Source organism: Gavia stellata, chromosome 1 (assembly GCF_030936135.1).
Source record: "Gavia stellata isolate bGavSte3 chromosome 1, bGavSte3.hap2, whole genome shotgun sequence".
Lineage (NCBI taxonomy): Eukaryota > Metazoa > Chordata > Aves > Gaviiformes > Gaviidae > Gavia > Gavia stellata.
Window position 1 is genome coordinate 2,685,533 of NC_082594.1, and position 142,438 is coordinate 2,827,970.

At 46.1% G+C, this 142,438-nt stretch overlaps 2 protein-coding genes across 2 annotated transcripts; both read left to right on the forward strand.

Annotated features, from left to right (window-relative positions):
• Positions 1-1,361: 1,361 nt before the first annotated feature.
• Positions 1,362-114,701, forward strand: GDPD5 (glycerophosphodiester phosphodiesterase domain containing 5). The gene is made up of 15 exons (XM_059820922.1): positions 1,362-1,478; positions 63,821-63,924; positions 70,834-70,927; positions 71,594-71,653; positions 74,925-75,023; positions 77,239-77,332; positions 80,972-81,117; positions 91,404-91,486; positions 95,758-95,908; positions 97,220-97,438; positions 99,883-100,040; positions 102,002-102,149; positions 105,607-105,689; positions 112,357-112,469; positions 114,567-114,701. The coding sequence occupies exons 1-15, from the start codon at positions 1,362-1,364 to the stop codon at positions 114,680-114,682; spliced, it is 1,785 nt and encodes a 594-aa protein (XP_059676905.1). The 3' UTR covers positions 114,683-114,701.
• Positions 114,702-124,459: 9,758 nt separating this feature from the next.
• On the forward strand, positions 124,460-130,548 carry KLHL35 (kelch like family member 35). The gene is made up of 6 exons (XM_009819041.1): positions 124,460-125,349; positions 127,169-127,353; positions 127,848-127,966; positions 128,449-128,637; positions 129,338-129,526; positions 130,360-130,548. The coding sequence occupies exons 1-6, from the start codon at positions 124,460-124,462 to the stop codon at positions 130,546-130,548; spliced, it is 1,761 nt and encodes a 586-aa protein (XP_009817343.1).
• Positions 130,549-142,438: the final 11,890 nt, after the last annotated feature.

The following is a 142,438-nucleotide window of genomic DNA, read 5'->3' on the forward strand; positions in this document are numbered from 1 at the left end:
ATGAAAATATGGTCAACCCCATTCTTGGAGGCTTCCTTCCATGGGACATGGCAATGAAAGGTGGCTAGGTTGTCTCCTTAAGCCCTGTCACACTTTGCTGATGCCAGTGAGGATGTTGCTACTCATAGCTCTCACAGCTTTTTGCAAGACCTGAGCACTGGGGCTCCCGCATATAAGGAAATAAAGCATTTCCCCTAGAGAGGGTGCAATTTCCTTACTGCCCACATACTGTGCACGCTCTGGAGGGGTAGCCAAAGCACTTTGTAAGCTCAACCGCTGTTGAGCATCACTCGTAGTGCACCGACTGTCCATGCAACAGCAATGTGTGGGGCTGTGGGTGTAAACTTGTGCACCAGAAACCTGTGGAAAACCCCTGGTGGGAGTTAAATACAACCGAGAGCAGCGTGACGCCACCGGACTGGCAAATATTTGCTTTGAGGTTCCCATCCCTGAATGCTGACTCTATGAATTAGTAAGAGCATACGATTACTTGCTCCGTTCTTGATATGAATCTTGCCAGAGACAGAAGCAAGCATCTAAATATATTTAAAAAAAAAGGCCTGTGACGCATAAAGCACGTAATCAATGGAGCGGAGACCTTTCCCTTGAAACAGTGATGTTCCCATGTATGACAAATAGAGCAGTTGCATCAGAGTCAGTCTGGTCCTTTGGGAGCGAATGCTGTTTGGTGGAGAGGGGATCTTTTTCCCGGGCAAAGGCTGCAACCAGCTCTGCATCCCTGTGCGTGCTTGTTGGAGATGCATGTAAAGGGAGAAGGTAATATCTGCTTCTTCCAGTGTGCACAGAAGTGTTAGCTCCTTGTCTGGGACTGTTTTTCAGGCTCCATAGGATGCTCAAGAGAAACTGATTTAGCTTGGCTGGGTTTCAACTTTGCAGAGGTCTCTGAATCAATTTTAAGGTTGTGCTTGCGGAGGGTATGGTTCTTTACATTTCAATCATTCATAAAAATCTAATCATCTGGGCTCCAAATAATCTGTCTACTGCTCTTGTCTTTGTGTGGCTTTTTGTACTGATAACTCCTATGAATACATTTGCTTTTAGTGGCGAGGGAGAAACTGCACGAGGAAATAAAACTTGCAAACTAATTGAACTTCTCAGTCTTGTTGAGTAACAAGCCAGAGATGTTGGCAGGGCTGGGAATAGATCTGGTTATCATTCCTACTCTCTTAATAGCCGGAGGACATGGTTAATTATTAAATTGCTTGTTAATGTATTGAAATATTGCTTGGCATTTTTAATTTCCTTTTTTTCTCCCCTCTTTTCTTTTCTCCTCTTGCTGAAGGGCACTCCCAGGACCTGATGGATTTCTGATACCTCGCTCCTGAGGGGCTGGAAGGAGCATGGTTAAACACCAACCGCTGCAGTACTACGAGCCGCAGCTATGTTTGTCCTGTCTGACGGGGATCTACGGCTGCCGCTGGAAACGGTACCAGCGGTCACATGATGACACCACCAAGGTGGGTAGTTGACCGTGTCATCTCTTCCTGGTGGCTTTGGATTGTGGATGGGTGTGGGTCTCGGATGAAAGTGCTGGATATTTGATTTGGTTTTTTTGTTGGCTTGGACCATGGAGACCACTGGCCCCACTGCTTGGAGGTCTGCGAGAAGCCCTCACCATGTGGTTGACATAGCAGATGAGCATGGTTAGCTGGTCACGGTGCTCAAAGGGATTGAGTGATATGGGTTTGGCCACATCTGTCCATATTTTCCTTTTGGTACTGGGGGAGACTTCTGTTTTGCTCCTTGCTCTGTCTTATTGGCTGTGCTTGTGTGTATTTGGCTGAATATGGAGGAATTGCATTTCTGGTAGCCTCTATCTTCTGTGCATGTGAAAATAAGTTTATATCTAGGGAAAGGCAGTAGGAGGTGAGACCTAGCTGGGGATAAATGGGGGAGCTGTTAGAGGTGACTTTTTCCTCCCCTGCATAAATGCAGTTTTTAAGAGCTCTGGCAGAGGGAATCCAAGCAGCAGGGCTGGACTTGAGCCATCCCTGTCATTTGGGGCTGTGAGATGGGGTCTCGTGAGACCTGATGTGTTTATGCGAAGAAATGTGGAAAAATCTGCTGTCAGAGCTGCCCTGTTGTGTCTTCTGGGTAATGGTTGTTGTGTATTACTGTTCTTCTGTGCTTTCATATTGTCTGGGGTTTTTTAGTGTGCCTGCTACTTAAAGAAATAAAAAAACACAAAACAAAACTTAAATTTCGTTTCTCCTGGCAATGATCCCAGGAGACTTTTCCGCTGCTTTTTGAGGGCTTAGTTTTTGCTCCGGTGACAGTTAGCTGCTCTGTTTTGTTTTTAAGTCTATAACCAGGGATCTTCCTGGCTGTGGAGTGCTTTTCCTCTGGAAAAGAGGCTGTTAAGGAGAAAACACTTCTAGGCGGCAGATCCTCTGCCAAAAATGCTCCTGGTTCTGAATTGCATCGATTGTTGGTGGTGCAGCTTGGCCGGAGCTCCCATGTGAATTGAAAAGTCACGGCTTGCGTTTGTGCAATGTAAAACAAATTTCCTTTTGCAAAGTAGAAATGTTTGTGCTGTTTTCTCTCCTCTTTCAGTCTGGCCAGCTTAGTCTGAGTGACCGCTTCTGAGCTAGCAGAAGTTTCCTTTGAGCAAATACCCGGGCACATCCGTAGCAGAGGGTGTACTTGGGTTTTCAGGACTTTGTCAGGAAAACAGTGGGACGTAATGTCTTGGCGTGTGTGTGTGTACTAACTGAAATACTCAAAATGCCTTATTCCGTATGCCTTATGAACCAGAATATTATGCTTTTTAGCTAAAAATCCGTAGAAAAATTGCCATTGACTTAATTTTTTCAGTGAAAGCTGGCTCTGCTTGCACTGATTTATTTTACCAAAAAATATCAGTGGCAACCTTCCAATCCTACTTGGAATTTAAATTGTTTTTCTAATGCTAGAAAGGAATTTGTTGTGTTTAAAGTACCTGTGCATGGCTTAACAGAATCACAGAATGGTGGGGGCTGGAAGGGACCTCTGGAGATCATCTGGTCCAACCCCCCACCAGAGCAGGTTCACCCAGAGCAGGTTGCACAGGAATGTGTCCAGGTGAGTTTGGAATATCTCCAGAGAAGGAGACTCCACAATCTCTCTGGGCAGCCTGTTCCAGTGCTCTGCCACCCTCAAAGGAAAGAAGTTCCTCCTCATGTTTAGGTGGAACTTCCTATGACCAAGTTTGTGCCCATTACCTCTCGTCCTGTCACTGGGCACCACTGAAAAAAGACTGGCCCCATCCACCTGGCACCCACCCCTGAAGTATTGATAAGCATTGAGAAGATCCCCCCTCAGTCTTCTCTTCTCCAGACTCAAAAGACCCAAGTCCCTCAGCCTTTCCTCATAAGAAAGATGTTCCCTTAATCATCTTCGTAGCCCTTTGCTGTACCCTCTCCAGCAGCTCCCTGTCCCTCTTGAACCAGTCTCTGAGTTGGTCTTACTAAGTTCTACAAAAGGCCTCAACTTCCACTTTGTTGAATAAAGAAATAGAGATAACTTTGCTCTTGCAGGAGCAAAAGAAGAAAGTCTAAAATTAGGTACAGGCTATACAAAACCAAGGTGTGAAGAATCTGTTCCCATCTTGTGGTCAATTAAGTGCCTTGCAGGTGTTAGTGCTGGAATGAGCGATTGTAGCACTGTATTTGGAGAGGAAAATGCAAATGAAGGCTAATTGTCCTCTGTTGGATGGGTCTATTTGCATGTGCTTGAGTACTGCAGAGAACTGGTGGGAACTCTAGGATATGTGTAAGAGATGAGTGAGAAACCTCTTTAGTTGCAAAATAGTCCTTGGCTGTTTGAGCAAGCAGGTAACTTCTACAGGCTGCAAACCAGTATTGGCATCCCTCCACCTCTCTGGATTGGGTGGGAGAGCATTTCATGGTATCACTCAAATTCAGGACCACCTGTACTGCAAACTCCAATCGCTGCAGTTAAGCGAAGCTCCGAAGCAGGGATGGACTGACCCCAACGTACTGGGTACTCCCAGCGTTGGGTTTAGTGATCTCTGGTCTGCATGAGAGGACTTTCGAGATGTAGATTTAGATTTGAATATTAGGAAGAAATTCTTCACCATGAGTGTGGTGAGACACTGGAACAGGTTGCCCAGAGAAGATGTGGATGCCCCAACCCTGGAAGTGTTCAAGGCCAGGTTGGATGGGGCTTTGAGCAACCTGGTCTAGTGGAAGATGTCCCTGCCCATGGCAGGGGGGTTGGAATTAAATGATCTTTAAGGTCCCTTCTGACCTAAACCATTCTGTGATTCTATGCGTGGGAAAACTTTCCATGATCCCAAGGTATTGGACGGGCATAGGAAGTTTTACATATGCTAACTGTCTCCAGCTGATGTATTCCAGCTGCAATATTTAGGTGTATCTGTAAGGGATTAGCCAGGAAAATACCATACTGTAACTTGGGTGCCTATTTGCTTTACACAAAGTGGCATATTGATGATAATACCTATTGTATTGCCCTGTATCTGACCCTATAGTAATTCAGCCACTGCAAGCCTAGAGTAGAGGCATTTGTAGTATAATACATGTTTTCCTCAGCATGGTTTCTATAAAAAAGGGGTATGGCATATTTGAGAGGTCTTAAGCCTTGCAAAAATCTAGAGCTACTTGGGAAGGAAGGAACGGGGTATGTACATGTTATATTTATACTCTGTAATTATCAGAAAGCAAGGCACGTATTCAAAGAGCAACTGTTCTTATTGTAGGCTACAGCACAGTTATCTGCTTTCTTTTTAAAAGATCAAACTTTCTAGAGTAAAAGGCCTTCACCTAAATTTGGGTTATGACCCACCATTGCATCCTTGAAATCTTCTGCTGATGACTGTGAATGTTTGTTTTCTGAATTGTGCTGTAGTTCAACAGAGTTTTAATGATTCCTCTCTTTTCCCCTCAAATGTATGCAGATCAGGCTTTCTACTACACATTAAAGATCTACATGAAAATGAGAATTTTAATTGTAAGCTTGAGTTCTATGTTTTTTTGGGAGACTGCTTGCTAGAATTGTAATTATCTCTTGCTTTCCTCTCTCCTTTTGAGAGCGGAGGAGGGGGGCTGAAGGCACCGAACCTGCATGCTTGGTCTACTTAAGTTTTGAATAGCTGCAAAATTTCTTTCTGTTGTGTGCCTTCAGCTTTAATGGCAAGATCCCCTGTCACATTTTATAAATTTTTAATGTTTTCTTAATGAAAGACATATAAAAGAGAAGTGGTCTAGCTGAGATTCAGACCGTTACAATCCCTGTAGCTGGTGTGAGGAAGCAATTTCTGATCTAACTACAGCTTGTTCATTGGGTATTCAACCAAGGAATTTCTTATGAAGTCAGTGCACCATCTTAACAGGGCTCTATCGCCCTGAAGACAGAAACTGTGGGTAAATAAGCTTTGGCTTGTAGTTGCTTTTAAAGGTCTGAAGTTCAGATGGTAGCTCCCAGATACCACGATCCTGTTGATGGATTGCCGGCAATTAAAAACGCAGAGAGCGGCACTGCTAACTGCGGTGTATAAACACAGTGCTCTGTGCACAGCTTGTGTGCTTCACCCGAAATGAACTGCTGCTGGGTATTACAACACCAGAATAGCTCTTGCTCCCGGGGTAGAGTCCAGGGCTGGCTGCAGCACCTTTTTAAAATCCATCCAGAGATGTTGCAGGATCAGTATCAATGTGGGAGATGTTTATGGGTTGCAGTGTATAAACGTGAAGTTAAATCTATCAACTGGTTTTGTTCAGGTTTTTTATTGCTTCCAAAACCATGTTGTCTGTACACAGCAAATATCACATCTGAGAACTCATCCTAGGTGGGAGTGGGGAAAGATATATTCTGCAGTAAAAAATTGCAATGGTAATTTTTTTCTCTCTCCAACAAACAGAAGCAGCCCCTTTTAGTGGCTGGCTGGTTTTTTTTGTAGTTACTGTGTCTTGAAAAAATCTTGGGATCTTTATTTTATCTTATTTAGTTCCCTGTCAAATAGGATAAAATACTGTCACCATTTACAAAGGGCTTTGGCTTCTCGGCTTAGCGGCAGGCATGGCTGATACTGTACTTCCCAACCACAAACCCTTTTGAGATACAAGTCAAGGCAACAAAATGTGAGTGGGAACTCTTCTTGTCTCCCCCATTTCTCTTGGAAGATTCCCATGTTAACAAAACTATCTTTTCCTCCAGAAAATTGCCAAGAATAGGCAGGGATAGGTGTCTGGTTTGGTTATATACAGTAGGAAGGGCCGTCATCACCTGGGACTGAACCCAAAATCAGCAGCTTTGGATCCCAGGTGACTGAAATTGCAAGATCCCTATGATCTTCTGCTCTTCAACATCATCTACAACATTTAAATGGAGGTATCTTCATGAGCTTTCTGTGAATGGTGGACTTCAAGGTACTTGTACAATCTCTTTTCTTCCTCTCATTTCTTTTGTAAACACCCCTGAGATGTTGTGAAAGGAGCAGTATTAGTGATGAAATCCTGCGCATACAGAAATCCCACTGCTTTCTGAATTCTCTAATCCCACAGATGTTAACCTGAGCATCTAATAAACCAAACCCTTGTTAAGAACCTGGAAAGATGGTGAAAGTGGAGCTAATGAGACCCACATCCAAGCTCGGGAGGGGATTTCTTTGAAAGCTTTGCGGGTGGTCAGGACCGATGGCTGATGAAACATGGATTTGTGGGGTTGGATTTTGGTTATAATATTAATGGGATTTTTTGTCCTTAAAAACACAGCATGTTCAGAATCCAGCTTAAAATCCCTCTTTCTTTCAGTGTGGCTTTGTAGGGCTGATGCATATACGAACATAACTTGTTTAAAGCCCCTGTGCCTCCCAGAAACCTCATATTTTTAAAGCTTGTTTTTGCGCATCCAAGGCATTGCCCCCCTCCTTTCTGAGACCCCCATTAGTTGCTGATGGGAGCAGCACAGGGACCTGCTCCAAGAGCTGGAAATGCTGATTGCTTGTACCCACTGGCTTCTGGTGTTGGGAGGGATACTCCTGCACCCCTTGCTTCCAGCACTGCTGTTGGGTGGCATTTCCCCACTGCCTTATTTAGACTCCATTTCTATGTGCTGGCAAGTGTCCTTGCCTTTTTTATTGTCCCCTCCCTGAACATGTGTCCTTGCAGGTCGTCTTTTCCCTACCTGGTACGTGGCTCCTCTGGTCCTATTGGTAGCTGCTGCAACCTTTCCCTTTCTGCCTCCATCCTCTTCTGACAGTAATAATCAGTAATTGTAGCAGAGATGCTTCCTCATTGCTATTGCTTTGTAGGCTTGCTGCTCTCATCAGTGAAGAGCTGTCAAACCCGGAGCAATGCCTTGTAATGCGTCAGCTCTTCTGAACCCAGCAGCAGATGCTCCACAGTGCGTGGAGTTCAGGGGCTGCCGTGTTATGTGCTGATGGATTACTGTTTGGGGGTCTTTTGGTACCCGATCAATAAAAGGGCAGCACTAGCTAGATATGAGATGCTCCTTGGAAGCACCTTGGGCTGGGAGTGTTGTTTCGTTCACCATCCCTCTTGACAAACAGGCTTTTATACCTTTGCTGGGGAAAATACTGAGAAGTGTTATGAACGCTGTCCTGGGGCTGCTCTGATTTAGTGCAATAAAAACTTAATAGGGCTTGGCAGAGTGCCTCAACCTTCCTGACCTGAGGCCTCTGCAGCAGATGGGCATGCTGAAGTGGGAGGGAACTGAGAATGTCCCAAAGCAACCAGTTCTTGCTCAACACTCCCCAGTTACCCCCCTGCCCTCCCCAGTATGATGTTCCAGCGTTAATAAATGGAACTGCTAATATTAAGGCAAATTAAAGCCTGTAATCAAGACAGCCTCCCATATTTATCTTTCAGTGTGTGAAGTGGCGTAAGTCCTCTGCCAGCTTGTTTGCATGGGGTGTTTTGCTTGGTTTTTTCCCCCCTGTAACTGGGTAAACTGAGGCACAGAAGTCAAGCTGTTGTGAGATGACTTGGTGGTGGCCACCATTGAGTTTTGAATCCCAGAAATCATCCTAACATGGATACTTCTAAAATCTCCCTGGTACCTGTGAATACACTTAGGGGCTTCCCGATGGCACTGGCTGTTGCCTGTTGGTTTGGAGGTGAGGAGCTAGGGACAGTATCTTGTGTGGCACTGTGGCCGATGCCACCACAATCACAGCTGACTTGGTAGGTCGCAGTTATGTTCTCTGCAGCTTTAACTTGTCTGCCTGCAAATTCAGACTCTGGGTAATATTGTATGTGTCCCCTGGGCAGGGCTGACCTTTTTATAGGTGATTGATTAGCTCGTATAGCAATGGCTTACAGATTTTTCTAATACTGTGTCATTACTACTTTATTCAGAAACTTTGAAGTGATCCATGTGCAAGCTCCCTGTGATAAACGGCCCCCTCGGATACACAAAGGTGCCTTGTGACTTTTCCAATGTTCCAGGCCTCCGGGGTTTCATTTGGATTGTGGCATTTCCTTGTTATAGCTGCCAGATGTGCTCCCTCCAACTGTTTTTTTTATGCATTGTACTAATTATCTGGGTGAAAAAATGACATCGTTGGAGCCCATCACCCCTCCTTCTCCTGTTTGCTCCTGGACCTTTTCAGATATAGCAGATGCTGCTTCTCCTGTTTTCCTTGAAGCCACTGTGTGAGTGGTCTTGCCTTAAAGTGTAATTAGGGAAAGTGTGCTCAGCATTACTGAATGCCAGTAGGTTGTTTTACTAAAGAAACCAACGTAAGATGAAGCAGAAAGTCCTTAATTGGATGGGGAAGCTCCAAAACTGCAGAATAGCAAACCAAAAGGTTGTAGGGATGGACCTTTACCACCCCCAGTTTTCATCCTGGGTTGCAGTGAAAACCAGCCTTGAATTAACAGCTTAAACCAGGGCTGAATAATCAGTGTGTCTGTAGCCTGTGTAGGCAAGTAGATTTGAGGACTGATGGCCAAGTGCTGCCTGTGCAGGAAAAAGAAGCTTTGAGCTGTTGAGGAGGGGATGGGGGGAGAGAGATGGGAACAACACCTTGAAGTTGGGGAAGGATATAGGGATAAAAGGGACCTTTAAGCCCTTTAAAGATCCCTAGACCAGCCTGGACTTGTCCTGTTTCTGATGTTCAAGAAATCTCCATGTTTCTTTTGTCCTTACTCCAGCAACAGCCAGAGGAGACGGCTCTTGTATTTTTTTTCCCCTTTATCTTTGGTTTCCGGACAGAAGTCTAGGCTGCCTGTGCTTCCCAGGAAATCCATTACGTGTTGTCAGGGGGTTTAGCCAAGCCTTTCCTAGAAAGTATTTGGAAAGCCATGACTTCAAACTTGCCGTGCTCAGCCTGGGGAAGAAGAAAGGCTGAAAGCAGATACGGCTGATGCCTTGAAGCTCTTGAAGATAAGCGTTGCTGAAGGAGGAAACTTTAAAGGCTCTGAGGGCACTGATTTTGTGGCCTGCTGCTGGAGTGAGCTTCTTGAGAGAGAGGGACAGGGCCAGAGTTTGAGGGTTTCCAGGGGCGGCTGATGGAGGAGACGAGAGGAAGCTGCAGCCCATCACGTTGTGCTCTGTGCTGCAAAAGCTGATCTGAGACTTGGAAGTTGGGGCTCTTGCCAAAACAGCAACCGAAGATGACCTCAGGTGCTCTGCATTAAGTTGAGAGATGTTCACCCTGATCATTTCCCTGGAGGTTTCTCTCTCTGAATTCCTCCTTGGATGTTTATGACTATGCCAGTGTTTCCATGACAATCATCCATATTTTGGTATTTGGAGAAGAAAAGGCTTGATGGATCTATTGCGTCTTGATGCAGCGTGTCCCATCTGGGATACTGCAGTGCAAGGTTTACTGAACACATGTGTTTGCTTTGTAGCTTTTTTTAAAATCTGGGTAATACAAAGGTGCTCTCTTAGTCCACTGACCAGCTACAGACATGTTTAAGGCAGAAGATACTTTAGCTGATGCATCCCTCTACCCCTTCCTACCACCCAAGTGGTTGCACAGAGTAGTTAAAGCAACGCAGCGAGGAGCACAGCTATTCCCAATTTCTGCTCACAATGCTGCTGCTGTGTTGTAGAGGGTGACAACACCAGGGTAATTGGTACATTATAAATGCCATGTGTTATGGCATGCGTCGGCTGCTGCTTGAGCTATCAAAACATGCTCTTGTATGGGCATGTTGTGGTCCCAGCAAAGAGATGGGGACTGCTGGGGCATGTGTAAGAGCGGTAGAGAAATGCAGAAATGCCTAGAGCCAGATGCATCTCCCTGTCCTTTCTGCAAGCAGCTTTGTTTAAACATCAGCAGTGCTTGCTTAACAGGAAAAATTGGAGAGATGCTGTAATGGAGATGAGAAACCAAATTGCCCCTTATGATTTAAATAAGTGCTTCACGCAGATGCCCTGGTGGGGATGTGATATGAGAGGTGAAGGCAGTGGGTTTGCCATGGCCCGTGGGGCAGCTGAACATGCTCATTAGAAAGCAATAGCATCGGCGGTGGAGCTGTATCACCACTCTTTTGGAGATGTCGTTTTTACATTGCGCGTCTCCTAATCCTCTGTTTAAATAAATGCAAGGTGTCTGAACTGCCTAGATATGGGGGGGAATATCTAATGCTTGTAATGCCTCTCCCTGCCTATAAAGCATCTATTGCTGCTTGTGTAGCTGCAAGCCAGTATAAATGAGATATCAAACTCTTCCTAATGAATTGGGCATTTGCTGTTAAAATTTATTCCCTTAAAGTGAAACGTGAAGGATTCAAAATGGTCCATCTGGTTAAAAACATCACGTGGCCTTGAACTGAGGTTTCTGATGGCTTTTTTTTCTGGGTCGTTTTACGAAAAGATGAATGAGGAGCTGTGATCCATCGACATAATAGATTGCTGTGCTATGTCTGTGATATGTGTATTAATTCACTTTATAGTGAAATACTCTTGTAATTCCTGCTTGGCAAGAGCTGTTAAATGACCTGAACAGATGATCTAAGCCACGTTGGCATGATATATCTGTGTGACTACAGGCTTTGGAGCTGGGACTTTGCTGGGTCTTCAGTGCTAATCCCCAGATGGCCAAAGGTCACTAGTCACAGAAATTGCTTGCCTTGCTGAAAACCACTATTAGAGGACGGGGAAATTTGCCCTTTTCAGTGTGATTTGAATTTGTTAGTGTTCATGACTGTAGGCCTTGAGGACATGGGAGTTTTTGAAAAGAGGCTCTTTCAAGCCCGTTTTGATTTGAGGTTGGGCACTAAGGCATTGGATGCTGCATGTTGGATGTGACCAGTGATTCAGAACTGAATCGCCATGAATGGATGTGTCCGATTATGCTGGAGCGATGGGCTAAATGGAGGTAAATCCAATTGTTGAATTAAATATTGATTATTTTTTTAGAAAAAAATTATTTTCCCCCAATGCTTGGAATTGAAAGCAAAACTCCCTGTTTTCAGGGCTTTACAACTTAAACATCCTTTAAATTCACCTTTGAGCCCTTCATTTTACAGGGAGGCTGTGAGGTGACACAGGGTGGATGATTGTGCAGGGACAGGGGTTTAGGATGCTCATAGCTGCATGGGGACACACCACCCTGCCCAGCTCCGGCTGCGGGTTTTGCTGATGACAAACCCAAGGGAGTTCATTGCCGTTGCGCTGCCTTGCAGGAATTGCGCTGTCTGTGTTTTCAGTCTTGCTCCCTCGCAAAATCTGTGTCTCTTGGCTCTGGGAGATGCTTGGGAGTCAGGGAAAAGTGCAGACCTCTCCTTGTGTCTGAGGTTACAGGTGGTTCTTCCGGGAGCACGGGCGTCATTCAAGTGTTGTCTTGCTCAGTGATGTTTGAATGCTGAAATGTATTCAAAGCTTCAGCAGTGGTGGAAATTTCCTTCCACAGTGGGGAATATGAAAAGGCAGGATTTCTTTTGGCATGTGGCCTTGGGGAAAAATTGGGAGAAGATCTCGTCTGAAGTGTGACTGCAGCCAGCCTTCAAGACTGAACTGAATTTACACAGGGCACCATGCTGTCATATTATAACATGTTTTTTCTCTCCTCTATCTCTTTGTCTCTTCATTGCATATTCCCTAAAGCAGGTCTGTGGTCAGCTGAGCTAGGCAGGAATTGCATTTTCTGTGCATGGTGCCATCAGACCAGACTTGGCAAGGAGCGTTGCTGGGTCTATCTGGGAACGGCATGTTTTGGTCTTCATGAAGGAGCAAGACCTCTCTTAGGCTGAGCAGGTTTCCCATGGTAGACTGGCAAGGAGCAGAGAGGTGTGCTAGCCTGATAAACTCGGCTTAATCTGCCAGGAGCTTGCTTATCGTTGAGACCCACATATTTAGACAGCCCCTAGAAAGGCTAGGATGAGCATGCCACAGGGCAAAGCTGATGCTGAAGCTATTGCCTGCTTAGGCAAGTGAGCCTGCAGAAGACCATTGCTGGTCGCCTCTAGATCCTACCACGGAGGTACAAGCCCAGAAAGCCGGTATATTCCTGACTGTTTGACCAAAAGGCCAGGCTGCCAGGCAGCATTATAAATTATAGTCTATTCAATAAACACAGGTTCAGCCTTAATGGGTTTGGGTTGTGTTTTCCCTTCAAAGCCGTTCTTTAACATAAATAGTCGGCCATTGACTGCAGATACTGTGGCCTCTGTAAATTCCTGCTTGCTCCATGTGAAAGATGTTTCCTACTTCAGTAATGCTTGTTTGAAGGATAGGAAATCGCAAGTCCTTGAAACCCCAGGAAAGCCACAGTGTTTGGTAATTCGCTGCCTGGTGCAGCCTAACACTGTCAGGGTGAGGACGTTTGACTAATGCTAAAGCTCTGGCTTAGTCCTGATGAGGCAAAATGCCTTTGGGAGGGAGTCTGCAAAACCCATTGACTGTTGTGCCTGAGTTAGGATTATGGGCTCAGACTGGGTGATTAACATACCCTATGATTTATAATGCTTCATAGGTGTCAAAGGTTTTTACCGCAGAGCATCTGCAAAATGTGTTTTGGGCTATAAACAGCCAGCACCGAACTGGAGCTGCATCTGGAGAAAGGGGGAAGGGAGGCAGGTGGGAGACATGGAAGAAGAGGGGGGAAAAGTAGGATTTTTGGGCCACGGTCACTTGGAGCCAACCCTCAGCTTTGCTGACAAGAACTGGAAGCTCTGTCAGTTGGGGTTTGCCAGGGTTTTTCCCTGAGCACTTGGGATATGGTGATGTCCTTCCAGTCTAAAGACAGTAGTGTGCAACTACTCTTGTGGTTGAAAGATGCTGGGTGAGAGATGAGACTTCGATGCTCAATCAACTCATGGTTTAACCTATCATCCCCCATGGGAGAGCCTTTCCAGGCTGTCCCTGTGAGTCCCCTGTACTGGTTTTGGCTGGGATATAGTTAATTTTCTGCATAGTAGCTGGTATGGTGCTATGTTTTGGATTTGTGACCAAAAGACTGTTGATAACACAAGGATGTTTTAGCTATTGCTGAAGAGTGCTTAGCATCAAAGCAGAATATCTACTGAATTCCTTCTAAAAGGGGAAAAAAAAGAGGTGGTTTTTCTGCTTGCTTTCCAAAACAAACCTTTTCCCTCTTGGCTGTGTAGTTGCTGTTAGCACTAGAGTTAGACTTTTTAAATTGAATTGGATAACTCCTTTTTCAAAAGAGGCAGTGGGAACCTGTACTCCTGCCAGTACAAACTCCATTGTTGGTAGCTGCACTAACACAAGTTAATTCAATATGTCGCTATTTACTTAGATATTTAGTCCTTTCCCATGTCTAGAGCCACAAGGGTGTGAATTTTGGAGAGCAAATGATAGAAGGGAAATGATATTAACATCATTGACGTTTGACTTGTTGGTCTGTTCTGGTGTCTAAGCCCTCTCTCTGATATCAACAAGGATGGTGAAAAATCAAGGTCCTTTTCCGGAGGAGACTTTATTTTTCTCACCCAGAGGGAAGCGAGCGTGGCCTTGCCGCCCTTCAGTTAGACTTGAGTGATTTACTTCTGGGTTTGAATTTGCCAGTCTCCTGACCCACAGAGTCCTCTTTTCCAGTGCCTTTCCCCAATTCCCAGGTGTCCTGGAAGAGATCCAAGGACAGTTGTGCTGTGACAGAGCATAAAATGTAGGAGAACGAATTTTCAGAATGTCCTTGCTGGGTGGCTGGATGCCCTGGGAGGGTGTATTGACCAATGGAGAAGGCTTTTTTGATTTTCTTTTTTTTTTTCCCCCAAATAGAAGAAATTTCCCTGCCTCTTATAAAAGCAGACTTTGTAGAAGTTGATAGGATGCTTGTGGGTCCAAAATGACCACAAAAATTGGCTAGATGAGAAGGAAACCTGGCACCAGTCGGAGTAAATGAATGAAACGGTGGAAATAAAAAGGAGCAGGATTAGCTTGTGGCAATGGTCCCTTGCTAAATGTGTGCGAAGGGACAGAGCTGATGGGGTAGAGGTGGAAGTCATGCAACCAACAGTTTGAGGGTAGTTGGAGGTCTCCTGCCTTCCCCACCATGTGCCCTGTCACCTGGGGCACAGCCTCCTTCTCCTTGTCACTACTGCTTGACCCCATCCCAGCTCACAGCCAGCTGTTCCCACCAAAACCGGGAATGGCCGAAAATAATCGTGCAAGATGTTGATGGAAATGAAGAGGCTGCATTCTCACGGGGCCCTGCTTGGGGACTGCTGATGAACTGCGCTTTGCAAACAGCCTCCTGCCGGTGTTCTCTCTTTATTTTCAGCAGTGGATTAGATATTTATAAGAACAATTTAAACTTGGCACCACTTTAGCATTAATTTTAAATGGCTGTGAATAGCAGCCTTGGGGGGGCGGGGGAAAAAAGAAACTAGAGACATCTCCGTGCTGAAGAGGTTGAATTTCCTGCAAAGCCACGTGTGGAGCGCAGATGGTCCATGACAGTGGTGTCCTGCAGCTATAGCCCTTCTCAGAGATGTATGTCGGTTCCCAGGGGAGATGTGGGAGTGGGTTTGAGTGCTCCATGAGGGTGCTGGTACTTTGCCAGCAGGAGGAAAGATGTGGTGATGGAAAGCCCAGTTCTTGCCAGATGTGATGGGTGGGGAGATGCTGCTGTGCAGATGGTGGGGCACAAGCTGATATACAGGTTGCTGCCGTGGGGAGACAGAGCAAGCTTAGGATGGGAAGGCTTCAAAATAGTGAAGGGCTGCCAAATGTTGGGGAGGAGACCATGCCTTGGGGCATGGTGAAAAGGGACAATTGGAGGGAGAAGGTGAGGCTTGAGCTGAGAGAGATGCTCCCATGTCCTGCATCATCTGGGAGAAACCTGTCTAGGTGTCTGCTGAGCTAAAGAGCTCTTTGGAAGCTCTGTGCAATGCAGTACAGGGGTGCTTGGGTGAGGGATGCAAATATTTGCTATAGGCTTCAGCCAGGCATAGAGCTGAGCTTGCCCAGTGTTTCTTTATTTCTATTAATTCCTCTGCCCAGAGACACACATTGTCCTTCAACCTCATCACCTTGGTTATTGGATTAATGCAAAATTGAGAATAAAAGACTTGAAGAGTAAATTTTCAGTGAAGTACAGTTAAATAGGCAGTTGCTTTCAACAACTGCTGCCATCCTATGTGTTTATGAAAGGGGAGAAATGTTTATATAATGGGAAACAGAAGGCCCGTACCAATACCCTCTTCTCTCCCATCCCTTTCATAAAAGTCCTGCCTATCTGCTGCTGGTAACTGATTTGGAGGTCAGGAGGAGGGCAAGGTAGGCTGGGGAGTGGGATGCTCTTGCGCACTTTTTTCACTACTGATGTAACTTTCAATGCATATGTATCATCTGCTTTTATTTTCCTTGGGTGACGCATCCTACTGCTTTGAAAGCCACAGAGACACACAGCACTGTGTGAAAGAGCAAGTGTTTGTGTCACGCTGTGGTTGCCCCAGCCCCACTGCACACCACTGTACTGCCACAGCTTTGTGCTGCTTTGCAGAACGCTGTTGCATGTGAGAAGGTCCTTTGGATAAAAACGGTAGGGAAAACCCAAGTCCTTCTGCAGGACTGTAAAGTTTTGATTAACAGAGCCATGCAATAAGCCTTGCTCAGAACGCTTGGCAGAGGCGGTGGGTTTTGGAGCTCCTAAGTTCCTACAGATGCTGAAAATGAACATCTGGGAAGAGGGCAATGTATTGTACCCACATGGGAAAGCCTGCAGCTAAGAGTTCCCTTCTGTCTGGCTTGCCACCTGGCCCATAAGCATAAACCCAACTAGCATGGGGTAGATACACACTCATCCAATCCAAATGTTATACCCAAATAGTCATTGGATTTTCCTCCTCTTGTCCAGCATGAGGACTGGTCTATCTCAGTGGTCTCTGGCTTAGACCAGAAGTTGCATCCTGGATTTAAGAAATTTCCTGATGAAAGATCTTGTGGTTTCCTGGGAAACTTCCATAACTGGCACTTTTTTGGAAGGTTGCACTGAAAAATCCTGATGTGCTGTTTTCTTTTAAGCTGATTTTTATTTTTGTTAAACTGAATTTCTTGGCAGTTGGGTGTGCAGGCTCTCCTCACAAGGTATTTGTGGGACATAGCTCTAAATGAGGCACATCTTGCCATGTCTGAAGATGAGTGGAAACTGCATCATGCTACAGACATGTCGACATATTAAGAATTAACTTGTAGGTTCTGGTGCTATGTTCTGAGTGCTCTTTCATGGTTTTGATGCTATTTTGCAAAACAGCATCATCTTACACTGCGTTTGGCCTGCTGTTTTGGAGAGCGGGTCGCACTATTTTGAATTGTCACAAGTCCTCTGTGGCCTTAGGGAAAACTGTAGGGGTGGTTTAAAGTCTGCAGCAACTGTCTTCATTTGCACTGATGGACATAATTTTGCTTGAACCAGGCTCTAACAATTCTTCTTGAAAGTGGATTACTTGGATCTATTTCTCCCTGTTTTACGCAGGCAAGGTTTAGGATTTTCAGTCTCCAAAAACCATCAGATGCCTTTTCAGAAAGTGTGCCTAGAAGCCATGTTTGGCTGTAGCACAATAGTAAGTGGGTGACGTTCAGCTGCCTTTCTTGTACAGAAGTCAAGCTAGATGATTTAATGGTCCCTTTGGTTTTTAAAATGTATGTGTTTTATTTCATGATGTAAAAAGCTTCTAAACTGAGGGCAGAGGTTAGCTTGCCAAATACATCGCAGCTGTTCATCCTAATTTGGAAGGAGAGGCTGCTAGAAGTCCTGGAACAGAAAGGCTTGGAAGCTGAAATGCTTTTGCATGATAATATCTTTCTGCCTTTTAATACAGATGTTCACATTCATGCCTCCTATTCTGGGACTCTGGCCAAGTTCCTGCATAGAGGAACTGCACATAGTTCCTGGTCCTGTCCTTCACCCCAACATCATCCCAGAACAGGTACAGCCTGAGATTAATTTACTTGCTGGAGTTTCCAATCTGTTTAATAAATCAAACAATGCGCTATTTCAGACACATAGTTGGTTTTTGCAGTAAAAGGGTAGGTAGAGCATATTTCCCTATGGGGCAATTGCTCTTTGTAGTTTGCAAGCTAGTCCCATTAAATTAAAAAAGCCACCACAAACTGAAACTCTGCAGCTTTCTTGCAGTGTGTGGGTTATCGCAGCAATGCTCGTTCAGGGGGTTGAATCTGGCAGTTGTGGCTGTGCCTTCCTCCCTTGTTTACCAGGAAAAGGCTGTAGCAGTTCAGGAGGTTTTATTTTGTATGTATGCTTATTGCAAGCATTCTTGGGGAGCAAATCTCTGCATCAGAAGACTCTCTATTTCCCACTGTTCAAGCAAAGCGCTTTGGCATCTGGAACGAGAGGAGATGGCCTCAAGTTGTGCCAGGGGAGGGTCAGGCTGGATATTAGGAAAAATTTCTTTCCTGAGAGAGTGGTGAAGCACTGGCAGAGGCTGCCCAGGGAGGTGGTGGAGTCACCATCCCTGGAGGTGTTCAAGGAACGTGTGGACGTGGCATTGTGGGACATGGTTTAATGGGCATGGTGGTGTTGGGTTGGTGGTTGGACTTGATCATCTTGCACATCTTTTCCAACCTTAGTGATTCTGTAATCTAGAAACATGTTGCAACTGCACTTTTTTGATCATGGCTATATTGTTTAGGACCAGAGCAGACACCTTCTCCTCTGCCAGGCTGTGTGTTCTGGCCCAGGCTTTCATGAAGCTGCAGTTTGGGTCTGGTGAAACATTGGAGATGACTGCAAAATTTCCTTATTGTGGGAGTTCAGTGATGCTTACAATGGGATTTTTCTAAACCTCCAGGATGCATCATCCGAATTGCATTTGACCCCTCTCCCATCCCGCCGTGCACACAAGGGCAGTGAAGCCATGTCAGAGATGAACACCACTGCAGCAGGAGCTGGATGTCTCCTGTAAAGTCTGGCTCTTCAGCAGCTGAAGCTCAAGAGCATCACCAAAGATTTTGAGACATGTAATAAATAGGAGTTGGCAGCAAAATCTCTCCTATGTTCTTAGCATATGTGAACAAGCAGCTAGGCCAAACAGCGCACGTTTAATTCTCCCTGAACTTTTGCTCGTAATGCCTGCTCTGAATCCTCTTCAGGTCTCAGCAGCGATGTGGTCATAGCCAGCCCCACCAGACTTCTCGCAATGCTTTCCCTTGTGCTGGTTGTGTGGTGGAGCCAAGGAAAATGCTCTCCAGAACGTGCATGCAGGTGGCCAGATTCTGACCTGCAGCGAAGGCCAGACTCCTCCTCTTTGAGCAAAGACTGGTTGAAGCTGGAAAGCTCATAGCAAAGGCTAGGGAGTACACAGATGGGTTATGGTGATGTTTTGGGGGTTGTTCTTTCAAGCTGCTCTTGATGGATGTTGAGCAAACACCCAGAGTGGCTGCCAGACCAGCTCTGTCTCCTGACCCAAAGGCCTGTGCACTTGGGGGTGTGTGCGTGCATGTGTAAAATCTTGATATTAGACGTTACTAACGTCAGAACTTGGCTGTAGTTGCTGCAACCTCATTCCTGCTGGACTCCGCTAGCAAACTGTGCTGCCACAATGCTGTGTGGTGCTGTTGGCTGCCTGTTCCCTGAGGTGCCATCTGCAATTCAATTCTCAGCTCAATAAATGCATTAGTGGGGTGAGGAGGGGAAACATTGCTGTGCAAATGGGACTAAACTGACTAATGAAGCTAAATCCTTGGCCTGTAGGAAGGTCCTCTGTGTAATCCTGCACACAAGATTTGAGCTGGCCACACCGTGGTAGTAGCCTCAGCTTGCTAACGTGGGGGAAAAACCTGAGAGCCCACGGATGTCTGAGTTACACCTTGTTTGGGTGCTTGGGTGTCCTGTGGTGCATGCAGGTTTCCGATGCTTTCAAAAGTGTTGTTGGGGTGTGGGTAAAATGAGGCTGTGCACCGTGACCATGTGCATGGGGGTGGTTTGGTTTCTGGTAGGTGGCTCTACAGCGTTGTGTGGTTAGCGGAGAGGAACTTGAAGATATGTGGAGATGTGGCTTTCCTGGCACCCATCACAAGACATGTCAGTAATCTGCCAGTTTGTTGTTTTAGAGATGAATTGGCTGCTTGTGGGATCTGGGTGGGGATCCAGACTGCCTCAACACTGAGGTGCTCAACTTGGATGCCAGAAATGCTTGTGGGGTTTTTTTGAGTTGGGAACCTCTGCATTAACCTGTTGGCTTATTAACAACATTGATTAGCAAAGCTTAAAAATGTGACTGTTCTTCAGTGTTGGCTGTGAAGTTGTTCTATGATTTTTGACTGTCTTTGCTGTCTTGTGAGTCCCTCTTGAAAAGGGGCCTTGCATTTAGGGGTGTTTGATTGCAGAGTTAACCTTTTCCTCCAGGTTGTTTCCAGGAGAACTACTGCTGAGCTCCAAAGTGTGATTTCAAGGGTATAACTGGCAGCTGGAGACATTCAAAAAGAAGCTGTGCTTGTCTGTGGCTGGAGGTTTTAATAGGTTTTTTGGTGACTAGTGTTTGTAGCTCATCTTAACCTTGAAAATTATTCTTTCCCTTCCTGCCATCTCTACAATGAGCTGTTAAAGGAGAAGAGCTGATGAACTGGTCTGGACTCATCATTTGTCATGTTCTCCTTGACATGTGGTTTTGAGCCTTTATTTGGCAGCACGCTTATTTGTAGATGGTGTCAGCCAGCACTTGAGAATCAATTGACTTCAGTGCAGTCAAAAGAGGCCCTTTTTCAGGGACAATTATGGGGGAAAAAATGAAACAGCTAAGGCTTTGTTTGAAGTCTCCTAAACTTGGAGTATTCAGACTCTTAAAAATGGAGTTAACTTCCTTGTGTGCTTTCCTGAAGCCTCACTGGCCAGTTGCAAAGTTGAAGTTTACTTTTGGGTGACAAAAAGCAGGACCAATTGTCATTGAATAAAGCTTGGATGGTTGTTCAGATCACTTGACATGTGCCAAAAATGGCCCCTGCTCTAAGGAGAGCAGCTCTTACCTCTCTACCCCATCCATTGGGTGTCTGAGGTTGCTGGGCAGGGACCGTGCTGTGATAGACAGCTCTTGACTCAAATGTGACTTGACTAGAAGAAGCCTGGTGCTTTTAACCTGACCTTGTGCAAAAGTCTCTCTTCTGGGATGAGATTCCCAAAGTGATGAAAAACTCCACCACCTCAATGGGTTAAAGTCGGTTGGACACTTAGCAAAGGGAGAGGAGAGGGACCCAGCTTCTCTACTCATCCCTTCCAGGAGAAACCAACACTTGATCGTGATGCTTGGGGTGATGCTTTTCTGGTATTGGTGTTGTGCAAGACTCTGGTGACGTCAGCCCTGTTGCCAGGCTGAGGGCTGCAGGTTAATGTCGGAGGAAGAGCATGTGTTGGCTTTGCCACTCTCCCAGACTGCTGTTTTCACTGCAAGACTGCTCTTTCATTCTTGCTAGCTGCTGTCTCTTCATGTTTTACATTTTTTGATGCAGCTATGCTGGCTTTTCCGGAAAAACAAATGACCTCCTGGTTCCTCTAATTCAGAACACGCTGCTACGCCTTACTTTAGAGTTTGCTTAACGAGCATAGTTTGTAACCACCTAAACCACCACGGATCTCGAGCAAACCACACCACTGTGAGCTGCACCTTATTGTTTTGGTGTTTTCCTTCTGCAGTAAGGTCAGGAGCCTGAAGTTGAATTGGGGGCGTGGTGGTGGTGTAGTTTTTAGCTGAGTGATATCTGGAAAGGGGATCTCATTTCATTGCTTTTCTTCTTGAGGTCCATGTGAATTAGTGTGCACATGTGTTTGCAAGACTTATTAACAATGCACCCAAGTCTGAACAAGCCATTTTACTGCAATTGTCTGCAGCCATCAGGGGTTCTTGCCTCTTCGGCAAGAAGTGATTGATAAATGGCACAATGCAAAGTGAAACCTGCCTTGATATTGCTGTATTATGCACTGGAGCATTTTATCTGTGCTGCGTAATTGTGGCACTGGTGTAGATATAAGTTCTTGAATAAGCTGGTATGTGAAGAGCAAACTCCAGCACTTAAATTATTCCCATGATGGATGATTTCTTTTTTTATCCCCCCCCCCCTAACATTTAGCCCTTGAGAGGTAAAAGAAAATAATACAAATATATAAATAAAATAAATCCCGCAAGCAAATCTTCTTCTGCCTTCTCTCCAGATGGATGCTGGCTTTGGATACTCAGCTGCTGCTGGGGCTTGTGACTTCATTTGGTTTCCCTCTGGCAGTGCACTGAACCCATTTAAATCTCTTACAGGGAAAATAAGTAAATCCCTTCCATATGTCAAGTATTAGAAAAATACATGATTTCTTTCACTTGCACAAAGCGTCCTGTTGTTTGGCAGATACAGAAACAAGTGCACTCTTGTTTTGGGGAGGCCGAGCTCTAACCTCATGCTGGTAAATCTGACATGTCACTGTCCACTATTTCAGACAGTCTCTGTTCACATTAGCTGGGCACGTGGAGGCTGTGGAGGACCCTGATCTTATCGATTTTCTCCTTGAAAGAGAGAGACTTCAGTTTTCCCCGTTCTAAATCTTTCTTATTATAGTCCTTCAGGTCACTGGGTTGCCCCCAAAGACAGGGGAGAAAGCATTTTGCATATTAGCCCCTTCAATGGCTTTTGTTAACAGCTGTGTCTTTGCCCTCTGGATCTCATCACGTGGGATAAATAAGTCTGTCTGTGTATTGATGGCACGATGTCTCGTGGAGCAAAGTGCAAGCACATAGGACTTGCCGACTGGGTCAGGCAAAAGGTCGTCTTGCCCGGCATCCTGTCTCTGCAAGGGTCCAGCAACGGGTGTTTGAGAGGAGCAAGAGATCATCCTGTTTGTGCTCTGTGCTCCCTTCTCTCTCCTGGCTTCTAACAAGCAATGGTTGAATGCAAACCATAGCATTGCTCCGTGAAGCTGCCTGTGCTCATCTGGAGTGACCTTGTTGCCAACAGCTTGCTCCAGAAATGCTGTAAAATAGAAAATGCCTCGTGGTGCAGAAAATGATCCTTGAATCGCGTTGAGGGAAATCAGGAACTGGCTTGTATTTGAATTGCGGTCTTTGTTGGAGGGTGTGTTTCTGCTCATAGGGCTTGCAAGGGACCGGGCTGTTGCTTTCCAGCCTGGTATCTCTGTCCAGAGAAACATTTCCTTAACAGCAAGCAGTACAAGCAGAGGTCAGGTAGGTAAGGGAGAGCCCAGGCCTCCTGTAATAGGGTAGCAAGTGCTCACTGCCTCTTCTTTTGCTGGTGAACAGACTAACTCCTTTCAGGGTAACTGGAAGGAGACGCAAGTTAAGCATCTGTCGTTACCCATTGCTCCCTTTAGGTACCTCAAGAACTAGGGATGCCGGCCAATGATGAATAATGGGATGAGAAGTGAACCTTGAGTATTTTCCTCTTCCCTGTGCAGTGGATGGTCAATTTGGCCAAGGGGAGGATGACAGCAAGGCAGACAGAGCCTTGGGTGGGAAGCGGTGGGATAAATGGGGTTGGGAATATGCACACAGAGCCTCAGAAAGAGCTTTTGGAGGTGCTAGAAGACACGATGCTGGCTGTGCAGCCGCGTGCTGGGGTCTCCATTCTTGCAGAGGACTTGCTGGGGACCCCTTGATCTTCCCTGTGGATGGTTGTCTAGCGTTAAATTCCCAGAAACGGTGGAAACAGGTCAGTGTATCTGGTGGTAGGAGGTCCCTACTTCATGGGGATGTGATGGCAGCGAGGTGGTGTGGAACAAGCTGGTGGATCAAGCTTTTGGTCTGTCCCAGAATAGGCTGGGGAAAAGTGCTCTTCTACCATAATAATTATTGTTCTTTTTTCCACCCCCTTAATTTCAAAGAGGAGGATTGTAAAGGGACGGCAACTTGCCTGGCACCCTTGTTTTATGGGGATTATGAGCAGCCCAAGGGACAGTCTTCAACAAACAGTCTGATTAAAATACCCCTGGAGATCCATTGACCTAAAAAAAAAAATAAACCAACCAAAATACCCCAAAACAAATAAGTAAACCAAACATACAGCAAGAGAAGGGTTGAAGTTTGGGTGCAGGTGATGGGAAATTAGCTTGGCTAATATGTGTCCTCAGCAAGAAAGTTCTGTTTGACATCTGCTTGAACTAATAGTAGCCCTTAACATGACTTCTGCAATTGAGGCATGGCAACATGAATTGTGTGGTGGTATGTCTGATAAGGGGATGAGTACTGGCATGAAGTTTCACTCCTTCCTTTCCTTTGTGGCTCTCATCCCATCTTGCCCTTTCTGCTCCTTTATAGCAGTTTTTAGCTATATGGATGGACTGAATTTCCAATCCTTTTTCTTGTGCTTATGAGATTGAGTTTCTTTTATATATGCGTGCTGTCTTGATGCACTGAGACTTTTAAAACCTCAAGACAAAGCCTGGGGAAGAGGAAGGGGGGGGGGGGGGAAATGAAGGGCAAGGAAATAAAACAGCAGTGAGGAGGGACGTGACTCTGATCCAATAGTTGGCTGTACTTTTTGATTTTAATTATCTGATATCCATCAACTTGCCTGGAAAGTGAGCGGAAAAACCTTTCCAATTTAATAGATATTGCTTGACAGTATCTTACAACTGGAAAAAAGTTCACTTTCTAGTGAGATTGCTTTGGGTTGGACACACGGACTTCTTGGAGTAATAAAATGGCATTAAGGTAATTTTTGAGCACACTCCCTCTGAAGACTGGAGAATTAGATGAGTGGTTGGAGATAGTCCCAGGGACCTCCTTCCATATATTGTATTCTCACATACTTTTTAATCTAGGATATTGTTCTGCTCCTCTGAGCCTTTTGCAGTACTGTAGGACTCAGGCAAGTTTACCTGCATGGGAGTAGAAACAAATTCAGGATCATCATTTCTTGGCTGTATTTTTGCTGTATTTCTGCTGTTGCTGTTTAAAGATTTTTATTTTTTTTTCTTTCCTTCCCCAAGGTAGTTTTTAGTTCTGCTCAGGGGTGCCATGCTAAAATATCATCTTCATAATGCTTCTAGGGAGCACGTGTCTTATTGGGTCTGAACTTGTGAATAAAGTGCTTTTTCTTCCAACTTCTTGTTCAGGTGTGGCTCAGTCTGATCTCTGCATTTTTGTTTCTCAGAAGCACGAACTGGGCACCCGAAATGCAGGTGACCTCATCTAAATCAGTGCAGTTTGTGCGCCTCTGACCTAGACCCAAGTTGTGAGCTGCTCATGAATGATATGACTCCATGTTCTGAGAGAGACAGCGTAGGTAAAGAGGATAAGGTTGTGGGTGCTGTAATGTACAAATTATGTGAAATAAATCCAAAATGTTTATTTCATGATGAACTTGCCCAGCTGGTTGAGATTTTGGGTCTGGACCAGTTCTCCTTTTGACCTGTGCTCTACAGGAGTAAATCCACATGCATCTGTTACCAAAGGACATAATGCTCTGATGTCCTGGGACTATCTGTAGAGATTTTTCCCAGGTTGTACAAGCGTAGGGGCAACTGCTGTTGCATTCACCCTGATTCCTTAAGGATGCTGTGGCAGGTCTGGTGTGAGGCAGTTGTCTTGAGGGAAAGTGTCAAAACATTTTTGCTACAGTGGGAGAGGTTGATGCCAGGGCATGACCAATGCAAAGGCACCAGGGGGTTCTGAGTATTTGTAGGTCTGTTTTCAATGGAAATGCTGATTAATAACAGTGACAGCTTGGATCACGCTGGAGAATTTGGTAGCTGAATAGTTCCCAAGAGGCTGGTAGTGTAAACACATTTAGAAGGAGAGAGATGAGTAGTGTCTGCCAGCCTGGATCATCTTTGTAATGCTTGGCATGAAAAACATCACAGGGCACTATTTATCCACCATGAAATGTGTGGTGTGGGGAGCTTGGCTCTTCCAAGAGTGACCAGCTTGTTTCTCCCTTGCAGTAGAAATTCCCCCAAAATAACAGACTTGGTTATTCCTCTTTTTTTTTTTTTAATCTGTGTTGCTGATTCTGGAATACAACTCTAAGTCTCGGCAATGTCCCTTTAAAACTTCCAGCCAATCTGGGAAGTAATCATTATTTTTTCCTTCCCCATCTTCCCTGGCTGCCTGGAACAGGGTTTTGAGCAAGTCCCTGCCTGCTTTATAATTCAGTGGATAGTCTCGCTGGGTTTAATTTTATCAGTTCTAGCATCAGTTCCTCACCGAGAGCCTGTCACTGTTTCCATAATAAACCCCAATATTTACGGGCAGCAGATAAATCTGTGAAAGGATTTCTTTGCGTATGTATGAGCCTTCAAGCAGAGATCTGGGAGGAATTCTATATAGTCAGATGTTTTAAGTTGAAGCCGGAGGAAGAAGTTATCCATTTCATTTGTGGTTGTTTTTATTATTATTTCAATAAAAGTCAAAAATTGCTTTCCCTGTTTTCTTTGAGTTGGGCTGCTTATGGTTGTGGAATATGGAAATTAATTTGAAAGAAAGTATTTCTGAAGTTACAGTTAGTTTTCACCAGCAGTTGTTGAAAACTGGAGTTGCTGGTACTTCAAACTTTATTACTGGTCTTGTGATGGGAGAATACAGTGATGGGGGCCAGCCTGCCCTCTGCAAATATATTAAACCAAACGGGAGGTGGCCTGGTGTTTCCTATCAAAGGCAACTGAGAAAATAAATAAAAATAGTCCCTCTGCCCACCCTGGGCTGAAGTGACAGCAAATACCCTTAAAGCAACCTGTGCTTTTGTGTTAGCATCCTAGTGCCCCAGTTTCATCAGGATGAACCTGGATGGCTGAACAAAGGGATAGCTGGAAAATTAATTTCTTTGGGGTTGATGACGAACTCTGCTGAGAGTGGTCTTTTAAAGGGTTACTCAGTGTAGAGGCAGTGAGCCTCTAGCTACGCTTAAGAGTTTTTAATTGTCTTCAGTGGGAATAACTAGTGAATAGTTTGATGTGTAGGTCTGGTGCTTGCTTTCACAAGTTCTAAATTTGCAACAGTTCTTAATTAAGAAAAGTAAATGGTAATCTCAAGGTGGTTTTTTTTCTGTTTTTCTTCAGATTTTTCCCTCTCATTTCCCCCCTCATCTCCTTTCCTGCTGATTTGGTGTAGGGTCCTACTCCAACCTCAGACCTGCAGAGAGGTGTTGTGCAGCAGAGCAGCACAAAAATGACCTGAACTGGGGGAACCTGGAGGAAGAAGGAACTGGGAGGTGGGTTCTGGCCCCAGCTCTGTGTTGTGCATCTTTGCAGATGCCCCTTCCTAAATGGAGGATGTGTAGTCATGGGGCTGTATCTCGTTACCTGATTTAACAAAGCCGGTTCATTTGGGGTCAGAGAAACTAAAGAGAGGGGGTTATTTCCCTTAGGACTTTGTACACGCAGTCTATCCTCGGTGATAGATTTATGCTGGGAAAAAGGATTGTAATTCAGCACTGTGTGACTCGTCAATCTGGAAGCCTATTGATAGCATTATAATTCAGACACTTTTACTGCCTGGATTTCCAGCCTAAAGCGTGTCCATATGGGTTGCAGTGGTGTGCAGGGGCACATCCCAGGCAGATGCACCCTCCCTCATGGGAGGTAGATGGTGGCTGTGCAGCAGATCACACAGGGACTGTTGGAGGAGACACAGCCTGGACCGTACTGCAGGACATGCAGCTCAGCCCATCATCTCTGAGACTGTCCAAGCCTCTCTTGCGAGTAGGATCATGGATGTGAAAGGGATGCCAAGCACTGCGAATGCATTCATGAGTGCTTTGCCTTTACTCTCCCCACTTCTAGACTCTGGGTGGAGGTGATGCAATGGATTTATTCTGATTTCAGCTCACCAAGGTCTGATCTGAGTGTGGGATAATACTCTCATAATCAACAGCCCACATGCTGGACCATCACCGCTTGTTGGATAATGTTAAGCCAAGCATTTGCATTTGGTGGTTCCTTTCAACTTAAATTTCTTATTTGACTTTCTGGTTGGGTTTGGGATCTGTTTGTGCCCTGTTTTTTGCAATATTTATTATCTGGGTTGTTGCGTGATCGGGAGCTTGTTTCTGCTGGGGAGTTTGGTGGTATCTCAGTACCACTTGAATAACAACTCCATCACTCCTTCCTCTTCCCAGTGCATTGCAGATGGGCAGAAAAATAATTATCACCAAAGTAATTTGCCTTATATCGCTTCGTTTGTCTGATAGAGCCTGAGGTAAGGAGCTAGTTGATGTTACAGTGGATTTATTAATGTGAAATACATCTGGCTCACCAGTTTTCCAAAAATCAATGTGTCCTTCAAGGTTTGATCAGGTTCCTTCACACCTGTAGAGCGCTGGTGATGTTGAGCTGATTATTGGTCTAGAGAGGTGCCATTTGTCTTGGAAACATCTCTCCTCTGCCTGGATGTGTCTAACTGAAGCGGGTATATTTCAGAAAGTAAATGGATTGATATGAAATAAAACCACCCAGGGGTTTTAGCTAATGAGCTTATTCCTGCTTGGGGAAGCCAGAGCACTATCAGGAGCCACTGCTCTTTATTGCTGCTTCTGATCTGTCTTTTTGAATAAAATAATGGTGTCTTTTGAATTGATATTTACCAAAAACCTTACCGACTTTTCCCCTGGTTTGCCAAGAACGTCCCCATCCCAGACTGCAAGGTGTTTCCTTAGGTGCTGTTGCTAAATCTTAAGCCTCCTCCATGAACTGCTAATTCTTCAGGGCGCAGGGAGCTTCTTGTTTTGTGCAGGAGTTTTCCGAGCAGAGATGTGGAGTATTGATGGCAGAGCTGTGCGTTATGCTAATAAACAGTGATTCAGTGCATTTCATTGCGTTTCATTGTACGAGATGACCAGAACTCATTGAACAATAAAAATTGTTCTTGGTCCTAAGTTTGGGGTTTTTCTGTAATCTTATCTTTCTAAGCAGCCTGGACTATGTTTGTGCTTCTTGCCTTAATAGTCTGTTTTTCTCCTGGCTTTTTTAATTGTAATAAAAGCCCTGAATGATGGATATGATGGGTGCCAGTGAATTAAATGTAGGCCTGGGGTCTGGCCCTTGTCTTACCAGTCTTTGGCTTTCAAGGTGTCAATTTAATCTTTCTTCATCTGCTGATGGGGAGCGCTAGCCTGATATCAATGAAGTGGCATTTAACACTTTCAGTGCTCTGAAAATATGTGTTTGGAAGTGCTAAAGTAGTGGAGAGCTGGTTAACGTGTGCGCGTACTATTGCTTGGGGACCAAATGTTGCAGTGGCCAAAAAGATGTGCTTTTGCCCATACCGAGGTGATGTGAATCACAGAATCACTAAGGTTGGAAAAGACCTGTAAGATCACCAAGTCCAACCATCAACTAACACCACCATGCCCATTAAGCCATGTCCCACAATGCCTTGCCCACACATTCCTTGAACACCTTGAAGTTGTAACTGGCTGTGGGCTATGCGACCCATGGTGAGGTTGGAAAATAAGTTAGGAATGCATGTAACCTGTCTAACCCTTGGTAGGCAGTAAGTATTATAGAATGATAGAATCATTTAGGTTGGAATAGACCATCATCATCAAGTCCAGCTGTAAACCTAACCCTGCCAAGTCCACCATTAAACCATGTCCCCAAGTGCCTCATCCACAAGTCTTTTAAATACCTCCAGGGATGGTGACTCCACCACCTCCCTGGGCAGCCTGTTCCAGTGTCAATTTTGATTTCTCTCTGCTTTTCTAGCATTTTAAGTAGAATCTGTCTCATTGGATATTTGCATACGTACAAGTTTATGAAGATTCTTTCTGCTTCCTCCTGTAGTGCGTGCCCAAATAACTGGTATAAATGTCTTCCTCCTGGGATCTTGTAATGAAAGTGTTTAATACCCTCCTGGTGTATATAAAGTGAGTAGAGGTGGATATGGAGTGGCAAGAAGAGGTGATATTTTTTTTGTCTCTGAGCAGGACAGCAATGCAATGATGCTGCAAAGGCTCTTCAGAGGGTGTTGGAGAGTGGAGCGGCTGCAGGAGGACGCTGATGTATGCAGGCACTTATGTGTGACATATGGGATACAGTGTCCTAAAGGGCTGTGATACATCCTGGAGCAATTCTCCAGGCCTGATGTCTTTGCACTGAGACCAAATGCCCTCCAGAGAGATGCTGTGGTTGAACATGCATTGCTGTGCTTAAACATAGGGATCAGTGGATAAACTGCTCTGTGGAGCAGCCAGGCTAAATTATTTAAAATTATTCCTTTCTCCCTTTCCCAGAAACTTTTGCAAAATTCAGGAAAGCACTTTTTCCTGCTCTAGGAAACAAAACTTTTCCTATGCTGAACTTGTTCCTTAAAAGCAAACCTATGTGAGAGCATCTCAGCAGTTACAGCTGGGGAAGACTGATGAAGAAGTGACCATCTCTTGCCCTTTTCTCTCCATCTTTCACATCAGTCAAAGCATAAGTTTTTGGTTGTTTTTTTTTTTTTCTAGCCTGGCTTTGCCACCTAAGAGGTTGGATTGGAAACTCTGGTTTGGGGGCAAGGTGTCTGGTGCATAGGCTGCATCAAGCTCATAGCTTGGTTTGTGGGCAGATGCTCCCCATAGACAAATGCTCCTGGGAGGAAAATGCATCTTGTGACTTGCTTGCAAATTTGCACCAGCCTTGGAGAACGGGATGCTCTAATTACATTTCTTGTCTCTTTGGCAAAATGCAAGCACTCCAGTCTAAATTACAGAGTCCCTGATTTAGAGAGCCTGTCCTCATTAACATTTCAATTGCAAATCTGTGGCAGTTGTCTGTCTGCTAGAGCTGGGTCTGGGAAGGAAGCTCTGGCTGAGGCTCCCTGCAGTTGTCTTAGTTCAAATCTTCCTTTTGCTGAGTGTTTTTAACCAGTTCTGCATCCAGTTAGCATGTTTCTTTTTCAGTTTTGCTCCCAGTTTTGCATCCTCCGTATGTTTCAGCCATTTCAGTGTAAAACAAGTTGGGAGGATGTTCTTTTTTAGCCTTGGACCATTGCTAAAGAGATCTGTGTGTTGGGTCATGGTAAAAGGGAACACTTGTTTATGCTGATGCTAGACACATTTTAGTCCCTGGCTGCGTTGACCTGTCAGGGTGTTTTAAGGTATTAAGCCACCTGACAACTGGAGCTAAACAATTATATTTTGCAACAGGGTTAAGGTTTAGCAGAGTTCTCCACCCTCCCTGTCTAGGTGTGATTCAGGAGATAATTCACTCCCTGTGCTCCTGAATTGTTTTCCTTATCAATTATCACTTGTTCACCAGCCCGTCATTACATGTGGTTGGAAGCACCGCTGTCAGTGTGGATGATGTGTGCTGGGCACACCAGCTTCCCTGGAGAAATGCATTTGCCTCCGAGGCTGCAGTGACGGATGGGTTCACCTCGAGTCAGGTGCAGGCTAGAAATGCTCCTGCCACTGCCTTCAAAATGATGCTGGGCAAGCATATAAGACCTGATGGATGGTGGCAATCTGTCACTGCAGGTGTCGGGGTGATGTGGTTTGCAGCAACCCACAACGGCTGCTGGAGCGAATTGCTGATTGATATTCTGTGACCTTTCAGGGCTGGTTTCTCTGCTGTGCGTGAGATGCTCTTGGACCCATTTTGTTCTCGGGGGTACCTGACTTGCATCCCTTCTGCTTATTGAGGGCTATCTTGTAAAGCACTACAGGACATCTTTGGAGATGAAGACCTGTCTTCCTCTCCTCCTTTCACTCCCTCGGACTTGTCTGCAAATGAGAATAGTCATCTTACCCTTAAGATGCTGCTCTTAAGGGTGTTGCTCTAGCTTAGCTTTGTAAATGACTCCCATCAGCAACACTGCATATCATACTGGAGGGGGAATTTTGGAAACATCTGCTGGTGTTTGCACATTAACTGGTTTATGAGCGGTTAGCGCTAAAACTGCTTTATGAGAGGCCAGCACTTAACTTCTTATTAGTCCAGTGCCTCTGTGGCTTGAAAACAAATTAAATTTGAGATTTTTTCAACACTTGCAATCAATGTTTAAAGCTATTAGAGAGTTAGAAGAGGCTGAAATGACTGCTAAAGCTCCCATTATAATCGTTACCACTGACTGAAGTGTTTTTCAGAGGTGCCTTGTAATGCTGAATGCAAGTGCTTAATAAAGCAAACAGAAAGCAATGATATGCTGTAATGGTTTTTGAAGCAACTTCTGGACTCTCCTTCTTCAGAAGCCTGCAGGGAAGCTGGGAGGGTGAATGTGGTCCAGGGAAAAAGGTCTCCCAGCCCTCGTGTTGATGCCCTGTGGTATCCTCTGTAGGGATAGCCATGGATGAGGGGACAGTGTCCATGCTGGGAACAATCTCTTTGAAGCTTCCAGAGCATCTGAAGTCAGAAAAAGCAACAGGGGAAAAAGAAAGGCTCTAGCTTCTCCTTTTCTGCTGTGCTTCCAGCAACAAGGGCTTGTTCAACATCTGATGTTGCCCTGAATGAACTCTTTTTTTTTCCTTCCTTGGCAGTAAAATTGCACATGTTGCTTTGGGTTTTTTATTTAATTAGTGCACATTTCTTCCCCTCCCTTCTTTCCTGTTCCGTTTTTCTCCCTCTCTCTGTGATCTCTTTTTTTTTTTTTGAGCTGCAATGCAAGCAACATCTGAGTTAAAAGGAGTTCACATTTGAACAGTCTGATATCTCATTTGCACTAGAGCTTGCTGAGGACAATGAGTTCTTGTACTCTTGTTCCTGATGACACTGATTTTAAGACAACACCAGACTGAGAAAGAGATTGTTTTTCCCTTGCTTTGAGATCTATAAAGAAAAGGGCTAGGTGACATTCATGGCACTTCTCAGAAGCAGGCAGTGTGTTCCTTCTGCTTTGCAGTGTTGTTCATATTTTTCTACTTTTTTTTAAAGTGTGAACAACTTTTTCAAGACAAACTTGCTCAGATACTGCTGGGCAGTAGGTGTTAAAATTGGGTGGAAACTCCTGGAAGGGGAAAAAAATAAAGAAAAAAATAACAGGCTGTCATTGTTTCTTCTGTGTATGTTTGTGTCCTCCTTGGAACAAGTTAAAACCTACCTGACCTCTGTGCCTCCAGTTTCTCCTCTCTACAGATCTTCTGTGCCCCATGTATCTCTTTCTCCATGGTGAAGGGAGATGCTGATAACAGCATAAAAACCTGTTTCAGAGACCAGGGGAAAGACAAGATTTAGCTTGAGGGGTACAAGTGAATTGAAGTGATTAATATGGTGTTAGACTTCTATAGACATTAGACATCCATAGTTCTTGCACAAACAAAGCTGCAGGGCACAGAGGTTGGGTTTTTCCTGGTAAGGGCTGTGCTGTTGCAGAAAATATAGGGGCTGGCTTTGGCCAGCTGTACATTTGGCAAGGCGTTAGGGTCAGAGGTAGCTGTGCCAAGTTGTGGTTGTTTTGTGACCCTTGGGTAGCGACGAGTCCAGCTGTTGTATTATAGAGTGAATATTGCCACCCCCATCACTTCCAGGCTTGTCTGTGCAGCTGCTGTTTGCGCCCAGATTTAATTATAGCGGCGATATCTAAAGATGTGCACGTCCTTCCTTGCGATACCACCCCCAAAACAGCGCCCACAGAGGAAATTCCCCTTTTTCCTCCTGCTAAATGCGTGACTGTCACTTGAGAAGCACTCTTTCTTCCCACGCAGGCAACCCGTAAGGGTGAACTGATCCATCGCTGTGTGCAGAGAGGTCATGGGCACGGGGTGGACCATGTCACCTGCGGTCTGATCTGGCGCGTGTGGATGGCTGCGCTTGCCAAAAGAGTCTTGGAGGTTTCAAAGGGGATAGGGGAGTGAGGTCTGTGTGCTGAAATGCTTCTATGGGGAATAAAGAGCTTGTAAAAAAAACCAGGCTGACCATCCAGCAGAGCAGAGTATTGAGTTAATTTTACAAATGTCAGTTGGACCTTTTAAAATCGCCTTTTCTCCATGCTGGAATGCATAAGACTACAGAGAATAGTGACAAAACAGTACATTTAAGGAAATCTTTGTAAAGAAGAGGGATTCAGGATCAGGACAGGACTCTAGGCATGGAGCTGAAAGGAAAAATTTGCAAGTGATGGTCTTCAAATTAACGTGTGTCTCCTGTAGATGGAGAAGGCCTTCAAGATGCAAGATCAGCAGATGCATTAAATGCCACCCACTTACCTCAGGGAAGTTGGTTCTTAGGTGAGAAATTTGTGTCTTTGGAAGGATGGGAACGATGCTGCTTTTGTGGTGGAGGCCCTGATCTTGGCAGGTTCCTCTGACATCTCCTTCTACAAGCACCCTGTGGTTCAGGCTGGTTTACAGGCTGCTGGGACTGTTTGGAGAGTTATGAGAGGTACATCTGGTTTGAGACTGCCTGCAGTACGTATATAGTCTTTTGTACCCTATGGCTGCTCGTGAACACATATAGAGGAATTGTAGTACAGTTGCCTGTTTCTTGGGTGTCTGAGGTGTGAACCCCTGTCCAGGGAGGAGGCTGGGGCCACATTCCTGGATGGAAAGCCCAGGGTCTGGCTCAGCATGAGAAAATGGGAATGTTGCACAATGTATCCCCCCTCCCTGGAGCTATCTCGGAATCGTTAATCTCCTTTATAAAGGAAGAAGGTTGGTTTTTTGTTGGGGTTTTTTTTTTGAGAACTTTGCATTCCCTGGAGCTCCAGTCCTCAGGGGTGAATGGTGTTGCAAAACCAACTCTGAAAATGTAGCGGTTTGTTTATTTAATCTAAAGCTGCTGCTTCTTGCTGTGATGATAACAATTCTGCAACCACGTGTGCAAGGGAAAAACTGAATTTCTTTATTTGCCTGTCAAATACAATGGTGTTCACTTGAGACATCGGACATGGGACTAGATGGGCAATACCAGAGTTTTTGTCCATTTCTGTTCCTAGGGTAACGTGGTCTTGGCATGCAACCGTGCAAAAATGCATCTCCTGGGCGGGTGTACAATAACATCTGGGTGAAAGCTGTGCTCTTTTCCATCCTTTATGTGAACAGGGATCGAGTGTTGTCCCAGCCCACTGTGGCTGGGTTCAAAACCCCAGGCTCTGTTCTGTGCTGTTCTCTACATCCTGGTCCTGCCTATCCCATGTCTTCTGCCAAATAGGCTTATGCTCACTAATGTGTTGACTGATGTATGTTTTGGTAAATTAAAGCTCTGGCTTTTCTGGAAAAGAGCCAATGAGCATCATGAAAAAGCTGCTGTTTGCTGCGCTGGAAGGTGGGGTCTGGTCCTTAGCTCCTGGTTTGTGACCACGCTTGCCTGTGAAGGGGGGACATACCTGCTGCTTTTCTGCAGCATCTTGGTGTGCCTCAATGCATACTTATGTCTATACACCCAGCCTGCCCCTGTTTTAGTTGTAAGGGGATGGGTTTAGAGTCTGCTTCCTCCTCTTCCTTCCTCTTTCTTTACCAAACTTCTCCTTTTCTATAGTCTCTATGCTCTGGAGGAAAGCATGAATGAGATGAAAGGTCCTAAAGCCTTTACAGACCAACTTCTTGAGTTTCTTATTTGATGGGAGGCCAAGGCTTTTGGAAGTGCAGCTTTCACACCCTCCCATGTTAGTTCTGAGGATTCCTGCTTTTCCCATGGCTCCAAGGTTGATGTATCCAGTGTCACCCTTTGAGTGCACAGGAGCTGATCTGCCAGGCTGGTGAGAAACCCTTGAAGGTAAAAATATTCAAGATAAAAGGTTCCCAATCAACAATTTTAACTCTTATTGATTGATGAAGGCAAAAATCTAAAAGAGAATACACTGAGTTTGATTCTTCTTGTGTACTGTCTCATTCTGCAAAAGGACTGCTGTGTTCTGCTTAATTGATCGGCTCTGCGGTTTTAACATAAGAGTGGTTTGGAGTTAGCAAAGAGCAGTGTCTAGCAGTGTGAACACTAGCCTGCGTGTTGTGTGTGAACAAGGCATGGCGCAAAGGGTCCTGGTGCTTTCTGGCACTTTTTGGCTTTTGTATGTAGACACTTCTCCCATTCCTGACATTGTAAGACTGCTAGGCTGTCTGAGCTGAGCAGCACTATTGAGTAGCTTATTGCTCCATATAGACCTTGCCTTGCTGTCCTTCGTTGGATATCACCAATGCGTGCTAGAAAGGTTATGGGGGCAAGTTTTTGATCATGTGTGGGCTGTCTTCTCTATTAACCTCTCGAAAGACAGGACTATTTTTCAGATGAGTTGAGCAGTGATGAATGACTCAACCCTTCGAAGTTCAACTCTAAGATCAGTTGGCTGAAGAGAAGTAGCATGTCTAGGAGGAACCATGGTATGTTATGCTCCTGGGTTGCCTGGGTGTAGGTTTTGTTGGCCATGCCAGCAGCCTCTGCTATAAGACATGAGATTTACTCTGGGTACCAGATTGGAAACTGGGGAACATTAAGTTTCTCACCCTAGCATGGCTTAAGATTACACTGTTTTCAAGGACTGGTGCTAAAATTAAATCCTGATACTGCAAGGACGCTGGGGCATTCCCAAAAGTCTCCAATTACCTCCTAATTTAAGGTAACCCACAACTCCTGTTGGCTTCAGAATGATAAGAGAATGTTAGGAAATCGTAATTCTGAAATGTAAGTTGCTGCTTATATAGATTTTGATGATGATTTCAGCTCTGTATATGAAAATATCAGCTCCCACTCTTCCCACTTCAGTGCTATGGGATAAAACTTCCCTTGGAAGAGATACCGTGAAAGTTGCATTAATACACAGCTGTAAACAAGAATCCCAACCCTTATTTAGGTCTTTTCTTCCCCTCCCTCTCCCAGTTGTCTAGGGAGAAAGAAGTGGTCTTTGAGCAATTTCTTGGTTAGAAATGGGTTCCCAGTGTTAGCGGGGAAAAAGACAAAAGTCTGAAGTCCTGGTCTCAGTATAAGGGACAAACGTAAGAGGCAAGCAGCCTAAATCTACTGGGATTTTTATTCTGTATTGGGCAAAGCACGGGTGCAAAACTGCTGCTTTTTGTATATGGTTTACCTTAATGGGATACCAGTTACAGTCATCGGCCCTGTGTCAGATTGGGCTGGGCAGATGATGTGTATGCAGACTGGGGCTAGATGACTGGAAGACAAGATGGTAACTAGAGGTGTGCCAACTTTTTTGTTTAAAACCACAAGTGCAAATGCACCTGCCTCCAGTTGGTGCCATGTATTCAGTGGAAACACGTGTGCACAGCCCGCCTGGATGCTGGGCCAAAATGGGGTGGTCCAAATATACAGAGAGGTGCAAGGACACCTGCAAAAACAGAGGTGACCTCGAATAAAAGGAGTGCCCTTGACTTGTCATCATGTACCCAGTGCTGCAGCTGCTGGGTGGATTGGCATGCCACCAGCCTGCTGGAGAACCTGGATTAAGGTGCACTTAAAATAATCAGGCAGCCTCCTGAGTTGGGGCAGTAAACAGTTGCAAAGAGTAATTTAATAATTTCCCATCTGATGAAGACCAAAATCCTTTCTATTTTGAAGTAAGGATCACGGTAGTTTTACAAATGCATTACAGCGGCTTTGCCAAATGCACCTGTAACTGCAAATCACTGCTGCGTTTTAGTCTCAAATAGTGCTGCTTTATACTATGATGGGTCAAAACTGAGTACATTAGGTGAAGTCCAGAAATGGCTTGTAAGCCTCGTAACTTTGGAGGTAGCTGTTCAAAATGCAAAGTGCTGGTATCTTCTAATTGGAAACAAATTCTTGTGTATCACCCTGCATTGTGTCCACCTTCCCACCAGGTCTTGGTTAGAGTGGGAAAATGCAGCTAAATATCCAGACATATTTTGATGTTGAGAGTTGGTGGAGAGAAACAGTGGATGTTTAGACAAGAATTCATCATGATAAAATAGCTATATATTCTTCTTTTGAGTATTTTGTGCAATAGCGGTCATTCCGGCAACTCTAGAAAAGTAGTATAAGTGCATCTCAAGTTCAGAGAAAAGAAAACAAAGTGCTAAAGATGCTTTACTGTGGGGCTCTAGGAAGTCTCTGCTTTGAAAAAGGGGCTTGGGAATCTGGAGTTTTCCAATCCTACCTCTGAGTTTGTTGTTTTTCTTAAAAATTATTATTCCTAGAAACAGAAAGTGCCTTTTTGGATGGCTTTGCATAGCATTGAGAGGATGAGCCAATGCCTATCCTCCTGGAGAGCACTGCGCATAGAGAAGAGGTCAACCCATCCCAAAACTGAGAGCTTACACCTTCTTACCTGGTGGTCAGAGACAAAAGATGAACAGGAAGGAATTAGTAAGTGGAGAAAAAAAAAATATGTGGACACACTTCAGGGAAGAGATCACTGAACGAACGTACTGGCAAATTTTTGGGCTGTTGGCTTGCTTACGGGGTTGTGATGAAATGCTTTTTGCTTGTCTTCTGAATTGGTGAAAAAGAGGCTTTGAGTTTAGTAATTCATGTGTCAACATTTTGAGCTTTGTTTAAACACTTTTGTCTATGATCATAGCGCTGGCTTGAAATAGGATTATGGTTTGTTTTTCTTGGCTTCCTCAAATTTTGCTTAAGGAGGAATTTAGCTCTCTTTATTAAGCCATATTTACTATGTAAGGACACTAACACCAACAATGAAAGCTTGTGAAATAATTCATGTGCTTGTTGTGTGCTTGGTTACTGCTTTATATTTGTTATAACTTTTTACAGTAGATTTGCTTTCGTATAATTTGGTGGAAGGAAGGTTATATACCTATGAATCTAATTATTTTAAATGGTAGGGAAGGGGTCCTCCATAGCTGTGTGCTCTGTCATTCCTGTCTGCAAAATTGCAGCTATTTATCCTCCTTGGGGTCCTGTTGCAGTCAAATTCCAGATGTCAGATTTGCTGGGTTTTAAAAATGATTTTAATTTTATCAGAGGTCTAGAGAGGGTGTCAGGATTGATTTGCTGTCTGTGAATAGAGACTTTACTTTTGTGGGCTCTGAGCTTGAAAAACAACTTCAGGGCCACTGTATATTTTCATAGGCTTTGGGAATATTGGAAACCAAATTATCCAGTTCAGTCTCTTCTTGAAAATGTTACTTTTCCTGTAGAGAAGTTGAGAAGGTTTGTGGGGAAAATGCAATAGGGTTGGGTTATCTTGATGCAACTGCTTGTGCCTATAAAATGTACCTACTGCTGTCATCTCAGAGCCAAACAAGTGCAGGCACCCTGTGATGGGCTTGATGTGAGATGCAAATATTTTTAATTGTTTTCAGGGCTCACAAATAGTATTGCGCCTTTTACAAGCAAAGAGACGTCCAAGTTGTGGACTCCTGCAGGTAGGGGCAAAAATAAAATATGGATGCAGCAGAGAGCTGCTGGGCTGTTGCATGAAGTTGTTGATCATTATGATTCCTCCAGAAAAGCTTTCCTGGTATTGTTTTTTAGGGAAAATGGGCTGGATATTAGGAAAACTTTCTTTACTGAGAGAGTGGTGAAGCATTGGAACAGGCTGCCCAGGGAGGTGGTGGAGTCACCATCCCTGGAGGTGTTCAAGGAACGTGTGGATGAGGCATTGTGGGACATGGTTTAATGGGCATGGTGGGGTTGGGTTGATGGTTGGACTTGAGGATCTTACAGGTCTTTTCCAACCTTAGTGATTCTGTGATATTTCTATGAATCAGTTGTGCTATTTTATCCCTGCTCCCTTCATCTCATGTAGTTCTTCCTTCTTACTTGGTCCCAAAGCTGGGCTTGCTCTGCTTGCTGCACTCGTTAAAGAAAAAGCAATTTTTCTGGCCAGGAATGAATCCTTGTAGTATGTGGTCTTTCCCATTTGTGGATGAGGAGGGGAAATGAAGTGCAAAGGGGTCAGGTTGCATTTCGGAAGGTTTGCTGGACGCTCTTACTGCAGGCGCCACCTTTTTCTTGGCCATTGAGCGACATTTCTTCTTTGTGGCTGAAGGCAGGCGTGATCTCCTTTCACACACCCATGAAACATGGAAAGAAAGGATAAGATCTTCTGCAGAAAGTGGGGAGAGTTCACATGTCTAGGACTTGCACGTGGTCCAAGCAAAACATCATCAAGGTATTGCTCCAGGCCAGTCTGGCCTGCTGGAGGCAATCAGAGTTCTGTGTTTTACTGGCACGCTGGTTTTCCCTTGCCTCGCTCGGTGCAGAGGGATGTTCAATACAGTTGTTTTCAAGATGCTCTTATTACTTATTGGCTGCTACTTGAGCCTTGATCCAGGTCTGTCGATTCCTTTTGGCCTTTCTGTGACTTTCCCTCTGGAGCATCTGGTAACGGTTCATCCTTGGAAAAGGCTGAATTGTTTTCTTTGAATATGTTACACTGAAAAATACTATGGTTGAAGAGTACAAAACTGGGCTAGAGCAGGTACCCAGGGTGGTGGGAAATTAATAAACTGAATTCTTGGGGGGGGCTTGTAAAAGGTGGAGAGCTGGCTGGGTTATGGACTAAGCAAGCAGTAAATCTCTTTCCACTGTCTGCCATGTGTTCAAATGCTGCTGTGTGTCTTCAGAAGACAAAGCTATGTCTTTGTCCCAAAGGACAACTTTTTGGGGGAATTTCTAGATTCAGGGGAGTCCCTCTAGCTGTTACAGTTGCTTTTTTAATATTGTTTATTTTCTTTATTTTCTACCATGTGTACTTCCAAGGCTACAAAGCAGCTTTGCTTGTGCATTTGTCATGTTCCGGTCAGCAAACTAGGACCATAGTGAAAAAGCCTCCAATCACATATCTTCAGGCCCGTGGTTTTCACATCTGTCTGTCCCCGGCAGCGGTGGCTGGACAGACCTCAGCTGAGGAGCAAGGCTGGTACAACTTTCCAAAGTTTGGAAGCTGCCAAGGCTTGCAGTGTGCTCTGGGACTATTTGACCAGCCAATGTTTGGGTAACATGAACCACAGTCAGGATTGTGGGAAGCTGTAGACACCACATTGGATTCACAAGAGATGTGGAAGAGGGAATGGAAACCTTACATCCTGCATGAACACCTGAGTCTTGGCAGATGCTGATCCAACCCTGGGGAAGAAAGTGGAAGCTACAGTAGGTTTGCCCCTCCCTGCTTGCCTTTCCCTTCCATAGAACTTTTCTGACTCATTAGACATCTCTGAGGTACTCACTCTAATCAAACAAAATGTTTATGCAACTTCCAGCACCTATTCATGCTGGTCTAGCCCATTGAGACAGGTTTGCTCCTTCAAAGAGCCCAATAAAAGCAGCATTTGCTAAGGCAAAATCTTTTTTTCCTCATTTAACTAGATCAGCTTGGGCTGTGTTGTAGCCAGGGAAGTTGGTGTGTGTGTTTCAGTGAAATTTGTCTGTGGTCCTGAATTAGTTGGGAGAAGTTTCTTCCCTTTCTGTCCTGTCTTCTCCATCAACCAGCTAAATGGGTTGGTGGAGATATATCCCTTGGATCTCCATCTGAGCTGTCATTGCTTCCTTATTTATCATCATGCAGAGTGGATCTTTTGCCTTCTGCCTCTGCATATCCCCCTGCATAGATGAGTAACTGTTGTGGTTTGTGGGGTAATTCCTCAGCCAATACAGAAAGATTATTTGGTTTAAAAGATGCTGTTGGAGAGAGATGCCTATGCTCCAGAATTCTTATCATAAAATTGAAGTGAATCCTAAATGTAATAAAGAATAGAAGGAGGGAGATGCCATGTGTCACTGTTTATGGCATTATGGTAATTATGCTTCCAAAGCAGATTTTTAATTTGTACCCTGCTAGAGTTGTTGACTTAAATTTATAATCCAATAAACCTATAGGTTGTTGCTCAAGGCAGGCAGGCATGTTACAGCAGGCCAAACCTAATAATTTAGAAGCAGTTTAGTAAGCTCAATAGCATCTACGGTGCAATTGCTTTTATGGGCTGGTTTATCCCATTTGGCACCACCTTGTTTGTTTCTGAATTTCTACCTTGTCTGTGTTCTGAATTTATTGCCGCAACCCAAGAATAGCTTGCTTAATTTCTCTTGATGGGGGGAAATGAGCCTGTCCATGTGGTGATATGACTTGTTTTCCAACATCTCTGTGCTGGAGAGAGGTGACTCTCTGAGAAGAGACTCTGAGGAATAGGTGTGAGATGACAGTGATGAAACTTGCGTACTCTTCCGAGTGGGTTTATTTCTGCCTTGATTTATAGTTTTTGTAGATCCTTTTGCTCTGTAAGTTTGTTGGCTGACAGAGCAGAACTTCCTTCGTTGCTCTTGAATGTTTTCTGGGGAGCAGCTTGGTGGAAGAAACTCCTGGGAATTTTTATGTTAAAGTGAGAGAAAAGTAGGACAGGAGTCCTTATGCTCTGCAGGAAGCACGGCCAAAGCTTTTAGTCACCCATACCTCATAGCTCTAATACCAGCTGAGAGTCTGGAGATGGTCAAGATGCTTGTGTTATTTACAGTCCAGTGTGGTGCAGATGCCTGCATTGTGCTTGAGGAATAAAGCCCTTGAACGATCTGAAATCCAGAGAAGGACAGGACTGCTTTGGCTAAGCCTTGACGAGCAAAGGCATGAGCCTTGCTCTAAAGTCACGTCCTGTTGCTTTCAAAGCTGTTTGGGGATGTTTAGCCCTTGCAAACAAGCTCTGTGCAGGGTATCTGGGTCCTGCTGATCCCAAGTCCATAGCTAGTGCAGGGATGGTGTGTTTTTAGAGTCTGCTTTGCACCAAATGGAAGATCTGGCTCTCCTTGTTAGCAAGTGTTTAGTGACTCTAACCTAGGAAACCTCCTAGGTTGTTTGAGGTATATATACATAGTAGTATCTGCTGAAAGGGTGGAGCTGAAATACTTGGAAGAAAGATGGGCTTATCATCCTGAGCCCTTTCTAATCCATCTAAGGAATGCTCCTTCTCAGTCTCAAATCAGGAAGGTTTCGCATTTAATGTGTGCCTTGACCACCCTGTGTGTGACAGTGGAGTAGTGGGATGCTCAACTTCTTACTCCACCAGTGCAAGCAACGGGTTGAAGAAATCCCCCTTTTTTTTACATCAAGCCCTGTGACAAAGCAGAGGAGAGAGATGTGATTTCATTCAGTACTGACTTGTATACTCCATTTATTACCGATGCATATGCATAAAGTATTTTTTGTGTGCCATGGAACTTAGTTTTGATAAGGTGGAGTTTGTTCTTTTTAAATACTTGCCAGCAGAAATCTCAGAGTACAACCTTCTTCTCCAAGCTATTGTGTAATTCTGACACGTTTATTTTATACTTTTTCTTGCATGACCCCAGGCAGCTACCGCATCTGTCTTGCGGTTTTCTACATACACATCTGCTGTGTGAAATGGCTATCACTGGGGAATGCTGTATGCTAATAACTCAGTTTTGCAGACAGAATTAAAGCATATCAGGAAGAAAAAGATTTGGCCACAAGAATAAATCTACCAGTTTCTCTGAAGTCGAAATCATTCGCTGGAGACTTTCTAATGCAGGAGAGAGCTTCAGTCTACTAATGAGCAGAACACAAACTTCTGGACCACAAGAGCTGGAGGACCACCACCAGTAAGGAGAAAGCACTGGGGCACTGTCTTTCCAGTTGTGCAAATGACTGCTGAATGAATACTTTCTGTGACAAGTCAATTGGTGCTGAGCAGAACTGAAATTGGTCTGGGCTGGTTCTATTCTTAAAACTGAATTAACCCGTGGGCTTTGGCTGAGAGGCGAGTGGATTTGGCTCATCGTTTCCCATTCATGCAACCTATGCCTTTGGGTATTTCCAAGCGGAGAGAGACCTTTCCGTTCCTTTGTTGCATTTTTCAGGGTGGATGTATCAAGCCAGAGGGAGGTGGTGTACTCTAAGATGTACCCAAGGACATGATGCGAGTAAGGGACCAGCAAGCTTGATCTGCTCTTGTTTGGTCCAGCATCTGTTATATTGGAGACTTGGCTAAACTGGATGTTTTAGCACCCGTCTCTGGCATCAACTCTCTTGCTGGAAATACCAACATCCGTATGCAGTTCTCCCTGTGGCTTCCTAATTTGCGGTTGAGGGGGGTCACGTTCCACCTTTTTCCTGTCTCCCACCTCCTGCAAGCTCAACTATAAATTAGGTTGGGCTGTGGTCACAGCCTGCTTCCAGGCTGCCACCATGTGATTTATTAACACTATTTCTTTTTTCGGTCTGGCATAGCACAATCGTTGCGTTAGGCCTTTTTGTGGGGGTCCTGGGCTGGAGAAGTCGGTTCTGATGTTGTTTCCTTAATGGATTAACAATTGGCAGAAAAGCTTTGCTCATCAAACATTCATGCCCTTTTGCTGGCAGAAAAAATATTTCTAATGCCAGTGAGGAACTGGCTCCATCTTTTTATCCTCTCAGTCTTTTGTGTTATTCCCAGGGCTATTGGCCACAGCCAGAAAATGCTTTGGGAAATGCCCCCTGTGATATGAGACAGGTAATTGAAAATTCAGCTGTCTTTCAGGCATGGGTTGACTGTGCTAGCAGTTGTTGAACTTTCAGCATCTAATGGAGACCATTTGGAGCTAGAATGTCGAGGGAGATGATGGAATAGCCTTTGCTTGAATAATTCAGGCAGAGTCTAAATCAAAACTGGTGGGCAATAATCCTGGGTTACTGGAAATCACAGTCCATGTGCATGCGATAGCTGGACAGCTGTACCCACCAAGGAGATGGGGCTTGGGGCCACCTTGCTTCAGTGACCAAAGCTCACAGTTCAATCTTTCTTTTCTTTTGTCATGAGTTTCCTAATAAAACATAACCAGTTTGATATTAAATGCGACAGGAGAATTCAAAAGGTTGCATCCCTTAGGGAGTTGGGAGCTACTGCTTGTTCTTAGCACTCAGTGCCTGGATTGCTTTAGAGCTGTTGCTTTTGCTTTTATTTGCCTCTTCTAATAGCTGCAGCATGTTTGGTACTGGAGTAAGTCCATGGTGAGTCTCCTGTTGAGCTTGTAGATTTAAACAGCAGATGCACCACCTACCTCTGAGCTTCCTTGCCTGTTTATGGATGGGAAGGAACAAAGAGGCCTAAGGCATCTCTGCAAAATACCTGTGATATTCTCTTAGCGGATTTGAAGCACTAATAACCTGACTGCTGATGAGTGATTTTCATCATGTCCATAAAAAATCAGAAATATGGCTTTGCATGTCCTATATTTAGAAGTTCCTTCAGTCCCACTGAAATGGGAGCCGAGGTGCTGTAGATAATTCGGATATTTCCAGTGACAAAGAAACCTGGATTGTTTGGATGGGCAGGCAGATGACAGCCACGCATTTTTGGCTGTGGGTTTGTAAATCGGGCTTTACTTTTCTATTGCCCCGTGCTTTGTGTAGGCAACGTTTACTGTATTGTCAGTATTAACAATAAGCAGGCGTCTTATACCTGATATGCCTTCATATAACTAGTTGTAATTATGAACCATGACTGCTGTCGCTATTAATTGAAATATTAGGCATCCTTTCCTCACCAGCTGTTTCTGGCTGAGGCTCTGAGGTGCACTGAAGAGCTCAGGGCCCAAAAAAGCCCAGCTAGCAAGTAAAATGAGAACTATGGCCCATTGCAGATCATCTGTCCCCCAAAACATCAACCTTGACAATACAGTCTTCTACTTAAGGATTTTGATGTCAAAGCCCACAGAGATGGCAGATGACTTTTCAGTGACTGTGCAGATAACTTTCCTGCTGTTTTGGTTTTTTTGTTTTATTGCACGAGCAATTATACGCTCGCAAGGACAGGGAGAGAAATGGTTTGGAAAGCTCCTTTTTTGTTGAGGTAAAAAACAATTTAATGTAAAATCCAAATTTTTTCTCTCTCTCTAACATGCATTTGTCTTCCTTTGTTATTCCTTCAAGTCCAAGATATTTCTTATGGTCTGAACAGAGTAGGAGGAGAAAAAATTGCTTCTGATAGCAATGTGGTCAGCAGCCCTTAGAGCGTCTTGACTGTCTGCCAAGGGTCCCTTCCATTATGTAACAAGGAAATAAAGATTGAAGAGCTGCTCTTAAACTTCTGAAGTGAAAAAAATGCCTGTGGCAACCTGCGTGCCAGAGCTGGCTGCTCAGCCTCTCTGCAAGGCTCTTTCACTTGAGGAAAGTACCTTGAAGGGTGTCCATGTATTGAGCTGTTAATGCCTGGATGGGTTTCACCTCCTTGCTTCTCTCCTGCCACTTCCACTGAAATTTCTGTTAGGGACAAGATACCCAACGAGGGCTTCTTTTGACTGTTTTAATGCCTACCTGGGAAGGGTTGCTGGACGCAAAAGCTTGAGCTGATCTCTGGAAACTCTAGATACCGAGTCCTACTATCCCTTGCCCTGGTACTTCAGCTTCTATGTTGAGGATATTATTGGCCTGTCTGCTGGGTTACCCTGTGCCTTAAAGAGCTTCATACAGACCATAACTTACTGTGGGTTAATTGGGATGGAAAGGGAGCGGTACCCTCTGATAGTGGATGTGGCAGCCTGTGGCCATTATACGAGGTTGTGCTGGGACAGTGGGGCTGATATCCCCACTGTTCAGATCATTTCCCTGTCTCTCTTGATGTCCAGTAAGATATGAGAATAAATTAATGCTGTATGAGAAACAGAGACTGTAACTTGTTAGCCTGTGGGGAAACAACTTTATTCCCATTAATCATCATGGGGAGCACTAATGGAAGACCAGCCAGAGAAATTATCTGGTGCAGCAGTTTTAAAAGATAAGATGATGGTATACCAGGATCTGAACTGCAGGGGTGGGATGTTGCTGTGATCTCCTCCTCTCTTTTCCCCCCTTGTTTGCAGAGCTTCATGGGTTGGGTTCTCCTGCATCTCTGATTCACAGCAAGGGGCTAAACTGTCGGGAAAGCGCCGTTGCCTGCCTGTCTGGACCATCTGTGAATTGGAGGTGGGTTTTATGGGTTGCGGTACAGTGCCTAGTAGATGAAAACCAGTGTAAAGTGGAAATAATTGATCTCCTTTCCCACCCCACGCTGTTCAGGGAGGAGGCGGCGGCACATCCATGAAATGCTGGTGCACGTAGAGCCCTGCAGCTGTCTGCCTCTGCAATCACACCCTTTCTCCCTCAGCTGCAAAAATCAACATTTACACCCAAGGAGGCCATCCTGCTCGTACTGAGCCCTTTGTCACGCTCTGGTGCTCACGGCACTTTTGGCTCCTCTATAAAGGAGCTTGTTCTTATGCCAATAAAAGCAACTTTGTTAGCAGTTAATTTTTTTCTAAAACTTGTGGACAGTTGAGGAAGTGAGTAATGAATATATATATAAAAAAGTCCTCTGGACATGTTAAATCTGTGGTAGTGTGTGGGAGAGCTCAAACTCTGCTGTTACTTATCACGTAGGGTAGATTATGACTTGACCTCTGTCAAGGAAAGATATTCCTTTGCTCCATGAGAAAGTTGGTGAAGGATCATCGAATGGAGGCTTTGTACCTTAGTACGATGCAGGTTATGCCTAAGTTTGGGCTGAAGCAAATGACTGCCTTAGTGTTTTCCACAGCAGGAGAGAGGTTGTGTTTTGTTTCAATAAGAGTATCTTTTGGGATGCTGTTGTTGACTCTGTGGGCAATGCCTGTGTCATGATCTATTCTTGTACTTGGAAATATTTTTTTATCAGCATGTATCCTAGATCTGAAGCCAAAAGCCATGTTGTTTGTTGTCTACAAAATCCCAGGCTGCAAAACAGTAATGCTTTGGGAATTCTTTCCCTGCATGCTTCCCCTAACTGTGTTTCCATGCACAGTATCTGTCTGGTCCATCCATCTCCTGGCTGGAACAGTGGCTTTATCTCCAACTCATGAAATACCTATGTTAGGTTGAGCAAGGAGATTGTGTGAAAGCAGGTTGCCCATGCAAGATGTCCAATGTCATTCTGGTGGGTTGACCCTGGCTGGATGGCGGGTGCCCACCAAAGCTGCTCTATCACTCTCCTCAGCTGGACAGGGGAGACAAAATACAACAAAAGGCTCTTGGGTTGAGATAAGGACAGAGAGATCACTCACCAATTACTGTCATGGGCAAAACGGACTTGACTTGGGGAAATTAGTTTAATTTATTACCAATCAAAATCAGAGTAGGATAATGAGAAGTAAAACCAAATCTTAAAAACACCTTCCCCCCACCCCTCCCTTCTTCCCCGGCTCAACTTCACTCCAGATTTTCTCTACCTCCTTCCCCTGCGTGGCACAGGGGGACGGGGAATGGGAGTTGTGGTCAGTTCATCACACGTCGTTTCTGCCGCTCCTTCCTCCTCACAGTCTTCCCCTGCTCCAGTGTGGGGTCCCTCCCACAGGAGACAGTTCTCCACGAACTTCTCCAACGTGGGTCCTTCCCACGGGCTGCAGTTCTTCACGAACTGCTCCAGCGTGGGTCTGTTCCATGGGGTGCAGTCCTTCAGGAACAGACTGCTCCAGCGTGGGTCCCCCGCGGGGTCGCAAGTCCTGCCAGCAAACCTGCTCCAGCGTGGGCTCCTCTCTCCACAAGTCCACAGGTCCTGCCAGGAGCCTGCTCCAGCATGGGCTTCCCACAGGATCACAGCCTCCTTTGGGCATCCACCAGCTCCAGCGTGGGGTCCTCCACGGGCTGCAGGTGGATATCTGCTCCACCGTGGACCTCCATGGTGCAGGGGGACAACCTGCCTCACCATGGTCTTCACCACGGGCTGCGGGGGAATCTCTGCTCCGGCGCCTGGAGCACCTCCTCCCCCTCCTTCTTCACTGACCTCGGGGTCTGCAGAGCTGTTTCTCTCATGTACTCTCACTCATCACTCCTGCTGCTGTTCTGCAGCAGTTTCCCCTCCCCTTCTTAAATATGTTATCCCAGAGGCTCTACCGTTGCTGATGGGCTCAGCCTTGGCCAGTGGCAGATCTGTCTTGGAGCCAGCTGGCATTGGCTCTATCGGACATAAGGGAAGCTTCTAGCAGCTTCTCACAGAAGCCACCCCTGTAGCCCCCCGCTACCAAAACCTTGCCACGCAAACCCAATACAGTCATGTAGGAGAGCTGCAGGATTAGCACTTTTGCCTGACATGTTTTGCAACCAATGAGTGGTGAACCAGGAGAAATCTTGAACTTTGACCATCTGGGTTATTTTCAGTGTGAGCTCTTTTGAGCTTCCAGGAAATGTCCTCTTCAGGTTAGCTACTTAAAGGGGAGTGGAAAGTCAGTCTGGCTGTGGTGCTGCTTTGAAAAAACTCTTGAGTACGGCAAGGTACAGAAACAGTGGTATGGCAGACTTGCTATTTCTGGAACACCTTCCATTGGAGGAATCGAAGTGCTTTAATCAATCTGCAGCTCTTGATGAGAGGGATAATTATTCCCATTTTTACAGAGTGAGAATATGAGAGAGATTAAAATGTCTCTTCTGAAATTGCAAACAATTTTATGGCAAGGAAATGAATTGAGCTTTCCCTCTAAAGAGCATCCTCCCAGCGTGCTTTGGTTGTCTCCAGGGGCACCCAGTGGGCATCCCAGCAGAAATCTTAAGTTTGCTCTGATTCTGGAAAGGTGAATCAGGACTGTCCCTCCCTTGGGGGCCCAGTACCTCATCTCGCTTGTGATGTCCCCTGCTCATCGCGTGTCTTTATGCTTTTGCTGCAGATGATCATATGGTAATAAATGAAGAGAAGAAAAATAGATTCATTTGGATAGTGCCATTATTTTGGGATTTGAACAGTTCATGTGCCGGCTTGCTGTTGGAAAGCACCAGGAGACAAAGCAGTTGCAATGCCTTTTTCAGCACATGCATAGAGCAGTCGGGCTCTGTTCCTGCTTAAAACAGGATGGCAACTACTTAATTCTCTTGTCTGCAAGTTGGCTGCTTGCATTTTAGTCATGGTGATGGGTACTGAAAGGAAATAGCTGCAGGGGAATCTCATGGCTTCTCTCTAGACAAGCGTGGCAGAGTTGTTGTTACACAATTCGACTTTGCTACGCCAGAATTATAAATGTCATAGAAAATGCCCAACTGCAACAACAGTGATGTGTGATTTGTCAGAGCTGCTGGAAAGTGGAAAGGGGACCTTGCGTAAGTCAGATCTTCACCTTCTTTGCTGAAGCTTTTACTAGTCAATTTTTTGCTTATTGTCGTCATCATCATTTTTGCGCCTTCTGGACAGTGATTTCTGAATAACACAAGCATGTGGATATCTACTGCTTTATAGCTTTGCTTGCTGCTGTCCTCAGCTGGAGTTTAGCTGACCCATCAGGCAGGGTAGCTGGATAGTCAGCCCTTGCAAATGCCTTTTCAAGCTGTTGTTGCCTGTCCCTTGTGACACTGATGGAGAGAGAAGAAAGAGCCTATGTGGATTTCCTCATGGGGAAATGTTCTGGTTTGCCTTTTGGTACTGCTTTTGTTGATGCTCCTGGTTTAGCTTTCTCCTTCTGCATCTGCGGGTGTGGGCATGGCCATCTCTGCTGGTGGACCAAAATGACCACTGCGAGACCAGCTTGGCTTTGGGGATGGGAGATTTCACGTGCATAGCCTGTCACCTTGTGTGGAGGTACAACATGTTGACATCTGTTGTTCATACAAAGCAGGGAGCCAAGCAAGATTTTCCTAGACTTAAATCGAGTCTAATCTGGGGCGTAATAAAGAGTTCTTTCACATTGCCACTGCCAGGGAGAGCTTTCTGGTCATTTTTGACTCCTTCTCCTTTCAAGTTGAAGGCTGTTTGTCTTTCCTTTTGAGGGAAGGTGGAAGACCTCATATTGATATCAAAAATGGCACCCATTGCCTCTTTCTCTTTCAGGTTTTTATCTTCCAGCACTGGCTGGTGATGCTCTCACCCTTTCAACCAGCAAAGAAATCCTTGAAGTTTCTTTGTGCCAAGCATCATGACAAAGTAGCATTTTTAGAGTTTGGTTTGCAGACATTTGCTGCTCAGAGTAAAATGCAAGGGAAAGAAATTGTTCAAGCAATGAGCTTACTGGCTGTTTCTTCTCCCAGTCCAATCCTTCGCCCTTGAATCTCTGACATATGTATCAGACTATGTGGGATAGGACTGTTTGCTCTGAACCAGGTGTTTTACAACAGAATTCCTGTAAACACTCCTGAAATACAGTAATTCTCTTTCCATAGGGATAAATATTCAGTATTTTTCCTATCCACCATTCTTCCTAATGAAAGCCATGCTTATTGAACTCATAAACACCAAACAGGAAAGAGCTGGAGGCACGTCAGAGCCTGGGATTAGGCTGAGCTGGACAAACTGCAACAGCAGTTGGGGGCCAGGACAGGAATAGGATCAGCAAAGACAAATGTGGAGCTATTTCCTCTGCTGTTGAGTGATCTGTTGAGCTGCAGGGTGGTTGGGCCACAGCTTTGCTGAAGGTGTCTGGGGGTTTTAATGACTACAATCTTTTCTAGCCCTGGCAGAGGACCCATCTAGCCAAATATCTTATTTCCAACAGGAGCCAGAAGCAGACAGCTAGGGAAAGACTTTCCAAAACCCCTAGGATGTGCACAAAATGATCCTCCTTCTGGTAATCAGTTTTTTCTGAGATTTCTTGAGTAAGAGGTGGTACTGAGGCCATTACATTTAATAGCCCTTGGTTGGCTGTACTCTTAGTTAACTTACATAGGTTTAATAAAAAAAAGGACTATTTTTAATCTTAAAACCCATTGCCCCAGGATGTTGGTGCTTTAATTAAAAGTGAACCATAAGCTGAATTCAAGTCAACAACATCATGTGCCTGCGAAAAGGACTGTCATGAGACTGGGATGTGTTAGCAGGAATAACATCCTCAGGAGGCATCGAGGATGCAGTCTTCCTGCTGCTTGATGCTGATGAGAGCTCAGCAGGGATGCTGTGCCCAGCAAGGTGCTTCACTTCAGGCAAGGCTTGGACCTCATCCAGTCGGTCTGTGCAGGAGTGATGGGCTGTATTTTTTTTTTCTAGATGAGCCTCATCAGTAGAGACTGAAAGAGCTGGACCTATTTAGACCAGAAAAGACAGCTACCTCCCCTTGGCCTCCAAATATGCGAAGTCTTTGGTAAAGAGAAAGGGAATAGTGCATCATCAGCATCAGTAATAGGTTTATAATGCACCAGAGGGGACTCCGGTGCAATACTCGAATCCTTCCATTAGTATGGTCAGAAGCAGTGGGTATTGCTGCTTATATTGTTTGGGAAAGATACAGCAGATTAAAAATGCGTTGTCAGGACCAGTGAAAGTAGAGTAAATCATGCTGTGGGGGGGTAGACTGGGGAACCTCTATCACTCTGTCCTGTTTTCTCATGAATCAGAGGCTCCCTAAGGGATTTTTGTTTACCTCTGCGCTGAACGAAAGAGGGAGGATGTAATTGCAGGAGGTCCAGGACATTATTATTGCTGCGGAAAGTCCCCTGGGGCCACTAATAGCCAGAAATGGCCCTGACCCCAGCTGTACACTGTCTCTGGAACAGCACAGGAATTCCCGTCGCAGCGCTGTTGAGAGTTGCCAGCATTTTTTGTGATGATTGTAGCTGCTGGGATACTCTTAGATGTTGCCTCTGTTCAATGAAGCATACCTAGAGAGAAACTGGTCCTCTGTAATGGCAGAGTGTGGGGGGAAGGAGGGGCAGGCAAGTATGGGTTATCGCTTAGTTTGGAAACCTTTATCCCTTTGCTTGCTACCTGGGCAAGCAAAACTGCCCGATTGCTCCTCAGCTTTGCAAGGCTGCAAGCCCCGAAGCCTGGAGGGAATTAGCAGTCCTGCCTGACTACCTTTTCTGGTTGTGTTTTTGGAGACTGGGAGCCGAGGTGTTTTACAAAGTGTAATAAGGGTATTTTTAGAGATTTGGCTCACTCTTTGTTGCGTCTGTTGATCTACAGTTCAATTACGGCAGCCCCAGCAGGAACACATATTTCAATAACATGTTCTCTGCCACTTTCTTTGACCTGCTAAATTGAATTGTAAACGGAGCATGTCACAGCTAAGAAACCTCGTTCATGGCCTTCCCTAACAAGGCGTGCAGAGAGTTATTAGTCTAGTCTTTACAATAATCAAATAAGATATGTCTGAGATGTACAATGACTTACTTTAGGAAGCATCTGATTAGCTATTGAAGCATCCGCAGCCAGACCAGCAGGAATATTTTTTTTCCTCCTTACTTCAGACCCATTGTCTGTTAGACCCAATTTCTTCCTTTTTCTTCGCACTTATTTATTGGCAGATGCCTCTTAGGCAAGACCACAGCATGTTACCTAGAAGTAGTGAATCAGCCAAAACCTTTGCCGCATTTATGAAGTGGCCAGACTGGCTCAAATCTGTTGTGTTGACAGATGTATCCTTCTAATTGGTCCGTCTCCTGCCTGGAGAGGGCTGTTGCGAATGGAAAAAGTCCTATACCTTATGAGATTTGAAGTACTAAGCAAAGATGGGGAGAAGAGAGAAAGTTGGGGATGAAGAGTAAAAAGCAAGAGCTGGAGAATGTGTTCAAGTGGAGTTCTGCACCAGATGTTCATGGTCTTGGTTGTTAGGTGGAGAGATAATGAAGCCTTTGGACAGGTTACAAAGTACTATGGGAACTGACGCGTTGTGGAGTCCTGCAGACTGCCGCCTGCTCTCTCTTGGGTTCACAAGTCTTAAATCCAACAGAAGGATGGAAGCCTGATCCCTCTGCAGCCTCTTTAAGGTGAGGGAATTGAAGCCCCGGCGCCTTGATTCTGTTCCCGATGTACATAAGGTCTGGTAGGTCAACGTCTGCTAGTCAAGTATATTGATTTGCTCACTTAAGGGCTTCAAACCCTTGGCGTGCAAGGTACTTTCCCTTTACTATATCCCTCTGCAAGACAAGATTCAGCTATTGGATGTACTTTTGGCAGCAAAGGCTGATTTGCATCCTGGGCTGTAATAGTGACAGTGCAGCCAGCAGCTTGAGGGATGTGGGTTTTCCGCTCGCTGACACTTGAGAGACCACATCTAAGCACTGGGTCTGGTTTGGGGCTCCCCAAAACCGGGCAGGCAATAACAGACAGAGACCAAAATGGCTGGACCTGGAGCCTGGGACATACGAGGAGAAGCTGAGAGCTGGGGTTGTGCAGCAGGAGAAGGGGGGATCTTGCTGCGCTCTGCAACTATCTAAGGAGTGGTTGTGGAGAAGAAGATGGAGCTGGACAAGAGGCAATGGACACAAGCTGTATCAAGGGAAATTCCAGTTAGATAGTAGGAAGGTTTCTCCCCATGAAGGTGGTCAAACCCTGGAGCAGGACCCAGAGGAGGGTGGGAATTTCCATCCTTGGAGACGTTCAGATCTTGCTAGGACATTACCCTGAACAACCCTGACCTGAGTTGGCCCTGCTTTGAGCAGGAGTTAAGAGCAGAGCCTGCCGGAGGCCCCTTTCTGCCTCAGTTATTTTATCTTTAAATGTTTATTGGGGTCTACATTTGACCTTTGACACTGTGATTAGAGCTAATGAGCTCAAAATTAAGCGGGATGGAAAATTGTTCACATTTACAGTACACAAATCACTGTTTTAAGGACTATGCGTTCACGTACTGTGAGTTATTAATGAAAATTTTGTAACTTCGCTGTAGGAACTGAAGTATTCACAGAATCACTAAGGTTGGAAAAGACCTGTAAGATCATCAAGTCCAACCATCAACCAAAAAAAAGCCACCACTATGCCCATTAAGCCGTGTCCCACATACATTGTATGCATTGACAAAATGCTCCAGCTGATATTTGTTCTTTATCCTCCGTTCCTGGTTCTAATGGGTGCAGCTGGGAGATGTAGTCATCTTTCATCTTCAGAGATGATTTAATAACTTGCTAACTTGCTTGAAGATTTTCTTTTGTTTGTTCGAATTAGGTCCAATTGGGTAATCCGGAAATGAAGCATCATGCCTTCAATTTTTCTTTTGTATTCACTGGATAAATGTTAGCTTGCCTCCTTTCCGCTCCGAGCTAATACTGATAAATGCCTGCAGGAAATTGATTCTTGAAAATGTCAGAAAATAGTGTAGTGAAGACTCATTAGTAAATTCTTCATTGTATCCGGGAGTGAATTTAAACGACCTGAAAACACACTTGAGTAATGCTCGTGCTCCAATTTGAGTCCAGCTCTCGTATTTTCTCTTGAGGTAGAGAGCAGTTATTTAGGACTATGTGGCCTTGATCCTTCAACAGAATCCATTCATTTGCTAAAGGCAGGTGTAGGCCTGGACCGGTGGATGTTTAGGGACACAAGGATGGTGTGTGCTGCAGGAAGATGAAATACCTTTTCTGTCTTGCTGCATTTGCAAGTTTGAGGGCCTGGTTGTCTTGGATGTCTCTGCAAATGCGAGTTTTATGGTGTCTTGTGGGAAAATGATAAATATCTTATGGCAGGGAGATGGAGATGAGATTCATCCACAGGTTGCTTGGCTGCTCTGGTCAATACAGCTTAGCTCTTCTGAAAGCTCTGTGTTTAAACTGGTGGGCGCTTTCTTCTGGGGTGAAGGCTTGAATTTAAAAGGAGTGATGGGAGAAGGAATGTTTAGATGTGTAGTGATGGGGCCGAGAACAGAGGAGGGATTCAGGGGGACCTCACCACAGCCCAAGGGAAGCCAGTGGGCATCTGGACATCTGATCTGTGTGGAGCTATGGAGGTACTAACCTAACTTGTTTGAAGTTGCTGCTTGCTTTAGTGGTTTTGATGTACTTCTAACAAAATTGAGTAACCCTGTTTGGCTCCTGGATGATAACCTTAGAATTGTAAGCAGATCTGACCAGGGTGTATTAAATCAACCAAGCAGTCTAAAATAGCTGTCATCTAGAGATCCTAGTCCTGGGAGGGCAGAACTGATGTAGGATGGTTTTCTCCAGCTGTGGATGTGACCTGTGATGGGGAAAAGACTGAAGCCAGCAGAGCATGGACCCAAGGTTGAGTGGCATGCAAATAAAAAGCAAATGAGATTGGTGGCTAGGGTTACGATAGCAGGCTAGTATTCAAGAGGCTGAGGTCTGTCACTTGCCCCTATCTGCAGCATGTCACATCACCCCTCCAGACTTCTGCGTTTTCCCCTTTGACTTTTCCGTATTGCCCAGTTTGCCGCTGCAGTTGTTCCAGCAGCATGGTAGGATGGGTGGAACTGGAGAAAGATGCCCGTGTTTCTTTTTTTTTGTGTGTGTGTATGTGGAGAACAACAGCATGTTGTTCTCCATCTGCTTGTGCATGTCCTGACCTATGTGCTGCCAGGTTTTGGGAGGGCTCAGTCTCCCTCCGGTTTCCTCTGACCAGAAATTCCAGCCTCAAGCTGAGATGCCCTTCAGCAAGAAATTGCTTTAAAATGGTATATTTCCTATAAAAGGCTTCCATTTTTCACAACTTGAATTTTTCTGACAAAAAAAAAGGGGAGGGGGGAAGACATTGTCAAAAAGCTTCTTCCTGTTCTAGTTTGATTTTTATTTACTTATTTGATTATTTTTAATGAATGAACAGGAGGCATACTGTGTTCAGGAGACAAAGAATGGGTAGGTTCTGGTGCAAAGACTGAAAGCCATGAATTCCCAGAGGCGCTTTGACTTGAACAAGAGCCCTCTTCATGTCGGATGACTGGCAATTCCAGAAACCAGTCTGTCTCTCCTATCACTCCTTCGTTTCTAGCTGGGGAGCGCAAGCTATGGTGGGAGAGGCTCTGCAGCAGGCACATCTGCCACCTTGCATGGCATACCGTGGTCCTGGCTGGTATTTGCAGAGATGCTGGAGGGAGCAGACTGAAAGTTGAGACTCTTTAGCACCCCTTGTACACAAAGTTATTGTGAAAATCATCTCCGGTCACGGGGACTGGAGGTGGAACATGTTTCTATTAATGTTGATGGAAAGAGACCCATGGGATGGATGGTGGGGAGATATTCACACCATCTAGTTGTAGGTGTTGAAAGTGAGAAGATGGTTTCAGAGGCTCTTTATATAGGCAGCAAAGAAGGCCATCTTCCTCCAGAGCAAATTTAGATCATTTAATTGAAACCTCTGTTTGAAGCACACCTCTGGTTGACTGTACATGGAGACCACTATAGCCTCACGTATGTGTAGATATTAATTCTTGTCCAGGGTAGCTATAGATAAATACACTTGCTATTTTTTCAGTGTTGAGTGACTTCCTTCCACATTTTTTCAATAGCTGGTTATATTTATTAGAAACAGGCTTTTAATATTTCTGATCACAGAAACCTCTGACCAGAACACAGATCCTATCAGCAGGTGAAATGGAAAAATAGTTTTAACTAACTTGTTAGGTTGGATTACTCCACACGATGTTTGCTATAACTCAGTGTTAATGTGGAGAAGTGAGTCAGATGTTTTTATGGCTCTGGTTTGCACTGAGTTTTTCCAAACATGGGATCACAGAGAACTCAGTTTTCAGGTTTGGAAAGCCAGCTATTCTAAGAGGAAGGTTGAAAAATATGTAATTTAAAGGAGGAAAGGTATCTCTGAACAGTTTTGGCAGCATAAACCTCATTTCTGCTCAAAGTAGCAATGAGACAAGGAGAGAGAGTCAGCTCTGCCAATAGCATGTAATGCCGAGTGATTTCCTGGTGCAGCGTGAAATATAAATTAACAGCCAAGAGGAATGCAGAATTGAAAGGGAACTCAATTTATCCACTTTCCTGAAATAATGAATCCAGCAATAAAAGATTTTTGGTACAAAGCCAGAGTGCAGGGAAGTGAGTTGGAGGTTTTTCTATTGATTTTAGTGGGCGCGTCTGATCCTTTTTGCTGCCCTTCAGCCTACCCTGGTCGGTAGCAAACGCTACCCGTCTTTCCTGTCTTTGCTCTTCAATGAAGGTTGGGTCTTTACATAGTGGTCTGTGGTGAAGGGCTTTTTTTTTTTCCTTGCTCTGTGGTTTAGGGTTTTTGGCTTCTCTTTGTAAATGTTAGTGATCTTTCTTGGTCTGAGCACTCCTGGCTAAGGGAGTTTTAAGTCTGAAGGGAGTCAATAGTCGGGGTTTTTTCTTTTTTATTTTTCTTTTGCATTTTGCTGTTTGAGCCCCTCTTTCGAAGAACTGTCTTCTGTCTTATTGAATGTTGTTAAAAGACTAAGGCACCTGTAGAGCCGACTCACTTGAACTGAGAATGCAGGTTTATTCTTGCCTTCTTTCAAGCCTCCTTACACTCCCTGTAAAAGGTTGGGGTGTTCTGAAGAAAGCTATGGAACCCCACTTGTTGCACTCGTCTGACTTAAACTTCTTCCACAAAACAGTATGCTGTTTCCTCTGACTGGTCTCAGTGGTGCCTTAGTGTAAAGTTGTTAACAGTTTCTGGATTTTAGTCTTTTAAAGAAAATATCTTTTAATCGGGGAAAAGAAATCTGCTTAGTTGTGCATCTCCTCACTTCCAAGCAACCACAAACTTAACCCTATTTTTAAGGCCCTTCGGGTGAAATCTTGCTCACTGTAGTGTCAGCTGCTCTGGGAGAGCTTTGGGGACCTACTGCCACAGAGGGTTTGATGTGAGAATCCGTGCAATCCTCCTCAAAAGGGGGACTGTAAAAAACATCTGTTTCCATCTGTGAGCTGCCATGATTATCTATATTGGTATAAACCGGAGCAAGCTCCCAGCAGCATTACAGCAGTGGCATTTGACTTCCTTCACCGGAAAGCTTTTAGGGATGTACAAGTTGGAAGAGACCCAACTTCACCCACGCTGATTGATTGCTGGACCGTTGTTTGCTATGAGCTAATCCGTGTAGGAATGGAGCCTTAATCCATCCAGCACTGGCATTTCCTCTTACCCATTCACCGTTCAAAGCAGGCTTCTCTCTTTCCAGTTCATTTTGAAACTCTACATTGCTTCTGGGTGGCAAAGAGGATGCTGGAGGCGGTGGGTTTGCTTTAGAGGGGCTCCTGAAGTTTTATATCAAGGCCAGGAGATGTAGGCACGTCTCAAGGATGCAAGTCCTGCTGCTCACTTGGGATGAGCTGACAGAGGTCTCCAGCAACCACTGCGGGTGGAAGGTGGGGGCATTTCAGGACAACTGTTGATTGAGGTGACTCCAGCAACTTCAGTGAAGCAAAATGTTTGTGCTTTGCTTCATCCATAGGCTGCCAGCAAATCAGCTGGCTCTAGCCTTTGCTTTTCTTGGCTGTAATGGAGCAGACCTCAAGCCAATGCAACCTCCTCCTCCAGTTGGGTACCAAAGAGGAGAGAGGGGGGCAGCTTAGCTCATTGCACAGAATTTCAGTGACCTTTGGGAATATACTTGGTAATAAATAAGCAATTGAATGTAATCTCGTAACATGATGTATCCCTCTGTTTTGCCTGCACGCCCCAGACAAGACTTGGGACGTACCTTCTGAAAGACGCAGCTTAATTATAAAAAATATTTAAACCTCAAGAAGAGGGGCATGTGTAAATGCAATGATAGCCAGTTCTGATCAATGGAGTCTTACGCTGGGTGATCTTGATTTGAAGATCTTAAATGTTCCTTCTCCATTCTGAGTCCAAATTGCACTCTGTTTAGATCCTGATGCTGTGCTGATCTGCCTTTTGGGAAGATAATGGGCATTTTAGTGATCTAAAGGCTTGATTAAGGGTTCATCAAGTAAACTATCAAATGGACGTGGTTCTGCCCTCTCTAGAACAGCACAGCGTTGTGTTTACCCCATAATTTAGCTGGGAATGGCTGTGGCAGAAAAATGTGCATTAGCTCTGCATGTGGCTAGTTTTGGCAGAGGATGACTTTCTAGTGACAGCCAGGATACCTTTTCTAAAGAAACTTTTTTAAAAAAAAGTATGGATGTGTTGGTGGTTGAATTCCTGTGGTTTACAAATGGTATCACACTAGAAGATGTCTTCCAGCATATGTGCGATCAGCTAGAATGTAGAAACAGATGAGAAATCTTATTGCTTCTAATGCAGCAAGCTTAACTAAATTGAAATAGTCCCTGTAGGAGGGGTAGGTGGGAGTGTGTATGTAGATGAACTTCATGATATGTCCTACAGATCTTGCAGGAAATAAAATAATCTTCCTGAACATCTCTGCTTTCCCGCGCCACTGGTGCCAGGTGGTAAATAATGCTGCGACCTTCGTCTGTGTTGGGGAGTTGCAGCAGAAGAGGCTGGCGCAGACTTCAGTTAACCAAAACCAATCCCCAAATTGGAAAACCTCTTCTGTGCTCTGTGATATGAAGTTCAGAGCTGTTTTTAACAATTATATGAAAACTTGCAGCACAAGAGCAGGTAAAATGCACGAGCCAACTTCACAGTTGAATCAAACTGGCTCTTTCTGTGGCAAATTCCTTTAATTTGTTTTTTCGCCATCATCCCTTACTTTGGAGTTGGTTATGCTCCCACCTGACATAGGGTGGGGATTGGGGATGCACAAAAGTGGTGGAGGATGTGAATGAAATGCTGATTATTTTTTTTGTTTGTGTTTTTTTAAGGATTCTGTGACTTGAAAAAATTAAAAAAATCACTGTCAAACTGCAACTTGGTAACACATTTCAGTCTTTCTTTGTTTCCTTTTGGGGCTCTTCTGATTGTGACTGTAGATACTCTTGGAGCAAGAAATCTTACTCCCATTGCTAGAAGTGGCCCCACAATAGACCTGAGGTCACAAGCACAGTGGTACATGTAAGATGTGTTTTGAAAGTGCTTCTTGCAGTGCAAAATCTTCAACCTGTGCCTGACACTTTTAAATATTCTCGCTTCAAAGTCACTTCTCTTATTTTAATTGATACACACTCCACCCTGCTTTGGGCTGTGGCCATCTCATTGGGTGTGCTCTGCAAAGACTTCGTGTACCAGTTGGCTTTTTTGAGCTTAACCAAGCCGATGGTACATGTGCTGGAGGAAAAAGGAGACTCTTCATTTATTGCTTTCCTTTAAGATTAAATGTCAGTATAATGAGGTTAATACTGGTTTGTGCCGTTCTGCAAGACACCATGGCTACGTCTGCATTAGCAAGTAGTGTGGCCCAAGAGAAGAGGTTTGTGGAAAGAGATAGTGCTGAGGTCCTGATATTCATGGTCCAAGCATTTTGGAGGTGGTGGTGTGGTCGCTTAGGACTAGCTTTAATTTGGTCCTGTGGACTGAGTGCCATTGGTGGTTGAGGTGCATTAGGTTCACTCCTGGAGCACATATTCTGGTTTAGCTTCACCCAAAGCCCTTTAGTGATGTGAACCAGAGCACAGAAAGCAGGAAAAAAGGGTGAGCTACTTCCAAAATGCATCCTGATAGGAATGAAGGTGCTAATGGAGGTGTGCTTGGTCAGGTTTATTTGCAGGACAACACTGAGTGCTGTGTGAGCTGAGCATGTTTAAGCTTAGTGCAAGTAATTGGTAACTAGTGAGCATGTCCATCTTATTCCTGTGGGAAGAGGGAAAAAATGAAAGGGAAGGGTGGTGAAGGGAAGGTTTTCTAGAAGAACTGCCAAAAACGTCAGTGCTGACAATCTTATCAAATCTCATGGAGTGGAAAATGTGGACATTTTTTCAAGCACCTTCAGACTTTTTCTAGTGGTTCTGCCTGAGTTTCTGTAGGTGAAGTGGCACCTTTTCCTCCACCTACTTGCGGCTTTGAGTGATTGGGATGACATGATTTTAAGTCTTTATTTTTTGGCAGTAGAGGTTTGAAGCTGTTGCACATTGCAGATTTCACCTTGCTTTAAAGCATGTGGGAGCTTGCAAAGTAGGGGCCTCTAAAGCTCTTCTGATGAGAGGCTGTTGGAGGGAGGTTGTGCAGGATCTGGGCTAAATGTGGGTGCTGGTGTCTTCTCCCAAGTGACAAGTGATAGGACAAGAGGAAATGGCCTCAAGTTGCGCCAGGGGAGGTTTAGATTGGATATGAGGAGAAACTTCTTCACTGAAAGGGTTGTCAGATACTGGAACAGGCTGCCCAGGGAGGTGGTGGAGTCACCATCCCTGGAGGCTTTTAAAAGACGTGTGGATGAGGTGCTTAGGGACATGGTTTAGTGGTGGACTTGGCAGGGTTAGGTTTGCAGTTGGACTCGATGATCTTAAAGGTCTTTTTGAACCTAAACGATTCTATGGTTGTACATGTAGGTCAGGTTCATGTAGGTTCAGATTCTGGTTCAGTTCGTGCTGAATAGCATCAGTGGTGCTGACGTTACCTGTTCTTCTGAAAGCCCACCCAGAACTGTGCTTGAACTTGCTGAAATATGTCAACCCTTGAAGAATTTGACTGGGTTTTCACAAAATCAGCCAGGCAAGTATATCTGGCAAGTGCACCATCAAGGACAGACCAAAAATAGCTTTTGTAGAGCTTGACACAAGCTATGCTACTTGCATGTAAGTGAGGGGGGGGGGGGGAAATATTAAAAAAAGCCCTAACATGTTCTCAAACGTTTTCCTTGGCTTGTTTATCAAATTAGTGTCATCCAGTGCATGAATACTGGCCAAGCTTATCCCATAATGACCTTTGAAGAGCTGGAGGATTATTTTTTTTTTTTGTAGCAATGTTGGTCCTCAGCACTTGAGATACTTTAAACCTCACTTGCCTTGTAAAAAGCTATCCAGTTAACCAATTCAGCAGTGTTGCTGATAGGTGCAAGAAGGTGCTAGATGCAAATGGAGAGGGAAAAAACCAGCAAACAGTAGGGAAAGTGAGGTTTGAAAGCCTGAAGATCTGCAGGCTGGAAGGCATCCAGGAGAAAATAGTCACAGTCCACTGGAAGGGGATGCAATCACTTCCTCCTGGGGAATTTTGGTGGGATGGAGTGAAGGTATTGAGTGGGTTTTGGTTTGAGTGTTTATAAAATCCACCCATGGAACATCTGGGTTATAATCTGAAACTCCTTGGTTGGAAAGGGTTGGCTCGGCTGTGCAGTGGTGGTCGGTGTGGAGGAGGTTCATCATGGAGAGATGTTGCAGCCTTGCTGCTGCTTTTGGGTCTGGGGAAGGCTGATGTTGGCTATGGGCACCAGAGCTGATGCAGATGCTATGGCTGGCATCCTGCTACCAAAGGTGGGGTGTTTTGTGGGGGAAAACTCCCATTCCAGTCTCAGTGCTTTCCCTCCAGGAGCTCACCTGTGCATATAGGTGCAGACCCGTGCATGAGGTGGGGAGATGATAGTCTTTAAACTTGTGGCAGAGCAGTTTGGCCATGTGATTTTGAACATGTGCTGTAGAAGTCCCTTTGTATCACCTTCTCGTTCCTTTTGCCCCATTTATCTGGAAGGCAAAGCCCCATGTGGGAATTAAACACCTGGTGGTACCAAGGTTTGATCGAAGTTGGATAACAGACTTGAGCTGAGTTGTAGAACAGTTTTAGCCATAACCCCTGGCCAAGAATTGGGAATTTCTAGCAGAAAACATCACTTCTGGCACAGTAAAAATTAAATAATTCCAACCCTTTTTATTGCTTTCTTTTTCTTTTGGCACTTTTTATGCGATGGAGCATATAAGGAAGAGCTGTATCACAAGATTGGTATCCAGGGTGATGCATGATGAAACGTAGTCAATACACAGTTAAGTAACTAGCTTCAACCCTTCAGATGGAAAGGGAAGGCAGAGAATAGTAGTGGTTCTTATATCCCCAAAACAGTGTGTATATTGGTTACATCGTTTTGTATAATTGAAAAGCCATGAGACAGTTCACTAGAGAAAAGGGCATGTTCAAAAGAAACTAATGGTGTGCTCAAAGGCTAGAAGGAAATTATAGTAGTACAGTTGCTCATACACTTTTTCAATTTTCATCCCTTCTTGCTCATTCTGGGAAGAGAGGATTCATTTGAATATTTTCCATAACAAATTTATTTCAGTGGTTTGTTCCAAACAGACTGGATGCTAGTTGAAATGGAAACATGTGTGGATTATTTAATGCCTGCAGAGTAAAACCAACAAGGAGCATGGGAAATGGTGCTGGTTAGGGACAGATTTCTTGCAACACTGTTCTCTTCATGGATGTCCTTGTGGTTTAGAGTTTTACCCATGCTATTGGAGCACGGCACTGAGCAGATGTTTTAAGGATTTTTTTAAATTTTATTTTGGGAAGGGGGTGGAGTATTAATTGAAACATTCACCAAAACTGAATGTTGGTGCAAGTATCTTTCATCCTGTGCTGGTGTGGTCTCTCCTCCTGCCGTATTATTTGCAAAACACTTAGATATGTGGGTGGTGGTGGGAATAAATGTTGCGGATGGGTGGTTTGGCTCTGCAGGATCTGAGTGCCCTGGGGAAAGGAGTAAGGGTTCATATGTCTGTGTAGTAGTAGTATCCCTAACCTGCTGCATAGTCTTTGCCATGTGATAACTACTCAGTCACTTAGGCTGAACCCATGAGAGAGTAAGATGTCAAGTTGCATTTATCACATGTGAATGGAATAGTTAACTAAACAATTGCCTCAAAGAAACTGTAAACAAAAAACCAAACCCCAACCAAACAATAAAAACAGCTCTATATCCAGAAACGCGCTCTCGTTCCACATGCCCTGAATTGAGAAATTCTGTCCCAGCCCTATGTGAGATAAATCTACCTAAGTGACCCCTCTGCCCAGGGCTGGGGACCAGGGTTGCATCTCCCACCTCCCTCCAGGGGAGAAAGGTCTGAAATCTGCCCTTGGAAATGTCTAGTTACTCCATCCAATCTCAACAGCTTCTAGATGAGATATGGGACAGGATGGGGCACTGGCCCTGAAACAGGATAATATTAATGCTGACTTCTCTTTCCATCCGCAGTGGGAGCGCCTCTGGTTCATCATCCTCACCTCGTCCTTCTTCCTAACCCTGGTCTGGTTTTACTTCTGGTGGGAAATTCACAATGACTACAATGAAATCAACTGGTGAGTAGAGTTTCCCTGTAGCAGAGGGGCAAACCCTTAGCAAATTTGGCTGCCATCATATGCCTCTAAGAGCCGTTTGACACAGGGTTGGATGCGGTTGGGTCCTTCAGATGGACTTGTTTTCCCTTTACTGTCATTAATGAGGTGGGAAGTGAGACTGAAGGAGAGTTGCTTCTGCCTGTCTTCACTGATATGTGTAATGTGTCCTCGTGTCTCCATTGTGTGGCTGTAACAGAGCTTGGGGTAGGCGTGCTCCCTGGTGAACAGCATGCAAAAACAAAGGTGGAGCTGAAATCATGTAGAAGCTTTTAGTTGGGTTTTTTTGTTGTTGGTTGTTTGTTTCTATGGTTGGCTGTTTTTGGAAGTGGCTGAGCAATCTGGCTGAAACTTTCCACAAAATACAAATGACAAAAATTCATCCTGAAGCAGACGCGGGTGCGGAAAAATTTGCAAAGTTCGGAAGGAGCTGAAAACAAGCTTTCCACTGGGACGTTCTGGGGAGTTTGGGGTGTTGCCAGCTCCCTCCAGTGCTGGAAGTTATTCTCCCTTTTACTATCTCAGCAGCATCTTAAAACATTTTGACGGTATCTTTGGCTCTCTTCTAACCAAACCGCTTTGACATTATGTCCTTGTCAAGATAATATGTAAACTGTATTTCAAAATGTAGTGGGTAGTTGATCCCTTAAACTGCCTGCTTTAAATGCTGAAGTTGTGTGAGGGAGAGTGTTTACTAACTTAATGACGTGAGCTGTCTCCTCCCACGAGTGTGGTTTTCCTCGTTGCTCAGACCCACACTCTGAGAACCGAAACCATCGCCATTGCTCTTGATTATTTATAATATTAGCATGAAAAAATTGCTGCTTTTTTCTTTTAAAGGGTATTTTTGAACTCCTCTTTCTTTCAGTTTGTTTATACCTTCAGTGCAGGATATGAACACTCAGAGTCCGCTCCACTTGCAAAGCCAAATCTGTTTTAGCTCAAAGTTGAGAAAGGGCTACAAAATAATGCGGAGACGAAGCAATGCCCTGGGAATGCTGAATGGGCATTGCAGCCACAGTACTGCAAAGTTTTGGTTTTCCAAATATTCATGCAGGAATCGGAGGAGATGTGCAGGTCTGCTCTGGATACAATAGGTATTTGGGCTTTAAAACACCCACACGTGTCACCTGCAGACCAAAGCCCCTTTCCCTGCCATGCAACCCAGTGTGCACAGGGTGCTGGAAGCACTTCTGGATTGACAGCACTGGAAAAGCAAGCCCTCTTGTGCACAACAGTCATGGAAGAGGCTCTCTGGATGCAAAATAGCAGGGCTACATCTGTTCAAGCGTTGCCATTCAGCACTGAAAATGGGTCAGTGCTTTCTAAGTGCTGTAACCCCAATTAGATGCCTGTTTCACGCACTGGCACCAGAGGTTGAGGATAACAGCAGGGTTTCTGAAAAACAGCCTGAAATACTGCGGACAGGCTGGGACGGAGGATGATAACATGGGGCGAGGTTTTAATTACAGCCATGCTGGCTCCAGGCAGAGAGGAAACAATTTCCACTGGGTCAGTTCAGGCTGAGCCTGGCCCTCTTCCCTCCCAGCGTAGATGTGTGGGCTCCATTAAAACTGAGCAGTTTTCAGCCAGACAGGCTGTAAAGGAGATAAAAGCATAATTTTGGTCCCAACAGGGCTGTGAGCCTGTCGCTGATGAGATACAGCGGGGTCCTGGCTCTTAGAAACCCCATCTTTGTTGTTCCTCAGTGACTATCACTTCTGGGCCATATTTGTGGACAAGGTTTCTTTGAGACATGTTCCTGTTGCTTTCCTCTCTGCTCCACTGATTTATTTGCAAACCACAACCTCTCTCAGACTAGAGGAAGGGTTCTTTGGGGCAAACCCCATCTCTGCACAGGATCTAGCACACCAACCTACTGGCAGGGGCTCCCTGGAGGAACTGGGACAAAGAATTGCTGTCACATTGGTATGATGAGCTGCTGAGCTTGTTCCTGCACACTGAAGCTCAGTCTTGTGAGCTCTCCTTCCTCATGTCATGTGCAGGCAACTATGCTGAACTTCTTCAACCTGTCTCACCACAGCAGGTGAAGAAAGACTGGAGGCATCTGTCCAACCAGCCCCTCAAAGGAGGACTACTGCCAGCAGTAGACCAGGTTGACTGAAGTCTTGAAATCCCAAGGACGAAGACTTCACCCAAACCTCTATGGGCTATTTCCCCTTGTGACAGTGTCTGTCACTCTTGAAGAGTTTGATTTCGTCATCTTCGTAACTGTCTGTCAGAAAGCGTAGGCAGCAATTAGATCATCTCATAGCCTCTTCTCTGTGAGACTAAACAAGCCCAGCTTCCTCAAGCTTTCCTAGCAAGCTGTGTTCCCTGGGTGCCTCACCATCTTGGTTTGGTAGTTCTGCGTTGGACCCCCTACTTTGCTTTGATATCCCTCCTTGAACTGGGAGGCCCAAACCAGGGCATGGTGGTGCTGGTGGCACCTCACCAGTGCTGAGCAGAAGGGAGAGCAACTTCCCTTAGTCTGGTGGCGACACTTCTCTTAATGCAACCCAGTAGTTTGACTTATTCACAGTGGAGGTACCCTGTTGGCTCATCCAACCTCATGGCCTCCATAACCCCAGGTCCTTCTTGGCAAGGTTATTAGCATGCTAATGTAAAGCCTCGTTATTCTAGTTGAAACTACAATGCGCTGCAATCCCTCTCTTCTGTGTTCTTTTGGCTAAAATGGTACTTGGAACCTGAATTCATTAGGATGTTCATATCTTAACCCAGATGTGCAGAGCTTTGCTAAATGCTGCTGAGCAGCTGCCCAGAGGTGACTTAAGAAGTAGCAGAAACCTACAGATGAGCATAGCAAACCCTGCCTGTGGTTCAGGCAGCATGTTCAGGCTCCAGCAGCGGATGCACCTATCTGTGTAAAACCAAACTGACCTAATTAAATTCTGGCAGTGGTAGGGTTTACCTACATAAAGGTGGTGATTTGGCCTTTAAACTTGTAAAGACTGAAGGGACTATACTGGGATTGAAAAGGGCTTCAAAAAGACAAGGCAAAATTATAGCCTGGCATGTATTGCTGCAGGCTTTTAACCTTTTTCTGCGAGGCTGAATATGCAATGAGGTCTTTGTCAGTGAAAGGGCTTTGTGCCTCTTAAATGTAAGTAATGTTTTTTTTTAATTTATTGCTTTGGGCATTTCCCTCTCTGATGTCTGCACTTAATTGCATTATACTTCAGATCTCCAGTGTGCAAGCTATATACTGCAACAGAAATCTCAATGTTGGTTAATGAAGGATGTGGGAGACGCTGTAATTTGTGAACCTGGTTGTGTTCCCTCTGGAGCAGGACTATAAATGCAAGCCTGTGTAGCAAATTTTTTCTTCCTTAGTTCTGGAGAAGGCTCAACTGGTTCATAACTACCATGGAAACAGCATTTAAAAACAGTCATTCAAGTGAAGAGCTGACACTGTCAGAGGGACACTTGGGGGGATATCAAAGCAAAAACTTAACTGTATTGATGCTAAGCTAAGGAAGCTCTTGGTGGTGGCATGAGCAAAGACTTCAGAGGAGCCCTCTTTTCTTTCTCCCCTCTTTTTTTACTAACAGCATGTCTGAATTCCTCCAGCTCCCTTTTGTTATGGCTTTTTGAATCCCTGAGCAGAACCTGGACATGGGTCATGTTTGCTGAACCCAAGGACTTGCTCTCCAAATCCTCCGTGGGACCTTTACTCCTGGACAGAATGGATGGGGCAGTTGTCAGGCCAGAGTTTGGCTGGTGAATGATGCTGGATTTGAGAAGTGGGAATGAGGTTGAGTCTTTAACCCGCTTCATGTGGCGTTTGTGTCTGTTGTAACCAAAAAAAGCAACGGAAAACCTCGGGTTGTAGCCTTGGTCAGCTCATTGAATGAGCTGATGAGTAGGGCTGAGGAAGGCCAGTGGGACTACTTGATCCAAGCCCTATGTTGTCAGACGTTGGAGAAGCCCACTGTCTACTGTGTTATGGGATCCTTTAATACAGCGAGGTCTGTCTCAACTCAGCCTTCTGGAGACTCTGCTCAGGTGTGTTCTGAACCTGCTTGCTCCTCTTCAGCAGGGCTCAATCCCGAGATGGGCAAAACGGGATTGGCCTCATGCAGTCCTTATGTTCAGAGGTGCACAGGAGATCACAGCAGCCAGGCGCTGTTCCAGGGCTTGTGTTTCTGCTGGGCATGTGTGAGCAGTCCTGCTGCATCATCCACCCCGTAACCACCTTGTCCTTGCTGTACCAGAGGATTTGCATGGAGATAAAGTTAGCCCCAATCCAAGTCAATCTAGCGATGTTTTTTCTAAAAGTCCCCTGGAAAAAGTTTTAATCCAGGTCAGGCTTGAACTATCAGAAGTTGCAAGAAGGGTTCTGGGATTTCGCTGCCTCCTGAGTGCCCTTCCGTGTTTCTGGCCAGGGAAGGTAGTGGGCTGAGTCTATCTTGTGTCTTGCTGTGGTTTTGCTGTAACGTGCTTTAATGACTCTTGAATCCAACTCCAGGACAGTTTTGCTGGGAGGCGTATTGCTATTTAGATGCAAATGTGACATCTGAGACGCACTGCTAGGCACAAGGGACAGTGTCTCTTACCCTGCTGCTGCTGTGAACAATGGTCTGCTTTGCCTGGTGCTCCTGTTCATAAAGCTTTAATTGCCCTTTGGCTTTATGAAAGTGATGAGGAGAAGCAAGATGCTGAGCTGAATCTGCCCTCTGAAATATAGGGTTGGAAAACCTGATAACTGAGAGTGGGGAGGATACCTGGATAAAAGGAGGAGAGGAGGGAAGAAAATCAGCTTAAGCAGGAGGATGAAACCTACCTCTTTGCCTGTTGGTTGGAAAAGTGGTGGGGGAAGAGCACTGCAATCCCAAAAGCTAAGGCAGGGAATGAACGTGGGTTCCTCTGTTCCTAGAGCAGCGCTGTGACCACTAGGCTATAGGAAAAACATTTGGTTTCTATGCTTTTGTGCTTCTAAGCCTTGATGAGGTGGCACTCCTACCCCCCCACCAAGCTGGGCGGGAGTGTTGATCTGCTGGAGGGTGGGAAGGCTCTGCAGAGGGATCTGGACAGGCTGGATCGATGGGCCCAGGCCAATTGGATGAGGTTCAACAAGGCCAAGTGCCGGGTCCTGCACTTGGGTCACAACAACCCCACGCAACGCTACAGGCGTGGGGACGAGTGGCTGGAAAGCTGCCCGGCGGAAAAGGACCTGGGGGTGTTGGTCGACAGCCGGCTGAAGATGAGCCAGCAGTGTGCCCAGGTGGCCAAGAAGGCCACCGGCATCCTGGCCTGTATCAGAAATGGTGTGGCCAGCGGGAGTAGGGAGGGGATCGTGCCCCTGTACTCGGCACTGGTGAGGCCGCACCTCAAATGCTGTGTTCGCTTTTGGGCCCCACACTACAAGAAGGACCTTGAGGTGCTGGAGCGTGTCCAGAGAAGGGCGACGGAGCTGGTGAGGGGTCTGGAGCACAAGTGTGATGAGGAGCGGCTGAGGGAGCTGGGGTTGTTCAGTCTGGAGAAGAGGAGGCTGAGGGGAGACCTCATCGCTCTCTACAACTGCCTGAAAGGGGGTTGTGGGGAGGTGGGTGTTGGTCTCTTCTCCCAAGTGACAAGCGACAGGGCAAGAGGAAATGGCCTCAAGTTGCACCAGGGGAGGTTCAGGCTGGATATTAGGAAAAATTTCTTCACTGAGAGAGTGGTGAAGCACTGGCAGAGGCTGCCCAGGGAGGTGGTGGAGTCACTATCCCTGGAGGTATTTAAAAGTCAGGTGAATGAGGTGCTTAGGGACATGGTTTAGTGGTGGACTTGGCAGTGTTTGGTTAATGGTTGGACTTGATGATGTTACAGGTCTTTTCCAACCTGAACAATTCTGTGATTCTATGAACTGTTCAGCATGTGTTCAGGAAAACTGGGGAATTCACTAGTGAGTGATGGCCTAGAGGAACAAAAGAAGCTGGATTGGAGGTACATGCTTTGGAGACATACCTGTAGGATGTCATCTATACCTCAGCACTGTTCTAACCTTGCTTCAGTCCCTGCTCTGACAGTCCAGTGCATCAAGACATTGCTGCTACCTCTTGCCGAGGTTGGATCACAGAGCCATTGAATTGGCCCATCTCTTACTTAGAGCTTTAAGGTAAATAGAAGGACCAGGACAAGGGAACCCACTGAGCCAAAAAACCCCACAGGCATCCTTCAAGTTGAGCAGATGAACCCTTCAGTCAGCTGAAGATGAGAAGGTCAGAAGGATGCAGTTCCTCTAGCCAGCCCCATTTTTGGGAAGTCCTGAGCCCAACTCCTGACAGTCTCCACTCTTGCAGGAATGGACCTTCTCTACAATCCGTTGGAATAAAAGACCGTCTCTGATAGGTACAGGAGAGCCAATTTCTTCCATCAGCGCGTCCCTCTCCAGGAGTTTGGATCTTGAGTATATGGCACAGCTATGCACAGCAACATTCATTTTCTTCCCGTCCTTAATACTGTCTCTATATTGTATTTATGAGTCTACGAGCACATGGGACAGCTTTGGATCTACTGTATAGGCAAACTCCACCATGTGTGGGAATACTCTTCCCTTGCTTGTAGGGAATATGTTTCTGAAAACTCAGGTTCTGGTCCTGTATGATTTTTTTTTTTTTTCCCCAAAAGTAATGCTGTTGCTGTGTTCAACATAATTGTCTGATTTCTCTTCGCAGAGTTAATTTCCCATGAGGGATCAAAGCACAAACACTGGGTTTTTGTTTCAGAGTGTCTTGTTCTTTTTGCTGCCTGTCTCCTGTCCGTACGGTGGAAACGGAAAGGTCCATTTTCTAAAGTTTTGTCTAATCCTAGTGAAGTTGCTATGGTGTTGAATCTCTTCTTAATCTGTCTTTCACACTAATCTTTCAGGTTTTTATATAACCGAATGGGATATTGGAGTGACTGGTCCATTCCAATACTTGTAACAACTGCTGCTGGCTTTACGTACATTACAGTGTTACTGGTGAGTAGAATAAAATGCCATTTCCTAAAGGCTTGTGCGTTTGTTTTAAAAAGGATATGAACTTCTCAGTCCACCTACGACTTGACCAATTTTCCTTTCAGAAGTGATTTCTCTCCCCCTCTTAGCCTTAAGTTACCTAAAATAAATGGAAAGTCAAAAATGCATGGTCTTTGACCTCAGATGATCAAGAGCAAAGCCAGAGACCCTGATACCGGTGGTGCAGCTGGCCTGAGGAGAAATACAGCTTTTGTTTCCCTTAGTATGGTCCCAGCCCCACTTTGGTGTATCTGCCGATCACAAGTACAAGTTGTTTCCCCTCATCCCAGGGTGCTGGCACCTTCAAGGTGGTGTCCGTTGAGGTAGTATGCCAGTACCTGGCCCCTGTAGTCAGTGCTTCCTGAGGTCCCAGGAGCTGTGCGCCCACGGACCAGACTCTCCAAGTCCCTGCCTCTTGGAGGCCAGTTTTCCCCTCCACGTCCTTGGCTTTGGAGAGGATCTGTCTGTACAGATGAGCTAGGTGTTGTCTGCTGGACCCGTCCCCACCTCAGCCCTGCTTTCTGCCCTGTCCTGTTGGGTTATCTTTTGGGGTGGAGGCATGTTCCTGCATGTGCAAACACTTGATGGTTGTGATGTGCCATTGTCTGACTCTTGATTTCTTCCTCCCAGATACTAGCGCTATGTCACATAGCTGTGGGACAGCAAATGAACCTGCACTGGCTTCACAAGGTAAATGGCTCTTCTCAGCTTGGAAAGGAGCAAGATCTCAATAAAACAAGAGTCTAAGGAGTGGGTGCTGTATGCGGTACTTGCTTTCATGGTGTTTTTGGGAAAAGCATAGACTTTAGATGTCTGGTGCATGCGTCCATCTCAGAGGACTGAGCAAATTGCACAGTAGGGGCAGTCAAAGCCTGGGGATAATAATTTTGCTCCATGGTTGGTGAAATGCTTTGGGGTACCTGCTGACAGGGGGGCCAGTTCTGGAGACTGAGAAACACCGTGTCATTAGAGCAGCTTGATTTTGGTCTCGGCTCATTGTGGAACTCCATTATGAACATCTGTGGTGCTCCTTTCTGTGCTGAACCCAGCCCTGGAGGAGGGGCTGAGTAGATACAAAGCTTTTCAGGATGTGCTTGTAGGAACTGACCGTGGAAAAGCCTTGGGAGAAGACGTAGGTTTTAAAATTGGGGGTATGCAATGTACAGCTTGCGTTTGCTGGAACCCAAGGAGGTCCTGATTTGTATGTAAAGCAGTTTGAAAAAAAAAATTGCTGTGAAATGTAAGGGAAGATGCAGGTCTGCTGTTTGGAGCATAGAAGGGGAGAGGAAGGGTATGTAGCAAGCTGCGGAGAGAGACAATGCCAAAGAAAATGGCTTGGCAGGATTTAATTTCTAACTGGCAATCTGCTAATAGGTAACTAAGGGACCAGTCCTGAATCTGCCAATACACTGCTCCTCCTGAAATTGGTTGTTCTGCACATGACAAGGTCTTGCAGGATCAGAGCCTGAACAGATGTACCACCCCCCAGGACAGGGAGAGCACAGACCTCCCTGTCCTCTTTTTTTTTTCGCCAGAAACTATAGAAATTATGCTTCCTTGGGAGGAGGGGATGCAATGTGAAGAGGGGGTGGGGGCTGTCTGACTGCTACTGGAAAAGAAATTGTCAATTCTTGAGTCTAACATATGTTTCTTCATGGGGGGGAAATGATATTTTTCAGACACGCTACAGGTGGCTGGTGGGTTTGGATGAGTAAGTCCAGAAGAGCAATGTGTTGGTGGAGACCAGTTAGTTCTTGCCTACAGAAATCTACCCTTCTTTCCCTTCTTCCAAAAAAGTCCACCTTTCATCACAACGGAGATGTGTTGCTCTGTCTCTCTCTTCCCTTCCCCACACCTCCCTCAGCTTTCTAAGGAGGTTTAGACTGGATTAAGTTAATATTCTTCCCTGCAACCGTGCCGAATTACCTTCAAATATAGATCAAAGCACATAGGAAAGGCTGGTATGTGCAAATAGCACGATTCCTTCCAATTTTCTCCTGCAATGCTGCAAAAAGAGCTGAGGATCATAAGCCAAGTTGGAGATGCATGGGTGAGGGTAAGAAGCTATAAATTGGAGCTGTTGGGAGGAGGAAATGATGAAATGGAGATACACCTGACACTTCTGTGCTGCCCAGGGCAGTGACATCAAGGGGAATTAGGGCTGTACTGGAGAAATCTAGTTGACAGTCTTCTTTTGCTGCTGAACTTGGAGTTCAGCTTTGGGGGATATAAAACAGATGAAAAGTAGATTCAATCCTGTCTGTGTGCTGGTGTTACACTCTGGCAGGCAGCTCAGAGGTCTGACCACAGGATGGGGGAGCAGAATGACTGCTGCATGCAAGGCCCCATGGCAAAGTGCCATTGTCCACATGCATTGCTTTATTAATTCAGAGTCCTTAATGAGGAAATATCTTGAAATAGTGTGGCTTGCCATTATAAGTAGCTGGGAGGTATCTTTTAAATAGGCAAGTAAATCCCATCCCTCCTTGGATGTGCAGAAATGGGTTGGTTAGGGTTAGCAGGTGGTTTGAACAGAGCCTCTTGGCTCAGGGATCCTCTTCAACCTGCAGCAGCTGGGTCTTTTGCACCCTTCTGCTGCCCATGTGCTTTGTTCGTGTTCCCTGAAAGTTGGAGGCTCAGGGTAAGCCACTGCTGTCCTATGGACACCTCTTGTGCTGTTGGCAGGTCTCTCTGTGGGCATCTAGGAGAGGAACAGCAGGTGGGAACCGAGGGCTAAACTAGAATGAGAAACCATGTCCTTATCTACAAAAGCAATTTCTGTAAACATTGGGAATGTGGGGTTTTTTATTTGCTTGTTTAGGGTACTAAGTAAATCTGAAATTGGTCTAGAGATGTCCTGTGCATGCTAGACGATTAGTTCACTGTTACGTATCAGCTGGCCTTTTCTGCCCAAGTCTCTCACACAGCTTTCAGATCTAGACAGCACATGAGATCGAGACACAGAGCAGCAGCATCCTTTTAATCCAGCACGCGTGTGGTACAACAGAGACTGAGATACCAGACGGAGAGGCGGAGGATGGTGAACTATTTTTTGACAGACAGCCCAGATTTTGGGTCTTTAAGGCTGGAGTTATTTCTATGGCAGTTTTTGATGGTTTGAACTTTTTGCCTTCAAAATGGAGGCGACATTTTCTTTTTGTGTGCTCCATTCAGACTTCTGAGTTCTTCCACGTGGAGGGAGGGGGAGGCTGGGGGAAGTGGCTAATGGACTGGGTCTTGTTCTGCCGTCTCAGGTCAGCCACTGTCATCCAGAGCCTCTTCTCAAGCTGCAATATCTGTTATTACTGCTCTGCCAACATGGCTTGGATGCTGACTGCACAATTGTGGCCATTTCAGACCCAGGTGAAGTCACATCCATGCACAAAGCTGTGCTGAACCACCTCGGAGATGATTGCTTAGTGGTGGGGATGCACAGCCTTGCTTGCACACATGTTCACCCTTTACTGAGAAGTGCGATGTTCATTGTCTATTGAGTGTGCTCAAGTTTTATCCCTGAACGGAAATGTTGGAGAGTCGAGCTGAGCGAAGTCCACCAACCTCCCATAGCACTGGTGCATCGCAGGCTGTTGCAGCAGGGCTAGGAGAATCTGGTATCATCTCCTGAAGTTGCCTGGCAGAACCCAATCTGTATTTAAGCTCTTTCTGATCCAGTTTGTTGGCAGGGCAAATCACCTGATCTTTCCATACCATTGGCCACTGTGTGAAGAAAGTGGGAGACAGTACATGAGATGTGCCCTCCTGGGACTATTTAGCTCAGGGTTATATCTTCAGTGGTGGAAAGGGAAAGTTATGTTGGGACAGCACACAAGCCCATCCTCTTTCCTTGTGGGTCCTAAGGCTTGTTGTTTTAGGCCATTTATTATGTAGAAAAGTTTTCTTTCTCCATTTCCCAATCTGTAAAACTTGGGCTCCAGAATGTAAATGCTCTCATTTGTTGCAGATTGGCCTGATGACAACCTTGATAACTACCGTGGTGACCATGTCATCGATAGCACAGCTTTGGGACGACGAATGGGAGATGGTATTTATTTCACTGCAAGTAAGTTGTCTGCAAGGATGCCCCTCTGGGTGGGGAGAGGGGCGAGTGCAGCTACATGTCATGGACTTTGTGTCTTTCTACTGTATAAAAACCCTGTCTTGATGTTTATCACTCCCAAAATTGAAAACTTGGCAATGAGAAAATTTGCAGCAAAACCCCCATGGAGTCCTCAAAGCCACCATACCATTTTGTCTCCTTCTCCTGGGCTCTTTCCTTTAAACTCAAACCAGGGCTTGGCTGCAGAGTTAGAGGTGGAAAATACTGATGCTGGGTTTGATTCAGAGTTGCTGGAGGGAGAGGGCAATTCCTCCACTTGCTTTAGCAAGCAATGTTCTGGACATTGGTGTCCAGGCACGGAGCATTGTGCTCTTCCCAGTCCTATGTGAGGAGCACTCTGGGTTTGTTTTAACATTGCACATAAATTTATATATATCTAAAAAAGACCGTAACTTCTGTGCTCTAGTCCTGTTTTAAGAAAGACTTGTGGTATGCTCAGGGCTATGTAAGTGTTAGAGGAAAATAGTTACAAACTGTTAATTTCTTGATAGACCGTCTCTCTATTCCTTTTTTCCCCTCTTCCTCAAAAAGGGGTCCAAAAATATTCTGCCCATGAAAGGCTTGAGAGGTTTTACTGGTGATCACTGCTGTGTATTTGGGAGTAGGCAAATACAAGGGCGGGGGGGGGGGGGGGGATAGCATCCACACAAGTGACTAATATTTCTCAGAAGTGCTTCCCTTTTCATGTTTTTTCAAGATTTAGACAAGCAATTGGAGAACAAAAGCATGACTCAGAGATGCCATCTCAAACTTTCTCTCGTGGTGATACACCATGGTGATGCATAGTCCAATGTGTTAATAGAATCACAGAATGGTTTGGGTGGGAAGGGACCTTTAAAGGTCACCTAGTCCAGCCCCCTACCATGAGCAGGGACATCTTCCACTAGATCAGGTTGCTCAGAGCCCCGTCCAACCTGACCTGGAATGTTTCCAGATTTGGGGCATCCACCACCTCTCTGGGCAACCTGGGCCAGTGTCTCACCACCCTCATCCTAAAACATTTCTTCCTTATTGTCTAGTCTGAATCTCCCCTCTTTTAGTTTAAAAGACCCCTTGACCTATTGCTACAGGCCCTACTAAAAAGTCCCTCCCCATGTTTCATTTAGGCCCACTTTAAGTATTGCTGAAAGGCCACAATAGGGTCTCCCCAAGAGCCTTCTCTTCTCCAGGCTGAACAACCCCAACTCTCTCAGCCTGTCCTCACAGCTGAGGTGTTCCAGCCCTCTGATCATTTTCGTGGCCTCCTCTGGACCCACTCCCACAGGTCCACGTCTTCCCTGTGCTGAGGACCCCAGAGCTGGACGCAGTGCTGCAGGTGGAGTAGAAGGGCAGAATCCCCTCCCTCGACCTGCTGGCCACACTGCTTTGGATGCAGCCCAGGATACAGTTGGCTTTCTGGGCTGCGAGTGCATGTTGCTGGCTTATGTCCAGTTTTTCATCCACCAGTACCCTCAAGTCCTTCTCCACAGGCCTGCTCTCAATCCCTTCATCCCCCAGCCTGTATGGATACTGGGGGTTGCCCCAACCCAGGTGCAGGACCTTGCACTCAGTCTTGTTGAACCTCATGAGGTTCACATGGGCTCACTTCTCAAGCTTGTCCAAGTCCTTCTGGATGGTATCCCATCCCTCTGGCAGGTCAACTGCACCACACAGCTTGGTGTCATTGGCAATCTTGCTGAAGGTGCACTTGATCCCACTGTCTATGTCAAAGATGAAGATATTAAACAGTACTGGTCCCAATACAGACCCCTGAGGGACACCATTTGTCACTGATCTCCATCTGGACATTGAGCTGTTGATCAATGTTCAACTGAACTACAAGAAATTTAAAACTTGGTGGCACAAACAGCCTTACTTGAATTTGCGTGGTGTCTAAGGAGGCCTTTTTCAAATATCTGTGTTATTGGGTGAGCTCTTCCCCAAGAAGAGGTTTAGCGCTTTCCTGCTTTGCCTTCATAGTGGCCTGAGTGCCAAAGGCAACGGTAGGGTTTGGAAGAAGAGATGGCCAAAACAGTGCAGGACCCTGATGTAGGAACGGTGTGAAATCCAACTGGAAACAGAGTGGTCGTCTGCACTGTGGATCCTGCAAGATCAATGAATTTCTAAGGTGCTGGGGTATTTGTCGTCATTGTTTCTCTCCTGTTCTTGTGTCCTGCAGGCTACAGCCCCTTTCTTGCACATAGGAGCACTTGCGGCGGTCACGGCTCTGTCGTGGTTGATAGCGGGGCAGTTTGCACGAACGGAGAAAGCCAGTGAGTACCCTTTGTGTCCTTGCGTGGTGGTCGGGCTGGTGGGTGGCTGTTAGGGCGTTGGGTCCTCCCGTTGGCAACCAGCTGGCAGGAGGCAGTACTGGTTCCTTCCCTGGGCTCAGCAGCCTCCAGCTGAACCACGCTGGGGAGATGGATGCTCTCCTAGAGTAACCTGGCCGAAACTGGAGTGGGTGAATCTGGTCTGGGGATGCATCCAGATCCCATGGCTGCTGCTTTGTGGTGAGAAGCACAGCAGGGTTGGACATGAAAGGTCTGTTTTCAATAATGCAATGAATACAAGCATCCAGATTTCCATAAATCTTTAGAAAACATAAATGCACCCTCTGCAGCTAAAGTGCAGTGTTTTTCTCTGGATCTTATATAAGCACTTCTCCCTTCCCCCATCTCCTTGGCTCTTGTTCACCTGCATTTCTAGGTGGATCTGGCTTTTGACAGCCCTCGTGGACTTGTTGCTTGTGGTGCAGTAGCACCCAGAGGGCTCAGTAGACATCTGGTCCCCTGATGGTTAGGTGCTTCCTTAAATGAATGTTGAGACATGGTCAAAAGTCTTAAGGGAGCAGAGTGGTGAAGGACACGCTGAACCTAGCTGCTCTTGTTGATGGTCCTGTCCACTGGAATAAGCTCTTCAGTGCATCTCCCCTGTCCCACCTGGTTGCCAAGGGCTCTCCTAAGCCTGAGCTGTTCCTCTGGGTTTTCTTGTGAAATAATTTGCTCCTTCTGTGCCCTCAGAAGTGTTATTCTTCAGGGCGTCCATGGATGTTCTCAGACATTTGTGCCAGTTCCAGAAAAATTATTTTAATTGGTATTTAACCTGCAGCAAAATACAAGCCCTGGAAGGATTTGGCAGCACTTGCAAAAGACTTCCAAGAAGTGGGAGTTAAGAATGAGGAAACGGTGTCTGAAGATGGAAAAATTTTGATATCCAGAGAGACCTTTCAAAGAAAGAATTGCTCTGCCTTAATTTATAAATATGCCAATAAAGATGTACCTGGTTCTTCTTAAATATGTCCTAGCATGTAATTAGGCTGCCAGTTGAGGGAGGATTTGTGGTTACGCCTAGAGCAGAGACTGCATGTGCTCCTTCTGAATGCCTCATGCTTTTTCTCTTGCAGCTGAGTTCCCTGAAAATGGCTTTTTTGTTTGTTTTTAATAAGCCAGGAAGCTGTTTTCCTTCTCTCTTTCTGATCCTGGGTGGGTTTTTTTAGTAGTTTGTTGTTGTTTTTAAGGAAAAACATTAATCTCATGTACCTTTGGATCTTAAAATTATTTCAGGGTCATTTGACTTATGAAAGGTGTCTTACCTGGAGGAGTTTACAGACTTTTTGGTACAGATATGTTTGATGTGGTGGTGTTAAAAATGGAAGAGAAGAACTGAAATCCCTGTGAAAACCTACAGTTGCTTGTAGTGGGAAAATAAGATTTCACTCACTAATAATAACCTTTTGGAAATAACTGCTGCAGCTGCAGTCACTGGTGAAACAGTCTGTTCTTGTCATTTTTTGAGGCATGTGACAGTCTTCAGCAACTGGCTTTTTTTCTGGGCAAATTTATATGTTGTTTTGGTTTTTTGTTCCCCCATGCTACTTTTTTCTGAACCTGGAGAATAGATGTTTCTTGAATAGCCACAGTGTTTTAAAGGATAGCAGCCTGTTTTCAAAGCTTGATTCTGAGGTCACATAGAAAACACTGGACTCAAAGCAGCCCTGGGAGCATTGAGTAGCAGATGGGAGTGTGAGAAATGTGCTCTTCCACGAGCCCAAACTAGGCTGGAGTGGTCACTAAGAGCAGGAGGAATGGAGGAGGAAGGCTTGGGGTGTCGGTGGTGTTAGATTTCTGTCCTGCTTGCTTGGCTTAGCTGGTCACCAGGAGAGCTTCTTCCATACAGACCATCCACCCTCAAATTGAACACTATGTACTTTGCTTGTATTTCGTGCATGTATTTAATTTCGGGGTTTTTGTGCGTGGTGTCTGTTCCCACATTTGCATGGCTGGGTGAGGTCTTCAGCTCCATTTTAACATGGTCTGTGACCCATGCTGGGGCATCCTTTCCTTGTGGGTGTAGCCTAACGATAAAATTATTTGGAAGCCTATACATTTCACGTCGTGCTTGCCTTTAGTCTGAATCTAAGCTGTTTAATCCCTAAACTGCAGTACCAGGAAGGAAGGGACCAGATTCTTTGCACAGCCTGAGACTTTGCTGACAATTAGGCTGATTTTCAAAGCCTGGCTGGTGTGTAGCGTTCCTGGAGTGAGCAAGAATTGGGTCAGGATAACGTCCTGTGTCTGTCTGGAGGTTTTGATGCTGGTAAAACACAACTCCAGGGCACCATACCTTTATGGTGCAGGACACAGCATGAACTCACTTAGCAAGATACCATTCAGTTCCTTGAATGCTCTGTGGGTGATTGACATCTCTTCCAGAGAGGAGGAAAAATTATCTGGCAAAGTTACTAGTGTTACTTTCTGGCTTGTAGGACCATGTTTGAATGAGGCTATTAGATGCTGGAAGCAAAAAGCAGTTTGTTTATGTGTGAAACCAGATCAGTTGTGGTCAGGACCAGAGCTGGGCTGTTCTGTCCTTCCCCTAAAAAAACCCACCTTCTCCATCTTGTGTCCATGGCAAATATTTGTTTTAAAGAATTTTTTTTGGAGGTTCTCCCTTGAGTTCCAAAGCCTTAATGAGTTTTCAAAATAAATAATAATAAAAAAAAATGAAGTCTTATGCTTTAATATCTGTGGTTTTAAGTGACTCCAAATAGCTCAGGAGTTCAAAGGTGCCTGTTGTTCTTTATAAAGAATACGCGTCTGTTGGGAACAAGGGGTGTTTCTGTTGTGCTGTCAGCACCTTTGAAAGATTTGCAGAGACTTTGGACTTTGAGAATTTACTGGTAGTCGGAGGCCAGTGGCTGAGACATGGCGTGAGAGGCAGGACTGCTCATCTGGCCCCAAGCGTTGCAGCCAATACCCTCTTTGCTGCATTGCCCGTCCTGTAATATTGTTGCTTGCAGAGACCCCGGGGAGTGCAGCACCATCATGACCCAAGAATTTATTTAAACATGTCCAACTTAATCAGTGAAATGTTGTTGCAAATTAACTCTGTTCTGGCTGGCACAAATCCTAATGCAGAAGCAGTTTAAGTGGCGTTACCCTGGCTGAAATGGGTGGTGTTGGTAAACCACCAACGTAAACACAAGTAGTGCAAACCCAAGTGATATTAAATGCACCCACATTGTGCCACGACTTATTTGTAGATATGTTTAACAGGTCATCTATTTCTGCTGTCAGGCAGGGCAAAATTTGGTGCTGTCCCACCCAAAGGGCTGGAAATCAGCAGCGTTTTGGGCTACGTTGTTGGGACTTTAAGCAATTCGCTTAACTTCTTTTTTCCTTAGTACCAAATGAAGTGAAAACCTCCCTCAGAACTTGCTTAGCTCAAAGAGATTTTTTTAAATAGAGTATGTTTTTCCCTAAACAAAGAGCTCTGCTGTTGTACTAGGCGTAATGGCTGTAGACCAGTCTCTCCTCTGGAGGGAAGATGAACCTGTCTTGACTTTGCTCCTGTGGCACGAGGAGGTCAAGACCAACATTTTCACCAGCTCTTTCTCTCTCTTTCTGTCTCAGCTTCTCAGATGCTGATGTTCACTGCGTACCTCGCAGTTGTAGTTGCACTTTACCTTGTTCCCCTCACCATCTCGTCCCCTTGCATAATGGAGAAGAAGGCTCTGGGACCGAAGCCAGCCATTATAGGTCATCGCGGAGCACCGATGGTGAGTAGTCTCATTAGTGTTGTCTGACTCTTCTGCCTGTGTAAAGGATGGTGCTGGAGCTGATGGTCTCAAGGCTGCTCTCCAGAGAATATATACGACAAATACAACTTTGAGACACCCCTCCTGTCTAGAATTACTGTGGTGGTAAATCAGTACATGAACCCAGAGTCAAGTCACGCCCTAGATGTTCTAGATGCCTTACAAACAAAAGGGCAATCCTTGCCTTGCTCAGGGTGGTTTCTGCCATTGCATTTTTCTGGCTGCTAGTTCTGCTGTTTTTTGCTTTCCAGGCTTGGCTCTTGAGCTGCAGCAGTAGAAGTTTGTGATATTTTTACTTTTTTTAGAGCTTGAGGCTCAGTCTTCCTGTACTTTGCAGGACCTCACCAGCAGTGGTTAAACTCGGCTCACAGCAAGATGCCTTGAGTATGTGGCAATCTGGAAAAACAAACAAACAAACAAGCTGTGCTGACCCTACATGACTGCACAGTACTCTTGCATTGCAGATCATCATGAGACTGGCTGAGGTGATGAAACATTCCTGTCATCTGCCTCTGGGTAGATCTTGAAATCATAATCATATAGTCCTTTCTTCTCCAAGATTTCTGGACATGTCCAGGCTAAAGATGGAGCGTGTTGGCTCAGGCACAGCCGTGGGCTTGGATAACGTTGTCCTGCGGTGTGTGGACGTACTGGTCTGGGTCTCTAGTTTGGGTGCTTCTGCACTTAGGTCTGTTGCATAGTTGTACCTTCATCTATCTCTGCTGGTTGATTGACTTCAGGCAAGATAGCATCCTGCAGTGTAGGCACTGGCCTCGTGAATGTGTCATTTTTTTAAGGCATCCAACTAACTGTTGCTGATGTTCAAAGCAGAAAAAAAAATTGTTTAGGCTGTCAGAACCTATTTGGCAGGCTAGAGCGTGCTTGAGTTCTTCAAGTCCAAGAGTGCTCACTAGGAGTTTGCTAGGTGAGATAAACACCTGTCATGACACAGAAGTATTTTATTTTAGTTCTCTCTATTTTTAATGGTTTCTTTCTTTAAGCAATCCCTTGAAATGCCAGCTTAATTTCATCGCTCTTAACTACATTGCCTCTGTGGGTGGTGGAATGAAGTTCTGGGCATGATAAATGCTTTTTCCTTTCCTACTGAGTTTGTCCCAACCATGAAGGCCAGAAGAAGCCAAATGAGAACCTGGGCTCTGCATGCTTTCTGCATGGCAGGAAATAACAAAACCTGTTAGGAGATTTCCTTCTTGTGGGGTTTCCAAGCCTGTGTGCCCCCCATAGCCTTCTAAAGAAACTAAACAGTAGACAAAATCCTTCTGTCCTCCAGATTGAACTAGTTTATGTAAACTTCATCTGGAGCAAGACTCCCAGCAGAGACTTGGCCCTTTGCTTTGCTTCATGTTCTTCCTTGGAGCCAGCCAATGCTCCTTGCAGTATGGAATAAACCTATCTGGGAAGATGCTTCTTGCATGTTAGGGTGCAGAGGGTTGCCAAGGTTGATCAAGAGCAGTGGTGGAGGACACTCAGTGCTGCGTGTGGACCTGTGGCCCAGTTGTTGTTCAGCAGGGTGCATCCCTCCCCTTCACCATTTCCCGATACGCAGAGCTGGTTGTCTGTTAGCAGCAGATGGTTTGCTCTGAAGCCCACAAGAAGCAAGATCAGAGACTAGCAAGCCTTGTTCCAACCTCTGCATGTCTCATGATGAGTTGGCAGTAGCTTTATCCAACTGCTTTGCCTTTGCTGTATGTGTAGTGAGTGTCCTCCAACTGTGCCCTTGAATGGCGAAGCTGAGACAGGATAAGAAAGATGAGGACCAGAGAGAGGTGGTCAGACCTTGTTCTGTACATCTATCCATGCCCAGCTTTTCGCTATATCAAATGTCACCATGAGTTTGAAGAGCTCTGCCTACAGTGCAAGTCCTCACGTTGTACTAAGTCATATCTGCTTGGAAACTAATGATTTTAAAGCCTTGCCAGAAGGCATTTCTGCTAACAGGGTCTTGTTTCACAGGGCTGCTTGCTGTGCTTTTGCTGTTGAGCCCAGCTGTATGTAGATTTAGTTTGGAGAAATGGCCAGGTGGAGCTGGGGAGGAAGAAACAGCCCAGAGAAGAATCTGGAGACTGGGCTGTAGGACACAGACATCTTCCCTTGGGCAATGTCAAGATCAAAAGTCTGCAGAGCCTGGGAGTTTGGGACCTGAGGTGAAACTAGATCTAGTGGGGCTGGAGGTGATAAAAAGCAATCCAACATTTGCCTTCAGATCTCCTAAAGCAAGACAAATGTGATTTGCTGTGCAAACCTGTTCTCTGATAGAGCCTGAGAGCTGGTTGCTTTGCCTGTCTGGCAGGACTGGGTCCCTAATATTGCATTTGCATGTCCAATGCTCTTATACTAGAAAGACAGGAATATAACTGAGTGCTCTTCTGACAAAAGCCAGCGAAGGAGATCCATGGGATGGTTGAAGACACTTGTTGTCCTGAAATAAAGGATTTGTTGGGGACATGGCATATGGGGCAAAAGGTGGTGAACTGGAGAGTTTCCCAGGAAAGCTGTAGATGTGTGCACTTCCTGAATGATACAGTACTGAGGGATACTGATCCATCAGTGCATGCAGCCTGCTCCTCAAACAGGGACAACGGTCTTCCTTTGCGCTCCAGAGCCTGCTTTCCTCTGTGCGTGCACACACCCTGTCTCTCTTCTCTTGTCCCTTTAGGATTTTTAAAAGCAGCATTCATAGCGTCTGTGTGAGTGAGACTCAACTGCTGTCCTTGTTCTGTGGAGGAAAAAAGTGTAGAACAGAGGCCATATGGCTCATATAATTTGTCTTGAAACACTGGAGGAGGGAAAAAGTCCTTGCATTTTAAGTAGCAAGAGAAAAATCAGAAACCATCCTGGCATCTGTACCTAGATGAAGTGTGGCTTTTTGCAGTGCAGGATTGCTACTGGTTCCACACTGGCTGGCCATTTGTCTGTAGTGGTAGTGCTCCTCCAAGCAAGGTCGCTTTGGTATTATCCTGTTCCCCGATGAGACTTAATTCACTGTTCTACATGACTACTCCTACCTTCCCTTGCCTAAATGTCACCCAGTCATGCCCACGTTTTGCTATACTAAACGCCCATTCCCATCAGGGTGCTCTCTGAAAACCCTTTCTCTTAGCAGGCATTTAGTTAATCAATCAGTTTCTCTTCAAAGGCTCTTTTAAATTATTCAGCTTCTAGATCTGTTTCTGTCCTTGTGGACTCCCATCAGGAGAGCATCAGGGTTGTGGCAGCAATGGGCTGGGAATTGAGGGCTCCAGCCCTCATTTGATGTCTGTGGTTTGAAAGGGTCTTGTCCTGATTGGTACAGGAATCGTCTGACACCCCAAAACATGAGATGGGGTTCTCTGTAAATTTTGCATGTTAATATGTTAAACTTTTCAGATGGTTTTATGAGCAGGTGTCTGTTGTCTTTGGTCTTCTATCTTTTTTTATTCTTCTTACAGAAATCTAGTTGCATGTTGTCTTCAATGGCAATAGACTTGACTGTCTTCTCCCTGTGATGGCAAATATGCCGCTTATGCTGATGATAAGCCACAACAAGGTTAGAAGGTAAAAGCTAGGACCAAATCTGAGATGGAAATGAGGAACTTCATCCAGTAGGACACCAACTTCTACTGCCATTTGCACCTTTAAAGTCTTCTCCCAAATGTCTTTCGTCACATGGTGCTACAGGTTGAGGCAGGTTGTCTTTGCTTTTGGGATCTGAAGACGGTGCTGTCCATAATGTTGAATCCTACTTGCTTTTAGGTTGTTAGTCCTAAATATACATTCCTAATAAAAATAATAAGGCTCATCATGATTTTTGATCTCAAATTGGAGGTAAATCACCCAAAGGATTAATAATAACAAGGACTTAACTGAGCAAGAGCTGTATCTGTCTCCTTGGAAACCTTCATGAAGCCTGGAAACTCACCTCCCGTTACTGGAACCAAAAAGGTACTGGTTGGTCTAAAAAAAAATCACGCTAAACCTGTGGAAACCATCCAAGCATGTCGGAGGCAAGAACAGCTCTTGATTTCAGAGCTGGAGGCTACAAATAGCATCGAAATAAACGCTCTTGGCAAACCACCCATACAGCTGGTTTTCAGCATGTCTAAACAGTGTTGAGAAAGACTGTGCCGAAACTGCTGTCTGCAGCGAAGTGTGTGGTGCTTGCACACCGTCGAGCTCCTTCCTGCATGGCAGATGATGTCCATCTCCTTGCCGAGCGCAGGCACCATGCCGGGAGGAGCGTTTCTTGGCGGTGCTGACTCACTGGCTTTGCGCAATTCCGGAGTGGAAAAGTACCCATTGCTGGGACAAAGTACCTTGGTGGGTAGCCAGCGTTTAATTGCGCTTGGGATTTGCCTTTGGGTTACTGCATGGGAATGTTTTGCCTCGACAGGGAGTGTGTCATGCTGTTCCCAGGAAAATTCCTGCAAATATGGCCTTGTGCATGTGGAGTTGTTTTTTGGGGTTTTTTGACACCTGAAGGTGAAGCCTCCAATGTATGTTGGCGTTGTCACAGAGATGCTGTTTTGTCATCTTGTGGTGCCAACTATCAATAGAAACAGTCATGAAGACTTCTGGTTGGGATTGTGGCTTAAAGGAGAGCTTTCAGCTAATGAAGAACTGGTGATTTCTTTCTGTTGTTTTGAGGCTTTTGTTTTCTTGGTGGTTTTGAGGGCCTTTATTTCTTCTTATCTTGGGTACCAAAACTTTGCCACCACCTATTTGGGATGGCTTTGTTTTTTAAGGACTCTGAAGTGCTAAGCACTCTGAAGGTTTGTACTGCTTGTGCTGCTGAAATCAAGAAGCATTTGCATTGCTGTACCTCTTATGCACGCCCACCTATTAAAAATACGGACAGTTAACCAGACTCCTGGTCTGATCGATGGTAACAAACAATCACAATTAGCACCTTCTGTCAGACCTGGAGAAAGGCTTGTGTTCACTGAAATAAATCTACGTAAGGTTAGGTAGTCTTTCATTAAATCAAGATTCAGCTCTTTTTTTTTTATGTGCAGTACAACAATAATGAGGTCTCATCTTCTGTATCTAGTTATTAAATTTCTAATGGTTTTTTGCTTATGAGTTTATCCTGTTCTCAAAAAATCCTTTATTTTCTTCTCTTTTTGTTCTGTGCTTTCCCCCTTCCTTTTGGTTTAGTTGAGCTGTTTCCTGAAGTGCTGGATATGGATGCTCTCTAAAATACCTAGAATTCCTAGGGATTAAAGTTAAATTTTATTTTATTTTTTGAACAGTGTTGTTACTGCCTCATAGTGACCTGGCGTGATGGGACACTAATGCTGAAATCAACATACTGGCAGATCCCACACCCTAAGTCCCATAGAGGGAACTTCCAAAGGGCATCTTTTTACAGGAAGAAAAATGCCATTTTTGAGGTATTGCCCTGATCATGCCTTGTGTTTTTGGTCCAATTATTGGCTCACAAGGAGATTGATACTGGAAAGGAGAGATAAGGGAGGGAACTCAAAAAAAAAAAAAATTTAAAATTATGGTCATGTTTCTAAAAAGATGAGAAAATATCCTTAAAGCTTGCCCATGAAGCAAAGATCAAATTCTTCAGTGCAGCTCAGCGTGCAATGCCAGAGGGGTGCAGTGGCTGCAGTTACACTTTAGAACAAATTTGGTTCTTCTATGCAAGCTTCTTCGTTAACCTCCCCAACATGCAAATGATGCAGTGATTTATTTATTTTTTTAAGGCCAGGCAAGGTGACTAATGAGGGGAAAAATACAGTGTAGTGATGTCCAACTGTAGCAAGACTACGCTGCTCTAACTAGCACGCTTTCATAATCTTCGTTAAGGAAGGTCCAAAGTTCTTGACTCCGTTTAAAGCATTTGCAATTGACTTCTGAGCACAAAAATAGTCAAGATGAGCTCACTCATGGGTAATTTTCTAGAAATTACTTGCTGCACGTCTCTGTAGCAGGAAGAAATGAATAGTAGCCTGATTTTTGCAAGGGATGAGCCTATCAAACCAAGCGTGAAGAGAAGGAACAGCTTCTAGAAACCCTGCACAGGGTCTGTCTGTGGCTTTCAATGAATATTAGCATGGTTTATATAGGACAGAGGTTTTAGAGTGAAATCATTGCTTTGTGCCCCAGGGCTTCCTTCACTTCAGCACTGGTTTCTTAAGAAATCGGTTGTGTCCAGTTGCACTGGATGACTGCAAACCTGGATTTGGGTTTTAGACATAACGTGCCTGAATGTATTGGATCAAGGAGGAAAACCCATCACAGAAACTGGAGGGAAACAAAGAGAAATACAAGCAGAACGATTATGCATTTATTTAGTTCTTGCAGTTTTGCTGTAAAACCTTTTTTAAAAAAAAAAAATGAGCATTAATCTCAGCAAGTAATTTCTATACCAGCAACTGTCCCACTTGGGTGCATCTCTGCCATAAACATGCTGAATTTGGGGCTTCAGCTCCCTCTTTCTTGGAGGGAGACAGGAGACAGGTTGGGATGATGGAAATATGTTACTCAGATTCTCCGTTTTCACAAAAAACTCTCACGTTGCACGAGATTTGAACTCCTGGTACAGAGAGATCCTGTCTCCAGAGTGGTGCCAGGGGAACCTCTTGGAATAGGCAGCATCTGATTTTATGGGACAGGGCTAAATTTGCTTTTCTAGCTTTCTAGTTGACCTTTACTGGGTTATGTCATTGGTGTGAGTGACTTGTTCAGTCCCCTCAAGGCTAGGATCAACCAAGAGGTTTAGAAACTGGGGAGGACAGCTTTCTGCATCGATGATGGACTCATTTGGAGATGCAATTATTTATATCAGGGTGACTGGCTCTGGCCAGGTTAGGAGCTTACCCACCACATGGTCACAAGAAGATGATGTCTTTGCCTGGAAGGCTTATAATCTACTTCTCAAAAGCTTCTCACATACAGGGAATTGGGCTGTGAAGTAATAGCATTGTGGTGTTACAGAGACTACCCAGCACATGCCATCGTGGGGCATGGTGTTACGGAGAGCACTTCTGCTGACGTCTGTGCTGTCTGCTGATTCAGAGCAGACGGAGATGTTCATCCATCTGTGATGCTCTTCAAGAGGATGCCCTTCACTTCTAGTGATGAAGATGACGTTACAGCTCCTAAGTGTGTATTTGGATGGTTGGACCTTAAGTGACAGCCTGTCCTTACAACAGTTTTAAAACACTGCTTCCTCTGCACAGCTGCATTTTTGACACAGATCTAGCCAGAGTTTTTCAAGTTACTTAACTTGTGTTTGGGATCAAGTTCCTGGAAAAGAAATGGATGTGCCTCGTATCTGAGCAGCCTCATGCAGCCCTGGTGGAGTCCAGTTAAGTTTTGCCCTTCTTGAAGGGTGAAGCGTGGTCTGCAGGCTCTGTAGGGGTTAGAGATGAGGCGGGAGTGGGATATTCCACTCCTGGTGTTGAGATTGTCTGTCCATGGGGTTAAGCTCAGTGGCATCTGTGTGAGTGCCGAGGATGGGACAGTCAGTGCGCTGAGTTTTAAAACTCAAAGAAATCTCAGGTTTTAGCTCACTGCAACCTGTATTTTAGCACTGCCCCTGAGATGCGTGAACATCATTATTATCTTTACATGGCCAAATTTGTCCAGTCTGGCAAACAGATATCCAATCCCCAAAAGTCTGTTTTCCTATTTGCCTTTCATCTATCCCTCTCAGTTCTGTCTAAATTTACTTTTCCCCAGGCCAGGTGATGGAGGTTCTTGCGTATTGACTTGCCACTTCAGATCTGTTTGGCTCTGTGTTTCCTTCAAATATCTCCAGCAGTGGAGGCTGGTACTCCTGCTCCTTAACCTAAAGTTAAGTCTTCCTCTGCATCTCAAACCCACTGCATCTGAAGAGGGCTGGTGTCCAAGCAAGGTCTGACCCTGGCCCTGCAGAAACTGAAATACATTGAAAAGAGGCAAGAAGCGTTTTTAATCTTTTTATCAAACAGCAGAGCCCGTGTCCTTTCTGGGTTAGGATTCTGCTGTGCCAGAGTTTGGTGTACAGGTAAGACATGAGAAGACCTTGGTCACACTGGTCCACCTCTACAGAGGTGGAATACTGTTGTAGCCGTGCTTGTTTGCCTTCATTAGCCCTGATTCATGCAATATGAGCTCTTCATTGTGTAGGTGGGTAACAGCAGTGTCATCCTACCCTTGTCAGTTCTACCCTTGTCAAAGGGTTTTACATTGATTGCTTAGTGGAGGTAGTCCAACCTGCCCTTTCCAGTCTCCCTTAGCCCGAGAGCTGATTTACAACTCAACACGCTTTGCTTTTCTATTCCTTGTACGTCCGCATCCCTGGCGAGACTGCTTACAGAAGTGTGGGTTTAGTTGCTGCTTGATGTGGTGTCACATCTTGAGCTGGGACTTGCATTGCAGCCAGCCAGCAACCCTTCCTGACTTAGGCTGGTTGTCTTGCATCACCCTTTGGTTTCTCTAGTTCAGCTGTCTCTAGTTTGAACACTACACACTTTATTTCCTTGTGATTGCTGCAGTCTCTGAAAGCAAATATTGAGCATTACCCTGTAGAGAGAGGATCACCTTGCAGTGTTATCCTGAAGAAACCTGAGCTACTTGGCAGGGGGGGAACCTGAGATGCTGCAAGCAACCCAAGGAGTTGGAGCAGGGCTGCCTGGATGGGATCTTTAGATCTTTATGTGGCTGCTGCTCCCTGCTGACAGCTCTGGGCATCATGCATATATTGCAAAAAGCTCTTTCAGCCCGACCTTGCATGACCCAGCGCTGGGCTGTGCAAGAGGGTGTGCTGGGGGCGTTGTCTCTGTCTTCTCCTAGACAAGTCAGGCTTTGATTGGGAGCTTTTTTAGGAAAATAATGTGCCTCTGTGTTGAACAAACAGAAAAATGAACTGGTATTGATGCGTAGCTTGAGCCAGAGGAATTCAGAAGGTAGATACCGGAGCTATGTGAAGGTTGTGTTGCTGACATTTGGTCTGATGATTTTACCCCAAAGCTTTGCTGACCTGAGCATGTAAGGTGATCAGCTAATAAGAAAACAAATGATTCTCAGAGACACCTTAAACTCTTGAGCAGCTTTTTGTATTTATTGTGCACGTTGCTCACATGGTGCATTTAGGCCTTTGTTCCTAATCATTCCTCTTTCCAAACCCTGAGTAATTCTTGAAAATCATGGGTTGTGAATGCTCATTGTATCTTGATGGAAACTTACTGATCCTGATGGTGGCAGAGATGAGTGGAAAAACAGGGTGTTACATGTGCTCTAAACATGAAAGCAAAATTGGAAAAAAGAAAATTATTTTTAAAAATAGCTTTATTTTGATGTGCTCATCTTTCAGTGCAGAAAACCTGCCAGGTTTTCTCTTGATAGTTGTCTTTTTTTTTTCTGGTTTGCTTGTTGTTGGTTTATGGACATTTTGGGGCTAGCTATACTGGACTGGTTTTGTAGAAAAACAAAGTATTTGTCTTCACACCGTATTGTTTTTAAACAAACCTGAATTCTGTTACCATCTGCTCCATTCAGCAGGAAGGAATTTGAGATAAAATTTGAGCCCTTATCTGTGATAGCTATAGGGATAAATTTTCTAGGCTTAAGGCTATTTTTAATTGTTGTTAAAACTAACTAGAACATTTGTTATTAGAGAAATCATCTGATTTTTAGACTGAGCAATAGATGACTATTGAATAAGTAGATGTAGAAATAAAACATGTGCTACAGAACCTGTGGTCCAATTGATCTCCATGGTATGGATAATACTCTGGTTTATGGACTTTCTTCTTTCTATAATGGCATTGTAATCACTGTTTGCATGGAAAAGTAGGAGATTGAAGAACTGTTAAGGTGTTTTAGATAGCTCTAGATATAGCCTGTGGATAGAGAATTGACATCACATTAACAATCACTTTCTGGGGATCTCCAGCAAGCCACTGTTTGGGGGGCCGTACTGGTGAGCAAATCTCTCCTATACTAATTTTGCACGAGACATCGAGCTAGCTGGGTTTCTGGTATTGCAGGTCATAACTGCATTGAGCTCTCTGTGTGAGAAAGGCTATCAGTAGAGTCAAATGCATTGGTCATCTTCAGACTTCAGTAAGATGCAATTCTGCCTGGGGGATGCTGGTACTCCAGTGTAACTGGCCACTTCGTAATCTGCAGAACAAGATTGTTTTGGCTCCCTAGTAACTCTACACCTTCCTCCCAGTATCCTCACTGACATTGCTTCATAAACTTTTCCACTTACTACTAATCTCTCATTGCTCTTTTTTTTCCCCCCATAGCTGGCACCAGAAAACACTCTGATGTCCTTCCAGAAGGCAGTGGAGCAGAAGATGTATGGAGTCCAAGCTGATGTTGTACTGAGGTAAGCCACTGTGCTGGTTGGTCTGAGTCTTGCTGTGGATGGCCCAAACTATGCTGGTGGGTCTTTCTTATCTGGTGTGTGTCTGGTTGTTACCACTTTTTCCCATTGAAAAGGGCTCTTGTGATGAACGTAGAATCATAGAATCATTTTGGTTGAAAAAGACCATTAAGATCATCTAGTCCAACCATTAACCTAACCCTGCCAAGTCCACCACTAAACCATGTCCCTGAGTGCCTCATCCACACGTCTTAAATACCTCCAGGGATGGTGACTCCACCACCTCCCTGGGCAGCCTGTTCCAATGTCTGACAACCCTTTCAGTGAAGAAATTTTTCCTAATATCCAGCCTGAACCTCCCCTGGTGCAACTTGAGGCCATTTCCTCTTGTCCTATCGCTTGTCACTTGGGAGAAGAGACCAACACCCACCTCACCACAACCCCCTTTCAGGCAGTTGTAGAGAGCAATGAGGTCTCCCCTCAGCCTCCTCTTCTCCAGACTGAACAACCCCAGCTCCCTCAGCCGCTCCTCATCAGACTTGTGCTCCAGACCCCTCACCAGCTCCGTCGCCCTTCTCTGGACACGCTCCAGCACCTCAATGTCCTTCTTGGAGTGAGGGGCCCAAAACTGAACACAGCATTCGAGGTGCGGCCTCACCAGCGCCGAGTACAGGGGCACGATCCCCTCCCTACTCCCGCTGGCCACACTCTTTCTGATACAGGCCAGGATGCCGTTGGCCTTCTTGGCCACCTGGGCACACTGCTGGCTCATCTTCAGCCGGCTGTCGACCAACACCCCCAGGTCCTTTTCCGCCGGGCAGCTTTCCAGCCACTCATCCCCAAGCCTGTAGCGTTGTGTGGGGTTGTTGTGACCCAAGTGCAGGACCCGGCACTTGGCCTTGTTGAACCTCATCCAATTGGCCTGGGCCCATTGATCCAGCCTGTCCAGATCCCTCTGCAGAGCCTTCCGACCCTCCAGCAGATCAACACTCCTGCCCAACTTGGTGTCATCTGCAAACTTGCCGAGGGAGCACTCGATCCCCTTGTCCAGATCATTGATAAAGTTATTAAACAGAACTGGCCCCAAAACTGAGCCCTGGGTGACACCACTTGTGACCGGCCACCAACTGGATTTTGCTTCAGTCACCACAACTCTTTGGGCCTGTCCATCCAGCCAGTTTTTTTACCCAGCAAAGAGTGTGCCTGTCCAAGCCATGAGCAGCCCTATCTGATAACTCCCAGCTGTCTCCATTTGTAATGCACAGATGCTACTAATTGTTTCACTTAGATGATGATTAAAGGTGAAGTTGTCCAGGTGGGGGAACCTGGATACCTTTGTCATGAAACTAATCTTCATTTGCAGGAAGACTGTAGTTTATCCTAGAGCTTGCTTTATTGCAGTGAAGCACAGCACCTGGTTTCTAGCCTGGCTTGAAGTCAGCTGGCCTTAGGAAGAGAGAGAAGTGCTTAAATGGGACTTTTGCTGAGGCCCCCGAGGTGCAGAGAGAGCAGAGATCCCAAACTGACTTCACTGTACTGCAAGTCTTCAGGAGAGTTTTTACCAGCCTTGAAAAACTGTCACAAGAATTTAGCAGCCCTTTCTCTTCCTCCCCTCCCTCGCATGTCGTTAATGCTGGGGGAAGGAGGAACCCTGTGATACTGTTGACTGTCAGAAAGTCATTCCTTGGAGGCAAATGTTGAACTGAATTAACAAGGCCAATTTAGAGAGGGTTATTTCAAGAACTGTGCTTTGTTCCAGGAGTTTGATAATTCTTTAATATTCTTGTTCCTTTTCTGAACTGTGTTTTTTGAGTGTGTTGCATAGATGTGCAAGAGGGCAGAAGTGGCATGAAGGGAACAGTATTGCCTTATCTTGGTGATTCCTCAGTTTGTCTCAGTTCCAGTTATCGGCTTTGAGTCTTTCTTGTATTTATATTTTCTTTTTCCCTGACCACTTTGGAGATCGGTGTTGATGGAAAGATACTTTTGCCTGGTGGAAGATGGGCTTCTGAAGTTTAATTGTTAGGCTGTTTTTTCATTGTTTGTATAATTGTTTGAGAACAAATGATATAAAAACTAAAGGAACTTATTCCACCTAGGGAGTGGAAGGTCATTGTGGAAGGATGGAAGGTGAATCGGGATGTTTGCAATACAATTCTTCTTTCAAAAATCAGTTCATTAACAGTTGTGAAGGGACAACTACTTGACTGTCCACACTCGCAAATGAGCACTCAGCTCATGCGGTGGCTGAACTTGTTGCTTCCATTAGTACTGGCCGGGGGAAAGCTGGACTCCAAGAGCTTTCCGTGTTGCCACTCAACAGCTGTCCCAGAGGAGCACTCCAAGGCTCTCTCTAGGAGACCCAAGTGTCTTTATAAAAAGGGGATTCCATTGACCTTCAGACCAAAAAGTTGAGCTATCAGTACAGCTGGCAGCAACTTTGGGAAGGGTTTGCAGCACAACACCCATTGCTGTCCTTATCCCTTTGAAAGATGCTCTTTGTGCCTGTGGCTTGATGGGTCCACTCCACCTGCGATGTCCCCAGGACATCCCTCCTGGGATGTCTCCATGTTCCTCTAGTCACGTATCAGCCATAGGTGGGCTGCTTGGACATAAACTCAGACCCATTGCATTCTGCTCCCTACCCCGGTACACACCCCAAACTGGGTGGCCCTGGTTATAAAGCCCACTTTGCTTCAAGCAGCAGGAGCATAGCATCACTGCGTGCTCCTCTCTCATCTTCTACCTCCTCCCACATCTCTTGTTCTGAAGCTCTGATTTCCATCTCTGAATTATGTTTTCAAACATGTGCCTGCTAATATGTTGTGGTTAGCCTTGGGTAGAGCTGAGTGACTCTGCAAGGGGAAGGATTAGATAGGAGGGAGCGAATGTTAAGTGCCCCGTAGGATTTCTGCACTGTGGTTAAGGCTTAGCAGTATCTGATGATGCTCTGCTATGAGATGTTAAGACCTAAGCTCCTAGCTCCCTTAAACACTCCACACTCTTAATTCTGCAGTTGCTTAGCATTTTTTTTAAACTGTATTTATTAAAAAACCTTCTGATTGCAGCAGTGTGGTGTGCTGCTGAGCATGGTATTGCTGCATCAGCATGTTGCTTTGGGTTGCAGGGGGAAGTAGTTGGCACAGTGCACGCTAGAAATAGCAAATAAAGATGCCAGTGACCTTTGTGATAAGGGACTTCTGCAGGCAATGGTAAAGCTGAGGCAGCATTTGCTCCATCATCTAAAACTGGTTTTTGTTTTCCCTCTAGCTCTGGGGGTGAGTGCTCCGAGTTGTTTCCTAATTCAAATGGGGTTTGTATTTTAACCCCATCTCCTTTCCAGCCTTAATGTGAATCTTCTATTAAGAATATGGGCTCCTTGATTTGGAAACTGTTGTTATAATCAGGCTGGCTATGCTGGGTTTATCTTGGTTTCTGAGTGCGGACAACTGTCCCCCTGCCCTTGACAGAAACCGTCACTGCCCTCTGTGGTGTTACCACTGATCCAGCCACAGAAAATTTGGCTGGAAGATAGTTTAAAGAGCTTTTTAGGTTTCCCAGAACCATTATTCTCTAATATCTAGAAGGCTTAAAAACCGCAGGGCATGCATTTGGCTACTTAGTTTCATCTGAGAGGAGGTTTTTCTTTAAGATGCAGGAACTTAACAACTCATGTGATCATAGCTGTTTCCCAAAACCAGTTTTCAACTGGAAAAGGCAATTTCAGAGCAATTTTGGTAGCTTGGAGCCCTTGCATCTTGCTGAAAACCTGTGAACATTAAGTACCCCTATAGTCTGAGAGCCTTTGAAAACCTTACTCATCATCTGCTATTAACAATTTGAGACTATTTGTGTGTCTGTACATACAGGGTATGGAAAACCTCTGACATTATTGGGAGCTACAGACATTGCAGAAAGCTTTGGTTAGTGTGAGCATTCAGGGTGGGTGTTCTTGTCCAAGCTACCTGAGTTTGGCACTCTAGAAATTTTTGAGGGGATAGTGGAGTGGTAGGGAGGGAGGGGAGGGAAGGGATAAATAGGGTTATGTCAGCATTTGAATGACTGCAAACATCTAGCAGGTATCTCACAGACTTTTTCCTCTGGGTGCATCTCGTTTCAACCGGTCTTGGGGATGCGTTAAGCTGCTTGAGATCTTCACAATGATTTTGATGTGAAGCTGTGAGAGAGGCTGGAGTGGGAACAGGCATTTCTCTAGTACTGTGTATGTGGTTGTGCACCTCCACCTGTAATGGGGCCCCTGACTGTCTTTGCAGCTATGATGGAGTGCCATTTCTGATGCATGACAAGACACTCAGGAGAACAACAAACGTAGAGGAAGTGTTTCCAGAGCGGGCCTATGAGCACTCCTCCATGTTCAACTGGACCGACCTGGAAAAGCTTAATGCTGGAGAGTGGTTCCTACAGGTGCGTTTGGCCATGGAGAAGGGTGATCTGGAGCCATGGCTGTGGGATGAAAGCTCATGCCTAAACCCTCTTTGAGGGGGAGAGGTGTAGATCCATCTCCTTGGTGGAGTGGTCTGAAGTGCAGCTGGACCAAAAGTCCACAAAACACATTTAGTTCTGTCCTCTACTAAACTTAGACTTGGTCTAAAAGACACTTTGTCTTTCTGTGCCTCTTCCACCACCTGGAAGAAGGGGCCTTAAGGCCTGGTTGACACCACAATGAACTTCCCCAAGGAAAGGGGAATGTGTTTATAAAGAGAACAGAAAAGGCAGCGTGTTATATGCTGTTCCCTTCTCCTTATTTTACTTTTGGAGACAATTATCTTTACAAAGAAAAAGCAAGAAATTCAGTCTTTGAAGTCCAGGGGGGAAGAACTGCTATAGGATGGGCTTGACCCATCCTTTAGCATGCAGCCAGGTTGCAGGTGGGATTTCTTCTTCCCAAGCTGCTCTCTGGCCAGTGGCCGTAACCTTCTTGGAGAGCATTAGCTGCTGTCTGGAAGGAGGGCTGCAGCACTCTGGCACACTCATGCAAACTTGAATGTGTCTTGCTGAGGCATCGTTGCAGTGATGCAAGCTCAAATACTACTTTCATGTGCCTGCTTGGTGTGCTTGCTCTGGGTGCTTGCTTGGTAGAAGCCTGAAACCACTGTAGCTTCATTGCCATTCAGATCTGAGCTGGTCTGAAGGTGTGATGGGGATGTTTATGTATTACAGCTGCATGTGCTGCTGCACAGAAACTTGGTTGGCCTGCAGATGTGGTTGTGGGAATGCAAGGAAAACTGCTGCTTGCCAGATGAGAAAGGCTAAGACAGCAGCTGGAAGGTTGCTTTTTGGGATGTACTTTGAAGCAGTCATTCCTGAATGTCCTTAAGTCAGGAGCCCATCTCTTCCAACAGCCCATAGCTCCTGTCTGATCATTCTTAGTTATATAACAGCTAGTCCTTTTTATTTTTGGATTCTGAAGAATCCTTGGTGATCACGTACATAGTGTGAGAAACTACATTTTTTTAGCTGACTACCTTGGAAAATTACGTTTCTGCCTTATAGCTCTGCTGTCCCTTTGAAAATGGGGTGACCTGCCCAGCACACCTTGCTTTTAGTGACCTCCCCTTGAGTAAGGAAACTGAGGCACGGAGCTTCAGCAAGCTTCAAGATGGTCATCAAGCGTAGCTGTCAGCTGTTGCCCAGGTGGCATAGAAAAAGATCTCCACCTGTATGGGAGGAATCTGGGCTTTGTGGCACTAATGCTGGGATGTGCTTTGCTTTCAGAACGACCCTTTCTGGACAGCTGGATCTCTCTCAAGGTCTGATTACTTGGAAGCTGCCAACCAGTCAGTCTGCAAGCTGGCAGATATGCTAGAGGTGATCAAGGACAACACATCGCTCATCCTGAACTTCCAGAACCTGCCACCAGCTCATCCTTACTACAGCACCTACATCAACATCACCCTGGAAACCATCCTGGCATCGGGAATTCGGCAACAGGCTGTGAGTTCTGTGGGTTTGGTGATGTTTCCAAAATTGCCCTCCTTACGGGTTCCCAGAATCCTTGAGTATCTCATTTGATCCATTTGAACACTTGATTTGCAATGCCACTTTATGCCAAGAAGTCATGCTGAGGAGGACTGTGCCTCCAGGCTGGTGGTCCCAGAGGCTTGATAGCATCTTGGACTGTACTCATGGTAGTATAGCTAGTAGATGAAGGAAAGTGATTATTAGTCTGACTCAGCGATCACGTGTTTTGTGTGGGGCTCACCAGTACAAGACAGATGATGTTGATAAACTGGGGCAAGTCCTGCAGAGGACACCAAACTGGTCAGGGGGCTGAACATATGACGAGAGGCTGAGGGAACTGAGTCTCTTCATCCTAGAAAAGGAAAGGCTTTGGAGAGCTGCTATTAGGTCTCTGCAGTACTGGCAAGGAGGTTGTTGAGAAGTTGGACCGAAGCTCTTCACTGAGCTGCATGTCAGGAGGATGGGAGACTATGGTCATAAATTGAAACAGGAGAGGTTCCTACTGGATATAAGGAAACTAATTTTCCCTATGAGGGCAGGCAAATCTTGAGACGGACCCAGAAAGACTGAGGGATCTCTATCCTTGGCACTTTTCAAGACACAACTAGACAAAACCCTGAGCACCTTGTTTGAAATCGGTGCTGGCCCTGGTTTGTGTTGGAGTAGACATCTCCTGAGGTCCCTTCCCACCAAGCGATTCGATAAGAGCCTTGGACACAAGAGAAGAGGCTGAGACCTGGAGGCCAGTTGTGAGCAGCAGAGAGCCTTTCCTCTCCCTCCGACTCCTTGGTTTTAGATAACACTTGTCCCTGGGCTGAGCAACTGTTAGCCTAGAGTCAGCTTCTGCTTGGAGGAGAAATGGATGTCCTGGAGGATAAGGGGTTTTCAGCAAAAGGAGGTCTATGTATATGCAGAGATCTCTTCCATTTCTGCCCCAGAATTGTCCTTGCTGGGTTATGCCAAACATTTTAATTTCCAGCTCTGAGTGGTTGCAGCCCAGCCAGCCGCCTTAGCTGTGTCCTCTCTGACCACAAGGTATAGACATTCGCCCAGCCCATCAGGAGCTCCCTCTGATGCAATGATCTCTTCTGGAGGGAGAGCACCACTACCCATGTGCCAGAAGGGCACCCAGACCTGGGGACTCTGGGCATCCCTTGGTAAACTTCTCTTCTTGACCTGGCTAGGGAAGAAGATCTGGTCCTTTCACTTGTCCTGTGCTCTCCCTTGAATATGTACTGCTTGAAAATGGCATAGTGAGGCTGGCAGGTGGAATGACTCCATCACTCGCAGATCAGATACTTCATCTGTACCAATTAGGTGCATCTGCAGGCAGACAAGTTCAGCACTGACTTGTGCAGTGATGGGCCCAGGAGGGAGCAGAGCTATTTTTCACTTCCATCTGTCTTTCTAATGACTGACACTGCCACCCAATTTCCAATTAACTACGTGGCTGCAGTGACAGTGTTATCCAGAAGCCTCTGCCAGCTTGGCTAGATCCAAAGGAGGACCATGGTGTCTTCTCCTTGGATATTGGAATGGAGAGCAGGAAAAAAATAGACAAAACATAGACCTGGGGTCGTAAAGTGGTATTTCTCACCCATGTTTTATGGTTCCCTATGGAAAATGCATATGGCTGCATCTGTGCTGCTCTGATGCTTTGGTAGATGAGTGTCACTGAGTTATTAAACATGGGTTAAAGCAATGCAATGCCCAGTGGTACTGCTGAGATCATCTGATTGGGCCCAGCCTCTGCATGGCACAAGTCATAAAACTGCCCAGCTTGGTTCCTGCATCCACTTTACATCTGGCAGCTGAGTGTGTTAACAGTAATTAATTTCACACGCTTTTAAAGCTTGATATGAACTTAGGGAAACCCTTGCCCTGGGTTGGAATAGATGTAGCCCTGATAAAAGAAGGTGATTAAAACTAGTCTTATCCATGGGATTATGGGAAGCATCTCCTGTGCATCCTGTCTGCACTGCAGATTTTATGTCCTTAGTTCTCTCTGTGTCCTGAACTGGGCAGGGAGGGCAGGTTTTCAAGGATACACCATGTCTCTTGGTTTAACGGGTATGGTGGTGTTAGTTGATGGTTAGACTTGATGATCTTACAGGTCTTTTCCAACCTTAGTGATTCTGTGATCCTTCTCACGAGCCCTTGGCCTGATCCCTTTGTATCTCAACCGTTTTCACGTCCAAGATTTTGTGCGTTACAGCCCTCTGGGGTTGCGAACAATCCTGAAATGCATTTGAATAGAGATGTGGGAGGCTGTAAGTGTCTCCTAGACAATGTCTATGACAAACAAGGTAGTCTTTCACATGATTTTGCTTCTGGCTTGGTGTAAACTGTCTGTCTTGTGTCACCAGTTTTGTGAATTGTCTTTGCCATAGCAGTCCTCTGTCTTGCTCCCTCCACAGGTGATGTGGCTGCCGGACACAGAGAGGCAGCTGGTCAGACAGATTGCACCGGGTTTCCAGCAGACATCTGGCCTCAAGCTGGATGCAGAGCGCATGAGGGAGAAGGGCATCGTGAAGCTCAACCTGCGTTACACCAAGGTCACAAACGAGGATGTCAGGTACAGCTCTGTTTGGACACTGCATGATAGCCCATGTGCTCCACAGCGGGTGTCCACGGCTCTGTGCATCCTTGTGCCCTGCACGCATCCCTGGCCCAGCAGCATCTTTTCTAATCATCCCAGGCTGTCTTATCCTCATAGAGGTTTCTTTTCAGATGGACTTGCTCTTGAAAGCTTGAGCTGTGGAAGCTTCTCCCTGCCTATCACCCAGAATCTAGGCTGTTCCCAGGAGTGCACAGCTGACTGTAATAACTCTACATGCTAATTCAGTATATGACAATCCTTTTTGAAATAAAAATATATGAATTGGCTGATTCTTATTACTTTGTCAGCTCCGGAAAAAGTGACAGCTTTTCACACCAAGTACCTCCAAGTGCTGTTTCATCCTCATTAGCAGCTGCCCTTTGCTTCTGTTTGTCTGCTCCAGAGTTGCTACTGCAGGATTTTGATTAGTCCAAAGTCTGGATATGATTTCAGAAATTTCTCTTTGCAGAGAATTCACCCATTTCATTACTGTTCTTTGTCAGCTATTTGGACTGGCCAGGTCTCCTTTTTAATGAGATTGGCACAGCGTGGGGTTCCTCTCCTTCTGCTTGAACTGTGCGGTGTTAGCTCCGAGCTTTGTCCCCTTCTCGGAAAGGGTGGATTGTCTCTAGTAGAGCTTTTCTATTTTTTAGAGTTTAATTTTTTTCCCTCAAAGAAATATTTGAAAATGAAACAGGTTTGCAGAATAATATCTTCAAAGGAGCTGTCTTACTATGTTTGGGCTGAAAGTAGAGAAGAGCTGAGCCTGCAGCAGTATGAAAGCGTGGTCCTATTTAGTGTAATCCAGCGGTGTCTTCCCGTGGCTGCCAGCAATCGGTCTGGTTGCTTGCCCTTAAAACCAAGTCTGTGCTTTACCTGCAGGATAATTCCTGCCTGGTTTCCCCCCTACGTATTTGCTCTATCTCATGGAGAGGACCATATGCCAACTCTCTCATCTAGCCCAGCTCATCAGCCCCAATCTCTCATCAATCTCACCTCAGCTGTCTCCAAAATCAGACCTGCCACCTAAGTGTTTCTTGAACCCCGAAGGCCTTATGGTGCCCAGTCAAATGTTGCTGCAGTCCTGTAGCACGAGCCAGAGCAGGCTCAAGAAGCCCTGGTATAACACAGTTTCCTCAGTCCCCCCAAAAAATCAGCTCAGGATGTAACATTGCTGTGACCACCTCTGCCCTTGAGAATCCTTTAGCCTTTGGAGCAGCTTGATCATGTTGCGAGCATAGAGATGTCCACCTCAAAGTGCTTTGTTTGATACCAAATTGCAAGGATTAATCTCTGTGCTGCCCATGCAAGGGAGATTAGTGATGCTTCTGCTTCGTAGATAAGGCAACAGAGTAATTTATGCAAATCCTGTGGGTACAGGGAGTCCACTATCAGTGCTTGGTTTGCTGCTGGCGGCTCCTGTACCCCAGCTTGCAGTTTTAGCTTCTTGGAAAATGACCTCAGGAGACTGGAAGCTATAACTCTGCGACCGTCCCCAAAACAAGGGCATGGAAGTTGTAGGAATTGATGTTGGAAATGCAGTCTGTCAGTTTTTAATTAAGTAAATTGCCTATGAAGTGTTACAGGCATCTGAGCCAGATGTTAATTTTACATCAACATGATGAGGCGGTTATTAGCAAAACATGATGTGCCCATCATTCATGAGGAAGTATCTCAGATAGGCTATGGCCTGGGTCAGATAGCACCCAAGAGGAGAAGAAAGCTTTCAAGTTCAAACCATTTGATTGCAATGCCCTTGGGTAGCTTATGAAGCGACCGTGCCTTGTTAAAAAAAAAAAAAACTATCTCATGCAATTCAAACCTAATAAATCTAGCCATGATTACAGCGGCGGCTGATGGCAAGAGCTCTCCTCTTGGAGATGAGGGTCTGACGTTTGCTGAGGGACTCACATCTCACCCTGTCTGTCTCCTGGCAGGGACTACGCCATGGCGAACCTGAGCGTGAATCTCTACACTGTGAATGAGCCCTGGCTGTACTCCATCCTGTGGTGCGCCGGCGTCCAGTCAGTCACCTCCGACAGCTCCCACATCCTTCGCAAGGTGCCTTTTCCCATCTGGTTAATGGTAAGCACGGTGCCTGGGAAGCTGCTGTTAACCCCTGGAAGGAGGGGATGCAGTGGAGGGGTGTAGAGGTGGCTGTTGGCCACTGCAGCAGTATGTTTAGTGGGTTTCTCCAGGAAGGTTTGGTTGGGTTCAACGTGCTGTTGGGCTTGAGTGTTTTCACCCTCTGTATGCCTGAGCCCCGAGATGGTAACGGATCGAGGCTCCTCTTGCACAATCCCTTCCTTCAGATGGCCTTGTCTGTCCCCATACAGGGTTTGGGAGCCTTGGAGATTGTGTTGCAATGCCCCATTTTAACCCATGTGATTTTTCTATTCTTCTGTAATGGAAAAACACCTTTCCAGCTTTGCTGAGCAGCTGTTAGAGTTGCAGGAGAAGCAGGCACACAGGTGAACCAGAAAACCTGACTTCCATGTTTCAGGCAGGCTTCAAAACTAGCTTTTTGCCTATTTTTAATACCAAATGAAGACAAGTGTTACCTCTGGCTACCCCATTGCCGGACAAGGAACAACCAGAGATCAAAGGTAGCCTCCTTACCCATCATATTAGCCAGTAAACTCTCTGAAAACTCCGCTAGTGCTTTTGGTCTCTGAACCAAACAGAAATATTCATGTTGGGGTGGAGGGAAAATGATGAAATAGTTGCATCAAAGTAGTCCCAAAACAAGAGCTCAGCTGCAGAGGTGTAAGTGCATGTGATGGAGAGGCTATTCTCTGATGACAGATCCTGTCAGGGGTAGGACAGGAGGCAACAGTTTTACCTGCCACTCTGGCAGAACTGCTTGGGAAAGGGGAGAATAAAATGAGCACAAGCAGAATTTAACATTGATGAGTTATCTGCACCTTTAGCTGGAGGTAGGACCTCAAGACTACTCTTGGATGAACATCTATGCTCGATGTCCTTAGCCTTAGCTTAACCTACTGCTTGTGTCTGTCTACGCAAATTCACACTGGTGCACGCTGAAGCTGGAGAACTGAAAATGGTTTTATAAAGGCAGAATCTGCTGGCAGAAGAGATTATCGTCATCTGAATTGCGCTGCTGCAACATCTGTCCTCCACTACAGCTGGCAGGAGTTGTGTGCACATCACTGGCAGCTTTTTACTCTAAAAACCCATTTGCGGCTGATACTTGGAACCCTCCTCCAAGGGCTCTCCCATTTGCTGGATTTCCAACTCTGATGTTTATATCACTGGCAGCATAAAAATTCCTTGATGTCCTGCATATTGAAGTGCCTGGGTGATGTCATCTAACCAGCTTTGCTATCTGAGCCCCCTCCACCACGTGGGACATGGCTCAGGAGCTGGAGCGAAATGGTTGTTTCTGCCAGGCTTTGGCTGCCCGGTACCCTCAGGGGCTTCGTTGGGCTTTATTGCCAGATGAGCAGTGCAAATCTGCTCTGCTCCGCTCCACTCACCCAGGGGCCATTTGCAATCGCAAAAATACCTTTAACTTGTGTTTCAGTTAAGTAAAAGGAAAAACAAAGAAGAAAATATGACAGTCTCTCTCCCCTCTACTCTTGATGGAAAGCTGCTGGTAAGAACAGAGGCCATCAGACACGGCATGGAGGAGGGCTTCAAAAAGCTTGAGCTGGGGTTCAGCCCATAACTTGATGTCCTTAAAGCAGGTGCCCAGTGTGAGACCCCTCTCTGCAATTTTGGGGATCTCCCTCAGAGCCAGGGTTTGAGTCTCTCTCTGCCCAATTACACTGAAGTGATGAAGGGTTTGACGGGCTGCAAATGTGAGGATTTCAGGAGCAGGACTTATTTTGGGTAAAGTTTATTTAAAAAAACCACCAAAATAATCCCACTGAAACAGCCCTGTCTAAAAAAGGGGAACTGCAGGTGAAACACAGCAAATTCCTGAGCAGGTCTTGGTGTGGATGGAGCAGGACAAGTTGTCTCTGCAATAGATGTTGCTGACCAGTGCTCCCTCCTCTGCAGCGCTGAGGAGGCATCTGTGCACCGGGCACTCCTACTAATGATGTGTGTGGGGTGCATGTCTTTGAAAAATTCCAGTTTTCTCCTTTTGATCGCCTTGAAATTCTGGTTTTATCACTTGATTTGGTACCAAAAACTTCTAGCTTTGAGCTTTCTGCAGGACTTTTAAAATATATATATATATATATATATGTAGTACCTGTAATCAGGTGCTGGAGTTTTCCCAGAAAGCTGTGTTTATGTCTACCTGTTGCTTGGGTATATCATAGGAAATGCAACTTTTGTCCCACAGGAAAACCTGCTATTTAGGTTCTTCGGTTGTGAAATACCAACAGTGGCATAAATAAAAAAATTTAGATGTGTAGATTTTGTTCTAACTTAGAAGACCCTTGAGTTTTCATTCAAAATAATTATGACGGCACTCTCCTGCCAAGAAAATGTGAAACATCAATTTTGTGTCTGTTGGTCTTAACAGATGCAGCAAACGTAACATTAAATGTCACCCTTCCGTAATTAAGCTGGAAAATACAAGCATTAAATCTCCATCAGAAGCATTGGCTAATTAAAGAACTGCCCTGCTAATTCTGTGGTACGCTTTTCATTGAGACATACGAAGATTCACTGAGCAGAAAAACAGGTTGTTCGCTGCTGGGAGACAGAGGTAGCAGAGTTGATGGCTCCCAACCGGTTTTATCCATGTCACACTACCATTGCATGAACTCGTCTTTATGCATTATGTATTCGATTTCTCTAATGACATAGTACTTGTGTGCATTAATGATGGTGGGGGCTGTGATGGATCTGTCTGGTATGAAATCAGCAACCTTTTCCTGGTTGGGACTAGTCCAAGTCTGGGATAGGAGAAACTCGTTAGCATCACTGGTGGCTGTCCTGGGTAGGTGCCTTCTGAGCCTCATCAGGAGTTTATTATTATCACTGTACTTTGTTGTCTTTGGGCAGCACAAAAATCAATGTGAAGTAGTGTGCTTCTGTGCTGAGTTCAGACGATGGGTTCAGCTGGGTTTAGCTGGTGTGATGACCGCAGCCACTTACACCGGCAAATGAAGCCAGAGCTACCAGTGCCTTAAAGGACAGAAACTGAGAATTATGTGCTTATAGCATGGGGACTGTGCAGAAGAGCTAACATTAGCACTCAAAATGGACCTTGCATGTCTCACGTGCAATGTGTATATATTTCTGTGTTTTCCCACAGAGTTGGATTTCCAAACAGCATCTTACCCTCACCTCGAGGTACAGCTGAGAGAGGAAACTTTCAGCCCCCAAAGCTCTGAGAAAATGTCAGCAGACAAAAGGAGCAAGAGTTTAAAATTGTTCCTGTTTGCAGTTCTTTCTGATAACGTCATTTTGGATGACCAGCTAGCATTAGAAATGTCATAAAAGTTGTGATCTATATGCCACCGCTGCAGCTCTGTGCTTTTCTTTCTGCCCTGGTGGTAACTTCAGCAATGTGATTGTACAAGCCGGAAGGTTTAAGGTCTGCTTCTGTTTTTTTGTCTTCCAGCCTCCAGACGAGTACCATCTCATCTGGATCACGTCTGATCTCATTTCATTTATCGTAATTGTAGGAGTTTTTATATTCCAGAAGTAAGTAGCATTGTTACAGCTCGACTCTTGTGTATTTGTGGCGTGTGTTTTTGTTCAGAGCGTGGGGTGGAGACGGGAGAGAGGAGCACCGTGCTCCTCAGGTGCTTGGATTGCAATAGCAGGGAAACTGTTTATTAAAAATCCCTACAAAGACTGCAAACAATAATTCCACTTCTGAGATGTGACACTGAATTGGATGTAGTCGCTACTTTTTAAGGAGAATGAGAGATCTCAAAATTGTAGCGATAGACGCCTTGCTCTGCTCATAAATGCGTGTGGGAGAGAAACTGTAAATGCTTTAGGGAAATGGACGTTGAGAAAGAAATTAAAATGCTTTGAGGAAAGAAGAGGGAGACGTTTTGAGATTACACCATTATAGTCTTCAAAAAGAGCATGTTATAGTTTTCTTAAATCAGTTTGTTCCCGTTTGGATGAAGAAATAGAAATATTATGATTTAGCAAATCAAATCAGTTGCTCAGGTTGATGCATAAAGAAAGTCTCCGAATTTTCCAAAGAAAAGGGAGGGCAAGGATTTTATGAGGGCACGGCAGAAGCGTCTCTGTTAGCCAGGTTCCCTGAAAACAAATGTGGAGCATAAAACCTAGGAGCACAGAGCAAGTTAAGACAGTGATAAATCAGGAGGAGGTAAATCAACTTCCTAATGGCAGAGTTGGCCAAGCTACAGTCCTCTTGATTATACTGGAGGAAACCACGGTGTCCTGCCGGTGATCTGCTAGGAAGCATTTTAGTTGTCAGTGGTGACAGTGTAATAACCCTCTCTGGGAAAAAATGTGAGCTCAGAGAGAGATGTGCTCCCTCCAGCGAGAAGCAGCAGCTTTCTCCTGGGAAAATGTGTCATTCTGAAATTGCATCCCCTCTTCCCCTGGCTCTACAATCTCATCTGCTTTGGCATGCACACATGACTGTCCTAGAGACATCAAGGGACCTGCACTTTCCTTTCTTCTTGATATCTGAAATGCCTTCGTGTTAGGAGCAGCAATTTAATTTACTACAGCCTCATGAGCTAGTGATTTTGTTGTCATGTTGTTCCAGGTCACCTGCTCGCAGCAATCTCTTTCCTTCCCCTGGGTGCATAACTACGCGGGTAGTTTTGTCGTGTTACAGTAGGCTATTGCTCCTGCCAGCACCCACTATGAATTTGACTTCAGGCCACATGTTGGGTCTGTTCATAATTGTGCCTAAATTCACGACTTGCACAATCCCACGCTGGTAGACCTGTGCCCAGTGGGTCCCCAATTCCAGCATGGGATAATGGAGTGAGCAGGTTCAAAACTCTCCTCTCAGACTATATTTCCTGACAGTCAATGAAACCACCAACCAAGATGAGATTAAAATTCTTCTAAGAAGTCTTGGGATCTGAATTGTGGCTGATTAAACCTTTCCTCCAGAAGGGCATTATGGCTGTGTTGTCTGGAAGCTTCCTCCATTCCCTCAAATTTGTCAGTTGCTTTAATAAGAGATGTCCCTGCTCTTTAGACCCTGTATTTCTCTGTCAGATACAGAAATGCACGTAGGAGTCTGGAGGCAGGGACTGACCTCTCTCAAGAGCAGAACTTGAAGGCAAAGATGATATTTGCAGTCTTCTGCATCATCTCCCAAAGTCTGTTTTAGAAGGCTTTCCTGAATCAGACCCAGGAGACCACAGCTGGAGAAATTAAACTGATTCAAACTGCTGAATGGGAACTCTAGGTCCCAGAGCAGAGGGAAACGTTGCATTTTTGGAGAGGGAGAAGTCACAGCTACATGGACTTTGCAATGGCTGGACTTTTCCTTTCTGCACAGATTTAACTTCTTCCAGTTTGGAAGGGGTTTGATGGAGTAGGGCAATAGGAGGAAGCAGGGTAAGGAAGGAAAGCGTTATTGCAGGATTTCCCTCAGTGTAAGTGTGATACAGGTGAGAAGAGCTGGAAACTGCCACCAGCTTTTCCCAGGGTCCATCAGCCTGGAGCACTGAGCTCCCTGCCCAGCCTCTGGACCTGAGGTAGAAAGGCAGTTGCTCAGAGAGGTCTGGCCAAATGTCGTCTTTTGAATCTCTCTTGGGACATCTCAAAAGTCAGTAAAAAGAAGGAGAAACTCTAGAACCAGAAGTTGGACTTTCTGCAGCAAAGGGCTTGCTCTTCCAAGAGCCTTATGCAGGAGAAACCCATTTCCCTGCCATTCCAGTTTCTCCACCACATGAAAGAATTGGTAGCAGTGTTGAGGATATAGCAAAACCAAATGGCAGCAGAATTGCCTGACTACTACCTGCTGATGTGATTCAGCTTTGGGAAATGGTGCTTGGCATCTGGCCTTCAGTGTCATGGTTGTCTTTTTGGTTTTGGGGTTTTTTTCCAAGTCCTTTTTGGGGCAAAACAGAGCTGCTTCCTTCATGCAAGGATGAGGGGGTGGGTGGGAACAGAGCCACCGCTTCGATGTGCTCGTCCTCTCTCCTATGCATGGCTTGTCTCTCCTCCGTAGCCGCGGGCAGGGATTGCTCCTGCTGTTCTGCTTCAGCCCTGGTGACAGGATCGTGGCAGCCTCTCCAGAGGGGAAATACCAACTGTGATGACTTCTAACCGATCTCTTTTTGCCTCTTTGCCTTGTTTATTTTCTTACTGCTCTGACTGTTGTGCATGTTCCTCCTCTTTCTCTCTCTGCTGCATTCTGGCATCTCACAGCTATCACATGATCAGGTAATTCTGGTGCTTTCTTCCTCTTTCTCTTTTTCATTCAACCTTCCTTTCTCTCTTTCTCCTTCTCTGCTATGGCTTCACTGCAGATGGACAGGGCAGGACGCAGCTTTTCATGATGCTTTCAAACATCTGGCTTCACAGGGGAACCATAAAGGTCTGAACGTTGCATATTCCATAGCATGAGCACCAAGGGAGCCTGATGCTGAAGCCGGTGGATGTTTTGAAGGCAATCTGACCTTCTGTTAACAATGATGCGAATCGCTGCCTTTTAAAACAGCCCTATTCTGAGGTCCTGCAGTGTGTTGTAATTGGGAAATTCCTAGTGGATGTAATGTTTTCTCCATGGAAATAATCCCATGCAAAATATCCCCCTCCTTCCTGCATTTACCAGAGATTTTTGAGACCAATCTCTTCTAAACTGGCCAATTCTAAAGAAAATATGGTAACCTGTTTAATTATATAAAGTAGCGCTTCTCTAGCCCTGGGAATGAATTAAGGCGGCTAATAGCTGTAAAGGTTTCGCTCATCAATTGCTGCACTCGGAGCTTGGGATCTTTCAGGAGCGTCTTCCCAGTTACAGCACTGTGAAACTGGAAATGCAGTGTAAAAATAAATAGCACTGCACCCAGGAAGGGAATGAGCCTGAGATGCTGGATTTGAAGTGCCATCAATTGGAAACCCAGATTTCTCCTTGCATTGGCTATTTTCTCACCAGTCGTCCTCATCCCCTTGGAGGGAAGCGCTGTCGCTTTTCTGCAGTAAAGCCTTCACCGTGTCCATACCCAGACTAAACTCTCCACATGTTACCTTCTCCATTCCTTCTGCTGTGTGCCACGGGGTTGTATTTCTGAGGACTTGGCTACTCCCTACCTGTGCTTATCTGCCCCTCTCCCTCTGCCCACCCACTGCCTTGGGGGTCAGGTTTGGCCACATGCAAGTATTGTCTGCTCCATGAGGTACCTTGGACTTGCGGCGTTACGTCCTCATGGCACCTCCCCAAAACAGGACCTGGCTATGGGGCTGGGCTGAGCCCTCCTACGCGTGCAGGGAGGTTGGGTGTTTTCCCCTTCTTGCCTCCGCCTTGCTCGTGGGTAAGGAGAAGACAGAGGCATGGAGGAGTTGGCAGGCTTTAGGCAAGAGCAATCGCAGGACGGGGACTCTATGGTTGTGGCTGGCTTGGCTCTTTGCTCGCTCCATCTCATCACCTCGGTACCAATCAACCCCGTTTTGTCCCCGACCTGCCCCTCTCCCATCCCCTTTCCCTGCCATTTAGCATCTCCCCTCCAAACCAAGGGTCTGGTCGTGGCCCTAACATGGTGTATGCTGTCTCTGTGTTGTTGTCCCAGTATTTTTTAGTCTGTTCCCACCCCGTGTCTGATCTGCTTTGATGCCAACCTCCCAGAACAAGACCTACCTGCTGTCTGTCTGGCCTTTTTGCACGCTGCTGTCCTAAACGTGGCCGATCACAACAGAGTCCAAGGGGGTAGGAGAGGTGCTATTTTCTATTAAACAAGCTTTCTGGAGACCCAAAGGCTACAGAACAGAGAATATTTCATATGGTGTTGGAGTTGCATTTTGGTTAAATGTACTGGTGGCTCTTCTAAGAGGGTATTTCAAAGTACCCCTGAAAAATGCGGTAACCCTCTCCTAGCTTGTTCAATCAACACCTGTGAGAGGAGTCATCAGCCCCTCGTACATATTTAACCGGCCTGGGTCTGACCGCAGCCACCACGGGAGATGGAGAGCAGAGAGCAGTGGTCAATCCTCTTGGCACAGGGAGAAAAGCCCTTGATCCCTGCACCCCTTTGAGGCTGGGCTGTCTGTGCCTCAAAATGGCCCATGCCCTCCATGGGACATCTAAGACCTATGGGCAAGAGATCATCATGCCTTTTGGCCACGCAGCCCACCCGATCCTGAAGAATCCAATGTTGTGGGCAAAGAAAAGACTCATTGTGGTAGCAATATGTTTTGGTCCTGATTATAGTTTAAGGGAGGTTTTATCCCGTGAGATCTTATGCACTTGCAACCATATTGACTTTAGTGGGATCTGCCTGCATGGGACATTAAGGGTAAAAATGGTCATCTTCCAAGTCAGAGTGGCTCAGCTTAGATGATGATGATAGAAGAGAAAAATTTCTTTTTAAATTTTTAAATTTTTTTATATACTTTAATGTCTTTTGCCTCCTTGTACTTCTTCTGTGTTGCTAATGTCCATGGGTCTGTGAGTTGTGTCATGTTGCCATCCCACCCCTCTTCTCTCTGTAGCAGAGCATCTGCCTTCATCCGTACCCCAGTCAGAGCCTGATGGTGCAGTGTCACCCGCTGGGATTTGGGAAGGGGATGGAAACTCTATGAAATCGGCACCAGATAGATTGCAGAACCTCTTTGGTGGATGTTGCATTGTCAGGCTGATGCTGTGGACCTAGGCAGGAAATGTGTGGGGCTCCTCAGATCCTCTGCTCCGTGGGGCTGCGGAGGGCATTAGAAACTTAAGAGAAGATGGTTTTTACCTTTAAAAAAAAAAAAAATATCACCTTCTCTTGTGGGTGTAAGCCACTAGATGGTGCCAGAAGATCAGAAACCCAATAAGCCACCCTAAATCCCTGCTGTTTCTCCATCAAATAGCCTTACAACATCCCTGGCTCCAGCAGGGAGAATGCAATTTACTTGAAAGCTTTCCTCTGTGGTCAGGAGGCAGGACAGATCGGTGGGGTGTGGGCTATGAAAGCCTGGCCTAACCAGCATCCCTTTGCAATGGGATCTTGGGTACGGCTGCTTCGTCTGAGCCCATCAAGCCCTGTTTTCCCCTATTGCAGCAGCAGCCCACCTTTCACCCCACTTTCACTCCAGCAGCTCTGCAGCTGAGGGTCTGCTACAGGCGTCCTCTCAGGCTGAAAAACAGCTTTAAAAGTAAAATTCCCCTTGAATCACAGAATCACTAAGGTTGGAAAAGACCTGTCAGATCATCAAGTCCAACCATCAACCCAATACCACCATGCCCACTAAACCATGTCCCGCAGTGCCACGTCCACATGTTCCTTGAACACTTCCAGTGATGGTGACTCCACCACCTCCCTGGGCAGCCTCTTCCAGTGCTTCACCACTCTCTCAGTAAAGCCATTTTTCCTAATATCCAGCCTGAACCTCCCCTGGCACAACTTGAGGCCATTTCCTCTTGTCCTGAACTTACTGCCATTGCTTATTACTAACATCAGTAATTTTCTTTACATGCATTCAGTAATGAGAATAAAAGTCTGGCTAATGTTAAGTCGAGCCAAGTTCCCATCGTCCTCATATTGTTCATATGGTGGAAACTTTTGGTGAACACTGAGTTTCATCAAGGCTTAAAAAGTGGAGAGTTTGTGTAGAAACATTTAAGTAAAGACCTGACGTTTGGGGAGGGAAGTGCACTAGGAGAAATTACATTTAAGGGCACTGTATGCGACAGCTACCTGCATTGGGACTGCTTGTGCTTTCCTGCAGAGCAGCTCATGTTGGTGTCTTTTGCTGTGTCTCAGACTTGAGACCTTAAATTGTCTTTGAGCTCTCTTGTCCCACAAGTGTGAGCATGTCATTCCAGTGAGGAAAAGGTTATGGTTTCTTTACTTGGCTTGGTCTCTTGTTCTGTTCCCCCTTTCCAACCCTAAGAGTCAAAATAGCCCTACCTCCTTTGGGCAGCTGCATAGCTGATGTGATAGAGAGGGGTTTGGGGCATCTCCAGTCTTTGGTGAAATTAGTGGAATTAGGATGCTCAAGGTGGTTAAAGATGACCTGCTTGTATGTTTGCACCCCTCTGAGATAACATGCTCATCTCTGAACATCCTCCTACCATGCGGGGTTGTGTGGTGCAAGGGAGCAAAGGCGTGAGGGTCTCTGGGACTTGTTGGTCTCCACATTGTTGGTGGCCACTTGCATTGAGGATGCTCCCGTGGTTGGAGAGACCAGCCCCTGATATCCCCCTCTTGTCTTGCAGGTGGCGCCTAGGAAGCATCAGGACCTACAACCCGGAGCAGATCATGCTCAGTGCTGCTGTCCGCCGGTCCAGCCGGGACGTCAAGATCATGAAGGAGAAGCTGATCTTCTCAGGTATGGATGGGGCTGGCTGGTCAGAGCCCTTTGCTCCATCCCTCAGCTGTCACCCTGCGCTCTGCTGATGGAAGAGGTGGGCTCGATATGGGTGTCATCTCCTGCTGGTGGGACAGGGTGACTGGACTGACCCTGCTACACTGAACCACTTGTGGGATATGGCCATGGCTCATCCGTCCCAAACTGGTGCAGGTCTGAGCAATGATTTGCTCAGAAATCCTGCATTTAGCTTCCCAAGTTATGCCATGCAGCTCTCTTATACTGTCTCACATCTTATAGAATCATGGAACCGTTTAGGTTGGAAAAGAGCTTTAAGGTCATTAAGTCCAACTAAAAACCTAATACTGCCAAATCCACTGCTAAAACATGTCCCTAAGAGCCTCATCCACCTCCCTGGCAGCCTGTTCCAGTGTCTGACAACCCTTTCAGTGAAGAAGTTTTTCCTAATATCCAATCTAAACCTCCCCTGGTGCAACTTGAGGCCATTTCCTCTTGTCCTGTCACTTGGGAGAAGAGACCAACACCCACCTCACCACAACCCCCTTTCAGGCAGTTGTAGAGAGCGATGAGGTCTCCCCTCAGCCTCCTCTTCTCCACACTGAACACCCCCAGCTCCCTCAGCCGCTCCTCATCAGACTTGTGCTCCAGACCCCTCACCAGCTTCGTCGCCCTTCTCTGGACACACTCCAGCACCTCAAGGTCCTTCTTGTAGTGAGGGGCCCAAAACTGAACACAGCATTCGAGGTGCGGCCTCACCAGCGCCGAGTACAGGGGCACGATCCCCTCCCTGCTCCTGCTGGCCACACCATTTCTGATACAGGCCAGGATGCCGTTGGCCTTCTTGGCCACCTGGGCACACTGCTGGCTCATCTTCAGCCGGCTGTTGACCAACACCCCCAGGTCCTTTTCCACCGGGCAGCTTTCCAGCCACTCGTCCCCAAGCCTGTGGCGTTGCCTGGGGTTGTTGTGACCCAAGTGCAGGACTCGGCACTTGGCCTTGTTGAACCTCATACATCTTCTCTGCTCTCAATTGTCAACAGTGTGTCAAAAGCTATAAAACCCATTAAAATGATTGCATAGATGATCACAAATAGTGGTGATGAATTTGGGGTAGACCGGGACTTCAGTGGCACTATAGGTTGAGGGGTTCCTGACATGCTTGTGCTCCCCTCAGCATTTATTTTTGTTGGAACATGCTGCCAATGTGTCCATCTCACCCCACCTCTGAGAAAGATCTCAGAAATGCCGACAAAAAGGGAAGCATTTAGCTTTAAAAGATTAAAGTTGGTGCGTGAAGCTGGAAAACTCACATTTGAAGGAATGTGAATATAATTTCCCCTTGAGCCGTGTTGTGGGTTTTCTTTCTTTGTATTTAGGAGCTGGAGACCTCCAGCAGGGATCAGGGTTTATTGTACTGGGCACGCACACAGCAAAAAGACAACTCTTGCTTCAAAGAGCTTATTGTGTGAAATGCAGGCCTGATTCTGCCTTCCAGAGGTGGTGAAAGTCAGCTGTAAATCCAGGGAACCCAGAGAGGGAAAGCATTTGGTCACGGCAGAATTAAGCCTCCCCAACATGTTCTAGACATAAAATATCCCTAGAGGCAGGGGATCTGTGTTAAAGTTTTGTACCTCTGAAACAAATGTTCTTGGTTAGGGTGGGTGTTTACAATTAAAATGTTGGTGGTTGCACGTTTTTCCCAGTGAAACCAGTGACTATAGGAGTCTCCTCTTTTCCAGAATGGCCATTTGGGTAGAGATTAAGTTCCAGTACTTTGCACCCTTTTCCCACAGGTGACTAATTCAACCTGTGAAATAGCATCATGTGTATGGGGGGGTGCAGTTTTGCCTCTGATGGTGGCAGGATTTCCAGGGTCTGAAATTTAGAGGTGAGCTCCTATTTGGAGGCAGATTCTGTTCAGAACTGGTTTTAAATGGGTGCAGTGTTACCAAACCTGGGGTGAAATCCCTGTAGGATCAAATGGATCACATGTGCTGGAACTATACAGCTGCTCAGTGCCTCAGTTTCCCCATCCATGGGGACGTCCTGAGACTTGCACCCCTGTGACTATGTCCCTGCTTTCTCTGCCCTCCCCAGAGATCAACAACGGTGTGGAGACCACGGATGAGCTGTCTCTCTGCTCTGAGAATGGCTATGCCAACGAGATGGTCACCCCCACAGATCATCGGGACACCAAGCTGCGGATGAACTGAGGGACTCCGGTCCAACCCTGGCGCGTGGCATCCCCCGCGTTTGCTCTGGCAGCAAGAGCCGTGCTCTCCTGCTTGCTGTGGGATGGGAACCTTTGAGGAACTGCTGGTTGGGCAGAGACCCCTTCCCATACCCCATCACTAGCTGCTCCGCCTCCCTGGTTGTGAGGTTGGGGAGCTTATTTTTGTAAATATGTAGAAAATCTGAATTTTTTTTGTCTTTTTTTGAGTGTAATTTTTCCAAGGCATGAGTGGAAATACCGTGTTCATTAAATCCTTGACCTTATGGCTGAAGTTATTTGAATCTTGACGTGACAGCCTGAGACCCCTTGGAGGGTTCTGGGAAAAACATGTTAGACGTGTCTCCCCTTTCTCCCTCTTGCCCTGCTCCACTCCTTCCCTTGGTGCAGCGACTGTGTAGCTGAATGTTGTGATGTTCTTGTGAAGTGTTGGTTTTGTTACTTTTTTTTGTTTCCCCCCCTTCCTGGGCAATGAAGTTTTAGCTGTAATCCAACAGGAGGCTGTTTGGAGGAGAGAAGCTTTCCTAGGAGAGGAGATAGCACTGCTTTTTCCCGCTGAAGTTCAGAGCCGGGGAAGGGGTAGCACTGGCTCAGTCACATGGGCACCTTCTCCTTATCCTGTCCTCCTTCCCCAAAGCCTGGATGCTCGCAGGGGAATGGCCTTCTTGAAATGTCCTGCTGCAGCCTTGAAGGCAAATCCTGAGCGTTGGCTGTAGATTGGCCTCTGCTGGCAGCAATGCTTCAGTTTTTGATTTTTTTTTTTTTGGTCCCTTCTTTCTTTCTATCTTCTCCCTGAGTTGGGCTCTGTCGGGAGCCCGGATGGCTTGCAAAAAGCAATGCTATGGGCACCATCACCACTCAGATCCGGCTAAAGTGCCTGCCACTCCAAGTGGCTTTTGCAGTTGCTCCTTTTCTTCCCTGTCCTTGCACCTGCATAGGAAGAGGAGGTGGTGATGCAGTGTGAGCTTCCCCTTCTCTGGGCCAAGGACATGCCCATGGGTGAGGGAGTTGTAAATAGTTTGGAAAGTGAAGCAGCCCCCGAGTGTAATTTATTCCTGCAAGGAGACCTTTCCTCCTTGCTTTAAAAGCAGGATCTTCGAAGCTGCATGTTCATGTCCTCCAAAGGAGTGACTGTCTTGCAGCAGATGCTGACAGGCTCATGAAGGGAAGAGCTCTCATCAGCACATTTCCAATGCAAAAGGCTTTAAACCAAAATCCTAGACCAGAGGTTTAAAAAAAAAAAAAAAGCTCAGAAACCAAGTAGATGGCAATTGAATTTTATCCCCTCCCTGAAACGGCTCGCAGCCAGCCCAAGGGCGGTCTCAGCTCTCTGCTCTTGACCTTCAAGGCCTTGTGGAGAGGAGCCTGTTTTTGGGTCACTTTGCTGTTTGCACGGAGCCAGTTCCCAAGGCAGCTGAAGCCATCCGGAAGGCTGCCGGAGCTGTGAATGGGTCTTGGCTCAGTTCCCGTGGCCTTCTGGTGTTGGGTTGCTCCCTTCCTTGCTGGGTCTTGGTCCACGCAATGTGTAACGTGGGAAATCCCATTGAGTGCGAGCTTCCTTTGAAGCTTGGTGTGCCCTGCCTTGAAAGCAATGGGACCATCAAAGTTGTTTACTGTGGAGGGAATGGGAGCTGAGGCTGAGTTTTCCGTTGCTGGTCAGGCTGGGTTGTAGAGACTGTGAGTGGTTGGGAGAAGTCACCTTGGAGAGGAGAAGGTGGTCTGGGGGGATGCTGCTGTGCATCGCGTTCGACACCCAAAGCAGGCTTGGAAAGGCTAGAAATAAGCCATGATAAAAACAGCCTCAAGCAGTTTGTCTTGTTTTGACAGCACTGAACTGCTCTACCTTTTTTAAGCTGTGCTCCAGTAGCATTTTGAAACCCCAAAGCCTTGGCCTTAGTGTGCATGAACTGGGGGCAAAAGTGGCCAGCTTGCTTATGTAAAAGAAAAATACCCCTATTAATAATGAAAATGTGAATTGTGATGCTTTGAAAAGCACCTCCTAAGCAATGCAAATCAAGACTTTAATTCACCTGCATCTACCCTGGGTTTTTATGAATGTAAGTGGAATAAGACTCTGGTCCGTGCTCCCTTTTACCTTCCCCAAATACTCTCTTTCTATATGGTACTCTCTCAAGTCTGTGAAACACGATGTGTTTTTTCTGCAGAATTGCAAGATTTTGGTGGATTTGAAGGCTTTTGAGAACAAAGTTGCTTCTCCCTTTAATGTGGTGCTGTATTGAAACATTCCCGGTGGATTGTCATTGCCAAGTGAGAGATGTTTAAATCTCAGCATCTCTTGATAATCACCTGCATGTTCTGTTTTTATCCTTGGACATGACTTTATTGAAAGGTCAAGTGCTTAAAAGCTTGGAAGTGTTAAAAGCAATCCAACAGAGTGTTGTTTTCACAATTAACTTTTTTCTTTCTTTTTTTTTATGACGAGACCCAAACTTTATGCGTAATGCACTGACTGTTATCGTTATTGTCCTGAATATTTGCTACCTTTTTTTTTAAAAGGATGATACTTTTTTGATGAAAATAGACCTAGACCAAAATAAACTCTGCAATGCTCTGTGAAATAAACTGTCAGTATTCCCCTGCCAGTCTGTGATGTTGTGTGTTCTGGGATCGCTTGCATAAGGATGATGCCTTGATCTTCTCCCTGTGTTTCTGCTTTTTCATGCTTCATGAGGGAGCTAAAGGTCTGACCAGAGAGAAGTTTGGAGATCTGTCCTTGAGATCGGCACAGTTGTGTTACGTCTCCTCTTGAAGACAACAAGCTGAGCAGTGCAGTTGACATGCCAGAGGGGTGGGATGCCATCCAGAGGGACCTGGACAAGCTTGAGAAGTGAGCCCATGTGAACCTCATGAGGTTCAACAAGACTGAGTGCAAGGTCCTGCACCTGGGTTGGGGCAACCCCCAGTATCCATACAGGCTGGGGGATGAAGGGATGGAGAGCAGGCCTGTGGAGAAGGACTTGAGGGTACTGGTGGATGAAAAACTGGACATGAGCTGGCAATGTGCGCTCGCAGCCCAGAAAGCCAACTGTATCCTGGGCTGCATCCAGAGCAGCGTGGCCAGCAGGTCGAGGGAGGGGATTCTGCCCCTCTGCTCCGCTCTGGTGAGACCCCACCTGCAGCACTGCGTCCAGCTCTGGGGTCCTCAGCACAGGGAAGACGTGGACCTGTGGGAGTGGGTCCAGAGGAGGGTCATAAAGATGATCAGAGGGCTGGAACACCTCTGCTGTGAGGACAGGCTGAGAGAGTTGGGGTTGTTCAGCCTGGAGAAGAGAAGGCTCGACCTTATTGTGGCCTTTCAGCAATACTTAGAGTGGGCCTAAATGAAAGGGGAGGGACTTTTTAGTAGGCCTGTAGCAATAGGTCAAGGGGTCTTTTAAACTAAAAGAGGGGAGATTCAGACTAGACAATAAGGAAGAAATGTTTTAGGATGAGGGTGGTGAGACACTGGCCCAGGTTGCCCAGAGAGGTGGTGGATGCCCCAAATCTGGAAACATTCCAGGTCAGGTTGGACGCGGCTCTGAGCAACCTGATCTAGTTGGAGATGTCCCTGCTCGTGGCAGGGGGTTTGGACTAGGTGACCTTTGAAGGTCCCTTCCAACCCAAACCATTCTATCATTCTATGGTTCTCTCCCATCCAGGTTTTATAAGACGGTAGCTGAAAAGCAGTCATGTGGAGAGGAGGCAACTGTGCAGACTTGAGTCTTGAACAGTAACTGTAGAATAATTTTTCAGTGTTTGTGGCCACATGAGGACAATGATGCACCCATAGAACCAATCAGGCAGCAGTTTTAAACCAAACAAACGGGAAGCAATTTATTTTTAATGCACATTATGTAAGTCATTGCCCCAGGGTGCTGTGAAGGCCAAAAACCATAAGCAAATTCAAAGAGAAATAAATGGCTCATATGTCCATTAGCACTTATTAAACACAGGAGTCTGGATGCAAGATCCTGCTTGGGAAGTCCCTGAGCAGTTCTTTGCTAAATGTGTATATTAAGGGAAAGGCTTGCTTGGTGCTTGCTCTATTTTTTTATTGTTTACCCCAGGATCTGCTCCCAGCTGCAGGCAGAGGGTGCTTTGGTTGAGAAGGGGATCTCATCTGGGTCAGCATGGGATTGTTCTTTGTCAAGGAACCCTTTTCTCCAGCCCCTGAATGGCTGTGTTTAACTGATAGTTGAAAGGGATTAAAGTCAATACAACACTGTGTCACTGGTTGGTGATGAGTAGTGAGTACTACGTCATGAATTTGACTGGCTCTGGGAATCTCATTTGAGTGTTCAATATAAAATTGCCCTAGGGGAAGGGATAGAGCTCCTGATATCTACAATATTGAATAATCCCTAACTGGGGGCTGTCGTTGCTGTACCCTAGGGAAAGATATTGAAAAGTTGAAAGGAGAGAAATGAGAGTCATGTAGGCTGTGTTATTCAAATAAAAGAGCTGAGGATTGGTTGCTGGCTCTAAGCCCAAATGGCTTGGGACAGCCAATGTTGTGCTATTTAACTCTTTTTCTTCCTCCCTAAAACTGCCCTTATTTATAAGAGCTTAGTGGTACAGCTGGGATAGTTCTCAGAGTGTCTGGGAACCTTTCCAGCCCTTTAAATTTGCCAGTAGAGTTGTAGTCCTGGGGTCTGGGAAGTGATGCTGATGTGGCCATGCCCTAGGCCTATACAGTTATCTGCCGTAAGAAGGATCTCTCATATCTCCGCTAAAGCCTTAATGTGATGCAGTGGCTAAGAGCTTGCAAAGTTCAAACTGAATGTGAAAAGTCTAGCCATGATGTGAGCAGCAGCAGTGACATGAGGCTGAAGGCTGGTTCCCCTCCTCTTGGGCTCTTGGTGCAAGCAACCTCTTCTTGGCTGAAGCTCTAGACCAGGTTTCAAGCTCAAGGTGAGTAGTGACCATGTGTGAAATAGGAAACTAAGGTTTTTTTCCTCTTAAGCTTCTTGCATTTTCTCCCACTCTTCCTTCTGGACCCTGTTTCTGTTCCAGTTACTTCTTTGCCCTTCTTCATCTACTTGGCTTTTCTGCTTCGGTCTCTTCTTCCAGATGCTGGTGACTGCCCTTCACTTCTGCTAACTGGCTGAGGTTGCAAAGAGGGTGTCTTGACTCTCTCTGTGGCAAGGTGGAGCGGTGGATGGTGCTGCTAGGAATGCATAGATATCTGTCCTGGATAGGACACATTTCCTTCTCTCAGACATGTGGTGGGGAGGTACAGACCAAAGCATGAATCAAGCTCTAGTGACCACCTCCCTCAAGATGTCTCACCATGGCCTCCATTACCTGATTTATCCAAAATTTTCTTCTACCTTTTCTCTTGTCCTTTCTGTTCTTTTTTCCTTGTTTTCTTTTCAGCTTAGCTGCACCCCTTCTCCTTCCTATTCCTTTCTCCTCCTGGCACGCGTCGTGTGCTGCTCCTTCAGGAAGCTTTGGTCCTACATTCACACAAAGCTTTCCCCAATAGATGCCTGGAGTTCCTGGTCCTATATACTTGTATTCCCCTTTTACATCTTTTTAATGCTTGTGGCTTTGTGTCTAATGGTTTCTGTAGGCCATATGCCAGACGCTGAGTATTTTTAATGTGAAGAAGGGATTTTACAGTAGAATGGGACTGTAAGATTACTGCTTCTGGTGTCTGTAGCTACCCTGGAAGACGACCCAGGGCACTGGGAGCAGATGGGAGGTTGGGCTCCTGCATAAGGTATCCTTCCTCTGGTTCTGCCTAGCAGACACCCCTTTTGAACAAGTCCACGTCCTCTTGCAGCTCTATGAGGTATTTAATGTCCTCAGTTTCAGGCAAAAAGGCCACAAGTGTGGGTTGTAGAACAGCATTTGCACAGTGACCGCTGCTTTGGGACATGGGGAGATCCAGGGCCAAGTGCAGTGCAGTCTAGCTGTAGAAATCTGTATGATAGGCAGCTTGGCACGGACATGGGGACAGCTGCACCCCGCAAAGCTGTCTCATTGTGGTCACTTCATGTGTTTACAACCCTTGGTAGCTGGTCTCTGCCCCCTCCCAGGGCTGCACACGCTGCTTGAAGCTGGGGTTTGGTTTGGAAAAGGTTGGTAGCCCTACGCTTTATGGCTGCAAGGAGATGACAGCTTTGCAACCTTGCTGAAGAGTTTCCAACACTCTGGAGACATTTTTGCTGCACCCCACAGGGGCAGGATCAGTGCTGTGCTGACGTTTATCCTGACGACCCACTCCCAGCCATCTCTAGCTCCATCCGTGTGCAGATATGGTTGCAACCCTGGTTGGTGCAGCCTGGCAGTGCCAGCTCCGTCAGGGTGGAAGGTCCTAAGAGCAAATCCCCCAACCCTCCCAGCCCACTGCGCAGGCTGGGAAACCAGAGTCCCTTCCAGGTTGCCAGTGATTCATATGCAAATGTTGGGAGCAAGCAGGATGCCAGCTTGTGCCCTGCATCCCAGCGATGGGAGAGGAGCAGAAAGGAGGCAGCCAGCAAATGCAGCAGTGGTGCCCTGCAGAAAGGCGATTTCACTCGGACGACAACATGCAGGGGTGGTTATTACTAATGTTTCTCTTCTGTCTAGTGTGAAATAATACAAGTGGTTCAAAGCGATGCTGTGCAATGGAGGGCAGGCTGGCTGCGTCACATTAGGGAGTTTGGTAATCTTCAGCAGAAGGGTTACTTCGAGGAGCTTCCCCAGGGCTGCTTCGATCCCTGCCATAAGCACTTAAAAATTCAGCCAACAACTGAGACCAAGTTGGAGGGGAGGGTGCGGAAAGCCACACAGGGCAAACCTCCCCTTCTGTCCTCATCATCCTCAAGGACCTAATTACCTAATTATCACATGTTAATGAGGGGGACTGCAGCTCCTCGCTGACCCAGTCCATTCCTGCTCCGGGTGTCTTTTTGCTCACAGAGCCGTATTTTATTTATTGGCTTTAGTGTGGTTTTCAGCCAGCCGGAGACTCTATCAAAGGAATTGTTCCACCTGGACCCCAGTTTGCTCTCCAGATGGCTCGGCTCTCTTAAGCTGCCCTGGTGTGATACATTTTCCCTGAGCTGCGATGGGTTTTCCCTGGGTCCTGGCTCCTCCCTGGCTGGCTGTTATTGACAGCTGCATGGCTAATGCCCTGTAGCTCTCTGGCATGTCATTCAGGAGAAACAAAAGCAGATTTCTCCCCCACCTCTCTGGCAGTGAGGATAAAGGGGATGCTTTTGTGCTTCCCCAAGCATTGCTGCAGAAGGGCTGAGCGTGCTTTGTGGAGGGGACCTGTCTCCCTGCAGAGTCCTGTTGTGGATGGGAGCTCTCCGAGAGGGAAGTTGAGTCTTCGCTAGGTCCCACCTGGACAACACAACCTGTGGGCCAGGTAACGTTGGACTTCTTGCACTAGTAGCTGGGCAGGCTTGACAAAAAAAATTGCAGCATTTGCTGCTGTCTGGTACTTGGATGGAGAGGGTGACCTGGAGAGGAGTGTGCATGGGTGAGGGCAACGGGGCAAACCCACTCTTTCTTTGGCGTTGGCATCGTTTGTCTCATGGGTAGACAGGAGGGGTGTGAGCTGGGGAAAGGCATTTGGATTAACTGGGGAGAAGAGGGGGGGTGTTTCTTTGTAAGGAGGTCAGCCCAAGCTGTTTCTTCCCAGCACTGAGTGGTGCGGAGCTGTGCGTGACCCTGATGGCTTGGAAACTTGTGTGGATCAAGGAGAGAAGTGGGATATAGATGTGTTTTTCTTTCTTGGCTGGAGCTGCGTGAGTTGGCGAAACGTGGAGTCTGACGTGCTCTTTGCAAAAGCGTCTCTAGAGAGCTGCCTTTGTTGTAACTTCTCTAAATCGCTTTGAACCGACTAACAGCGGTTCCCTTCTGTACACAGCCCTGAGCACCCGTCAGTGGTGTTCGGGGTGTTTAGAGCCTACTCCCACAGGATTCCTTAGATATTTAGTTAGGGCTTGTCATGCTGCTTCGCTGCTCTTTAGGTCTCTGCAGCTCCCCCGTGGCACGGGCAGAGGTGTTTTTCCCCACTGCTGAGGGATTCTGGAGGCACAAAGGATATGGTGAGACTTTCTCGGGCCGGTGGGGTGAAGATCCTCAGGACTAGTTCTGGTTGTAATACACACAACTACCCTGGTGCAGGTGCAGCCAGGAGGTGTCTTCTGGAGCATGGGAGAATCTGAGCACCTTTGGGGTCTGCGGTAGATGTGACGGCTGTCCAGGAGGTGTAGGAAAAGAGATGAAGGACTAGAGCTAAGACGGGGATTTTGACTCATGAGAAATTCAAGGTAATCCTCCTCAGGGGATGTGCCTTCCTGCAGGGGAGCGTGTGGACACCACAAAGCTACTGATGTCTAGTAACTTGTCACCCCGTTGGGGACGTGTGCTCCTGCCAGACACTTGTGGCGAGATGCTCCAGAGCCTGACTTAGGCGGCCCTTAAGAGCAGAGCTTGAGCCACCCCCAGACAGGCTCTTTGCTGTTACAGAGCCTCAGAAAAGCAATCTAAAACCTGCATGGCTGTGTTAGAAGTTGTGAACAGGAATGCTCTGCTGATGGCCCTCACCGGCACCCCCACTCAAGGAGTGGTGCTGGCTCTCTGCCATGCTTTTAAAACGCAGGTGGTGGCATTGCTGTGCCCCTTTTATTTAACGTCCAGCTGGTGAGAGCAGTTGGGCAAGCACCGGGAGATCCAGCTTCAACCCTGTACTCGCTCTTCCCCCGGCATCTGGGTCTGTGCAACAGCGATGGGTCAGGGCAGGCTTTTGGGGAGAAGTGGAGGAAAAGGGGCAGAGCCAACCTGTTAGTGAGTCTAGGATGGTGGAGGCAAAAGTTGAGGGTGTGGGGTCTCTGATTCTCTCACTGTTGTCAGAGATGGTTGATTCTTGTCACTATTCCAATGCCATGATGCTCCCCTGCTTTTCAGACCTTGCCTCTGCAGGCAGAGGTCCTTTTCCCCAGGGATGGCTCTTTATGCATGATCTGGCTGCCTCCCCTCCACTTGAGCAGGGGTCCTTTGGGATGTGCAGCTATTTGCAGCCTCTAGGCTGAGCACACGGGCGCTCAGGATGGGTCCTGCTGCTCACGCTGTCAGTGTGAACTGTTAGAGCTCGAATGAGAGAAGTCTGCTGTGCTTCATTGCAATCACTTTATGAAGTCCTTTAGGAAAGATTTAAAATCATCTGGAGAACAAATGTAGCAGAAAGGTATGTCAGATGTAGACATCTCCTCTGCTTTTGGGCAGGTCATGTCATAGCTACCTTTGGCAAATCTCAATCTCACATCCTTATGTCTTCTTCCCCCCCCGTCCCCCGGCTCCTGGAATCAGACATCTGGGGAAACACGGTGGATAGAAAAAGTCAAAATGCTGCATTGCTCCCAGCTGGGCTGTAGCATGGAGCGCTTGCATTTGGCAGGATGAGGAAAGCAGTTCATAAGAGCTGCAGGATGTCAGAAAGAAAGGAAAGGGTGTCGAGGTGTTAGTACAGCATAGGTTGGGCAAGGCAACTACTTTAGTAGAAACATCTCCTAAAAGCAGAAGTTTGTCTGCTGAGATGGGGTTGGATTGGAAATATCCTAGTGTCCCTCACTGTGCCGTGGTTTGGAGGAAATGTTGGTTACTGAGGAGGAGCCGTGTGTGCGGATGAAGGGGCAGAGTCTGACTGTATTTTGGCCGGAATATGTACTTCCTCACGGCACCGAGAAAGATGGTGTTGGATATTGCAGTCAGATATTTTAATAGCGTACTGTTCTCTTGTCTCCTTCACTGCTTCCCAATCAGGATGCATCGAATGATGAAAGAAGAATCAAGTTTTAGAACAAGCAGCCTGGAAAATGTGACGCGGGACCCGAGCAAAGAAAAGCTGCACATGAAGCTCTGCAGTGGGTCCTGCCATGCTGAGCAAATCCTCCAGACGTTAAACTCTTACCGGCAGAGCGGCATCTTCACAGATGTGGTGCTATTAATAGATGGACAAAAATTCCCCTGTCACCGTGCCACTTTGTCAGCCAACAGCACGTACTTCCGGGCCATGTTTGGTGGCAATCTCAAGGAAGGCCACCAGGATATCATCAATATCCAGAAGATTTCTGCTCCCACCATGTCTCTGCTTCTTGACTATATGTATGGGGGGAACATCATCATTCAGGAGGACAATGTTGAAGGCATCTTGGAACTGTCTGACTTGCTGCAGATCTCCAAGCTGAGAGATGCTTGTGTCACGTTCCTTGAAGGCCAGCTTCACCCATGCAATTGCTTGGGCATCATGAAGTTTGCTGATTCATTTTCCATTGTGTCCCTGACAGAAAAGAGCAAGAGGTTCATGCTGGAGTGTTTTGTAGAGGTGTCGTGTCATGAAGAGTTCCTGGAGATGGGTGTGAAGGAGCTGGTTGAATATCTGTCTGATGAGCAGCTGGTGGTCCGCAAGGAGGAAGTGGTCTTTGAAGCAGTCATGCGCTGGGTACGGCATGACATACCTGCCAGGAAGGGAGCCTTGAAGGAGCTCCTTGAGCATGTGCGTCTGCCCCTGCTTGACCCCACTTACTTTCTGGAGAAGGTGGAAATGGATGAACTCATCCAAGACTCAAAGGAGTGCATTCCTCTACTGCATGAAGCCCGCAAGTACTACATCCTTGGGAATGAGGTCAGCTCTTTGCGATCAAGGCCCAGAAGGTAAAACTCAGCATCTTCTTCCCTAGACCTGCATGGCCTAAGTTGGTGGATCTTAAAGTTTCAGTGTTCCTGGGTTGTTTTTTCTTTTTTTTTTTCTCCTCCAATTGCTTCACTTTTGGTATTCCTGTTTCCAAAATTGAGACATTGGAGATGTTTGCCTGGCTTAAAGGATTCCTGTGAAATTTATACTAATGCATGTGTCACTTTTTTATGGTGGCAAGAAGTGCTCTAGTCACACTGTTCTGTGCAATGATGCTCTCCAGATATGTGTCCAGACTATGGGCAGAAAGGGGTGTTAGTAGCTCTTTATTTCTATCTGCTTTCACCAAAGGGTAGAGCGCTGGGTTGAGACCTGTTTTCCATTCCCAGCTGTGCCATTGGTCTGCTCTCATTTCTCCTCTTTTGGTCTCTCTCTCATCTTCTCCAAGCTGTCTGTTGGCAGGAAGGCTTGGACCAGTCTGTCCACCTGGCCATCAGCATGGTGCCTAGCTCAAAGGCATTGCTGCAGGGTCAGGAATTAATGTCCAATGGAAAAAAGCAGTTACTGTCCAGGTGGCTACCTAGGCATCCCCAAGTTGTTACCATTTTTTCTTTTTGTCTTTCCATTGATTTATTGATGAACAGCTGCTAGTGTAAGGTGGAGGAAGCAAAGAAAAAATGATTTCTAGGTTTGGGTGTCTGTGTGGAAACCTGCACCTTTTTGTGACTGTGAAGTTTGGATTTGACCAGCCACGTTTTAAGTCTCTGCTGTTTCTCCATGGTCCCACAGCTCCCTTAGGGTGTGTTTGGTAAGAGTGCTGATGGGCATCTCTGTTCTGGGATGGGTTGCCATATCAGAGTGGTTTGCAAGGCTCCCCATCCTATTCCAGAGGACACCCATGACCATGGGGCTGCAGGGCCAGGTTCTCGTGCTCTCCTGTTCTTCAGCCCAAGGATTGCAGGTTTTTTTGCCGCTCAGTGGAGCATCCTGGGCAGGACGACGGAGGTTGCCCCAGTGCATCTCAGAAGTCCCAGCCTGGCATTTAGGGCATGTTTCTGTCAGGTGGAAGAGGTGGTTTGACACATCTTCTCTGTGCTGAATACCACAACAGGCTATTATATACAGAACTGCTCAACAACAGGGTCCGTGGTGACCTCCTCAAGGATGCAAACAGCTAAAATTCACTGGGGATAAATCGCACCCCCCAGCAGTCACATTTTACCTCCCTCCTTTTACAGCTTTGGTCTTAAGTAAATTGTCTCAGCCTGTGCAAACCACGGCAGAGCTGGGGATTGGACCAAGTCTTTCAAATCCTCTTTCACCCTCCTCCTTCCTCTCCCATCTCCTCCCGCAGAGCCGTTCCTCTCTTGCCACCTACTAGCTGGCAGGATTTTCCTTCCCCTGCTGTCTGTCGCGTCTGCTATTAGGGCTGGAGAGAGTGAGATTTCCTGGAAACACTTCTCTCTCCAGGCAGAGAGCTTGTTGCAGGCGGGCTGCCAGGAACGGCTTTCCATGCTTGTGGCTGTGCCTTGAGGATAAGGTTTGATTGTGCAGGAAGGGGGAGGGTGAGTGGCAGGAGGCAATCTCATGAAGGATTCTTAAAGGTCATTCCCATTTTCTTTTCCGATGCAGTTTGGACCCCTTCCCACCCAATCTGGGAGGTGCCTTTGATTTGAAGGTACAGGGGTGAAATGATTTGCCCAGAAAATCAGTAGCTGATGCAGGAGAGGACCCTGCTTTATCCATTGGACTGTGCTGCCCATGTCCTAGATAGGATGGGAGGGATGATGGAATGGAGTAGCCTGGCCTGGGCACTTACCCATGCCTTTCATGGTCTAGGTTCATGGAGCTGGCAGAAGTCATCATCGTCATTGGGGGCTGTGATAAGAAAGGCCTTCTGAAGTTGCCCTTCACGGACCTCTACCACCCGAAGAGCAGGCAGTGGACAGCACTCTCCAGCGTGCCTGGCTACACCAAGTCAGAGTTTGCTGCCTGCACACTGAAGAACGATGTGTACATATCAGGTGAGATACCTTGGACCAGATGGTCCCTTCCTGGTTGCAAAGAACAGCACAACCTCTGCTTGGACAACCACTCCTTAGGTCTATTCACTAGGACTCATTCACATGCATCCCAGCTTTGGAGGAATGTCACTTCTTGGTGAAGTTTGTCCTTCAGTGGTTTGGATTTTGCTGTCCCAAGGAACAATTTCAAGGAATGAGCTGGTTTTGGTGTGTGCTGTCAGAAAGGGTTTCCTAAAACCTCAGGGTCTCCTGCCTGTCCCACACTTAAAATACAATGCCCATCAGATGAGTTCTATATAAAGGATGGTGCAGTGTAATAAGTGCCTTGAAGTCCAGAGGGTATCTCCCTCGGGAACCTGAGTTTACATGGCCATAAGCCAATAACTGTATTCTGGCCTAAGTTGTTCCATTGCATGGAGGAACTATACAATATTGTGGGGTAGTGAGGTGATGGGGCTGTCCTTCATCACCAGCACTCCATTCCTGTTTTTCAGGAGGACACATCAGCAGCAATGATGTCTGGGTGCTGAGCTCCCAGCTGAATGTCTGGATCAAGGTTGCTTGTCTGCAGAAGGGCCGATGGAGGCACAAAATGGCAACGCTTCAGGGCAAGGTAGGCAATGGCCTAAATTTTGGAAGAAGCCATGTGGAGCATTGTCCCCCACTTCTGCTTCCCTGTACGATGAGAAACTCTCAGTGTGTGTTTGTCTTCTGGGTCATCTGGAGATGGTTTTGATGGGAGAACAACTAGGGCATAACCGAGACGTCATTGGTTTCATTTGGGTGTGTGTTGTCACCTCAAGAAGCCACAAATGAAGTTGTAGCAATAAGATCTACCATGGGATGGTGCGAGACTTCTGCAAAGAGCTGTGTTAAGTCTTTGGGTGAAAGCTATAGAGTGTGGGGTGTGTCATAGAACAGTTTGTGTTGAAAGGGACCTTTAAAGGTCATCTAGTCCAACCCCAAGGTTTTATCATGACTTCATGTCTGTGTTCTGGCCAAGTCCTAGCCTCCCCTCGTGTATGCCATGACACCATAGCCCATTAGGTGAGTCCAGGAGTTTCTAATCATCTTGCTTTGCTCCTTTTGTGGCAGATCTACGCTGTGGGAGGCTTTGATGGTTTTTACCGCCTCTCCAGCATGGAGTGCTATGACACCTTCTCCAACAGCTGGTCAACCTTGGCCCCACTGCCTCAAGCCGTGAGTTCAGCAGCTGTGGTCTCCTGCCTGAACAAGCTCTATGTGCTGGGCGGTGCTGTGGATGACACCGCTAACACTGACAAGGTATTGCTGGGGCATCAAGAATGGACAGAGACCTAGAAAAGGTTTGCCAGGGAACATGGAGGGAAATGGGTTGTCCTTAAGCTACAAGGGAGCCTTTTTTTTCCTGAACACTAATGAAGGCTCCCTTATAATAAGATGAGAAGTCATACATTTAAATGGAAGCCAGTGAGAGTTCAGGACCAGAGAGGGAAAATGTCACAATTTGACATTACATTAGGCATGGTTTCAGTAGAGCTGGTTCTGCTCCGAAGCTGCCTGTGATGTGCTGAGCCTGACAGGGCCCTGCTCGTGGTCAGCCCTGAGGCACCACGGGAACAAACCTCTGACACTGTGGGCATTCACTTCAGATAAATAACAACAGTAGTAACTGCCTGGAGAAGACCTCTGCAAGCCAGAGATGATGCTTCTGGTCTTCTGAGCTGCGACAAGAGCCATTAGTGCTTCTCAGCTCAACCTCTGAACGTTTAACAATGAGCTGTCTGGGTCAGGGGCAGCCACCCTGGGGGCCTGTAGGTTGTCTTGAATGCAAGAGGGAATGCTAGAACCTCTCATCCCTTTGCTCACTGCACTGGTGTCTGGGTGTTGAAGTTTCCATCCGTGCTTCTGTCCCCATGCGCTTTTATTTCTAGTGAATAGCAACTTCATCCAAGCAGGGAGATGTGGTAAATTCATGTTCCCATAGCTGCATTTCTCCTCCCAGGTCCAGTGTTATGATCCAGAGGACAACAAGTGGACGCTCTTGTCTCCCACCCCTTTTTACCAGAGGTGCATCAGTGCCGTCTGCTTGGACAGCATCATTTATGTTGTAGGTGGACTCCTCAGTAAAATCTTCAGCTATGATCCAAGGAAAGACAGCTGGCGAGAAGTGGCCACCCTCCCTGGGCCTCTGGTAAGGAAGAAGTTTAGGAAAGAAGCTCTGAGCCTTCTCTCTCTCTCTCAAATAGGAGCCATCTGTGCTTTGCTGAGATTGAAGGCAAGGAGATTACGTTGTGGGTTTGCTCTGAGCGTGTGAACGGGACCTTGCAGTGCAACTCAAACATACGTATGCCACCAGTGTCGGTACTGCTTGGAGGATGTCTCTCCCATGGCAAACCCAAGTTTTCTTGCTGAGGCTGGGTCTACACTAGTTATTAAAGCCAGAGTAGTGGATCTGCGGGGTGAAACCGTTGGTGTTGAGGACCGTTTCTCCACACTACGTGTTTCAGGTTAAGGGTTATACTGGTTCTAGTCTGGTCTGTGGACTGAACACAGACTGGCGATGGTTCTGTATCTTGGTTTGGTGTCGTCACAGTTTTGCACTCCAAAGCTATGCTGCGATGTGAGCCGTGGTGCAGTGAAGAGGAATGATGGGATGCATTTCATCCCAATCTGAATTAAAATGCCCATGTCAATGCACCCTTATAAGTGGCTTTCACAGGGAGGTGCTGGCTGGCTCTCCGGGCAATTAGTGTGCTTGTGAGTCTGTGCCATGCCTGGGGGACTGCCAGAAACAGCAACAGTCCCATCATTGGCTTGGGGCATTTCAAGTGCCTAAACTCTTACTGAAATGGTAAGATTGCAGCACCCCAAGAACCAGACATCACTTATTTTGCCTACTTTCTCTCCCTTCTGCTGGGCAGGTGAGAGTTGAGCCCGTTGCAATGACTCACGCACCTGCTCAGCCCCATTGCCTAAAGCTGGAGGCTTGCTCCTCAACTCCTGGGCTTTCCTTCTGCTTTCCAGGAGAGTTGTGGCCTGACGGTGTGTGGAGGGAAGATTTACATCCTGGGTGGCCGAGACGAGAATGGAGAAGGCACTGACAAGGCGTTCACTTTCGACCCGGTAACGGGGAGCGTGGAGCAGCAGCCACCGCTGCAGCGCTGTACCAGTTATCATGGCTGCGTGACCATCCTGCAGCGCATGAACAGATGACCACGGGGCTTCAACTGCATCCACCTCCCACCCAGAGCCTCCCCTTGAGACAGTGACCACCCAGCATGTGGACAGACATCTTACCTTTGTGTGGGGAAGGGCAATAGAAGCCACTGAAGATGATGTGCTCCAGCCAGCCCCTGAGCGGCCTTTATTTTGTTTTTCCTGGCCTCATGATGCCAGTGGCTTTGATGCTGATCTAGGTCAGAGGATGAAAGGGTGCTGGGCTGTGTGAAGCTGCATCAGAGACCTTGCCACAAGAGGGTTCAAGTATACTTGCAGACCCTAGAACTACTGAATATGACCTTCACTTAGGTTTTCCTGGCTGTAGATTACAGGTTTCTTTTATGTTGGCAACAGAGGCTCGCTGTTCTGCAAGGACACCTTTTTGCTGCTTTCTGATAGCCAAGACTGTTGCAGTCACAATTACAGTTGCAGGATCCAATTCTTTAGCTAAAGCTATCGGATATTTGTGCATTTAGCTCTGTAGTACCCTGTGTGAAACCACGGTGGTGACCTAAAAGGCCATTAATGTCTATGAACAGCTAGTCCCATTACAGTGGAGAGCTGAGATTGAGACTTCAAAGCTGATATCCCAAGAAAATTTCTCCACTAAACCCCCAAAAGCGTGGTTAAATAGTCCAAACTCTTGACTTCATTCTGCACATGCTGTATGAGGGCCTATTCCCCTAAAGCACAGAGTGCTGTCTCTTTTCATACATGTTTTGTGGTTGGACTGCTGTCTCACTGTGCCTTTGTGATTGAGAGGACAAGTGAATCGTGTAGCCAAGAGTTCCTTCTTCAGAGAGCAGAGGTAGGGGAATATTAACATGTAGGAATTAAACATGAAGACCTGAAGCACAGTAGCCACAGAATCACATCTGGCTCATTTTGGCTCTGGAGTATGCTAGCAAGTATTAAAATAAACTCAATATTTAACAGGTTTGATACAGAGTCCCTGGGAGCCTGAATGTGCAGCTCATTTGGAGGGCAAGAGTTCGATTACGCAGACTGCGTTGCTCCAAGCCATTTGGTCTCAGGTCTAGAAATAATCCTGAGCACATTTGATTTGGTAGAATAGCCATAGCTTTTTGTGTCAGTGTCTTTAGTCCATGACTGGAAGTGGTAATTTCTGATGGGTCCATGTAAATGTTCATGTTCAATTAGGGACTTAGTTGCTGCCAAATGTAGAGTGGGGTCTCTTAAAAACTCCCATTACTTGTACATTGCAGGGTGCATTGCTTTACAGCAGGCTGCTGGTTGGCTGCTGTTTTCTCTGCACCTTCCTTTCCTCACCCCAATGAGGACTTCCTCCTGAAGCAGAGGAAACAACTATGTCCACTAGCGCAGATACTCCCCTTTTCAGGGCCTTTTAATTGTCTTAAACCCCGTGTTTTTGCCTGCTTCCCCCATACAGCTGGTTTTTATCTTGTCCTCTTTATTAGTTCTGTTTTCTGTGAGCTCTGAGAAGTTCACCTCTTTTTTGTGATGATATCAGGCTTAACTGTAAAACATGGCAAAAAGAAGTCCCTGCTGAAGAACCAAAATTGGCTGTAACTGGGGCACACTGATCTCCTCTTCTTGTTAGGAAATGTGTGCTCTTCCATTGCCCAAGCGATGAGCAAGGTATTTCATTGCATGAAACATACCTGATGCTCCTCATAGTCACGTCTGAAAAGTCTCAGGGCTATGGTGGCCATTTTGTACATCAAGGTGCACTATTTGGACGTTCTCAGCCTCAAATTCTCCTTAAGGCCTGTGCATGTGGGTTAGCCCTTTTATCAGATCATGAGCAGTACAATGTGTCCTTTAAGCAATATAAAGGAGATTCAATGCTGGTATAGGTTATTCCCATGAGGAGAGAAAAGGAAATTCATACTGGTAAAAGGCAATTTTATTTGCAATCAAATTTGCATCCACATTTGGGTCTTTAATGGGAATGGGGATTTCAGGAGAAACCGGCACCTCTCCTTCAATTAGTTAAATTGTCACAAAAGAAAGCATGAGCAGATCAACCCATGCTGTGATAGTCTTTAGGGCCAGAGGGACCTTTATCTTCCTATAGCCTGATTTCCTGAGGACCTCAAATCACAGTCCATCTCTCCTCCCCATTTTTGCCTCTCTTACTGCTCCCCAGTGCCTTAAGCAATTCACCGCTTTGGTACGTGTGCCCCTTCAAAGTGTGTGGTTTGGAACCCAGTATCTCCACCTTGCCTCATGATTTATAGAATCACAGAATCATTAAGGTTGGAAAAGACCTGTAAGATCATCAAGTCCAACCACCAGCCCAACCCCACCATGCCCATTAAACCATGTCCCACAGTGCCACGTCCACATGTTCCTTGAACACCTCCAGGGATGGTGACTCCACCACCTCCCTGGGCAGCCTCTGCCAGTGCTTCACCACTCTCTCAGGAAAGCCATTTTTCCTAATATCCAGCCTGAACCTCCCCTGGCACAACTTGAGGCCATTTCCTCTTGTCCTGTCGCTTGTCACTTGGGAGAAGAGACCAACACCCACCTCACCACAACCCCCTTTCAGGTAGTTGCAGAGAGCGATGAGGTCTCCCCTCAGCCTCCTCTTCTCCAGACTGAACAACCCCAGCTCCCTCAGCCGCTCCTCATCAGACTTGTGCTCCAGACCCCTCACCAGCTCCGTCGCCCTTCTCTGGACACACTCCAGCACCTCAAGGTCCTTCTTGGAGTGAGGGGCCCAAAAGCGAACACAGGATTTGAGGTGCGGCCTCACCAGTACCAAGTACAGGGGCACGATCCCCTCCCTACTCCCGCTGGCCACACCATTTCTGATACAGGCCAGGATGCCGTTGGCCTTCTTGGCCACCTGGGCACACTGCTGGCTCATCTTCAGCCGGCTGTCGACTGACACCCCCAGGTCCTTTTCTGCGGGGCAGCTTTCCAGCCACTCGTCCCCAAGCCTGTAGCGTTGCATGGGGTTGTTGTGACCCAAGTGCAGGACCCGGCACTTGGCCTTGTTGAACCTCATATCATTGGCCTGGGCCCATCGATCCAGCCTGTCCAGATCCCTCTGCAGAGCCTTCCGACCCTCCAGCAGATCAACACTCCCACCCAACTTGGTGTCATCTGCAAACTCACTGAGGGAGCACTCAATCCCCTCATCCAGATCATTGATAAAGATACTAAACAAGACCGCCCCCAAAACTGAGCCCTGGGGGACACCACTTGTGACCGGCCACCAACTGGATTGAACTCCATTCACCACAACAATCTGGGCTCGGCCATCCAGCCAGTTTTTTTACCCAGAGAAAGGACGTGGCCTTATAGCCAAGGAGGTTCTTAATTCTCCACAGACTGTCCCGTTAGTATGTCCTTCCTCTTGTTCTGCCCTTTGGAAAACACTGCTGGTGTTTCATGAGAATGAGCGCACTCAGAGCTTGCAAGGGCACGCATTGAGCAAAGTCTGCTCAGCTGAGGATGGCGAGAATCGCAAGGAACCAGGCCTTATAAGAGGGATGGTCCTCATGCCAAATTTCTGCCTTGCCTAATGTATATAAAACAGGACTGTAAATACAGACATAGCTTGCTTGGCTGCTGTCAGATCTTTGTGCTCTTTTTCTTAAAAAGAGCGTAGTAATGTATTTGAATATAGCAATAGCCTTGATAAGAAAAAGGAATTTTTCCAGTTTCACTTACAACTTCTATTTCCACAGTCTTTCCTGATTTTCCTAATGCCTCCTGGGAGTCTCTTGCTGTACATCACACCTTATTCTTGTAGAAATAAGCACACTCGAAAGGGTAGAAGGTGTTCTCATCAGCTTTCCCATGTGCTTTTGACATGTGTGGTGTGTTGCAATAGGTGTAACATGGTGGTGGAAGTTGTGGCATAGATACTAAAATGTTTACCTCGTTCTTGGTCCTGATATTCATTGTACCACTGAAATGTGTTTGTATTTTGTAAGGGCTGTGGGCACGCAGAGGCAGGTCAGGGAAGGAATTTAACTTGGGGTTTTTTTAGAAATAAATACTCACCGTGACTCCTAAGTGCTTCTGCTTAGGAATTTCATTGTGCATATTGCTTCATGGCATTCCAAAAATACGTTGTTGATGGAGCATCAGAGGAGCTTTGGAAGCACCATTCTTGAGGTGTACCAGCCTCTGTCTGGGATACCCGAATTCTTGGTCTAAGCAAGTAGGAAGCTCAAGGTATTGCTTTCTGTCTGCAGGGAATGATGTCTTTAACTATTATATGGGGCCATGGCCAAGTCAGTGTAGAGAAGGTGCTTGGATCATTCAAACTCAGATGAAGGATAGGGAAACGTTTACTCACGTTGTGGCACAATGGAAAGAGTATTTCCAGAGAAAATGAAAAATTATTTGTCTTGGCTGATTCTTGCTTTTCCTTGGTGTGGCAGAAGAACACAAAGCATGAAACTGTCTGCCACTACAGCCTGCTTCATTTTCTGAGAAGACTTTTCTCAGACCACATGTAAAGCACCTCCTTGCTGTGTTTACAGTAACACACAGACTTGCTGTGGGAGCTCTATATAGCAAAAGATGTAGAAGAAAATAGCGATCATCTGCAAAGCATGTGCAGTAGTTTCAGCTTTATGTATTTAAGCTTTTAAAAACAAAATAAATGGCTTTTTATTGCACTCGAAACAGCGACTGTCAGTTACTTCCAAATAGTACTTAAACCATCCCTTCTTCCCCCCTATTCTTTTGGTTTTCCTGCTGACTGTCTCAGCAGTTGTGTTATTTTGGGTATGTTTGTATTTTGGATGGGAGCCAGAGGGAAGAAAAAGCTTTTTGTGAACAAATCACATGGATGGTGTAGACAGCAAGATCTTCAGGGACTGATAACATTTGTCCATGACACACAAACTAGAAGAATTATAAAAAACCTGGAAGACAGGGCTGCTTTGGAAATCAAGCTGGACTGCTTGGTAGCCTTTGCTACCTAGTAAAAAAAAAAAAAAAAAAGCCTTTTTCATGAAGGCAAATGAGATGTGATGCAACTGGGCAAGAAACAAATGCCGCCCAGAGCTAGAGAATGATCCTGTCGAGCAGCATTCAGAGAGAGATTTGGTGGGTAGAGTGGACAAGCAGCTGAAATAGTTTCCAGTGTGACATTGTTAGCAGACATGTGATACCGGGATGTGTGAGCAGAGAGATGACATGGAGGGCTGCGCTGGGTCGCTGACATCACTGCAGTGGAGAAGTGACCATGGGAGCAGATCCAGAGTTTACACTTGGTGGAGCATGTGAAAATCCTGAGGAGCAGAAGAGCCATCAAAATTATTCAGGAGTGGGATAAGGATTACAGGGTGCTCCGTCTGTGGTATTTAGCAGAAAGAAGGCACAAGCACGTTTGGTACCAATTCTTGATCTCCTGAGTGTCATATAGGTACCTTCACAGACACTACTGGGTCCATTAGCTCCCGCAGAAAACAAAACAAGATTGTGGGAAGATCGACTCATGTAAACTTAAATGAGGGTTTATCTACGTGAGCTGAGGTTCATAAGCTTCAGCTTTCACCCATCAGAAAGTCTGGCACACTTCTCAAAGACAGAAACTGGACCCTCCTTCAAAGTCACTTGTTTCAAAGGGGGAAAGGGGCCCCTCTAAAGACTGAGTCATAGAATCACAAAATGGTTTGTGTTGGAAGGTGCCTTTAAAGGTCGCCTAGACCAACCCCCCTGCAATAGAAGGGGCATCTTCAACTAGATCAGGTTGCTCAGAACCCCTTGCCTTAGACGTCCCTCTTGGAGCAAGATAAGTAGCCCATTGGAGCTGCCTCTCACTCTTGGTGGACTTGGGAGAGACTTTGATGACTACTTTGAAGTAGCTACCTAACCTTTAGGTGGAAAAGGCTTCCTTCAGGAGGCAGACTCTTTCCTACACTGCAAGTCCTTTATGTCAAGATTAGAAGCGTTTTTGAAAAGTATGTTTTAGTTCTGCCCAAATTATCACACTCTCAGGAACTGTGATAAATGAGGCAGTAATTATAGCACTTGTCTCAAAGAAAGTTTGAGTCTGCTGCCGTGTGGAGTGAAACCATCTGCCTCCAGCTCTCATCCACTATAGCATCATGGAGAGGTCACTAGTCTGTGCTTTGGCAGGAGGTGAGAGCCATCAGTGCTTCGCAGTGGGCACCTCGGGGAATGTTTTTCACCACCCAATGCTCTCTGCATAATGCGAGGCTGAGATAGCTGCACTCAGGCAAAGCTTTCTCATGGGAGGTTTACTCAAAGCTTGCTCATGGGAGATGACAACAGCTCCCTACTGTTTTGCCATGGACTGGGGTTGGGCTAAGCCCACCGCTGACTTCCACAGACCCAGACAGAGACCACCGTTAAGATTGCCATTGACTTGCCATCTACCTGTGATGCTATCACTGCTCGTAGAAACCATTTTCTCCTCTCACTCCCTGTGCTGCCCTTTCACCTCTCTCAAGCCCAAACCTTCCTCTCCTATTTTTTTCTTGTCACATGTAGGCTTGGTCTCCAGAGATATATCACTTGCCCTGTGACATCCCCCTGACCTGGGCTGTTTTGCTCGCTCCTGTTCCTCCTTGCCTGACCACTTCAGGCCTGATGCATGTGCTGTCTCTAATGAATGCAGCTTATTTGCTTAGATGGTAATTGTTGTTTTTAACACACAGAGATGAAAAAACACCTCCCCAGCATGAATGTGGCAGGACATCACTACGCTCCAGCCCCTAGAGATGCTGAAGCTGTCTTTGCATTTAGCTGTCCAGCTGGCAGGAGATGATAGCTTTGTGGGGCAGGAGAGCAGTGCGCAGGGATGCAAGTCCCATCTGAAAGGATGAGCTAGTGCTGATTAACTCAGATTAAGAGTCACAATAGCCAGCTGGGAACTGGTGAACAGAGATAATAGCAGTTTCGGTGGCTGTCTCTCTAGCTTTAAATATGCCCCTAAGAAGGAAGGGGAGGGGGGAACTGTGTCAGATTTATTGCAAGGTTGATGTGACCAAATTTATTTCTTATTAAATGCAAATAATGGTAGGACCAGCAGGGTCATTCATGCCCAGTACCTAGCTTCAAATCCCCACTTCATGTGGAGTAAGATGTTCACCAGTTCGTAGTGATAAGGATTGAATCCTGCTTTTAGGACTCGTACACACAGCGTGGCTGTTCATGGGTGCAAGCTCTGGGTTGTGTGTATAGACACAAGAGGGGTTGTCCAGCTGTTGAGCTTCATGTGTTGGTTCCCAACCACTTCATCTCACATGTGGTGTGATGGCTCATCTAAGAAAGCTTGTGCCTGAATGCAAGGAGAGGATTCCCAAGTTGTGGGACTCAGAACCGAGCTGATGTTTTATGGTTTATATACTGTTTTTCACCTGTGGCCTTACAATATCAGAGAGTAGACTGAGAACCATTGCAAAGTAGAGAAAAACCCCATATTCCTAGGCATGCAAACAGCAGATAAAACTGGATGACCTAAAAGTCCTAAACATTTCAAGTTGAACTGAATACTTACTTACTTGAAAGGCAAAGAGTTACACTAAGACCCTAGATCCTCTGGAAGCTTTGATGGTCTCTAGGTATTCTCTCTGCTGGGTTATATATATATATCTTGGATTAACAAGAATGAAAAATACTGATTTGATGATCTCGGCAGTCTAGGAAGTGATCAAATTCTTCAGACTATATCTGAAAAATGAAACAAAGAAGAGGACAGCTTCCCCTGAAGGGAGGGTGAGGGACTTGGTGCTTCATTACAGAGCAATCGGTTGATGCATGAAGAACTACTGTTGCTGAAAGGTCATCCGAAAATGAACCCACATGAGCTGGAGCATAAATGATAGAAGACGACATGAAGGAGACACCTTGCTCAAGCAGATACTGGGCTTGGAGCAAGCATTGCCCCACCACGCCTTTGCAGAGATATTGAGATATAAAGTACGTGAAGTTCATTTTGCACCAGCCAGTTGTGATGACACCAGACTGAGACACCAACACTCACCCAGCCCCAGAGAGTTGGAAATCTGCACCTGAGCAACCTTGATGTGAGCAACTTACCCCAAAACACCGCTAGCTCCAGAAGGGGTGGTTGGAGTTGGGGTTGTCCCCAAGGACCGCACCGCACAGGTGTGCAGGGGTTACCACACGTAACATCTCCAAGGAAGGTACTCCTTGTCCCACAGAGCCGGCCAAGCGTACCCCACTGCTCTGCATGGGAAGGTTGGCTCGGCCCTCATCCAGCCTGGGCTTGGCAAAACGCTGGTCATTGACAGTCTGCGCGGGGTCTCCCTTTTCGGTTCCCATTAATCGCTGCAGAAAGGGGATTCAGAGGCATGCCTGGGCTGTGGCCAGCAGCCTTTGTGCTCACCGCTTTGGTGGCAGAGCCTGTTTTCAATGAACTGCTGAGACACCGAAAGGAGACTGAAGGCCTCTGTGTGCAACAAGCCCCACCGGCAGCAGAAAAGAGGGGCTGTTCTGCATGGAGGAGCTGCAGCCGCTCGAGGAGGCTATTCTACCCACGTAAGCTGCTCAGGCAGCTCTGTCCTCTGTGCTGGGCAGGGATGCTCAAAGGAGCAGCAAGAGCTAGATGCAAAGGCTGAAGAGGAGGTGAAAATCCAGGATGTGGAGCAAAATGGAGGTGATTCTTTGTGAGAAAGTACAATAAAGGTATATAAGAGCTAAACTGTGGTTGCTTCAGTAATTAAGTAGGTCTGCCTAGCTCACCACATGAGGCTCTCACTGTTGGAATATGCTTTGCTCCTTTTAATACTTTTTTGGGGTAGGCAAATACCCTAGTCAGAGGGGGCATTGGAAGCACAAGAGATGCATGAAGACCTAGGTCCGCAAAGTCGTTGGGTGCCCTGAAGTATTTCTCCAGCCTAAGGAGCAGATAAATGTCTGAATGACTTGTCCAAGGACTCGGGTAGGAAGCAGAGGTGGGGGCTGGGGATAAGAGTCTCCCCACCTGACTTAAGATACCTCTTCCTGGTATCTTATTTATCCATTAAAATTGTACCTTTAGAGTCAAGTGTAGCCAAAAGCAACAGTAAAAATTCTGTTTTCCCTTTGTCCTTATCCTTAATGACAATAAAAAAAAAAAGATTTACGTATATTTTTAACAAATGTTTCTATCATCTCTGCACTGCTTTTAAAATGTCATAGTTATATTTGTCCCCCTAACAGCTGAACTCGATTTAGGTGGCTTATTGACATTTTGCTTTGGAAATGATGAGCTATATATATTGATGGACCCTGGCTTTTTCTCATTCCAACCCACAGCTCAAGACCTCAACAGCATGTGGTACAAAACCTGCTCCTGCATTGACCCAGCCAGCCAAACTCAAGAAATGCAAATTGGCTAGCAGATCTGGGCATCTGAAGAGCTCTAGGATGTCCAAAAATACATCTTTAGAAAAAATGAAATAGCTGGGGTTTTGTTCACACCGCGCAGCTCATCATTCCCTCCTTGTTTTGAGGAAGCCTGGAAAGGTCCCACTGGGATGGGGTTCATCCTCTTGGGATAGAAATAGTACCTTGATCATGCTCAGGCCACTCCCCACAGATGCATGTGCTCTTAGCAGCCTTAATAAGGTAGCACATGTATCACCCATCTTCACCTGCAGATTAATTAAGCCCTGGAGATAGCTATTGGCTTATTTTATTCCATATCTGTCTGCCTTCTAGAGAGCAGAGCAGTTCTGCATGAAGTCTCTAGGTTGACCCAGTATTTGTCTTTGCCAACTCTTCCCTGTCTGACCTCAGCCAAGTCCTTTAACCTACCAAATATCTTTGTTCTCTCATCACTGGCTCCAACATATCTTCTTTCTCCACTCTATCTGAAGAAAAAGCTGCAGTTGGATCAAACTGAATTCTTCACTGTGCAGTGAGAGATCAGAAGGAGCACAGCACAACAGCCTTCATTTTGGGAATAGGTGGGTGAAGTGCAAAAAAGTAAAGTGAAATAAGACTTTAAATGAAAGAATCATCTCTCTGATGTCTACAAAAATTCTTTGAGCTGTTCAGGGAACAAGTAACTGAAAGGACAACTATTTGACAATCTATTTGGATTGCTTTATCTAAATTATACATACTTTAAATAAGTATCTATATAACAAACGTATGACATCATAAAACTAAGCTGAACTCTTAAACCACGAACAAAAGTCACCAAACAGGGGACTACAGTAAATCTAATTTGGCAAGAGGCCATTACCTTTTAAGATAAAAGATAAGATATTGAGATAGGAGCTCCACAACCGTGTAGATGTCAAGTTCACTAAGCAAGAGCAGAAAAATGTCAGCACTGAAATAAACCTTGACAAAATGGTCACAACACACAAGTGCAACACAAGCTATGAAGGGGGTGGTAAAATCTTCTTGAGGTCCTTGAGCCAGTGCAGTTTTCCTGTCATAGCTGGCTCTGAGGAGTTTTCATCACCTTGATTCTGTCTTCATCCTACTGAGCCCATGCGGAGCCAACGCTCATGGTCGCATCTCTGGAGAGCTGCTTGCTTCTACGCTGCTTCAAGCTCCCCTTTCAGCTGCATTACATCGTTCCTCTGACTCTCGCATATCTGGGTGAGCTCTCTCAATGCCTCCTGTAAATGGGAGGTCTGTTGCTTTTCTTTCTCATATTGCTGCTGGACACCTTCCAATTTGCCCTCGAGGCACCGAGCAAAATTTTTGATTTTTTTGAGCTTCAATTCTGTTTTCTAGCATATCTGTTACAGTTTGATAGTCTTCACATGCAGCCAGCTGGGCAGCCATGCACCTGATTTGCAAGATGAGTTGTTCATTGGCACTCTTCAGGGTTTTGTTTTTGTATTCTAGTAGTTGGAGCCTTTTGACTCTTGATTGCACTGTGTCTTTGATGTTCTTCCTTTCCTGCTGCAACTCTTCCACCAACATCTTGTAACAGCCGATCTTGGCTTGCAAGCCATGGTTCAGAATTTGCACGTCTTTGATTTCTTCTTTCAGCTTGTAGTTTCTCATGCTGAGGCTGGCGACTAAATCTCTGCGTCCCATATCTGATTTTGCAATGTTTCGTTGAAAGAGGTCAGATCCTGAAATGATATTTGCTGCGGATGTCTGTGCTAGTGGTGGAGGAAAGGAGTGGGTCCAGAGAGGTGCAACTTTTTGGAAAAATGTAGAGGAAGATGGGGGGGGGGGGGCGGGAAGTAAAATTTTGATCATGTCAATGATTCCAAATCTGATGTTTAGCGTTACTGCATTTGACCCCATGCAACGCTACAGGCCTGGGGACAAGTGGCTGGAAAGCTGCCCGGCGGAAAAGGACCTGGGGGTGTTGGTCGACAGCCGGCTGAAGATGAGCCAGCAGTGTGCCCAGGTGGCCAAGAAGGCCAACGGCATCCTGGCCTGTATCAGAAATGGTGTGGCCAGCGGGAGTAGGGAGGGGATCGTGCCCCTGTACTCGGCGCTGGTGAGGCCGCACCTCGAATGCTGTGTTCAGTTTTGGGCACCTCACTCCAAGGACCTTGAGGTGCTGGAGTGTGTCCAGAGAAGGGCGACGGAGCTGGTGAGGTGTCTGGAGCACAAGTCTTGTGAGGAGGGGCTGAGGGAGCTGGGGTTGTTCAGTCTGGAGAAGAGGAGGCTGAGGGGAGACCTCATCGCTCTCTACAACTGCCTGAGAGGGGGTTGTGGTGAGGTGGGTGTTGGTCTCTTCTCCCAAGTGATGAGTGATAGGACAAGAGGAAATGGCCTCAAGTTGTGCCAGGGGAGGTTCAGGCTGGATATTAGGAAAAATGTCTTTCCTGAGAGAGTGGTGAAGCACTGGCAGAGGCTGCCCAGGGAGGTGGTGGAGTCACCATCCCTGTAGGTGTTCAAGGAACGTGTGGACGTGGCATTGTGGGACATGGTTTAGTGGGCATGGTGGGGTTGGGCTGGTGGTTGGACATGATGATCT

What these genes read in the sequence shown, in the direction of transcription:
- GDPD5 (XM_059820922.1), top strand. Translation starts at nt 1,362, where the DNA reads ATGGTTAAACACCAACCGCTGCAGTACTACGAGCCGCAGCTATGTTTG. An exon ending in ACCTGCACTGGCTTCACAAG is followed by an intron (nt 71,654 to 74,924) that starts GTAAATGGCTCT and finishes CATTTGTTGCAG; the next exon opens with ATTGGCCTGATGACAACCTT. An exon ending in CAAGCTGATGTTGTACTGAG is followed by an intron (nt 91,487 to 95,757) that starts GTAAGCCACTGT and finishes CTGTCTTTGCAG; the next exon opens with CTATGATGGAGTGCCATTTC.
- KLHL35 (XM_009819041.1), top strand. Translation starts at nt 124,460, where the DNA reads ATGCATCGAATGATGAAAGAAGAATCAAGTTTTAGAACAAGCAGCCTG. An exon ending in GAACGATGTGTACATATCAG is followed by an intron (nt 127,354 to 127,847) that starts GTGAGATACCTT and finishes CCTGTTTTTCAG; the next exon opens with GAGGACACATCAGCAGCAAT. An exon ending in ACACCGCTAACACTGACAAG is followed by an intron (nt 128,638 to 129,337) that starts GTATTGCTGGGG and finishes TTCTCCTCCCAG; the next exon opens with GTCCAGTGTTATGATCCAGA.